The following is a 144,179-nucleotide window of genomic DNA, read 5'->3' on the forward strand; positions in this document are numbered from 1 at the left end:
TCATGTTGGCCAATAGAGATCAGCATATATAGAGTTAGAAGCATACTTACATTCATTGTCTCATGTCATTGCATTTATGTTTGCCTTGAATTGCTTTTAGATGTCTATTGTGATTGAATTACTTGCTAAGTTCTTTTGAGCTTACCCTTCGGGGGATATGTTTTTAGATGCCTTTGCGAGAACGGAAGAGAACCCGTGTTCCAGTACGGAGGACCTTTCCCTACATGGTACAGCTACGGATGTCGTTGGAGAAGATTATGACCAGTGGTGCGATCGGTACACCGATGTGAACCACACTGATGGCTCCTATTGACAGTAGCAAGCATCGTCTTATTCACAGGTGGGATCATGAGTTTGGAGATGACCCGAAGTTACAAGAGAACAATCCTAAGGCAAAGAAGATGAAGACTAAAGAAGACGAAGAGCCTATGGAAGAATTTGATTAGTTTACTCTTTATTCTTCTAGACTTTTGCTTTTAATTGTAATAGTTTTAGACTATGCTCTAGATATTCAATCTACCTTATGCTTTGTTTGTAGGGTATAATTCCACTATAGGATTTTTATTTGCAGCTGCTACTGCTGGCAGCAGCTCACGGTTGAGATTCATCCATGTCATCAATCTTACATTTAATGGTCCATATTAAAAACTAAAAAGTATTATATATAAATATAAATCTCTTTTTGCATTTTTAAGGGTTTTAGAGTTTTTAAATTTACAGACGTAGTCCCTGGTAATAGTTGAATCCAAACCCAGTTGAAAGTTTCGTATTCACCTCCTCTAGCTCCTCCTCACTCTCTTCTCTGTTCTCCTGTAAGTATACAGCCGTTATCAAGATATGCATATTTTCTGGTTTTATATAAATTCTTTTCTGATCAGGAATGAATCGTTCCCCCTAGAATTGGGATCCCAGAGGTGATTAAATATAAAGCATGGAATGTAAGTTATTCCTTACTATTTGTGATGTATGTTTGACTAGAAACTCCAAAGCATGCATCAAAGAAACTAAACAAGCACTATCACCAACCAACAAACCATTGTTACCAGAAGGGATCGGGGGAAGGAATTCTTAATGAACTAGTTCTACATTGCATTAAGGAAAACATGTTAATAGTTAATACATGCAACACATCCAAAACCTTTACTGATACTAAGTAAAGCATCCAATTCTCAATGAACCAACCTGAGGGAATTTGGTGTTAAAAGAAAACAGAGTGACGACAAATGAAAACTCTTGGTATGTCGCCTTCGAAACCAAAAATTAATGATACACATGGTGATGATAGAAACACATAACTAAGAATATCTAGTTATTGCGAGAAGTACAATAACTACAACTGATAGGTCAATCACTGCAGATCTAAGAATTGCCAAACCATCTCTTAGATCTAGACAAAATAGTACAAGGTAGATGGACAAGAAATACCCATATCGGTCTTCAGATGGAAAAGATGAAGAGAACCCATGAGGAGAAAGCAGAAACAGAAAATTATATATGCTATTCTATCTCTCTCAGTCACTTCTTATAAACAGGGAAAACCGAAGAAAGTCTAAAAGAAGAGGAAGGGCTACAGTGCCAACTTTCACAGTAGACCACTCCAACATATCAGATTCTCTCGGAGGATCTAACATATACTGAAACTCTTGAAGTTCAAGATATAAGACTTCGAAGAGAATCAGATTATCACTTCCTTTTTCTAGAAAGACAGTGAATGTTTGCAGGATAATAACAGATTAGGAAATTAAGATCTTCAAATTGCTGCCTCACAATTGTGATGCCAAATGAGAATATGACCATCGAGTTCTACACGGTAGAATCAGATTCGAATAAAAGTGGGAAGCCCAAATACCAGATTGCTCAGAATCTAACACGTATTTTGCATCTGTAAAGTCTCGATACCGGAACATTGCTTAAGCGGATCAACTTGCTTACCACTTGGACCAACCCCCGTTGGTTAAACTTATCGTATTTCTAATGGCATGCATGATCTCCTTGTCAAAAGCATAGTCACGTGTATCCATCTAGTGATACACGTAAAATCGGCGGAGTTGAAACGTGTCGATAATGGCCGGCACTTTCTTTAAGGTATTTAAACACCCCGAATAATGCACACAGGTCCTAAATGCGTATTCACCCCTCAACCCCTCCATCATAGACGGTGCACTCCATATTTGATGGACTAAGGGATCTGTAAAGTTACGTTCACCAATCCATTTTCTATGACATAATTAAAGAAAACCAATGCTACTCAAAAATATTTGCGCAAGAATAGAAAACCCCTCCCACCTTTATATAGGAGAGCAAGAGACACCATTGAAGGTTGTCTCCAAAGGATATATCTCTTCCCTTACGACATGTTTGTTAGCCACCAAACTTGCCTTCCAAAAGATGCATCCATTGGCCATTTAGGTGCCTTTTAGGAAAAGACTCAACCTCTAGCAAAATGGAATTTTTTTGAATTTTCAAGTAAAACTACTTAAGTTACAACAGAATTCACAATAAATCAGTGGGATAGATATAGAATGGGAAGGGGGATAATTACAACTTGAAGAAGATTGATTCTAAAGCTAACAAGGATGCACCAGAGAAGGGTTAAAGGCTGCATGGAAATAGAAAGCATATAGGAAGGGGGGGGGAGCAATTGGATGATTTAATGCATAGAGAGAGGGGAAGGCTAAAGAAGAGTTTATGATGCTCATTCTTCTGATTCAGAAAGTAGGGAAAAACATTGAAATAGGATAGAACACAAACATCAGAAACATAGCAAGGGAGGTGAGCGTGAAGTGATTCTTGATACCAGTAGTTGGAAGTATAGGGGAAAATATTCAATTGAACTCAAGAAAAACTCAAGGCTTGATGCAGAGAGTGATACTGATAGTGATATCGATATCAACATTCAACGAACCAAAAGAAAAGCAGAAAGCATGATAGAGAGACTCATACTGAAAGTGATTCAGACGGCAGCAGTGGGAAGAATGGCCATAAACAATTAATTAAGCACATGAAACACCGAAGACATCACCCACATCATGAAGAATTATTATACTTTTATAGATAGATAAAGGAAATCTTACTCCTTGGTTTCAATGCACAATTTGTCTCTCTAAACCAATACCAAGAGTCTCACAATGCATATAATCCTACAGTAAACCAAAATAAGCCTATGCATATGTCATAAAACTAATGTTTAAGAAACAATGTAAACTAACAGAAACAAAGTCAAGGAAAAATCACTGAATTGGTATGCAAACTCTCATAGTGGTACAACAGACATGGACGAACGGACATACATGATCAGAGAGGAAGAGGGGAAGAGACTATTACAAATAAAAATGGATGTTTGAATGACATTAGGCTTTATTTTGAAGGTTCTACAGTCAAAGGGGAAAAGAAATTCCAATATCTTCCCATATTTGAAGCTGGAAGTTCATCAATTCCTGCATAATTAGTACAAAAGTTATGTTACTAACCTTGGAAAATTTCCATAATGGTGAGAGACATGAAAACAAATTACCTTCATTCCTTAGTAGATGCTGCAAGCCTCTCGAAGTAATTCTCCACCTAATAACACCAAAACTTTTACAGAATTGTAATATTAAGAACGTCTCTCAAAAGTTCTTTTCCACACTGATAAAAAGAAAGTCAAACAGAAAGTTGGAAGTATAAATCATAAAAAGAATGTGAACTCACCATGTCATAATAGTACAGTCCCTTTGCAGATTGAGCTAGCCAACAATGATCTCAATGTTTACATCTCCAGACTTATATCTTTCTACACTTTCTGAGAATTCTGATGGCATGGCGAGTAATTTGAGCTTCTGAAGTTTGCTGATGACTTGATCAAATCCATCTGGCAACTTCCTTAAGTTATCTAAACTTTTAAGATTTAGAACCTTGAGCTTGGGCAAAGATTCATTCTCCATAGTCCATCCTTTCAAGTCAGATAACAATTCTAGATCTAGTTTTGTAAGCTTGGGAAACCCATCCTTAGGAAAAACCATATGGTCTTCCACCAGAGAACGTGTTCGCAGATGAAGGATTTGTAAGTTTTCCAATTTTGCAAGGACTCTCATGAAGTCGCCACCGGGCTTTAATTCTGTGTTGGATAACTCTAATTCAATAAGATTTGGTGGGAATGGTGGGAAAACCTCACCAACATTTGATATTTCTTGCATAGGTCCCGATAACTGCATTTTGTAGAGGTGAATATGCTGGGAAAGTGAACCTTTAAATTTTAGTTTTCCATTGTTCCACTCAATCTCCAACTCCCTCAGGTAAATAAATTTCAGAATTGATTCCGTTAATGCTCCTCCATAAAGTTCAATATTCACTCCAGTGATCTTTAGTTTTCTAAGATCGACCAATCGAAAAAAGTCCTTGTTGATCCAATTGCCTCCTCTTGTAGATAGTGTCTGAAGATTTGTTAATCGCCCGATTTGTGGAGAGCTATAACAACTAAAATCATCGTAGATCATTCCCAGAGGATCATAACAAAAATTGTCACAAATTATCTCTAGATCACAACAAATCTTCCCCAGGAGATCACAACATGATCTTGTTCTAATAAACTCAGGATCCATAAGAGAATGTAATTCTTTAAGATTAGCATAAAAATGTCTCAGCTCTTCCAATTCCCATACTAACAGAGGTATGCCAACGATTTGAGTTTCAGATATATCAAGAGTTTGTAGACTTTGGAGCTTACGTATTGAAGATGGAAGTCTCCTAACTTGAGTGTTATGTAGATTCAAGTACTTAAGTAGGACTAGTTTTCCTATTGCATCAGGTATGCTCTCCATTTCTGCAGCCCCTTGTAGATCCAACACTCTAAGATATGTAAAGTCTTCGTAGAAAGAAGTCTTCTCCAATTGTTTATTTCTCAAATTGGTGAAGCACAAAATCGAACGAGGATTATTTAAAGATGAGCCATCTGGCATTGCAGTACCTTCACGCTCTGCATCTACACCACCAGTTGAATAAATGCCAAGTCTACGTGACATGATGCAACGGTTAGGCAAACGTTTGTTCCCCAAAACCTCAAGAAATTTGTCATGTCGTCCTTTTGAGATTGCGTATTCCCTCCACAGATCATGGATTTTACAAGTTGCAAGACTTCCATTGGATCTCCTTTTGTCTACCTGAATCACATTCCTCTGGATTAAATCTTCAAGGCAATCCTCTGCAACATCCTCCATTGATTCTTCTCCCTTCTCTTCGATGAAACCCTCAGCAATCCATAATTGAATCAAGGTTTCACAATTGATTGGACAATCTTCAGGGAAAAGGCCAAAATATAGAAAGCAAGGTTTTAAGTGATTAGGTAGATTTTCATAACTCAAATCTAATACCTCAAAGCATTCTGTAGATCCTTGTAGTAGCTGCCACTTTGCATTTTTTACTACTTTAGTCCATACATCAATTGTTCTTTGCTTTGTTGACAAGAGACCGCCCATCACAACAATTGCAAGAGGTAAGCGGTTGCATTTGTCTATAATTTGCTTTGCTATTTTCTCCAATCCTTTTGGGAAGTCTTGATCATGGAAAACCTTCCATCTCAGGAGATCTAAACTCTCCTTCTCCTCTAATTCTTTTATCTTGTGGGTATCTGAGTTGGCACGGTTGGCTACAGAATCAAAACGAGAAGTAATTAGAACTCTGCTTTCTTTCCGGTCGATGCAGATTTGTTGTAGGAGACATTTGTATATTGAATCCCAATCTTTTTCTCTCCACACATCATCAAACACCACTAATAATTTCCCATAATCTGTATCCTTGGAATTTTGTTCCTTGATGAGCTGCAAGACCCGATGTGATTCAAACTCTTGGGAAACATATACCCAAGCACACGAATCAAATTGATTTTTAATGTCCTTGTAGACCTTGTAAGCAAGGGTTGACTTACCTGTACCAGCCATCCCAACAATTGAAACAACATGCAGTTTTGAAGCATCATCTCCTTTCTGTTCAATCGACAGCATTCTTTTCACCTCTTCTAATTGATCTTTGAAGCCAAACATGACTTCTTCCTCCATAGATGGAGCCTTACTCCTATTGAATGTCACATCTTTACCCAGAGAATCTTTTTCGTTTAGTTTATCAATGGCATACCTTGATTTGTAAGCTGAGATGTTGCCAATCCTTGAGTTGATGCTGCTGATCTGGTTCCCCAAATTGTGAAGAGTAACAGGTGGGCCTGGACAATTGAGCCACTCGGGCATGAATCTTAACCAACTTCTTTCCCTTAGCCGCTTTACCTTATGGATAAAGAGGTCAAGAACATCTTCAGCATCATAAGAAAGGTCTCTAATCTGGCTTACCCATACGTCCACTCTCTCGTAATTACTTCGTTGAACTGCAGCATCCCTTAGAAAGGAACTGATCCATTGAAGCTCATCACGAAGAGACACAACCTGTCCTTCTACTCCCTGCAGAAACTTGTATTCTTCGACTGTTATAACTGCTAGTTTCTTGGCGAAAGATACGATCGTGCCCTCAGCCATACCTTTTGAGAAGCCACCAGTGTGCTGTTCTAGGGACGTAGTTCTGCGGAAATAAAAATAGTCATACTTGAAATTTGTACACCCTCGAGCTGCTTCTTTCTGCAGCGGCACAGTATAAGCATAAATTAGATCAGGGTTTTCTTTTTCCCTCACAATACAAAAAATATTATGGTTTTATTCTACCAATAATAGCGCCCAAAGCTTTACACTTTACCCGACCCTCACCTCTTCTCCCGTTGAATCCAATGCTCAACACCAGCTGTACCGGAGAAACACAATGGATTCCCAACCGTCGAGTGAGGCAGACATGTGTATGAAAGGTGCTCAAATAATGAAACTGAAAACAATACCGTAGTGTGTGGGAGAAATGTGCTTATGGAAGGTGCACAAATAATGAAACTCAATTTATTTATTTTTCTTTTGGTTCAAAATGAAACTGAAAATTAATCACTGTCTAGTCTTTGTATTTTCCCATTTATACTGTACCTTTCCAGGTGAACAATGATAATGAACAATCAAAGTTAGAATCCACAAATTTTTGTACTGTCGCAGAATGGAGTGTTAATCATGGAACTCTATTTCGGCGAATTTCGCCTAAATATCGGAGAAATTCGCTGGTTTCGCCAGAGGGCGAAATAAAAATGCCGTCAAAACCGATATTACAATATGTCGCTGGAACCGGCGATCCCAAGATTTTCTGGCGAAACTTCCAAATTTCGCCGGAAAATCGTTTCCGGCCAAACTTCCAAACTTTTTTTTTTCTCTTTCTACTGCTCTTAGAGTCATGGGTAGCCGGCTAACAGCCGCTGCTATTTCTGCCGGAGAAGAAGACAAAGAAAGAGAGAAACGGATCTGTTTTGCCGGAGAAGAAGAAGAAGAAAGAGAGAAAGGGAAAGAGACCCGAACGAACTGAACAACTTCTCGCCGCCGAGATCTCGGCGATTATTCGCCATTGGGCGGCGAACCGAGCGAAACCATCGAAGCATCGTTCCATGGTGTTAATTCCCGAAAAATGCCCAATCATTATGATCCGGCTTCATAGGCGCACTGAGCTGAATAAGTGTCTGGATTAAGGAAACTGGTTCAGCGTTAGCCCAAGATGAGCCTAGTTATGTCTAGGCTGGCCGAAACCAAGGGACGACGAACAGTTGCAGGAGTTAATGTTAGTTACTTTTTGCTTTTTTAAATTTCTCTTCTCCAAACTGTTTGGAACTTATATGGGGTCAATTTTAGGTAGTTATGGATGGGTGGTTATCCTTTTCCTTCATAAACACTTGATGTAATGTATTTGCAAACACAAACAATCAGTATGACAACAATACACTTATCTTTCTTCTCTTATTTTTTAATCTTTAGATTAGTTTTTCTTCTTCTTCTTCCTTAGCAGCAGTAGCGTAAAATGGTACAGATTTGCCCTTAAAGAACCCCGCGAAATTGTTGTTTTTCTCTAAAAAAGCATCAAAGTTCTCGATATGCCGAGGTAGAGAGAATCCATAAGCCTGATCATCAGATCCCTTTAGGTCATCTTCTGACCTTGGCACGCCAGGGCATACCATAGCCAATTTATGTGCAAACATCTTTCGCCATGCCCAGTGGGACATCAACCATGACAGTCACAAGATGCATGGCAAGGAATAAAAAATAATAGAATTGACATGAGACGAATTAGAAAGGGTGAGCCACAATGAAACAGCTCGTGAGGCCTCTGTTGCAAATGGTATCTTTGTTGAAGAGATGTTTAGAACAATGTGCCAAGGCCTGGCAGAATCACGGCGTGATAGCCAACAAGCACTTTAGATATTTGAGACTAGACTCCAAGGTATAGAGGAGTCCCTACACTAATCCCATCAAGCAACAGCGGTAGCATCAAACAGGCCGGAGGCTTCAGGCGCATGGAATATTCCTTGGTTGGAGTATCCATATGTGTATGATAACCAGACGGCGCAGTCCACAACACAAGGTAAATCGTCCATAGTATCAACCATGAGTGGCAATAGAGGCAAATGCCATCCTTGTAGCGGCAAGTCATTTTCCAAATTTGCAGAGTGCAAGTGACCATTATAATCATCTGCCTCCATTCAATTCCTTTCAAAATTGATGGCAAACCCCACCATAAGTTCCTCATCGAGGCCCATTTTCACCCAAGGATAAAAGAGATGAACTAGGTATAAAGATATGTGTATAGTCACTCGTGTAGTCACATGTGTATAGATCTACAGTTTTCTACAAATACCATACTTGTAACTCACATTCGCAATAATAAGAATACATTTTGTGTTCCCTTTTCTATATGGTATCATCCCTTCCGAGCATAGACTTCTCTCTTTCCCATGGCTGCATCGTTTTTCTCTGATTTGCATGTTTCCTTACCCTAGCACTTTGAATGTTGCAAACTTTGTCACGATTCGGTTAAACTCAGAGAATTATCTCCTTTGGGAGATTCGGATTCGTACCCTAATCAAGAGTCAAGATGTTGTTGGGTTCATCGATGGAGAGATTCAAGCCCCTATTCGTGTGTTGATTAACGATGACGGTGAAGAATCTACAAATCCCTCTTATCAGGCATGGATTCGTACCGATTAGCTTGTTAAAGCCTGGATCATAGAAACTCTTGCTGACAGTGTTATTGGGTTGGCGGTAGGCACAACTTCCTCTTTCAATCTTTGGAAAACCTCAGCAGATTCTTTTTCTCAAGTATCTGAGGCTAGGGAATTTGAGATCCTTTCTCGTCTTCATTTCTTGCTCAAGAAAGAGTCGCAAACTCTTGCAGATTTCTTGATTAATTTCAAGATTCTATGCTATTAGTTAGCTTCAATTGTCATACCTATGGCTGATCAGCGTAAGGTCTTCTTCTTGTTACTGACTAATTTGGGGTCTTCTTATGAGACATTTGCAACGACCATGCTGAAACTGCCGGTTCCTTCTTATTCTGAAATTATTCCTCTTCTCCAAAGCCATGAACTGCGAAATAAGGGTGTTCTTGGTGAGGCTCCTAGTTCGGCTATTGCTTTCACTATTTAGACGGTGAGGAAAGACGATGGTCGTAGGGGATTTCGATACAGAGGAGGAGTTTGTTCTGGCTGTGGAGGTCGTTTGTTTAGTGGCAGTTCTTTCTCCTAGTAGAATCGAGGGTTTTCTTAGGAAACAAAAACAAGGGCTTTCGGAAAAGAAAATTATGCCTCTATGTCTGATGTTGTTCTCAAGTGTTAAATCTGTAAGAAAATTTAGCAGGATGCTCTCAAATGCTGGTTTCGGTTTGATCATTCGTATCAAGCCCCTTTTGTACCAAAGGCTTTAGCAGCTGTTCAGTTGAATGACCATCAAGATCATCATTGGTTCCTTGATTCAGGAGCAATGGATCATGTTACCTCAGAATTAGGTAAGCTTTCTTGTTTATTTCCTTTCAAAGGTTCCTTTGGATTAATGGTTGGTAATGCGTCATCTCTTTCAATCACTCATAAGGGTTCTGGTAATCTGGCTCTTAGTAATTCGATTTTTCCTCTACAAGATGTTTTGGTTGTCCTAGATATTAAAAAGAACTTGGTCTCTGTTTCCAAGTTAACCTCTAATCTTGGTTTTATAGTAGAATTTGCTAATTGTGGGTTCTCTGTCAAGGATGCTCAAACTCAGGAGATATTGGCAAGGGGGAGTAAGAGTGATGGTTTATATGTTTTTGATGATGCTATTTCAGTTCCTTAGGCTTTGTTTCTTCTCCTTTTTGTTCTATTTCTGAAGACATTTGGCATCAATGGTTGGGGCATCCTTTTTCCCGTATCATTGCTTTTCTGAAATCTAGAGGATGTATTACTGTAACCTGTAAATCCAAACATGTACGTGATAGTTGTTATATGAGCAAAAGTGCACAATCACCTTTTGTTGGTTCTTTCACTAGATTTGTAAAACCCCTTGACATAATTCATTGTGACTTGTGGGGTAAAGCACCAATCTCTAGTGTTCAAAAGTTTCAGTACTATGCTTTGTTTGTAGATGACTGCTCTCACTACACTTCGTTATTTCCTCTTTGAAGAAAATCAGAATTTTACAATTGTTTTCTTCGTTTTAAAGTCATGGTTGAGAATCAGTTTGATGCTCTTATTAAGGTATTTCAGTACGATGGGGGAGGTGAGTTCAGCTTGGGTGCTTTTCAACAATATTTGGCTGATAATGGTATAGTTCATCTCATTTCTTATAGAGGGACTCCTGCCCAGAATAGTATAGTGGTGAGGAAACATGGACTCTTAGTTGAACTGGGTCTAGCAATGATGTATCATGCTTCTATTTCCATTGTGTTTCTGGGTTGAGGCTTTCTTTTCATCAATATATTTGACATATCAGTTGCCTTCCCGTGTACTTGATATGCAAACCCTTTTGAAACTACTTTTTAGACAAGATCCTACATATTCCTCCTTGCGAGTTTTTGGGATAGCATGCTTTCCTTACTTGAGGCCTTATACTGCTAATAAATTTGAGCCTAGGTCCTTACAATGTTTGTTTATGGGTTATAGTGACAAGCACAAAGGTTATCGGTGCTACCATCGTGCTTCTGGGAAAATATATTGTTGTTCCATTGGCCTAAAATGAAGGTGTTGTCATTGTTGGCAACTTAAGTGGGTTTTGATATGGTACAGCAACATACAAAAAGGTTCCGAGAGAAAGAATCCAATTCAAATAAAGGAAACTCAAGAATCCCGTTTTTGAGGGTCTCTGTCCAGTTTTGTTCAACCTCTTCATCGGATGGTCATCCAGTGTCCGATTGAGCCGATTTTTGGAGGAGAGCTTCACGACTTCTTGATCTTCAAATCCAACGGTGGGATTGTTCATTGGAGATCTCTAAGTTAGTATGATTGGTACGTCAAAATACTCCTTGTTTAAGTCAGATGGGAACTCTGAGTTTGACTCAAACTCTGAGTCCAGTTTTGATCAACCTCTTCATCGGATGGTCATCCAGTGTCCGATTAAGCTGATTTTTGGAAGAGAGCTTCACGACTTTTTGATCTTCAAATCCAACGGTGGGATTGTTCATTGGAGATCTCGAAGTTAGTCCGATTTGTACGTTAAAACACTCATTGTTTAAGTCAGATAGGAACTCTGAGTTTGATTCAAACTCTGAATTAAATTAATCTATAAAAGGAGAGCAAAAGAGGTGGACGTTTAGAGGAGCTAGGGAATAGCGTGGAGGTCGAACCAGAAGACGTTGGTTGGCTATGGAGATCTGAAGCTTGGGAATAAGAAGTCTTTTGTTTTGCTGAACAAGAAAGAAAGTGAAAGAGAAGAAAAAAGAAGCAACAGAAGAAAAGAAGGGAACATGATTGTATGGCTTTTTTAAAGAGAGAAAACTGAAAAAGATTGGAAAGAGAAAAAAAAAAGAGTTGGAGAAAAAAGAGAACAAGTATTGTTACCATGCATCTTACACAAGTTGAGATAACCCGTATTCACAAGTGATTGTCTATTATTTTCTAGGTTATGTTTAGTGATGAAGAATCTAGCTCATGAATGTAATTTGGGGAACTTGAATTATTGGTTTACATTGTGACCTAGCAAGTTGGAGCTTGTCTAGGGGGTTGGGGTTGGTGCCCTTGTCTGAATTGCATTTTAGACTAAAGCAGGGATTGGTGTTCCTGGACTGTTGTAGCAATCAAAATATCTAAGAGTGTATTGAGTAATATACGAAACCCTAGGTTGGGTATTATTCCGTGGATGTAGACAATTTGGCCGAACCACGTAAACTCTGGTGCATTGCGTTTTTGCTTATTTTTCTTTGTTGCACATATTGGAGTGCCTTGATTGCAGAGTGGTGGTACACTGTCTGGTAGACCCAACCACATTGTGGTGAATTTTTGAAGACACTGATTCACCCCCCCCTCTCAGTGTCAATCTGGGAATAACATATATATTTCAAGAAATGTGATTTTTTATGAATGTCTTTTTGCATTAAGCCTACTACAACTGATTTTGTTGTTTCTTCCTCGTCACCTGTACAAGTTAGTAATTTTGATGGATGGGTTGCTTACAAGGATGACTCTGTCAAATTGGGTACTACAAATCAGTTTTCTGGTTGTTTGGATTCTACTTCTAGAATTAATAAATCATGGTTTGATAGTAATGGTGACCAAGCTACTCGGTTGATCCTGGTAATGTGCCTCTGGGTACTAGTTTAGCAAGTCAAGTTGTGGGTAATGCATTAGCTTCTGCTGAAAATGGGCTTCATTCTGAAATACAAGATGGTTTGAATTCTGTGGTTTTGGTAAATGGGTCTTCTAATGATAATTTGTCTAATAGTCAGCCCTCTGCACTTGTTCAGCCTAGTCCAACTATTATGTCTTAACTTCAGCCTACATCTACTAAGGTTACCTGTTCTGGAGTTGGGGTTGTTAAGCCCAATCCAAGATATATCCTCACAGTTTTTGCTATTCCATGTGAATCTCGATCTGTGAAAAAAACTTTAGCTAACCCAAGTTGATTATCTGCTATGCAAGAAGAAATGAAGGTGTCCGAACAAAATAAAACTTGGTCTTTAGTGCCTAGGACTGCTGATATGAACGTGGTTAGTTCCAAGTGAATTTTTAAATATAAACTTAAAGTTGATGGCTCACTTGAAAGGCTCATTTGCAATCACAGACTTATTTTGGATCAATCCAGTACTGCATCAAATTACTGAAGAATTTTAATAAATTTGACACCAAACGAAACTGGACTAGACAAGCAGATCAACGACAATGGGTTGGAATAATACACTCTTATACTTTGTTTTCGGTCAAAGAAAATTCCAAAGGACAGACCCTCAAACAGATTCTTAGTTATGGGGAAGCTTTGAACGTGGGACCCTGCACAGCAATTTCGCATACATTGCCATGAAAAGGTGGAATGGTTGTGGCTTCAATGGATCAAGAACCTCTTTTTTCAACAAGCCAGATCCTATTGTAAGTCTTTTGGTTTTGCAGTATCCATGTCTTAAGGTATTTATTACATGCAATAGTTGGAGAAAATCAATCTACTGAAGAACACTATTGTTTCGCTATGATGTCAAGAATCTTCAGTGATGTTAGAGAGTAAACACTATTGTTTCGCTATGTTGTCAAGATTCTTCAGTGATGTTAGAGAGTAACCATATATATTGTATTGTAATTGTATTGTGACGACATTTGTCACTTTATTTTGGAATTCAACTCTTCTTCTTCTTTAAGAGAAAAAGAAAAAAAATCAAGAAAACAGTACACGAACATGCCAGTATTCTAATGGTAGCTTTGGGAAACACATCCAAACCAATATTTTAGAAGGTTGGGCAACATTAGTGTTAAAGTCTAGCCTCCCTCATTGAAACCACACCAATTGCGGACTAATCCTGCATGGACCACGTATGGCAAATCTCCCTCAAAACCAAATTGAGAAATTACAATCCCTTTTCCTATGGAACGTAAGCTTACTACAGCCCTCACTTTCCATTATTTCATCTCCTTTCGCACCTCATCCATAGTGGTTTTTCAAAAATCAAACCAGCCAATCAGAGCAAACCTGAACTGGCCACATCTCATACTCTACTATGGGATCACCACAAGCCAATATTTTTTAGCTTGAATCAGCTCTGGAAGGTTTTTGAGGGAAACTCCTGAACCCCTCCCTACTATATTAGCGTATGCCTACCACCCCCTTAGCAAATCAGAGAACCTCCCATCCACCTCATGGCTGCAAATTTCAGCCATAACCAAAATTTTCTCTCTCATCCGAATTTTTTGGAGCTTCTCTCTGCTCCACCCCTGCAAAGAATTCAACTCAATATTCTCTTACAAGGGAAGTTGACATCTATTACTTAGAGTATCTCTTTATATAAAAGAAGAAGAAGACACTCTAATCACACATCGAGGTTGAAAATCATAATTGGATGGCTGCAATGGAGGAGCTATTGATGATAGAGAAAAAAAAAACATAGATTCTTGTTGAACGGTCATAGGAAGGTGATTGGCATTAAATGGGTGTATAGAACCAAGCTAAATGCTGATGGTTCTATTAACAAACACAAAGCAAGACTCGTATCGAAAGGTTATGCTCAAATTTTTGGTGTGGACTACTGAGATACGTTTGTACCAGTTGCTCGTTCGGACACCATCAGGTTGATGCTATAGCTGCTCAAAAGAATTGGAAAGCATATCAACTCGATGTCAAATCAGTATTCTTAAACGGTTTGTTGCAGGAAGAGTTCTATGTTGAGCAATCTGATGGTTTTGTGAAGGAAGCAAAAGAAGATAAGGTATATCTTCTCAAGAAAGCTCTTAATGGCCTGAAACAAGCTCCAAGAGCTTGGTACAACATAATTGATGAACATATTCTGAACTTGGGGTTCGTTAAAAGCTTATCTGAATCAACATTGTATGTAAAGCACAATGAACCTAGCATCCTTATCATCTCACTGTATGTGGATGATTTGCTCGTGACAGGAAACAACAAAAGTCTTGTGGAGAAGTTTAATCAAGAGATGATGGAGGTTTTTGAGATGACAGATCTTAGTTTGATGAGCTTTTTTTTTTTGGAATGGAAATTAAGCAGGATGAACATGAAGTCTTCATTTGTCAAAAGAAATATGCCAAGCGGATTATGAAAAAGTTTAAGCTTAAAGAAAGCAAAAATAAAATAAAATAAAAATAATAATACTAATAATACTACTACTACTAATAATAATGATAATAACAATAATAATAATAATAATAATAAAAAGAGCACTCCTATGTACCAAAAGGAAAAGCTTTGCAAAGAAGATGTAACAAACAAGATTGATCAAGCATATTTTAGAAGTATGATTGGTTGCTTGATGTATCTTATAGCAACTCGGCTTGATATTTTGAATGATGTAAGTTTTTTTTTTTTCTCAATTTATGCATTGCCCAAGTGTATTGCATCTTGTTAAGGATAATAATGGTCTTTCGCAGTCTGAAAGCAAAATAGGAAAATCATAGGCAACTCTAGGCGAATCTAGGGTTGCCCTTGCCACCAGTACTCCATGTGTGCAAGGCTTCAAGAACTCCACTCAAACTCAACTACCATGCGTGCAAGACTTCAAGAACTATACTCAAACTCAACTACTCAAGAGACTCCAGCATATTACATTTTATTCACAACTGGACCAGACTTAGTGTTGCACTCAAACACACAAGAGACACAGTTCATACCAAACACAAATAGATAACTTAAGTAATTCAAACTCTAGAGTTAGAGTCCAAGATTAATGTTGAGCAGGAATCTTGTAACTATAAATATGTAATATGTACTACAGTCAATCTCAAGGAAGCAAATCGCATTCCCGTGGATGTAGGTTGCAAAGATCACCCGAACCACGTAGAACTGTGTGTGTGTGTGTGTCTCTCTCTCTCTGTCTCTCTCTCTCTCTCTGTCTCTCTGTCTCTCTCTCTCTCTCTCTCTCTCTCTCTCTCTCTCTCTCTCTCTCTCTCTCTCTCTCTCTCTCTCTCTCTCTCTCTCTCTCTCTCCATCACTCAAAAATGTGTCTCTTAACCCTAACTCATGGCTTTTAACATGGCATCAAAGCTCCAGGTGCCCACCCATTTGTTTTCCTCCCTCAATGGCTTCCTCTCAACAAAGCTTAATAAGACAAATTATTTGTTATGGAGATCTCAAATAGTACCTCTTCTGAAGACACACGAACTATTTGAGATTGTTGATGGCTTTTCTTTTTGCCCACCCGCTTCCATTCCTGATAAAGATGAAGCTGCGATCTTTTGACCAAATCCTGACTATCAAAAGTGGAATCGTCGGGATCAACTATTGATGTGCTGGAAACTATTACTCCTGCCTCCACCACTAACAAACTTAGTAAGTTTATAGGTGAATTAATGGCGGATCCTACTCTCTATCGGAGCATCGTTGGTGCTCTTCAGTATGCAACTATGACTCGGCCTAATATTCAATTTGCAGTCAATAAAATTTGTCAATTTGTGCACCCTCCCACTGTTGATCATTGGTCTGCCATCAAGCGCATCTTATATTACCTAAAAGTAACTTCCTCTAATGGCATTTTTATTCATCACCGATCTTCGAATTCTTTATCGCCTTTCTCTGATGCTGATTGAGTCTATTGCCCTAATAATCGAAAATATACTGGTGGCTACGCTATCTTTTTGGGTGCAATCTTATCTCTTGGAGTTCTAAGAAGCAACAAACTATAGATTGCTCTAGTACGGAGGCAGAATATCAAGCCTAGCAATGCAGCTGCTAAACTCACTTGGTTACAATCTTTGTTAATAGAGTTAATGGTTTATCTTCCTTTTGATCCTATTCTTTGGTGTGATAATGTGGGGGCCACATATCTTACAGCCAATCTTCTCTTCCATGTACGTATTAAACATGTGGAGATTGATTTTCATTTTGTTCAGGATAAGGTTGCCAAGGGTGATTTTCAAGTTCGGTATCTATCTACTAAGGATCACAAAGCCTCTATCGCATCAACGGTTTAGTACTCTTTTGTCCAACCCAAAGGTCTCATCTCTGCCCTTGAGTTGAGGGGGTGTGTTAAGGATAAAAATGGTCTTTCGCAGTCTGAGGGCAAAATAGGAAAATCATAGGCAACCCTAGACGAATTTAGGGTTGCCTTAGCCACCACTACTCCATGCGTGCAAGGCTTCAAGAACTCCACCAAAACTCAACTACCTTCATGCGTGCAAGGCTTCAAGAACTCCACTCAAACTCAACTACCTCCTTGCGTGCAAGACTTCAAGAACTAGACTCAAACTCAACTACTCAAGAGACTCCAGCAGATTATATCTTATCCACAAGTGGATCAAACTCAGAGTTGCACTCAAACACACAAGAGACAATTCATACCAAACACAAATAGATAACTTGAGTAATTCAAACTCTCAAGTTAGAGTCCAAGATTAATGTTGAACAGGACTTTTGTAACTATAAATATGCAATATGTACTATAGTCAATCTCAAGGAAGCAAATCACATTCCTGTGGACGTAGGTTGTAGAGATCAACATGGTTAACTGAACCATGTAAAACTCTCTCTCTCTCTCTCTCTCTCTCTCTCTCTCTCTCTCTCTCTCTCTCTCTCTCTCTCTCTCACTCAAAAATGTCTCTCTAACTCTAACTCATGGCTTTTAACACATTTTAAGATGCAAAGAGAGTGATTAGACATATTAAAAGCACTTGTAATTCTGTCATTTAATTCACAAAGTGCAAAAAGTTCAAGCTGATTAGTTTCTTAGATAGTGACTGGGGAGGTTCCATTGATGATATGAGGAAAATCAGGCTATTGTTTCACACTTGATTTTGGTTGTTTCTTGGAGCTCAAAAAAACAAGAAACTGTATCTCAGTCTTCAGTTTAAGCAACGTTTATTGCTGCCACAGCTGCAGTGAGTCAAGCTATGTGGCTAAGGAAATTCTAGTTGATCTTAACTTGAAGCAGAAGGAAAGTACAGAGATTTGCTTCTCTCTCTCTCTCTCTCTCTCTCTCTCTCTCTCTCTCTCTCTCTCTCTCTCTCTCTCTCTCTCTCTCTCTCTCTCTCTCTCTCTCTCTCTCTCTCTCTCTCTCTCTCTCTCTCTCTCTCTCTCTCTCTCTCTCTCTCTCTCTCTCTCTCTCTCTCTCTCATAATCCTATGTTTCATGGGGAAAAAAAGGCATTTTAACATTAAGCTATTCTTCTTAAGGGAAGTACAGAAAGATGGAGTTATTGTTCTTGTCTATTGTAATACGGAAGTTCAGGTTGGTGTACCAAGCCACTGCCGATTAGCAAGTTTGAAGTTTTGAGGTCAAAGCTTGGTGTTTGTAGCTCCAAAAGCAAGGAGGAGTCTTAAGTGTAGTGTTTAGGACTGCTATCTAGAGTCGTGGTTTAGTAGGTTTGAAATTTTCAAATTTCAGATCCTGTTTTTTAGGAGTTAGTTTTTTTTTATATACGAATAAAAAGATTATATTAAATTAGAAGCAATTACATAAGTAGGATTTTAGGAGTTAGTTACTGTTGTGACTAGAATATCCATTTATGGTTTATACCGGTCTAATCAGGTTTGACCAGATTCAACTACTGAAACGAAATTATTTTTGGGTCCGACCAAAGGAATAAAACAGGGATGATCAGCACCATCCAAGGAGGAGTAATAATCCGACGGTCATGATTGAAAAAGTATTACTAGCGGGAAAATTCGTATAAAAGAGAAAAAGATCATTCGAGAAAGGTAGTCTCTCAGAACACAGACACTGGATTTGGGCTTCACTTTACTCCATTAAAGTAGCTCAGAAGCTCTCTCGAGCTCTGAAGAACTTTCTTCACACATCTGACTAGATCGTCGGAGACGCGACGCCGATCAAGACTATCGGCTCCGTCTCTAACCAATGTTTTCTTATCTCTTTTCAGGGACTGAGAGATTAACAAGGAGATCAAACCAGCCAGATTGATCCAGATCAGAGGAGTTCGGTGCGAAAGTAACTGTTCAAGGCAATTGGCAAAATTAGCAACAACATTTTGGCGCTGTCTATGGGAAGAACAACAACTTGAACAAGTTCAAAGTAGAAACTATGGCTCAATCACCTGAGCGGGAGGAAGGATTACCGACTGAAATGGCAGAAACAAGCCAAAGGGAGCCGAGGAGAGTAAATCCTAAAAGGAGAACAAGAGAAACAGTTCCAGTACCACAAATTCCGACGATGCAGACTCGACAGAGGCAAAGGATGACTGAAGATTGCTCACCTCATCCTACTGAGATATTCGAAAGACAGGAGAAACAACTGGCGGATACGTTGGCGGCATCTCGTCTGGAGCTAGATTCGAATCAAATTACTGAACAATTTGAAAGTATGCAGCATCAAATCCTGGAAACTCAAAATCTGATGAGGACGTTTATCAAGCAAATTGGAATTAATCCGGAGGGGAGAGTCCGATCTCACCAGCTAGAAGATCTCGAACTTTTTCCCAAACCAGGACGATCTCTGTTCCAAATCCTCAAATTCAAAGGTCAAGAGAAGCCCAAAGAAGATCAGTTCTCAAGGAAGGATCGGAGGAAAGTGCAGATCCGAATTATATTCCTCTGGAATCTGAAGACCAAGGATCATCCAAGGATGATCAATTAAGTCACATTCAAAGTAAAAAGAGTAGAAGTGTGGGAGATCGGGGAGATAAAAGAGAAATTAGAAGATCGGAAGGTAGCAGATCTAAAGTTCACGGATCGGAAATCAGTAAAAGGTTTCGTATCCTGGAAGATCAAATTCAGCGACTGGCGAACAAGGATGGCGGAGAAAAAGTTGAGGAAGTGATGAATCAAAATCCATTTGCTAAAGATATTATGTCAGCACCATTGCCGCGCAATTTCAAACTTCCGACATTCACGATGTATGATGGAAGCACAGATCCGATGGATCATCTGGCTCAGTTCAATTCTGTTATGATGCTGGCAGGTATTTCTGATATTTTAAAGTGTAGAGCCTTTCCATCTTCATTGAAAGGTTCCGCAACAACTTGGTTCTTCAGTTTATTACCGGATTCTATTAAGGATTTCAAAGATTTGACGAAAATATTCTTATCGAGATTCCAAAGTAGTATGCAGAGTAGTAAGACTGTTGATAATTTGGCTACAATTCGCCAAAAATCAGGAGAATCAGTTCGAAGTTATATGAAGAGGTTCAATCAAGAATCGATTCAGATTAAGAACTTGAATGAAGCAGTAGCATATGATGCTATGTTTAGAGGTCTGACAGATGAGCATTTATTAGAATTCCTGATCATGAACAAGCCGGCAAATATTGCAGAGTTGACAACTCGCTGTAATCAGTATGCAAATATGAAAGACATCCTTCAGGCGAGAAAAGAAATTGATGGCAATGGAGGTAAAAGGAAAGAGGACGGAGTCATGAGATCTGATCAGAGGGATCGAAGAAATAACAGGAACTTTCCAAGAAATGGTCCTGATCGTCAATTCAGAAGGGATATTCCAAGGCCATTCCAGGAAACTTATACTCCTCTCAATACTAGAAGGTCGGAAATCCTAATGCGGATTCAACATTAGGGAATTGTGAAATGGCCATTACCAATGATAGCAAAGGCGGACGAGAGGAATCCAAATAGATTCTCAGAGATATCATAGGGATCAAGGTCATGATACTGATGATTGCAGGATTTTAAAAAATGAGATTGAACGATTAATTACAGGGAAGACTGGATCATTTTGTTCAAAGGAGAAATGAAGGTAACCGGAGAAATGTTGCTGATCGACCAAGAAGATGGAATAACCAGCCACCAGCAAGGGAAGATCAGCCAAAGGAGGATTTTCAATATAACTCTCCTGATGAAAATGCTAAACACCGAGAAAATCAACAAGTTCAACAGAAGTAGTCACCTGTTATTACCATCTTGGGAAGTTTAGATTTGAATTCAATTTCAAAATCTAAGGCACATGCTAGGTATGTAAGTGCTGTTGAATCCCATGTTATTCCTGGAAGAATCAAAAAAATGAAAGAGATAATTTTCACAGAGGAGGAAATGGATGAAATTCAGGAACCACATGATGATGCTATTGTGGTGGTCATTGAGGTGGCAAACAGGGATATTCACAGGGTTCTAATTGATACGGGATCTTCTGTAGACATCATGTCTTATGAAGCTTTTCAACGATTAAAGTTGGATGCAGTTAAAATAAAACCTTGTGGGACAAGACTATTTGGATTTTCTGGAGAATCTACTTCGGTAGAAGGAACTGTGGAGTTAACAGTTACATTGGGAACACATCCAAAAACAGTAACTACGGTTACTAAATTCTTATTGATAAAGAGTTTGTCGGCATACAATATAATTTTGGGAAGACCAACGTTGAACGCTATTGGAGCTGTAGTTTCTACAAGACATTTGAAGGTCAAATTCCCAACTGAAGGAGGTATTGGAGAATGCAAGTCTGATCAGAGAACTTCAAGGCAAAGCTATATAACCTTTTTGAAAGATTCGAAGGCACAAGGTAAGGCACTTGCTCTTACTGTGGAGGTTATGGATAACAGAGATGAGGAAAAAATTCAAAGGGGTGAGCCTGTAGAAAAGTTGGAGCAAATTTGTCTCGGTCTGGAAAGTCCAGATAGAGGAACCATGATTGGAGCTGATCAGAGCAATCAGGACAAGGACCAGTTAAAAGAATTTCTTCAGCAAAATGCAGACGTTTTTGCTTGGTTAGCACAAGATATGCCAGGTTTAAGCAGAGAAGTGGCGGAACATTGTCTCTGGATAGATAAATCTATCACCAGTGAAGCATAGACGAAGGAATTTCTCATCAGAAAATCATGATGAGATTAAAGTTGAAGTGGAAAAGCTCAGAAAATCTAAGTTTATCGAGCAAATTGAATGTCCTAAATGGCTGGCGAATGTGGTGATGGTGAAGAAGCATAATGGAAAATGGCGAATGCGTGTAGATTATACTGATTTGAACAAGGCATGTCCTAAGGATTGCAATCCTTTGCCACGAATTGATCAGTTAATCGATGCTACGTCAGGTCAGCAGATGTTAAGCTTTATGGATGCTTATTCTGGTTATAATCAAATTCTTATGAAAAAGGAAGATCAACCTCACACAGCATTCATGACAAATCGGGAAAGCTATTGTTATAAAGTTATGCCTTTCGGGTTAAAAAATGATGGTGCAACATATCAAAGGGCAATGAATAAGTTGTTTGCTGATCAGATTGGAAGAAATATGGAAGTTTACGTGGATGATCTTCTTGTAAAAAATCAATTTAGATATGATCATCTCACTGATCTAAGGGAGCGCTTTGATGTACTCAGAAGGAATGGGATGAAACTCAATCCCAAAACTTTTGCATTTGGAGTTTCGTCTGGCAAATTCCTTGGTTATATGGTTACGCAGAGAGGTATTGAGGCAAATCCGGAGAAAATCAAGGCCATCTTGAATATGACGGCACCCAAGGTATGAAGGAGATCCAAAGTTTAACAGGAAGAGTTGCGGCATTAAGTAGATTTATATCAAGATCAGGAGATAAATGTGCACCGTTCTTCAAGGCGTTGAAAAATCTAAATGCACTCAATGAATTTAAATGGACGAGGACCTGTCAAAATTCATTTGAAGAATTAAAAAGGAGGTCGACCGATCCACAGTTCTATCTCGACCAAAGCCGGGAGAGATCTTTCGAGATATATCTGTCTTCTTTGAAAGCAGCAGTAAGCGCAGTATTAATTCGAGAAGAAGGTACTGTCCAAAATCCTATCTACTTTGTAAGTCATACATTGTTAGATGCAGAATCTAGATACCCAGAATTTGAAAAGCAGGCTTTGGCTTTATTAATAGCAGCCAGGAAGCTTAGACCTTATTTTCAGGCTCATCCAATTATTGTTCTCACTAATTGGCCTTTAAAGAAAATATTGCATGAGCCTGATCTGGCGGGGAGAATGGTATCATGGGCAGTAGAGTTAATAGAACATGATATAGATTATAAACCTAGAACTGCGATAAAGGCACAGGCTTTGGCTGATTTTATTGCTGAAAGTATTTCACCACCAGATGAGGAAAAAGATTCCAATGAGGTGTTTTCTGGGTGGACTCTGCATGTAGACGGGTCAAGTCATTCTCAGGGATCAGGAGCAGGGGTGATTTTACAAAGTCCGTTCGGATTTGTAATTCAGAATGCACTTCAATTTAATTTTCACGCTTCAAACAATGAAGCGGAATATGAAGCCCTTATTGCAGGTTTGTGACTGGCTAGATCCCTCTATGTACAGAACATTGAAGTAAAAAGTGATTCCGAGCTGGTGGTCAGTCAGGTTACAGGAACGTATGATGCGAAGGATGATCGGATGATCAATTATCGTAAGAAGGTATGGCAATGTAAAGAATGGTTTTCACAATTCTCGATTACAGGGATATCCCGAAATCAAAACAATGAAGCAGATTCTCTGGCGAGTTGGCATCTTGCAAAATCTACTTCCATACTACAAGCTATATATTTTGAAGAGCTGGATATCCCAGCATATTCAGATCCAGAGATAATGGAAATTGATGCAGAAGTATCTTGGATGGACCCTATTATACAGTATCTCAATGATGATATTCTTCCTAAGGATAGAGAAAAGGCCAGAACCGTGAAAAGAAGAGCTGCTAAGTTTATTCTAAAGAATGAACTGTTATATAAAAGAACAGTTTCTGGGCCACTTTTGAAATGTTTGGGACCATCTGATGCACGATATGCTTTGGCAGAGGTCCATGAAGGAATCTGTGGAAGTCACTTAGGCGGGAAGGCTCTAGCTTATAAAGTTCTAAGACAAGGATTTTATTGGCCACGCATGCAATCTGAAGCGATTGAATATGTAAGGAGATGTCATCAATGTCAAATTCACGCACCAATTCAGAGCCATCCAGCGGAACAACTGACATCAATACTTAATCCCCTTCCATTTGCTATATGGGGTATGGACTTATTGGGTCCATTTCCTGTTACAATTGGAGGGAAAAAGTTTGTGGTAGCTGCAATTGATTATTTCACGAAGTGGGTGGAAGCAGAAGCCTTAGCTACAACCACTACAAATCAAATTGAGAAGTTCTTTAGGAATCATGTCATATTCAGATATGGTCTGCCAAAGATTTTGTTGACTGATCATGGACTGCAATTTGACAATGAAAGATTTAAAGAATTTTGTGCAGATTATCATATTGAATGCAAGCACTCATCTGTGGCATATCCTCAATGCAATGGTCAAATTGAGGTAACCAACAGAACACTTCTGCAGGGAATAAAAAGGAGGCTGGATGAGGCAAATAGCTTATGGATCGATGAGTTACCTCATGTACTATGGGTGTCACACCCCACCCGCTAGTCTCGGTTACCCGCCCGACAACCTGTGGGTGCGATCCGTCACAAGATCCAAGGTTTTAGTCTATCAACAATATTTAAGATAAATAAAGATAATTAAGAGCAAAGACTATTCAATAACTGAATTAATGAATTACAGGAGTCCAAATACTCCAATAACAATAATAAAGGAAAGAAATAATGAATAAAAATGAATAAGGGTTCAGCAGAAGTAAACAAAAGAGTTATATCAATTTCTTCCCAGTTTCCTTTTCTAAATCTAAAAAGTGTTTTTCATGGATCTCAAGGTAAGGTGTTCTCCAATTCAACTCTATTCGCCGAGCGAACTTTCTGACCACCTTCCTTCTTTGACCATCAATAGGTGCGATAAGCGCACTCCATGCAGCTGCAGGAGCTCCCGCACATGCTATTTCCATCTCCCACTGACGGTGCCACATCTTCTTCATACGGGATGGTTCCTTCATAGGAAACCAGTCCATCTTCCTGTATAATTCCTTCTTTTGTGCAGGCTAATAAACAATACAAAATAAAGACGTGAGTTCTAGAGAACTCAGTAAGAAACAATCACAAACCCCATCAATTATCTAACAATGCCAAGATACATAAATAATATGAATGAATGCAAAATATGAATGATACTATGATTTCTAACTATGCAGATCTCTAATAGTTAACATGCTTTAAGTAATACACCAGCCCTCCTCTGGGTAAGTCTCATCACTCTGATCCGGCAAGGACTGGCTACCTCTGTAGGAATCCTGGGAAAAAGGGGAAGTCCACACCTGGCTCTCAATTCCATGGTCTGGGGTTAAGTCAACACTCTCTTACCATGACCATTGGTAATGAGTACTGGCACATGTCGGGGTTTCTAATCCAATGCAAGGTCATACTGGTTACATGTCTACATGAAGTCCAGATACATCCCCTATGGCACCAACCAACTCGGTTCAGTATCCTTCGCAACTTAGGAGAGAGAATCCTCACGGACTGGCTACCACTGTTGGACTCCACTCCTTAACCCTATGGTCATCCACATATTATTGGGGCGGATGCTCTCATGATTCCTCAAGACACCCGGTCCGATCCTTGGACATCCATGAGCCCAACCCTAACATATGCAACCCTACCATTTATATGACTAACAGTGGACCACAATGTCACATCACTGTCATCACGGGTCACTCGGTTTCAATCCCCCTACCGAAAGGGTAGTAGCATGTGGGGTACCTAACCATGCAATTCTAGACTCTACCTAAATAATGCCAACAAATAGTAAAGACAAGTCTTTGGAGACATCACAGGCATGTGTCCCATTCCACAATTCCTTCGATATCCCTAGCTAAGATATCCCAAAATAGATACCTCATCCATCAGAACCATAAACCAACTATCATCAGTACATAACATTCATAATCAACACAATATGTATATAAGTAAGTCAAACAGCAGTAAAGTAATATGATTTATATATAAGACATAAAAACAGCAGCATTATAAAGAAATATTATTTCAAATAGACACCAGATTAACATATTCCAAGTCTATTCAAGAGATAGGATGAATTGTCCTTACCTGCATATAAGTAAAACTGTCCGTAAAATGAATTCCGTTTAACTATTATATGACTTTTCTTTCAAACAGTGAATACCTATACACAGGGTTACAATAACATATAAGTTAAATGAATCAATTTGAATCAGAACCAAAAGTCATTTGGTCTTTGTTTACCAGCCGGTCGCTAAAGTTGAGCGACCGCCACTAGTGACCGCCCCAAAAACAGTGAGTTTCAATCCAAAACTCAAGCTTCTGATTACTCATTTTCAATCCGAATTTCGAGTAATCTTGACCTAAGTCTCAAATCTAATACTCCCTAAGCCAAAGGGTGAGGGAAAACTAACCATACCATCAATAGATTACCCAGAACTCTCCCCTTGACTGGATTATCCTTCTCACGAAAACAGGCTTTCGTTTACGGGTAATTCATCTCAAGTGGATTGAAAAGAGAGTCAAAATGATCCAAGGGGGTAACCACAAAGACCAGGGGATGGGTTAACACTAATTTAATGGACAAAGAAAGTAAAGAACAAAGGATTAATTCATTACCTCACGCCAGAAAGCCAGAAAAAGGGAAAGACTGCTAGTCACTGCCAGCACTCCAAAGTCTCTTTCGGAACTTCCCCGCAGCTGTCTAACCTCCAAATTTAGCAACCACGAATAAAATATTCGTTACTTGGATGAGGGTTGCCTTTTATAGAAGTCAGGGGGCGAAATAGGGTAAAATTCCCGAAAACAGATCGGGCGGTTCGCTCAGGCGGTCGCTTGGTTTAATCGACTGCCACTAGCAACCACCCCCATGTAATTTTCCATACAAGGGTGCTTTTGCTAGGGGGGTTGATACCCAAGGCCAACCTAGCCCTAAAGAAGAGATGGCGGAGATCTTACCTTCATTCCGGACATCTCCGAACAACACCTGACTTCCAGAATTCCAAAAACCAAGCAGGGCAGGCTCTTCAGACAAAGGAACCAGATCCATGGGTTCAGGGTATGGATCATGGACTTCAATCTGGACACTCCACAAATTCACCCAACTAGACCTTCGGGTTCTCGGACCTGAAATACGGATCTCGGGTTAGAAATATGGGGGTTGTTACAATGGGCGTATAGGATTACAGTCAGAACACCTACAGGAGAAATGCCTTTTAAACTAGCATATGGGTCTGAGGCGTTGGCTCCAGTGGAAATTATGGTGGGATCAGAAAGATTTGATCCAGTAACTAATGAAGAAGGGCTGAGGGCAGATCTTGAATTCTTAGATGAAGTCAGAGAAAAAGCTTTATACCGCAACATAGAATATCAGAGGAGAACAGCGGCGTATTACAACACTCGAGTCAGACCTAAATCTTTTAGAGTGGGAGATTTGGTTTTGAGAAAGAAGTCGGCATCAGATCCAAGAAACTGTGGAAAACTTTCTGCAAACTGGGAAGGACCATATGTGGTGACAAAAACTGTGAGCAGAAACACATATTGGCTAAAGGATGCTAATGGGAGTTGTTTGAAACGACCGTGGAATATAACTCACCTCAAGAAATATTATCAATAGAAAGGAAGCGGGATTTTCTGGTATTCTTGAAGAAATCATCTTATTAATCGTTGTCATCAGAAGTTTTTTCTTCATTTAGTCCAAAAGATTTTTTTGCGAACCAATTATCTGATCATGCCTTTCAACGTTGATCCAAGGTCATTCCTTCCGAGGATGATCCCGACTTTCCGAAGTCAGGCTCAAGTGGCCAGCCTTTCGAGGTCTGATCATGCCTTTCAACGCTGATCCAGGGTCATTCCTTCCAAGGGTGATCCCGACTTTCCGAAGTCAGGCTCAAGTGGCCAGCATTTCGAGGTCTGATCATGCCTTTCAACGCTGATCCAGGGTCATTCCTTCCGAGGGTTATCCCGACTTTCCGAAGTCAGGCTTTCTGAAGCTGATCATTGATCATTCCTTCCGAGGGTGGTCCCAACATTACGTAAGTCAGGCTCAGGTAGCCAGGTCATGCTAAGCTAATCACGGATCATTCCTTCCAAGGATGATCCCGACTTTCCGAAGTCAGGCTCCAGTAGCCATTTCTCTAAGGCAGCCTTTTGACCAGGAACGAAGGAACTAATCAATAAAACAACTCACGGAGCAGATTATATGGAGGACTATTCATCGAAAGCTTAAAGATTTTCTACAGGCCATTATCTGAGAATATCTGATCAGTTATTAAGGCTTTCATCAGCTATATTTTCTTCAGAAATATCTCATCAGAAGCTAATACAGAATACAAGTTTGATCAGAAGTATATATCTAATCAGATATGCAATGGTCAGAAGATGATAGTCAATATTATAAAGAATCTCTTCAAAATACTATTCTGACAAAGCCAAAAGGAGCAAAAGAAAGGAGAAAATTTCATTGATAAAAAAGATAGACAAAATCAAAAACTTCATATACTAAAGAGGTTAGCAAAAGGAAGGAAAAAGGTAAATTCATAAACAAAGAGAATGTTTTCTTCACATTTATGATTTTGCAGACGGATCAACATCTACAACATTATCAGATGGATCGACATCTACAACATTGTCAACAGCAGCTTCTTTATCATCTTGAAGAGGTGAGTCGTCATCATCATTGTCATCTAAATCATTGGCAAGAATGATTCGGCAGAGCCGGAAGACTCACTATCATTATTATCAGGAACATTTTCTGATGAACTATCAGAGTAGGGATATTTCAAATTTCTGAGATCAAAGAATGTTCTGGATGGGAGAAATTCTGGAGGTAACAATCTGAAATCTATATTAGGATGAATCTTGAGAATTTCTGAGAAGATTTGATTAGAGTAGTCCTTGACCATGCTTTTGCAAAATCCAAGGAAAGTTGGATTATCTCAACCTTCCTTCATAGAAGAGGTGACTGAATTAAGGACAATCTGATTTTCATTCTGTATTCTTTTCTTTTCTGCTTCAAATTGTCTTCTCTTTGATTCCAAGTCTTCATGCATTGAGGCTTTGAATTTTAAAGTCTCATCCAAAAGAGCATGAAGGCTCTCCTTCTCCTTTGAAATCAAGCTTAGGGAAACCTCAAGATTATCTTTCTCTGTTTGCCCCCTCACGAGTCTCAATCTCAAACCATCATTTTTATCCTCTAAGGCAGACTTTTCCTACAAAATTGAATTGAAAGCTTTGACATGGTATTCCTGGGCCAACTCCAAAGTTGCATTCAACTTTTCAATCTTACTGAACTTTTCCTGAAGTTCATTCCTTTCTTTCTCAATGTCTTGGAACCAGACCAAGTGTGACACCCAGCCCAAATCTAGCCCGGAAACCCTATCTGTTTTGCGTGAAGTCGGGTTTTATTTAATGTTGACTTTGAAGTTTGACCGTGATTTCAGTTTTTCTATCTTTGAAAATCTTAGGAAGATGTCTTTGTGGGCCATCTCAGTAGAAGATATGGTGTTTGACCCAAAACCCATGGATATTGATGATGGTGTTTCCTTATGGAAACCTTACTTGATTTGGTGTTGAACTATTTATTTGTGAAGAAGAACTTGGTTGATGGATCTAAAGCTTAGTTGGACCTAGTTTGAAGACTTCCCTCCATACTAGGTAAGTAGTATGATGTGTTGAAAGAAGCCCATCCAAAAATATTGAAGTTTAGCCCATTAAATCCCTATTTTTGAATAAGCTGTCCAAGCAGTGGCATTTTGGTAAATATCTGTTTTGAAGGTTTCCAAAAGTTTTATTTCCTTTAATTTCGTGGTAAACTATTCCCACCATGTTTCTAAACCTCTAGATAGTGTGGGATCGACCTTTGAACTTCCTCTTTGGCAACCAATCAACCAACAGGGTCAGTTTGGTCAGTTCGGTGAAACCCCAGTAACTCTTGAACTCTTTGTGCTATTTAAAAGGGGGAACTCCATGTGTTTCACTCTCAATCTGTTTCTAAGACTTGGGAGAACGTGGGAAGATTCCTATAACCTCTCCTTCGAAGCCAAGAAAGATCCTCAAGCATCTCTTCAGATTTCTTCATCGGTTTCTCTTCTAAAATGTTGGTATTCAATTCGCTTCTTCTTTAATTCATTCTTTCTTCTCTACTTCGATTTTCTCGATCATGAGAAGGGTGTTACACTACTGTAATGACCTCTTCTTTAATTCTTTTAACCCTAGAGTGAATCCCCCAATTCACTCTATGATCTTGAAGCCATATGGCAATGATCCTTGATTTTGATTCCACCAAAGCTCTTAATGATACTTTCCCTAATTTCCTACCTATCTTTATTATTGTGGGGAAGGTCTCATATTATTACCATGACCTTCCCTTGTGTCCTCATGATTGAGGAGTTGATCCTTGTTTTTCTTTGGAACAATTGGCAACCCTTCTATTTTCTATCAATTCATTGGACTCTCCCCAAAACCTTTCTTGATTGTAAATTCCTTGCCCTAAGGGTGAATCTTTATTCTCCTTAGTCTTTTCGTGGGATACACGGATTCTTGTTAGTAAATCCCTAATTGTATGATTTGAATTTATTTCCCTTCACTTTAATTGAGAACCTTATTTTCTCTCATTAGTAGACCCTTTCTAATTCCATTCTTTATTTTGAAATACTAATGAGATTTTCCTTTATCTATCTTGGGTTGTTTTTGTGAGAATTAATTATGGGTAACTCTCATGAGAGGTAACCAACTCTTATGAGAGGTAACCATATATGAAACCCTATTGTTCTTTTATTTGTTGGAAACTTCCCAACACTTTTTCAGATTGTGCATTCTTTGTTTCTCTTTCCCATGGGTGAATCTTGATTCTTTGTTTCTCTTTCCCATGGGTGAATCTTGATTCGTTGTTTCTCTTTCCCTTGGGTGATATTTGTGTTAACCTAAACTTGATCACTATATTTTCTTCATGATCCATGTTTAACCTAATTAGGATTTCTAATTATTCTTTCTTCGTTCTTGTTCTTGATTGAGATCAGGAAGAAGATGATGCATTCTTGCAACCATCTATTCCATGATCTCATCCTATTCTTTGAGATCTATGATCATCATCATGATCTTAACCCTAGCCAAATAAATTCCTTGAAACCCTAATCCTTTTATGATCTTTCTGGAAACCTCTTGTAACCTTCCATGTGCGGGAAACCTCATGGGTAATGTTTCTGTTAACATAAACTAGATTTCCTATGATTTCTTGTTATTTTCTTGATAACAATCATTCCCTCTCTTTCCGTGATCATAACCTTTTCATGAGCCATATGTTATGATGAAACCCTAACCCCTTTATTTCAAACCTATTATGATTGATTTTTCAGACTATGATCTCCCCCATGTCTTCATTTGGGTTTGGTTGTACTTGGTCTTCAACCCCATGAGCAAAGCACCCTTGTATAGCAATATACTTGGGGGCGGTTACTAGTGGCGGTTGATTGAACCAAGCGACCGCCTTAACCGACCTCCGGTTACGCTTTATGGGAAAATGCCCTATTTTGCCCCCATTCGTTATAAATAGCATCCCTCGCCCTATTAACGCATTATTTTGTTCGAGATTGCTATTTTGGGCGATTAGGCGCGATGGAATCGCAGTGCGGGATTCAAGTCTGAAGTGCTGTTAATGATATGAAACCTTTTCTCTTCTATTCTTGATGATTCTGATTAAGGTAATGAATCTCCATCTGCAATTCTCTTCTTTTTAACCTCTGATTGTTTTGAACCCATCTCCTTTTTGTTAGTGGTTACCCATTTGATTTGTTGTACTCCCTTTCCAATGTTCTTGATGAGATCCCTAGTCTAAACGAATCCCCGCATTTGTTTAATGGATGGATCCCATCAAGGGGAATGATTTGGGTAATAAATCTTTGTTAATTTTAGGGTTTCTTGTTACCCCCTTGTTCTAGACCTATTAAGCTTGAAATTCGGACTAAGATCATCCCAAAACGGATTGAAATCGGATGATAAAAAGTCTGATTTTCGGAGTTGGAAACTGTCTGAAACAGGGGCGGTCGCTTGTGGAGGTCGCTTAACTTAAGCAACCGCCACAAGCAACCGGCTGGTTTCCAGTAACTGTGTAGGTTTGATTTTTGAATTGTTTTGACTCTTGACTCTTATACATTCTTGTAACCCTATGCCTAGGTGTTCTCTGTTTCAAATAAAAGTCTTATAATAGTTTTTGGATTGCAAGTTAGAGGACTTCTACTAAATTACAGGTAAGGACATGCATTCTTATTTATATGCAATTACATATACATGATGATTCAGCTGTTCTATTTACTATTCTTTGATCATGTAACTTGCTGTAATTGTATAAAACATGTGAATCTTATTGTATACTTGCTGTTAGTGGTGTTCTTTGATGTACTTCATCTTTTATGATATTGCACAACTGTTCATGGTATGATAAAGAGTGATTGTAGTGTAGTTGTGATGGAAGGGGTATTCCTTTGGGATATCTTGGCTTGGGATATCGGAAGGTCGTGGAATGGGACACATGCCTCGCTGATGTCTCCAAAGACTATCATGATTACTCGATGACATACTTAGGAGAGTCTAGAATTGCATGGCTAGGTACCCCACATGCTATTACCCTTTCGGCAAGGGAATTGAAGCCGGGTGACCCGTGACAATGGTGACGTGACTATGTTTCATCCTATAGCGGTAACCAGTCCGTGCGGAGACTCAGTGGTCCACTGTTGGTCATGTAATGGTAGGGTTGCATATGTTAGGGTTGGGCTCATGGACGTCCAAGGAGCGGACCGGGTGTCGCGAGGAGTTATGAGAGCATCCGCCCCAATAATATGTGGATGACCATAGGGTTAAGGAGTGGAGTCCAACAGGGTAGCCATCCATGAGGATTCTTACTCCTAGGTTGCGAAGGATACTTGAACCGAGTTGGTTGGTGCCATAGGGAAGTATCTCGGACTTCATATAGTATGTTACCATTATGACCTTGCATTGGATTAGAAACCCCGACATGCGCCGGTAGACTCATTGCCAATGGTCGTGGTGAGAGAGTGTTGACTTAACCCCCAGCCACGGTTTTGAGAGCCGGTGTGGACTTACCCCTTTGCCCAGGATCCCTGAGCAGGTAACCGGTCCTTGCCGGATCGGGAGTGATGAGACTTACCCGGGAGGAGGGCTGGTGTATATCTTAAAGCATGTCACCATTAGAGACTTGCATAGTTAGATCTTAGTAGCATTCATATTTCGCATATCATCCATATCATTTCATATGTGCATTCGTGGATTGTATTGACATATATATGAGAATTGCTTGTTCCTTGCGAGTTCGTTGGAACTCATTCCTTTCATTGTATGTATTATATAAACTGTACGAGATGGTTGCACAACGTCGGAAGTTGGAGATGATTCGTATGAAAGAGCCTTCTCGTTTGAAGGCCGATGTGGCACGAGACAGTGATACATGAACTTGCAGAGCATGAAGCCTCCTGAAGATGAAGACTATTTAGTTACTTATTTTGCTTCCGCTGAACTCGATATTACTTTTGATTCTTGATCTTCCTTCTTTCGTTCGTTCTTGGATTTTTATTGGAGTATTTGGACTCCTGTAACCTTTTTATTGATTATTGTACTTTTCTTGCTCTTGATTACAGGTATTTGTATTTATTATTATTGATAGACTAAAACCATAGATCCTGTGACGGATCGCACCCACGGGTCGTCGGGCGGGTAACCGGGCCTGGCGGGCGGGGTGTGACACCAAGGCTTTGGTTAACTTTTCCTTAGAATCCTCTCTTTCAGTAGTGGCAATCCTGGCCCTTTCAAGGGCATTGTTCTTTTCCATCTCGAGCTGAAGAAGCTCGTCCTTATAATTCGAAACAGCATATCTTAAAAGGGAAATCTCTTCCTGCAAATCAGCACAATGATCAGAGCAGAGTTCATAATCAATGTGCAAGTCATCAAGATCATTGACCGAATCAATTTCTCTAAATTCAGCAGCTGTCAATCTTCTCTCTGAAGAGTTCAAATTTCGTCAAAGTTCTTGTACCTCATTGACTAGCTCAAAATTCCTCTTGACCAAATTGTCATTTTCCTGAGACAAAGTTTTTTCTCTCTCCAAAACTTCTGAAAATGCATTAAAGGCAGCTCCAAAACATCTGTAGATTAATTAATATAAACTTAAAAATTAATAATAAATCAATTTTAACATAAAAAATAATAAGAATAAGGATCTGTTTCTTATCCCCATCCATGAGAGTAAAGCTCAGAGTCAAACATTCGAGCAGTTTTTTTCTTGTCACGGGGGATCCGGCCTTTGGTCCCCCACTCTCTGGCTACTTCCCAATTGCGGTTGGCTGTATGATTTTCTTTTAAAAGCCACTCAGAATTGAAAGGGTTTCCAGAGTCGGCAACACTCATGGTATCATCAGGTTGGCCAGGGGCTGGTTGGAGATCAGCAACCTCAATTACATTCTCAAGATCTACATTTACGACAGCATCATTTGAGCCAGTATGTATAACAATATTTTCTTGGTCTCCATGATCAATCTGGAGATCAATTGCCATAAGAGCTGCAGGAGGGGCAACATTATCTTCTAGCGGGACAACTTCATGAACTTCTTCAGGGGGAGGAATATTCTGATTATCTTCCTCCAAGGGAGGAACATCTTGATCATTTCCTTCAACAAAAGGGGGTACATTGATATCTGGAACAACAATATCTAACATGGGGTTTGATAAGGGTAAGACAGAAGCAGAAGGCTCATTCACATTATCCTTGGCAACAACTTCCAAGGGAGGAGTAGACATATCAACATTCACATCACACAATTGGTCAGCAATTTCCTCAATAATATTACCTGCAGCATGAATTAATATATCTTCAGCAATTCTCTTTAGATGATCAGGAGAATAGTCAAAAAAGTCCTTACCTCGATCTTCATCCTCAACCATCTTTTCTGGGAAGATAGAAGTATCGTGGGATAAATCAGCTGGTATGTGTGGCAGTGAGCTTTCACTATTTTCTTCAACATTAGCTTCAGTGGCGGCAGGAATTTCTTCATCAGGATTGTTTTCCTCAGTGGGGACTTCTGTAGGAGCAGAATGGGATTCTTTTCTTTTCTTTTTCTTTGAGCCAGATAAACCTTGGTCAGAAACTGGACCTGTAGACCTAAGTCTACATCTCAGGGTGTTGGAAGTTCTGGAGGTCCTCATCTTGGGGCCAGGTGTTTTGCTGACAACAGTCTTCACAAATTGGACATCAGGGTTTTCTTTGGCGGAATCTTTTGGTGTCTGGTCAATTTTTTCCTGACCAAGGGAAGTTTCCTTTTCAGCAGGTTTTCTCTTTGAAGGGTGAAGGGCAGTGTGTTTCCTTTTCTTGGAAGGCTTGAAAGGCTTGATAACTTTGGGGTCAGATTTCTTTTCTTCTGAGACAATTTTTCGCAAATCAGCAACGCTAGGGATTGGACGAGCAACAGTTTCTGTAGACGCAAAAAATGAAGAAAAAGATTTAAAGGAAAAAGTAATGGTAAAGGAAAGAAGGGTATATCATTGTCATCACCTTTACCTGGAAAGAGGCCATGACTGATAAGACCTGCATCTATTTTTAACTTGGCCGCATCAATTGGAGTTCCGTTAGGAATCAAACTCCAAGTTTCTCGGTCGTAGTCATTGAGTTCTGGATGTGCTTTCAAAGGGGACAAGGAGTTCAGAGAATGTAAACACCATTGGGACCAGAAGTTTGGATTCAGAATGGCGCAAAAAAAATACTTTTCTCGCCATTGCTTGTTATCATGGGGAATGGAGGAGTCGATGAAAATATGGGAATCTTTACCCAGTTCATTTGAAATGCAGGTTCTTCTGAAAAAGTGAAGGTATCCGCATTCGCGGGATACTTTCAGAGTGTAGTAGTTTCTGAAAAGATCAACAGAGGGAATACAATTCATCTTGAGAATAAAGGCAAAAAAACAATAAACCAGTCTCCAACTGTTTGGAGTGAGTTGAGAAGGGCAGACGTGATAGTAGTCCAACAAAGATTGAACTATGGGAAACAAAGGGATTCTAAAACCTGAATCCAGATGATCAAGGTAAATGGTGATGACTCCTGGATCAACTGAATAGGGACGGTCGGAAGATTCGGGAACCCATATTCTGGCATCGAGGGGGAAATGGTAACTTTCCAAATAGGAGGCCAAATGAGATTTCTTTATCTTGGTGGGATACCACTCAGGGCCTCCGTATTTTGGATCCATCTTCTCCTTGAACATGTCCACAGGAGTATAAACAATGTTGGTTTCATCGTGAGCATACGGAATGGGTTTCCAGTCTGAAAGATTTTGATGAGAAGAAGAAGCACCAAACGTATCATTCAGTCGTTCAATATTGAGAGGAATAACAGTCTGTATGGAAGTACTAGGTATTGAAGGATTAGATGCAGTATCCATAGTAAAAGCAGGGGAGGAAGAAGAGGAAAACTCAAAGGATAAAACCTGAAGAGAAGTGATAGAGAAAATGGCAGATAAGTATGTTTGATGTTCTCGAAGGAGAAGAGCAGAGTACGGAAGAGGGCAGGAGACAGTTGACAGATATATATATATATATATATATATAAAGAATGAAGAGGGATGAAGGAAGATTTCTTGAAAAATGGGGGGAAATACACGATGGTCCAAAATCAATGGTCATTACTTTTCATAACCGACGCGTGGGATCAATCGGTGAATATAGGAAATTGCAGTTGAAAAGTGTGAGGATGATGTAAGAAAAGTAAGGGAAGATATGATGATCGTACGTGGGAAAAAGACAAAATTTATGATCAAGCGGTGGTAACGTTAAGGAAGCTGAAAAGTGACATTTAAAAATTTTGAAAAGTCTGACAAGGAAGGGATTTCAGCTGGTTTCAGGATGATTTGGGGGCTGAGTACAGAGACGTATAATCACGCAAGGCAATTCAACTATTGCAGAGGATATAATTTTATAAGGGAGAAAACCATAAATCAACTTTCAAGTTAATGATGACATGATGACTTGGCATCAAAGTTCTAGGGAAGAGACGTAATGGCTGAACAGGGTATGCTGGATGATTTCGATGAGCAAGTTTAAACCTACTGATCAGAGTCTCATATAAGTTCAACCTGATCAGTAGGCTTGGGGGCTTATGTTGTGACTAGAATATCCATTTCTAGTTTATACCGGTCTAATTAGGTTTGACCAGATTCAACTACTGAAACGAAATTATTTTTGGGTCCGACCAAAGGAATAAAACAGGGATGATCAGCACCATCCAAGGAGGAGCAATAATCCAACGGTCATGATTGAAAAAGTATTACTAGCGGGAAAATTCGTATAAAAGAGAAAAAGATCATTCGAGAAAGGTAAGTCTCTCAAAACACAGACACTGGATTTGGGCTTAACTTTACTCCATTAAAGTAGCTCAGAAGCTCTCTCGAGCTCTGAAGAACTTTCTTCACACATCTGACTAGATCGTCGGAGACGCGACGCCGATCAAGACGATCGGCTCCGTCTCTAACCAGTGTTTTCTTATCTCTTTTCAAGGACTGAGAGATTAACGAGGAGTTCAAACCAGCCAGATCGATCCAGATCTGAGGAGTTCGGTGAGAAAGTAACGGTTCAAGGCGATCGCAAAATTAGCACCAACAGTTACTTCCCCTATTTTTCACGTTTGAGAATTTTTTTGGTCCATTTTTGTAGTGGGTTGTTTAGTAGATTGTTTTGTGGGTTGTTACTTGTTAAGTCATTAAAAATGTCTCTGCAGAAAATTATTTTAATTGAGTCTTTTGCCGAAAAGTCTTTGAACCCTCTATTTTGACTGCTGGTGGATTATACTTGCTGCAACTTTTCTTTCTTTTTTGTTCTCAAATAACAACAATTAGTAAACCATTGATCGGCAAATTCTTTCCTTGATTCTAGATTCAATTCATCCAAGGCTACTGCTATGAATTCACTCTCCGGCAACGCCAAAGAGCACCTACACCTTAAGGGTTTAAACCGTGAGGTGAATCTGTCCACGGGCTCATCCAGAGCCTGTCGAAGATGTGTTAAATCCCTTGTGGGTCGGTGGTTTGACAACATAAAATTGCATGGAACTTATCCCCCATATCCTACTAATCAAGCACATAATTGGCAGGTAAATTATAGTACCTAGTGAAGGTAGCTCCTATTTAGGAATTTGCGTAAAGCCTAAGTTTCATGATGTCATCGGTCCTAGCAGGTCCACATTGCACTGTGAATGTGTAGTATTCTCTACTAAAACATGTTATCTTCCCTTGAAAACTTAGTAAATTTAGAGATTTTAAAGTTTTAACCTATGTCAATCTGGTTAAAGTACTTAGGATAAGGTTTTCTATAAACCAGCCTCATCATTGGCCTGTACGCAGGGTTCCTTTGGTCCTATATCAAACTGAAGACTAAGATAGAAGAAGAAAACAAAAGATAATAGTGGTTTCATTGATTTTGGCTGTTGTTCTACTAGTATAGGGCAACGGGTATTTTAGAGCAAAAACATAATGAACTTGAGCAACTACCCATAATTGCCCTTGGATAAAGACCCAAAAAACTTGGGAACAAAGCAACTTTCGAAAACCAACTTCACAGCTGCCTTCTTCCTTAGTTTCAGTTAGTCTGCGATATTGCTTTTGCCCAAGACTGTCATTGAATTGATTCTCTGTCCCAAGTTTCAACCTTGTTCTCTACTTAATCGGGTTATTATTGGCTGATTTTTTTTCCGCTAAAAGGATCATTATATTAAGCGAAGAAGAAAGAGAAAAAATACATCAATTAGTACCTTATGAGGAACCAACCTCGCTCACCTACAACAACTGTTGCCCCCAGTACACCCTTCCTCACTGGTTCCTACTGTTGTGACTAAAATATCCCAATACTGGTTCAGGCCGGTTTACTCCAATCTTATGACAATGTGGTTGGTTTTAATTACTCAAAGTAAGGAATCTATGGGTCCGCCCAAGAACTCTGAGGAAGGCCTAATCATGGTCATTCAATCCTATGCTATAATCCAACGGCCACAGTTAAAAGCAAGACAGGCGGGAAATCTATATATAAAAGAGATGATGAACTCGTCAAGGGTAAGTCTCTCAGATCAATCTAAACACCAGTACTTTTCTGATTCTACACCATTAGAACACCTCAGAAGCTACTTCGAGCTCTGGAGCATTGTCTTCATTTCTGACTAGACTGTCGGAGATGCTACGCCGATCAAGACGATCGGCTCCGTTTCTCACTGGTGTTCTATTTTTCAAGAACGAGAGATTGGTTCATTGTGGAGCAAACCAGATCAATCCAGATCTGAGTGGTTTGGGGCAAAGATTACAGTTCAAAGCCTCCGGCAATTTTAGCACCAACATTTGGCGCCGTTTGTGGGAATTTAGCTTTAACAAGTTCAGAGCAGAGGTCATGGCTCAATCGCCTGAGTGAGAGGAGACATTACCGGTTGAAATGGCAAAAGTAAGTCAGAGGGAGCCGAGGAGAGTCAATCCAAAGAGAAGAACAAGAGAAACAGTTCCAACACTGCAAATTCCAACGATGCAAACTCGGCAAAAGCAAAGAATAACGGAAGATCGTTCACCTCATCCTGCTGAGATTTTGAAAGACAGGAAAAACAACTCGCAGATACGTTGGCTGCTTCTCAATTGGAGCTAGATCCGAATCAAATCACTGAACGATTTGAGAGTATGCAACATCAAATACTTGAAACGCAAAATCTGATGAGAGCGTTCATCAAGCAAGTTGGAGTTCAACCAGAGGGAAGAGTTCTGATCTCTCCTGCTAGAAGATCTCACACTCTTTCCCGAGCTGAGGCGATTTCTATTCCAAATCCTCGAATCCAGAGGTCAAGAGAAAGTCAAAGGAAATCAATTCTCAGAGAAGGATCAGGAAAGAGTGCAGATCCAAACTACATCCCTCTGTAGTCGGAAGATCAGGGATCATCTAAGGATGATCATTTTAGCCACATTCAGAGTAAAAAGACCAAAACTCTTGGAGATCGGTGAGATAAGAGAGAAACGGGGAGATCGGAAGGTTGTAGATCTGAAGTTCATGGATCTAAAATCAGTAAGAGATTTCGTATCCTGAACGATCAGATTCAGCGATTGATGAATAAAGATAGTGGAGAAAAGGTGGAAGAAGCAATGAATCAAAATCCATTTTCTAAAGACATCATGTCAGCACCATTACCACATAATTCCAAACTTCCAGTGTTTACAATGTATGATGGAAGCTCAGATCCGTTGGAACACCTGGCTCAGTTCAATTCTGTTATGATGTTAGTAGGTAATTCTAATGTTTTAAAGTGTCGATCCTTTCCATCATCATTAAAAGGTCCTGCAACAACCTGGTTTTTCAATTTATTACCGGATTCAATTGGAGATTTCAGAGACTTGACAAAAATATTCTTATCAAGATTCCAAAGCAGCATGAAAAGTAGCAAAACAGTGGATAATTTGGCTGCAATTCGCCAGAAGTCAGGGGAATCAGTTTGAAGTTATATGAAGAGATTCAATCAAGAATCAATTCAAATAAAGAACATGAATGAAGCAGTGGCTTATGATGCTATGTTCAGAGGTTTGACGGATGATCATTTGTTGGAATTTCTGATTATGAACAAGCCGGCGAACATTGCAAAATTGACAACACGATGTAATCAGTATGCTAACATGAAAGATATTCTTCAGGCCAGGAAGGAAACTGATGGTGATGGGAGCAGAAAGAAGGAAGATGGAGTCATGCGATTTGATCAGAGAGATCGAAGAAATAACAGAAATTATCCGAGGAATGGTCCTAATCGTTAAATTAGAAGAGATATTCCAAGACCACTCCAGAAAAATTATACTTCTCTTAATACCAGAAGATCAGAAATTCTGATGCGAATCCAACACCAGGGATTTGTAAAATGGCTAGCACCGATGATAGCAAAGGCAGAAGAGCGGAATTCCAAACAGATTTTGTAGGTATCATAGAGATTATGGTCATGATACTGATGATTGTAGAATTCTGAAGAATGAAATTGAGTGATTGATCAATCAGGGGCGGCTAGATCGATATGTCCAAAGGAGAAATGGAGGACACTAGAGAAATGTTGTTGATCAGCCAAGAAGGTGGAATAACCAGACACCAGCGAAGGAGGACCAGGCGAAAAGATATTTTCAATCTAGTTCTCCAGATGAAAATGTCAAGCACTAGGAAAATCAAAGAGTTCAACAAAAGCAATCTCTTGTCATGATCATCTTGGGGAGTTTGGATTTAAACTCAATTTCAAAGTCTAAAGCTCATGCCAGGTATGCTAATGCTGTCGAATCTCATGTTATTCCTAAAAGAATTAAGAAGATGAAGGAAATAGTCTTCATGGAGGAGGAGATGAATGGAATTCAAGAGCCACATGATGATGCCATCGTTGTTGTCATTGAGGTGGCAAACAGAGACATTCACAAGGTTTTAATTGATACAGGGTCTTCTGTAGACATTATGTCTTATGAAGCCTTTCAATGGTTGAAGATGGATACTGTCAAGATAAAACCTTGTGGAACAAGGTTATTTGGGTTTTTTGGAGAATCTACTTCAGTGGAAGGAACTGTGGAGTTGACAATAACATTGGGAACACATCCGCAAATAGTAACAACTGTTACTAAATTTTTGTTGATAAAGAATCTGTCGGCTTATAATATAATTCTGGGAAGACCAACTCTGAATTCTATTGGAGCTGTGATTTCAACAAGGCATTTGAAAGTAAAATTTCCGACTGAAGGGGGCATTGGAGAATGCAAATCTGATCAGAGAACCTTGAGGAGAGCTATACAACTTTCTTGAAAGATTCTAAATCACAAGGTAAGGCTCTTGCCCTTATTGTTGAAGTTATGGATAGTAGGGACAAAGAAAAAATTCAGAGAGGAGAACCAGTGGAGAAATTAGAACAAATTTCGTTTGATCTCGAAAATCCAGACATGGGAACCATGATTGGGGCTGATCAGACCAATCAGGACAAGGTCCTATTGAAAGAATTTCTTCGAATAAATTCAAATGTCTTTGCCTGGTCAGCACAGGACATGCCGGGTTTGAGTAGGGAAGTTGCGGAGCACTGTCTATGGATAAACAACACTGCTAAACCAGTAAAACAAAGGAGAAAATTTTCATCAGAAAAGCATGATGCAATCAAAGTCGAAGTGGAAAAACTCAGGAAGTCAAAGTTTATTGAGCAGATTGAATGTTCCAAATGGTTGGCAAATGTTGTAATGGTGAAGAAACATAATGGCAATGGAGAATGTACGTGGATTATACTGATCTGAACAAGGCTTGTCCCAAGGATTGTTATCCTTTGCCGCGAATTGATCAGTTGATTGATGCCACATCAGGTCAGCAAATGTTAACTTTTATGGATGCTTATTCTAGCTATAATCAGATTCTTATGATGAAGGAGGACCAACCTCACAACATTTATGACGAATCGAGAAAGCTATTGCTACAAGGTTATGCCTTTTGGATTAAAAAATGCTGGGGCAACATATCAAAGGGAAATGAATAAGTTGTTTGCTGATCAGATCGGGAGGAACATGGAGGTTTATGATCTTCTCGTAAAAAGTCAATTCAGATCTAATCATCTCATTGATCTAAAAGAATGCTTTGATGTACTCAGAAGGAATGGAATGAGACTTAACCCTGAGAAGTGTGCATTTGGAGTTTCATCTGGAAAGTTCCTGGGTTATATGGCCACACAAAGGGGTATAGAAGCGAATCCAGAAAAAATTAAGGCCATCTTGGATATGCCAACACCCAACAATATGAAGGAAATCCAAAGTTTGAACAGGGAAAGTTGCAAGATTGAGCAGATTTATATCCAGATCTGGAGATAAGTGTGCACCTTTTTTCAAGGCTTTGAAAAATCTAAATGCACTTAATGAATTCAGATGGTCAGAGGACTATCAAAGTTCATTTGAAGAGTTAAAAAGAAGGCTAACCAGTCCACCAGTTCTATCTCGACCAATATCAGGAGAGGCCTTACAGATATATTTATCTTCTACAAAGGCTGCAGTGAGTGCAGTATTAATTCGGGAAGAAGTACGGTCCAAAATCCTATATACTTTGTAAATCATACATTGTTAGATGCAGAATCTAGATATCCAGAATTTGAGAAACAGGCCTTAGCCTTGATAATAGCGCCCAGAAAGCTCAGGCCCTATTTTCAAGCTCATCCAATTATTGTTCTTACTAACTGGCCTTTAAAGAAGATATTGCATAAACCTGACCTTGCCGGGAGAATGGTGTCCTGGGTAATAGAATTGACAGAACATGATATAGATTACAAACCCCGAGCTGCGATAAAGGCACAGGTACTAGCCGACTTCATTGCTAAAAGTATTTCATTACCAGAAGATTAGGGGAATTCCAGTGAAATATCTACTGGGTGGATTCTTCATGTGGACGGATCAAGTCATTCTCAGGGATCAGGAGCAGGGATGATCTTACAAAGTCCATCTGGATTTGTAATTCAAAGTGCTCTTCAATTCAATTTTCGAGCCTCAAATAATGAGGTAGAGTATGAGGCTCTCATTGCAGGACTGTGGTTGGCCAAATCCTTGTGTCTGCAAAACATCAAAGTAAAAAGTGATTCTGAACTGGTGGTCAGCCAAGTTACAGGAGTATATGAAGCAAAGGATGACATGATGATCAGTTATCTTAAGAAGGCGCTGGATTGTAAGGGGTGGTTCCAACAATTCTCAATTATGAGGATACCCAGAAATCGGAACACAATGGCATATTCTCTGGCGAAGTTAGCATCTGCAAAATTTACTTCTCTACCACAAGTTGTATATATCGAAGAGCTGGATATTCCGGCACATTTGGAGCCAGAGATAATGGAAATTGATATAGAGGTGTCTTGGATGGATCCCATTATACAATACCTTAAAGAAGATGTTCTTCCTGAGGATAGAGAAAAAGCTAGAACGTTGAAAAGAAGACCTGCAAAGTTTATTCTAAAGAATGAACTATTGCATAAAAGAACAATTTCTGGGCCACTTTTGAAGTGTTTAGGACCATCCGACGCACAATATGCTTTAGCAGAGGTTCATGAGGGAATCTGTGGGAGTCATCTAGGTGGAAAAGCTTTGGCCTATAAAATTTTGAGGCAAGGATTCTATTGGCCACGGATGCAAGCTGAAGCAACTGAATACGTAAGAAGATGTCATCAATGCCAAATTCATGCTCCAATCCAGAAACAACCAGCAGAACAGCTAACATCAATTCTCAATCCCATTCCATTTGCGATGTGGGGGATGGATTTACTTGGTCCATTTCTTGTTGCATTTGGAGGAAGAAAATTTGTGATAGCTACAATTGATTATTTTACAAAATGGGTGGAGGCAGAAGCTTTAGCCACAACTACAACAAATCAAAGTGAGAAGTTTTTCAGAAATAAGGTCATCTTCAAATATGGTCTGTCAAAGGTCTTATTAACAGATCACGGAACTCAGTTTGACAATGAAAGGTTCAAGGAATTCTGTGCAGACTACCACATCGAATAAAAAAATTCTTCTGTGGCATATCCTCAATGCAATGGGCAAATTGAGATAACTAACAGAACTCTCTTACAAGGAATCAAAAGAAGGCTGGATGAAGCAAACAGCCTATGGGTTGACGAATTACCTCATGTGTTATGGGCATACAGAACTACAGTCAGAACACCAACTGGAGAAACACCTTTTAAGTTGGCTTATGGATCAAAGGCCTTGGCTCCAGTAGAGGTAATGGTTGGGTCAGATAGATCAGAGAGGTTTGATCCATCAGCTAACGAAGAAGGACTGAGGGTGAATCTAGAGTTTTTGGATGAAGTTAGGGAGAAGGCTCTGTATCAAAATATAGAGTACCAAAGGAGAACAGCGGCATACTATAATGCTCGTGTCAGGTCTAAATCTTTTAAGGTTGGAGATTTGGTCTTGAGGAAAAAATTAGCACCAGACCCGAGAAATTGTGGAAAGCTCTCCACAAACTAGGAAGGACCATATGTGATAACAAAGACTGTATGAAAAAACACATATTGGCTCAAACATATTCATGGAAGCTATTTGAGGCGACCATGGAATGTAGTTCACCTCAAGAAGTATTATCAATAGAAAGGGAGCAGAATTTTCTGATATTTTTGAAGGATTTATTTCTGTCAACTATTGTCATCTAAAGATTCTTCTTCAAATTGCGCAAAAGATCTTTTTCATCAAACCAGTCTTCTGATCATGCTTTCCAAAGCTGATCCAGGATCATTCCTTCTGAGGGGGATCCCAGCTTTCCGAAGTCAGGCTCTTGTAAGCCAGCCTTCTGAGGCCTGATTATGCTAGTTTGTCATGGATCATTTCTTCCGAGGGTGGTCCCGACTTTCCGTAAGTCAGGCTCAAGTAGCCAGCCTTCCGAGGCCTAGTCATGCTTTCCAAAGCTGATCACTAATCATTCCTTCCAAGGGTGGTCCCGACTTTTCGAAGTCAGGCTCAAGTAGCCAACCTTCCGATGCCTGGTCATGCTTCCCGAAGTTGATCACGGATCATTCCTTCCGAGGGTGGTCCCGACTTTCCGAAGTAAGGCTCAAGTAGCCAGCCTTCCGAGGCACACGGTCATGCTAGCTTAATCAAGGATCATTCCTTCCGAGGGTGGTCCCGACTTTCCGTAAGTCAGGCTCAAGTAGCTAGCCTTCTGAGGCAGCTTATTGATCATAGTTGCAGGAGCTGGTCAAGAGGATTTCTTGAAACTACAGTTGTTTTCTCAAAAAGCTTCATCAGCCATTCTTTCCTAAGAGTATTTCATCAGCAACTGATCAAAGATATCACAAGTGGTCAGAGATATCGTACCTGATCAAATGTGTAGCAGGTCAAAGATTGCTAAGATTCTCTTCAAAATATTGTTTAATCAAAGTTACAAGGAGAAAAAAGAAAAAAAAGGGAAACTCTTTTGATCAAAAAGAAGAAAAAAAATCAGGAAGATCAATAGAGTTAGAACCATTACATCAAAAGGTTTATAAAAAGGTATATCAAAAGCAAGGAAGAATATATTCCTAAACAGGAGGGTCAACTGGAGGAATTCTTTTTCTTTCTAACTCAAAACTTTTCCTTTCTAACTACATGCCTTCAAGCATAGAAGCTTTGTCCTTAAGAGTCTTATCCAGAATAACATTTAGATTTTCTTTCTCTTTAGAAACCAAATCTAAAGAGATCTTGAGATTGTCTTTTTTTTGTAGAAGCCTCACGCAGGCTCAATTCCAAATTGTTGTTTTTACATTCCAAATCAGATTTTTACTTTAGGACAGAATTAAAAGCTTTCTGCAGATACTCATGTCCTAGTTCCAAATCAGCTTTCAGCTTTTCAATCTTTCCAAGTTTTTTCCAAAAACTCACCTTTTTCTTTTTCAAAACCTTTAGACCAAGCAAAGGCCTTGGCTAACTTTTCTCTGAGTTCATCCCTCTCAGACGTTGCAAGTCTAGCCCTTTCCAGAGCATCATTCTTTAACATATCAATTTGCAGAAGTTCATCTTTGTGGTTTAAAATAGAAGCCCTTAACAATGATACCTCTTCCTACAAATCAATGCATAAGTCAGAACAGATTTGGAAGTCATTTTGTAAATCATCTATCTTAGGACACAATTCCATTTCTCTAAAATGAGCAGCTTCTAGTTTTCTTTCTGAGGATTTCAAACTTTTCCTGATTTCTTGTACCTCATCAATCAATTCAAAGTTCCGTTTGATCAAACTGTCATTTTCCTGGGAAAGAATTTTTTTTTTTCTCTTTCCAATACTTAGGAGAAGGCATTAAAGCAGCACCGAAACATTTGCAGGCCAAACAATAAAAACCAAACAAAATAAATACATAAAATCACTAATAAATCAGGCTCAATAAGAGAAATAGAAGTTTATTCGTTACCCCCAAGCATGTGAGTAAAGATCAGGGTCAGACATATGGGCTGTCTCCCTTTTGTCACAAGGAATTCTTCCTTTTGTTCCCCATTCGCGGGAAACTTCCTAGTTTCGGCTGGCTGTGTGGTTCTCTTTCAAATTCCAGGCAGGGTTAAACTGATTCCCAGAATCAGCAACACTCAGGACGTCATCTAACTGATCAGGGCCAATTGGTTGTGGGTTGGCGGCCTCAACTATTTCATTATGATCAACATCTACGGCAGCATCATTAGAGTCAACTTGCATGTCAGCAAATTCAGCCACAATGTTTTTTTGGCCTTCAAGACCAATTGGAGGATCAACGGGCATATTAAACTCAAGGGGAGCAACATTTAAAAATTCTTCATATGGTGGGGCAATCTGGATATTTTCTTCATCAAGGACAGGAGCAACATTAATGTCTGGAATGACATTATTCAAAACAGGATCTTGTACGACGGAAGCAAAAACATGAGTGTTATCAGCAACAACATTCTCAATTTGAGGAATATTCTTAGAAATATTCTCTCCAAAAGCAATTTCAGGAGGAACAAGAACAGAAGTACTCTCATCAAATAACTGATCAGCTATTTGTTCAATAATGTTACCTACAGCATGAGCAAGAATTTCTTTAGCTAGTCAGAGGAGTAATTAGGAATTTCCTTACCTTGATCTTCATTCTTAACCATCATTTCTGGGAGAACAGAAGAATCATGGGATGGCACGGGTGATACAAGGGGAGTGCAAACTTCATTTCTGGGAGAACCAACAAGTTCAACAATTTCTTCAACAACATTGAAAGTGGCAGTACTTCCTGAGGATTGTTTCTTTCAGTGGGGATCTCAGCAGCAGTAGGAGTAGATTCTTTTTTTCTCTTTTCTTTTCTTGATGCCCGACAATTCCTGACCAGAAGAAGGACCTGTGGACCGGAGTCTACATCTCAAAGTTCTAGAGGTCCTTGAAGTTCTTGTTTTTACAGCAGGATTACTGCTAGCAACTGTTTTGACAAACTGGACATCAGGGTTTTCTTCAGCAATTTCTTCTTCAGCAAAATCTTTTTGTGCCTGGTCTTTCTTTTGCTGACCAAGTGGAGATTTCTTTTCAACAATCTTTTTCAAAGAGGATTTTTTATGACCTCGGTCACTGGAAGGACGGACGGCAAAGTGCTTTCTTTTCTTACTTGACTTTTAAGGTTTGGAATCAGCTTTCTTTTCTTCAAAAGCATCCTTTTGAAGTTCAGAGATGTTGGGAACTTAATGATCGACAGTTCCTATATGTATGTATATATAAAAGAAAGAGACAAAAAGGAGGTGTAAAAAAAATCATCATCGTAATCATCATTGTTTTCCTGGAAAAATACCATGGTTGGCAAGACCTGCATCGGTTTTCAGGTCAGCCGCATCAATGGGTATTCCGGTGGGAATCAAGTCCCAAGTCTCTTGATCATATTCATTGAGTTCAAGACGCTTGTTCAAAGGAAGAAGAATTCAAAGAATGCAGGCACCATCGGGAACGGTAGTTTGGACTGGGAATGGCACAGAAAAAATATTTCTCTCGCCATTGTTTGTTGTCATGAGGAATGGAGGAATCAGTGAAAATTTGGATATCTTGACCCAGTTCACTTGCAATACATGTTCTTTTGGCAAAATGAATGTAACCGCGTTCGCGGGATACTTTCAAAGTGTAGTAATTTCTGAAAAGTTCTATGAAGGGGAGACGCTTCATTTTGTGAATGAAAGCAAAAAAGTAGTACACTAATCTCCAACTGTTTGGAGTAAGCTAACAGGGGCAGACATGGTAGTAGTCAAGAAGGGACTGGACTATCGGGACTAGAGGAACTCTAAAACCAGACTCAAGTTGGTCAAGATAAATGGTAATGACCCTAGGTTCAACACTGTATGGACGATCAAAAGGTTCAGAGCCCATACCTTGGCATCGGAGGAAAAATGGTAATCTTCCAAGTAAGACAGCAGGTGAGACCTTCACCTTCATTGGATACCACTCTAGACCAGCATATCGTGGGTCTTTCTTTTCCTTAGATATGTCTACGGGTGTGTAAGGAACAATAGCTTCATCGTGAGCGTAAGGAGTGGGTTTCTAGTCTAAGGAAACTTGATTGGGGGAGAAAATACCTAGGGTTTTTTCTGGTTGGTTGGCACTCAAAAGAATAGTGGGTTGTTCAGAAGTGTGAGATGCAGAAGGATTAGTTGAAAGGTCCACGGCGAAGAAGGAAAGGTAGAAAGTGAAGATTTGCAGAATGAAAGTAGAAGAAGGAAGAACAATGGAGAAGGCGGATGAATATGTTTGATATTTTTGAAGAATGCAAACAGAGTACGAGCGAGAGCAGATGGTAGAAGATGAATAAATATAAGGGATGAAGTGAGGCGAAGGAGTTTTCTTGAAAGTGGAGGAAAATATACGATGTTTCAAGATCGACGGACGTAGCTACTCGTAATCGACGCGTGGAATCAATCAGTGGATTTAGAGGCATTACAGTTGGACACGAAGACAATATAAAAAGAGTTGGGAAGGATGTGATAAATGTACACTAGGAAGAGACCGAATTTATGATCAAACGGCGCAAAGAAGGATAACGTCAAGGAAGACAAAAAGTTATATTTAAGAAAGAATAAAAGGCCTGACAAGATAAAGATTTCGGATGATCTGCAGGATGATTTGGGGGCTGAGCACAATAACTTTATATTTCCGAGAAAATTACGATTTTATATAAGAGATGGACCATGGATCAATGCTCAAGTTAATGATGACTTGGGAACCTGAGGCTGCAGTTTTGAAAATCATAATTTCTTGGGAAAAGTTATAAGATGTTGATCCAGTGAAGTTCAGCCATGTGGAAAAATTTTGGAAAGATTAACATGGGATACCAAGAGTCAACATTTAAAGAGAAAATTTTTATTCTAGTTGGACGATTCTGATGAGATATACGAGATCGTGAAAAACACAGTATTCTGGAGTTATTTGAAGGAAAGATTCAAACCTCCTGACCAGAATCTCATACAAGTTCGACCTGATCAGCAGGCTTGGGGGCTCGTGTTGTGACTAAAATATCCCAATACCGGTTTAGGCCGATTTACTCTGATCTTGTGACAATTTGGTTGGTTTTAACTACTCAAGTAAAGCAATCTATGGGTCCGCCTGGGGAACTCGAGGAAGGCCTAATCATGGTCATTCAATCCTATGCTTCAATCCTATGCTATAATCATGGTCATTCAATCCACAGTTAAAAGCAAGACAAGCGGGAAATCTATATATAAAAGAGATGATGAACTCATCAAGGGTAAGTGTCTCAGATCAATCTAAACATCAGTGCTTTTCTGATTCTATGCCATTAGAACACCTCAGAAGCTCCTTTGAGCTCTGGAGCATTGTCTTCATTTCTGACTAGACCGTTGGAGACGCAACGCCGATCAAGACGATCGACTCTGTTTCTCACTGGTGTTCTATTTTTCAAGAACGAGAGATTGATTCATTGTGGAGCAAACCAGATCGATCCAGATTTGAGTGGTTTGGTGCAAAGATTACGATTCAAAGCCTCCGGCAATTTTAGCACTAACACCTACTCAGATTAGAAAATTACTAACTCATCAAAAGCGAAATCTTGGACGTCTAGAGGCATCCAAATCAAGTTCATTAAAGATAGAAGCTAACCAAGGAATGTTAATATCAGAAGTCCCTGTCCAAGCTGCCGAATTTGCCAAAAAAATCTGCCATTGTATTAGTTTCACGATAGCAATGTGAAATCTTTCAATCTATAGTCATCAAATATTCTTGTAACTATCTCCACAAATGAACGATATACCAAAGTATTTTCTTCTGCTATATTAAAGTCATCATAACTTTAGAATCACTTTCTACCCAAAGCTTAGTAATTTGTAAATGCCTTGCCCAACGCAATCCGTGAATGAAAGTTTTCAATTCAGCCTCAAAGTTGGTTTTAACATCTAAAAAACATTGAAATTGAAAACCACCACAACAACTTCATTTCGAAAAACTCCTCCACTGCCAACCCTTCCTGGATTGCCCAAAGAAGACCCATCAATATTTAGTTTTACGCATCCTGCAGCAGGAGGACACCAAAAAATTTCTTGTGGAGGAGCAGCACCAATGACAGAAAAGTTATGGCCCAATCTTCTTGCATCCAAAAAAATGGTAGGAGTTACGCTTCCCCATCCATTTTAAAACCAAACTGTACTAAATCTGAAAAAAAATTAAACTCACCACCTCATCAGTCCTAAAATTTAAATTTTCAAACCGGATTTTATTGCGGAGCATCCAAAGGAAGTATAAAAGCAAACAACATCCATTAATCCAAGTAGTCCATAAAGGAGACTGTGAAGCCTATTGTTTCCAAGCCTTGAACGACTCTACAATCGAATCTTTTAATGTCCAGCTATAACCAAACTTTACTGCAAAAGCTTCTCCACATCCATGTGAGAAAGAGAAGTGAAGAAAGAGATGTCATATATCCTGTGAAGCTTTACCACATAGATTACAATGAGAGGCCAGCATAATCCCTTCTCGAGTCAACAAGGCATCAACAGGTAACCTATCATGAAAAAGTCTCCAATAGAAAGCTTTTTGTCTAGGCTGCAAAGAAGTCTTCCAAATACTTTTTGCCCCTTCCAATTGTTCCCCTTTTCTACGATAGAGATCCCATGCCGATTGAAAACTAAATTCTCCCCCCCCCCCACCGAATCTTGCCAAGGACAAATATCAACAAAACCAGCACAAGGAATAGGATATAACATAGTAAGAGAGATTACCTCTTGAAATTTTGCGTTGTCCACTGACTGAAACCTCCACTCCCCTTGTTGTAAACAATCTGCAATAGTCAGTTTCAAATGACCCTCTATATTTAGAGGAACAACAACATAGTCTGCAATGGTAAAATTCCCCAACCACCTGTCAAACCAGAAATTCATATTTTGACCATCGCCAATTGACCACCATTAATGAGCCCGAACAAAACTCCAAACCTTCCTCAATCCCAACATCAAAGATGATTGCTGCCCATAAAACTTTAAATTTCCCCTTTTGTCCACCATCTTCCCCTTCAAAAAGTGAGCAAAACCAGAGTGTTTGTGTTTAATTATCTAAACCAACTTGCATAAGGATGCAAAATTGACATCTCTTAATCTCCGAATACCCAAACGACACTATAACCTTCTTCACAGCCTTTATACTCCTTGTCCAAATGAAGTTACGCATCCAAGCCTCTGCTTGTGAAATGAAAGAGCTAGGCCACCAGTACACTGAAAAATTATGAATCAGCATGCTAGAAATAACAAAACGTACCAGCTCCACTCTACCTGCCATAGAGAGAAGCTTTCCACACCACCCTTGTAGCTGATTTTGAATCTTGTCTAAACCTAGCAGCAATCTGACACGAGTAAGCCTTCCTTTAAAAATATCTACCCCCAGGTATCGAGTAGGAAAGAGAGCAATTGGGATATTTAATATATCCATAATTTTCTGTTTTCGACGAGGAGGCACACGCCCAAGAAAAAGCTCACTCTTCTCCAAACTGATATGTTGACCCGAAAATTCTTGATACTTTGATAAGAAAGTTTTCAAAGCTTTAACATAACAAAAAGAAGCATTTGAAAAAATAAAAATATCACCAGTATACATCAGTATAGAAGGAACTTCAACTTTCCTGGGACCTGGCAAAGCTCTCAACCTACCATCAGCTATCAAGGAACGAAGGCCCCTGCATAATACCTCTTCTACAAGAAGAAAAAGAAGAGGAGATAAAGGGTCCCCTTGCCGAAGCCCTTTCTCAACGCCAAAGATTCCAACTGGTCCCCCATTCAATAATACTGAGATTTTAGTAGACTGAAGCATCTCATGAATCCAACCAACCCATCTATTTGAAAATCCAAAAGTCTTCAAGACCAAGAACAAAAACTCCCATGATAGAGCATCATAAGCCTTCATAATATCAATCTTAATTCCCATCCCCCCCCCCCTCTAAGAAAAGAATGCAAAATATTTGTAAGTTTTGAAGCTAAAACAATATTTTTAGAAATCATCTTACCTTTTTGGAAAGCTCCTTGCTCCTCAGAAATAAGCCTATGCAAAAGAGGACTCAGTCAAGAAGCCATTATCTTTGACAATGATTTGCAGAAAAGTTCCCCATACATAGAGGCCGAAATTTATCCAATGTAGATGCATTCTCCACCTTGGGAACTTTGTGAGAAAACAATTATTTACCCCTTTTGATAGTTTCCCTTTGCGAAAGAAGGATCGAACTGCAGCCCCAAAATTAGCAGAAACAATATCCCAGCATTTGCGGAAAAAGCTTCCCGGAAAGCCATCTGCTGGAGAACTATCAGGATCAAGATCCTGTACCACTCCTTTGATCTCCTCATTAGAGGGCAAACCTTCAAGTAATAAACAATCATCATCCATCAGCACTTTTGGAATCATAGACAACAACTCTAGGTGAGCCAAGTAGGAACCAACTTTATGATACTTTTCAAAGTAAGTCACCACATAACCCTGCAATTCAACCGAGCTTGATGTCCAAGTGTCATCCACTCTTTGCAAAGATTTAATAGAGTTTTTATTCCTTCGAAGTTTAGTAGAGAAATGGAAAATTTTTGAATTCCTATCTCCCTCCCTCAACCACCTGACCTTTGCTTTCTGCCGAAGAAGAGAGTCCAAATGATCCATTGCTTGTCCAAGTATTGACTTCAAGGAAGCCTCTTGATCAAAATATTCATTTGTCATACCAAGCTGATCAATATTATTTTGTAAGGATTCTAGATCTTTTTCCACCTACTGTACTTCAATAAAAAGATTAGGAAAGGTCATTTTTGCCTAGGCTTTAAGATGCTACTTAATATTCTTCAATCTCTGTGCAAGTACAAAAATGGGATCACAACAACCGGTTCCACCCAAGCCAAACGAACCACCTCCAAAAAGGAGTCGTCAGTCATCCAAATATTATTGAACCTGAAAGGAGAGTTTGTCGGTTTGACACCTTTGTCAATAGAGACAAAAATCGGAGAGTGGTCTGACGAGTGTGTCGGTAGAGTGATCTGTTTAGAGTCACCAAACAACTCTAACCATCTAGCATTAAAGAAACTTCTATCAAGGACTGAACGAACATTACCAAGTTTGCGTTGATTCGACCATGTAAATTTCCTTTCTGAAGACGGAACTTTAATAAGCTCACAAACATCAATGGTAGCCTGCAAATCAGCTACTGCACCCAGCTGTAATCTACCTGAACCCCTCCTTTTTGACACCCATGGCATTGCATTAAAGTCCCTCATTACCATAAACGGTAAGTTGGACAGAGGGAGAGCAACAAGATCCTCCCAAAGACGTCTGTGATCAGATCTATCACAACAAGCATGAACCACTGATAGTCCAAATAGCACACCTCGCCACTTGAATTGAAGAGAGAGTTGTTGGTCAAATGAAGAGAGAACAGATATTGGTGCCAACTCTCGCTTCCAAAAGACCCCAAATATTTGTAACTTTCTCCATCCGGAAATTATACACAAAATTAGAAGAATATCCCAATTTATTAATTAAAAGAATTGGGCACTTACTAACATCCACTTTTGGTTCTGCGACACAAAACATGTCTAGTTGATGAGTCATTAACAGCATTTTAAGAGCTCTCCTACTAGATGCATTACCAATGCCGCGAAGATTCCAAAAGAAAAGCTTCATATCAACAGTTATAAAGCAGCACTGTCTTCTCCCAAGGAGAGGCTCTTATTTACTGTAGAGACTTTCCCTAAAGCAGCATCTACTTTCTTGAATTCCTCTGCCATCGAACCTTTTGGCCACTTTCTTCATTGCATGAGCTTTCTTAGGACGACCAGGCTTTCGAAGTGGAGAGCCTTCAGCCCACATTGATATAGAAGACGAAGGAGGAAGAACAACTTCCAATTGCAACGTTCCATCAATTTCCACTCTGGCCGAACTTTGATGGGCCCCACAAGAGTCCAATTCATCCCCCCTAGTTGCCACGTCAGCCCTTATGGAGTTCCCTCTGAAACACATTCCTTCATTGGTCGAACCTCTAATTGCATTCACAGCATCGGGTCCCACCAATGAATCCCCCAAAGTAAGGTTTTCAATTTGAATAGAACTCTTTCCCGCAACATGGACTTTTTGAAATTCAAAAGGATTGGCCAAATCACTACCTTCGCTCTTATCTTTGGGTCCCACTAGTGAACTCCCCAAAGGAAAGTTACCAATTAACTTAGAACACTTATCCGCATCTAAGGATTTTTGAGTTTCAAAATTTTTGGCCCAACCACTAAGCACACCATTTTGAAATTCAAAACCATCTTCCAATTGAATGTTTCCATGAGATTTAGAACTCTTACCCGCATCAAGAATTTTTTGAAGTTCAAAAGGGTCGCTGTCTTGGGTAGGAGTCGTAGAAGAATGACTCGTAGAAGAATCCTTACCCAAATCCAACACCTCATTTGCAAAAACCTCTTGATTTAAAAAAGAATTAACTTAATTCCCATTGGCCGATGGAGAGTCCACCGACCCTGCCTCCACTAAAGCCACATGAACCACTTGATAGGACGAATTACTCTCACCCTCAACCTCCAGCATCTTTGCAATCCTAATAGAATTTGGATCTTCATTTTGAACAGCATCTTCATGCGCCAAATGTTGAGGAACAAACTTCTCTTTATCCAAAGGAATATTAACATTGCAATTTTGGCCCAAATGGCCTTCCCGATTACATCGAAAACATCTCAAAATTCCATCCTCATAGATCACCTTTTGAATGAAGCTAAAAACTTGTGTAGAACTAGGTTCAAGGCGTTCTATTTGAACTTCAGATACACGCTCTGCTTCCAATTCTAATACCACCAGAATTCTTGTGTAATGTCCCACAGAACCAAGATGAGTACGACAGCCTAAAGAAACTGGATGACCTACCGTCTTGGCAATAGAGAGTAATACCTTGGCATGCCAGTATTCAAGAGGAAGATCAGGGAAGCGAATCCAAACCAGTTTGGCAGAAGGTTGGGGAGCATGAACATTAATATCCGGATGCCAACGTCGGAATCGAATCAATTGATTGCCAATATTCCAGACACCTCTTCTCCAAACTTCTGACAAATCCTCCTCACATTTAAATTAAAAAATCACGAAACCCTTCCCCAAAGAATGTAAAAAAAACTCCTTGTACTCAGTTTCCATGATTTTGAAGCCAGATCATGTAAAGCATCCATTGTTGTTGTACTCAATTTGAGGAATAAAATGCGCCGATAAGATCATGCCTACATAGGGGATGGGAAGGAATCAATCTCAGGCATAATCGAAGTCCCTACCACCCCTACGAAAGATCTCCCACCGTCCATCTTCTGAGAGAAGCCATTACCAGCCCTTTCTGAAGGTTGTAAACGCTGAAACACAGAAGCCCTAGGCACATCATCTTTCTCCAGAGTTTCTCTCTCCTTCATCACTCCTCCAAGGAGTTGCCCTTTCTCTAGATCAACCTATCATTGAAATTAAGGTGTCATTGAGAGGAGATTCTTGGTTGTTTACTCCTTCAAAATCAGGGGCTCTTTCAACCAAAGTTGCTTATCTCAGGATGATTTTAAAGGGGTGCAACACGAGGATTTCTTGGCAAGTAACAGAATATGAAATGGGACTTAGTGTAGCTGCAAGCTTATCGGCTATGGTTTTCACAATATATTTTGGCACAGAAGAGTTGCCTTCTTCAATTGCAAGAGCTGGTACTTCAGTTGCATCCAAGGAATGATTTTTCGACAAACTTTGTCGTTTCGCTGTTTGGCAAAAACTAGAGAAATGGTGAATTTTGCCGAAATATCGGGCGAAATTCGCCAGATAAGGCCAGGTCCATGAGGAATCAGATTCAGAATAAGAAGGGAAAAAGTTGATTGAGATTTGGGGACGTATGAAAAAGATCAATCGGTGGAGATTCAAATTACAAAAAGCTAGGTTGGGGTTTCCAAGAAGTGTTAACAATTATTGACCATGTGACACAGTCAAAACTGAAATTGACAAAAGAGTAACGGTCCCACTAATAACACTCCTTCCTAGTTCCCGGACGTGCACCTCACATGTGATGTCACACCTTAGAAACTACACCTTATGGTACATCAACACATGTCAAGTAGATTTAAAAAACATTACAATATCTTGCAAGAAATTGTAAAATTAGATAAATACCGCTGATTTTTTGTAAATCACGTTTCGGAAGGGAAGGGTCTTTTGGTTCGGTGAGTAGCAAACCAAAAAAATATCATCGTGTTTCAACAATATTTCACTGATATTTATTTCTATGATTGTATCACACAAGCCATACAGGCTCAAAAGTGTGCCATGCTTCAGAAGACATATGGACACTGAAAATATGAGTGAGTGAATTTTCTTTAATAGAGGAGATTATTCTACTTGGGATGATTTGATCTTGCTTTCACCATTGCAGATCTGGGATGGGAGTTGTTGATGAAGTAGCAGAAAGCTTAAAGAAGAATGTAGTGATGCAGGAGGAGGAGGAGGAATACCGCAATCAACATAACGTATCAGGTAATGCGTATGAAGCAGTGACATAAATTGCAGTTTCTAGACTGGGTAGTTACCTTGATCCAGCTTGAGAGACAACAAAGAGATAATATTTGAAGGAGAAATCAGAAGGGAAGTAGCAACACACGTAGTTTATATGGGCGGCAACTAATACCATGAAAGGCGTTTGCTGAGTGAGGATTTCCTTCACTATCTTCTTCACGAAATGAAGGGTTTAATTTATAATGGAATTCAATAAGAGTTACAAGCATAGTGCTACCCTGTAGTTGAGTTTTAGTAGAACTCATCCTAGTAAATCTATTTTCTGACTTTCTAACGACTCTGACTCATTCAACAGATCATTCAAATTTTGAATTTGTGAATCAGTTTCAGAATCCGACCCATATTTACTGCAAGGAAAAGCGTTGGGGAATGAAATAGTTGGGATGAAGGGTTCAGAGTTAGATGATGTGGAGAAGGTCTCTTGTCACCTTCCTTTTCTGTCATGTAAACAACCATTTTAGGAGGCGACGAGCTCCTCTCTCTTTCCTCCAAAGAACTACAGGCTCGTCTCAGCATCGACCTTTCCCTCAACGGATCGGGAGGTGCTGGGGTCATTGCCGCTACAACCATTTTTGCCGCCAACTATCTCAATAGGTACAAGCCTTGAATGGTGCAGCTCGCCCTCATCATCTCTCGGACCTCTAATTTCCCAATATAACAGTCGCCATAATCTGTAGCATTTATTTCCTCTCAATATCACAAACTTAACAGTAATCGTATTTGTGTTTGGTCTACCTCTTTCAATCAAGTGAAAGTTTGTAAGAATGAAGTATATATTCCTTGCCAAAAAGATCCCCCTTTTTTTTTTTTTCAGTTCCATTGGCCTAAAATGAAGGTGTTGTCATTGTTGGCAACTTAAGTGGGCTTTGATATTGTACAGCAACACACAAAAAGGTTCGGAGAGAAAGAATCCAATTCAAATAAAGAAAAATCAAGAATCCCGTTTTTGAGGGTCTCTGTCCACTTTTGATCAACCTCTTCATCGGATGGTCATCTAGTGTCCGATTGAGCCGATTTTTTGAGGAGAGCTTCACGACTTCTTGATCTTCAAATCCAACGGTGGGATTGTTCATTGGAAATCTCGAAGTTAGTCCGATTTGTACGTTAAAACACTCCTTGTTTAAGTCAGATAGGAACTCTGAGTTTGATTCAAACTCCGAGTTAAATTAATCTATAAAAGGAGAGCAAACTCCAGCAAAAGTGAGAACGTTTTGAGAAGCTTGGGAATAGCGTGGATGTCAAACCAAAAGACGTTGGTTGGCTTTGGAGATCTGAAGCTTGGGAATAAGAAGTCTTTTGTTTTGTTGAACAAGAAAGAAAGTGAAAGAGAAGGAAGAAGAAGCAGCAGAAGAAAAGAAGGGAACATGGTTGTATGGCTTTTTTAAAGAGAGAAAACTGAAAAAGTTTGAAAAGAGAAGAAAAAAAAAAAAGAGTTGGAGAAAAAGAGAAACAAGTATTGTTACCATGCATCTTACACAAGTTGAGGTAACCCGTATTCACAAGTGATTGTCTATTATTTTCTAGGTTATGTTTAATGATGAAGAATCTAGCTCATGAATGTAATTTGGGGAACTTGAATTATTGGTTTACATTGTGACCTAGCAAGTTGGAGCTTGTCTAGGGGGTTGGGGTTGGTGCCCTTGTCTGAATTGCATTTTAGACTATAACAGGGATTAGTGTTCCTGGACTGTTGTAGCAGTCAAAATATCTAGGAGTGTATTGAGTAATATACGAAACCCTAGGTAGGGTATTACTTCGTGGATGTAGGCAATTTGGTCGAACCACGTAAACTCTGGTGCATTGCGTTTTTGTTTATTTTTCTTTGTTGCACATATTGGAGTGCCTTGATTGCAGAGTGGTGGTACACTGTCTGGTAGACCCAGCCACATAGTGGTGTGTGGTGGACGTGTCCTTGTACAGTTGATAGCTACGAGAATGTTCTAATTAATCTTGTTTCGAGATTAAAGAAGCTTCACATTGAAGTGAATTTTTGAAGACACTGATTCACCCCCCCCCCTCTCAGTGTCAATCTGGGAATAACAATTGGTATCAGAGCCAGGTTCCCATGAAGAGAAGTGTAACCACTTCGGGATTTGATCTGAGAGTTTGTAAGAATGGCCACAAGTGAAGGCAGCTCCAAAGACTTTGGGAACCATTTCAAAAGGAGAAGTCTTTTGACTAAGAACGAATGCTACTCCTCGAAGAAGAATCGAGATGAAGACAATGACTCAACTAAGAACGAATGCTACTCCTCTGATGATGATGATAATGAAGACACTGAAGGTGAAATTGATTATGTTGGTGAGTTGTACTCTGCCTTGCTTGATCTTAAAAAGGAAAGGAAGAAAAATAGAGAAATGAAGAATCAACTTGAAAATTCGGAGACAACAATCAAGGAGTTGACTGTCACAATTAGTGAATTGGAACATGTTATAAATGACTCATCATCTTACCTCTCTCTCAAGTGTGAAGAGTGTGAAGAACTTGAGAAAGAAGTTGGAAGGTTAAGATCAGAACTTGAAGGAGAACAAAAGAGGAGTTATTTAGAAGCTACCACATCATCCACTCCAGTTACATTGAACTTTAAGGACAAGACAGTTGAAAATCAAGTGATAAGGACTACTCACTTTACTTCTACTTGGGGAAGAGATAAGGTACTAGATGAGATCTTGAGTGTTCAGAGGTCACCTCATATTAAAACTGGTTTTGGATACTCAAAGGGGGAATGTTCAAATGTAAATAAGACCAATGGAAATAGAAATACAACAAATCTAATGAGTCTTGATGAGGAGCACCAAAAGAATCCATATATTGGGAAGACCAAGCCAAAGATGAGTAAAGAAGGCTATACTGGAGCTTATCATAAAACATTTAATGGTCAAGGCTTTAATGGGTATTGTTATGGATGCAATAACTTAGGACATAAAGTGGCAAATTGTAGAAGACAAAACAAGGTTATGGCATTCAACAACATAAACAGATTTGCTCCATTGGATAAGGTTAAAATAGAATGCTTCAGGTGTTTCAAGTTGGGACATATTGCAAGGTATTGTTGGACTGCTCTTCCTTCACAGAAGGAGATAAACCTTCCCCAAAAGCTAGCTCAAAGACATGCACAAACAATTCAAAGAAAATCGAGGGAACCTATTGATGTATCAGATAAAGCAGTTTGGGTTGAGAAAGGACAAAAAGGAAAAATGATAAATTCCTTGGTAGTTCAAACAGCTTTCAAGGCTCATAGTAGTGAGGCACCTTGGATTCTTGATAGTGGGTGTTCCACACATATGACAGGTGACAAGAATAGGTTCTCAAGCCTTGATGTAGTGAAAGGTGGTTCAATGAGATTTGGCAACAATGATGGGGCCAAGATTGAAGGTAGAGGCTCAGTTAAACTGGATGAAGGAAAGTTAAAATCCAATAATGTTCTATAAGTGAGTGGGCTCAAACACAATCTTTTTAGTGTGAGCCAAATCTGTGATGGTGGATATGAAGTTCTTTTCACTAAAGAAGGTTGTGAAATCAAAAAGCCAAAAAATGGCAAAGCAGTGGCTTTAGGAACCAGAACAACCGAAAATTTATGTCTTATCAAACAGGTGCATGGTGAGTCAAGAGGATGAAAGCTTATTATGGCATAGGAGATTAGGGCATATAAATTTCAAGAATCTTGCCAAGCTCAGTAAAAGGGAAGTTGTGAGAGATCTTCCAAAGATTAAAAGGCCTTCAAATCATGTATGTGGTCCATGTCAAAAAGGAAAGCAAACTAGAGTCACTTACAAGCCCAAGGAGTATCACATATGCAGCTCCCTTGATTTAATTCACACTGACTTATGTGGTCCTATGAGAACAGAAGCTTTTGGAGGAGAAAGGTACTTCATGCTTTTCATTGATGAATGCACAAGAATGACTTGGGTATCCTTTCTAAAAGAGAAGACACAAGCATTGGACAGCTTTATAGCTTTCAAGAAGCTAGTTGAAAATGAAACAGGGAAGACTATAAAATGCCTAAGATCAGATCAAGGTAAGGAATATACATGGAGAAAATTTTCAGAATTTTGTAGTGAGTATGGTATAAAAATCCAACATTCAGCTGCTAGGACTCCACAACAAAATGGAGTAGTGGAAAGAAAGAATCGAACTGTTCAAGAGATGGCAAGAACAATTCTCTCTGAAAGTAATATATCAAAAATGTTTTGGAGAGAAAGAGTCTACAGTTCAGTCTACATCTTAAACAGTGCATGGTGGGACCAAATAAATCAAAGACTCCATATGAAATGTGGTACAGCAAGAAGCCAACTGTGAAGCATTTTAGAGTTTTTGGGTCCAAATGTTTCATCAAGAGAAAGGAAGAAAATTTGGGAAAGTTTGATGACAGGGTTGATGAAGGTATCTTTTGGGGTATTCTTCTAAGAGCAAGGCATACAGTGCTTCAACAAAAGACTTGGAAAAGTTGTAGAAAGCTCGGATGTGAAGATAGATGAAAATCTACCTCAACCCAAATTTGTTGCAACTGAGGACTCGACCTTGGACAATGTTGAAGATAATGAAGAGTTTGAAAATGAGACTCCACATGGAGTAGAGTCCGATGAACATGAGTCTGATGTTGAACCAGAAAGAGATGGAAGACCCAAGGATAACAAATGGAACAAAGTGCATCCTCCTGATCAAATCATTGGCACATTAGATGATGGGATACAAACAAGAAAGCTAAAGAAAAAGAAGAGTACTTTCTCACTGATATCTCAAGAAGAGCCTAAGTCAGTCCATGAAGCTTGTAAAGATGAAAATTGGGTGAAAGCAATGAATGAAGAGCTTGACCAAATTGAAAAGAATAACACTTCGGAACTAGTTCCTAGACCAACTGATAAGAATGTTATTGGCACCAAGTGGGTATTTAGAAATAAAATGAATGAAGAAGGGCAAGTTGTCAGAAACAAGGCCAGATTGGTGTGTAAGGGATATGCTCAAGTAGAAGGGATAGATTTTGATGAAACTTTTGCTCCAGTGGCAAGGTTGGAATCCATTAGAATGTTCCTAGCTTTGGCAGCCTTTAAGGAGTTTAAAGTTTATCAAATGGATGTTAAATCAGCCTTTCTAAATGGTGATTTAGAAAAACAAGTCTACATTGAGCAGCTGGATGGATTTGAAATAGGTGATGATCCAAATATGGTATGCAAACTCAAGAAAGCATTATATGGTTTGAAACAAGCTCCAAGAGCTTGGTATTCACGACTGGACACTTACTTGCTACAATTAGGTTTAAGTAAAGGAACCGTGGACAGCAACCTCTATGTCATGGCTGATGATTGTAGTAAATTGGTAGTTGTTGTGTATGTGAATGACATCATCTTTGGAGGTCACTGTGATGAAGTCTGTCAAGGTTTTGCAAGGAAGATGAGTACAAAATTTGAAATGTTCATGCTTGGAGAGTTATCCTACTTCTTGGGTTTACAAGTAAATCAAATGGCAAGTGGAATATTCATATCTCAAATAAAGTATGTTAAGGAAATGTTAAAGAAATTCATGATGGAAGATTGCAAACCAGTGGGAACTCCTGTGGTGGTTGGATGCAAGTTTCAAGTGATGAGTCCCCCTCAGTTGATCAAACTCACTATAGATCTATGATTGGGAGTCTCTTATATCTAACGACATCAAGACCGGGACATTTTACAAGCAAGTGTGTCTTGTGTCAAGGTTTCAAGCAAACCCAAAGGAGACTCATCAACAAGCGGTGAAAAGGATTTTCAGGTACTCAAAAGGGTCTATGGAATATGGGTTATGGTATCCTAAGTCTAAAGACTTCACACTTGCAGCCTTCTCAGATGCAGATTGGGCCGGAAGCATTGATGATAGAAAGAGCACTAGTGGAGGTGCATTCTACTTGGGGAGAAGTTTTGTTGCTTGGCATAGTAAGAAGCAAGATTCTATATCTTTGTCTACGAAGCTGAATATATAGCAGTGCAAACCAGCTGTACTCAAGTGATTTGGATGAAGAGACAAATTTCCGATTTTGGCATCAAATGTGATAAAGCTATAGCTATCAAGTGTGATAACATGAGTGCTATCAATATCTCCAAGAATCCAGTGCAACATTCTAAGACCAAGCATATTGATATAAGATATCACTTTTTGAAAGAAAAAGTGATATAAGGTGAAGTGAGCTTGGAGTTTGTTCCCACAGAAAATCAAGTGGCTGATATCTTCACAAAACCACTGTCCAAACATAGTTTTGAGAGATTAAGAGTAAAGCTTGGGGTTGTGGCTCCAAGGGGGAGTAAGTGAAAAAATACATAGAACATCATCTCTCCATAGGATAGGAAGGTGCGGTGGGCACTCCTATGGAAGAGTCTATGTAGGGGGAGCTCTATGGTAGGGGGAGCACAAAGCACCCTTTGCACTTGTTGTCAAAGGGGGAGAGAAAAGAGAAAAGGAGGTTGAGTTGCCAACAATCCCAAAGGGGGAGATTGTTGTTCCATTGGCCTAAAATGAAGGTGTTGTCATTGTTGGCAACTTAAGTGGGCTTTGATATGGTACAGCAACACACAAAAAGGTTCCGAGAGAAAGAATCCAATTCAAATAAAGAAAACTCAAGAATCCCGTTTTTGAGGGTCTCTGTCCAGTTTTGATCAACCTCTTCATCGGATGGTCATCTAGTGTCCGATTAAGCCGATTTTTGGAGGAGAGCTTCACAACTTCTTGATCTTCAAATCCAACGGTGGGATTGTTCATTGGAGATCTCGAAATTAGTCCGATTTGTACGTTAAAACTCCTTGTTTAAGTCAGATGGGAACTCTGAGTTTGATTCAAACTCTGAGTTAAATTAATCTATAAAAGGAGAGCAAACTCCAGCAAAAGTGAGAACGTTTTGAGGAGCTTGGGAATAGTGTGGAGGTCGAACCAGAAGACGTTGGTTGGCTTTGGAGATCTGAAGCTTGGGAATAAGAAGTCTTTTGTTTTGCTGAACAATAAAGAAAGTGAAAGAGAAGGAAGAAGAAGCAGCAGAAGAAAAGAAGGGAACATGGTTGTATGGCTTTTTTAAAGAGAGAAAACTGAAAAAGATTGAAAAAAAAAAAAAAAAAAAAAAAAGAAAAAAGAGTTGGAGAAAAAGAGAAACAAGTATTGTTACCATGCATCTTACACAAGTTGAGGAAACCCGTATTCACAAGTGATTGTCTATTATTTTCTAGGTTATGTTTAATGATGAAGAATCTAGCTCATGAATGTAATTTGGGGAACTTGAATTATTGGTTTACATTGTGACCTAGCAAGTTGGAGCTTATCTAGGGGGTTGGGGTTGATGCCCTTGTCTGAATTGCATTTTAGACTATAACAGGGATTGGTGTTCCTGGACTGTTGTAGCAAATCAAAATATCTAGGAGTGTATTGAGTAATATACGAAACCCTAGGTAGGGTATTACTCCGTGGATGTAGGCAATTTGGCCGAACCACGTAAACTCTGGTGCATTGCGTTTTTGTTTATTTTTCTTTGTTGCACATATTGGAGTGCCTTGATTGCAGAGTGGTGGTACACTGTCTGGTAGACCCAGCCACATAGTGGTGTGTGGTGGACGTGTCCTTGTGCAATTGATAACTACGAGAATGTTCTAATTAATCTTGTTTCGAAATTAAAGAAGCTTCACATTGAAGTTAATTTTTGAAGACACTGATTCACCCTCCCCTCTCAGTGTCAATCTGGGAATAACATTTTTCTTCAGGTAAATGCCAAAATTATTCAGAAGAAGGAGCTTCCGATGCTTTCCACACTCCAGTTAGTATATCAAGTGCTTGAAAAATGACAGACATGGAAATACAAAACTCCATTGAACATAAATAGAGTAGCTAAGTTTGGTAGGATGAAGATCCTCTTATACAACTTCTTGCTTTCATTGGCATCTGATAGATTGAGCCAGAGTCCAACAACTTAAAAGACTCTATTCCAAGTTTACTTTAAATTTAAAAATTGTTCGACTTTGAATTGTTTTGAGCTTTAAATTTAAAATTTGAATTCAATTTTGAGACGCATTGGCTCAACTTTTTCGACAATAATTAACATATAAGAAGTGAGCTCACACCATCTTAATAGATACCAACACCATAACTTAATACTGGCACAAAATTGAATCTATTTCTGATTTATTGGCTACCATTAACGATCAAGTCCAGACTTTGTTCTATACCCTAAATGGTTTGGGTCCTAATTATACCACCTTCATTATTACTATTAAAAATCCACCACCCATGGATTGTACAACACTTTTATACTAGACTTCCTACTCATGAACAGTGCTGCTTGATCCCTAGTTTCGGTAATAATCACACTCCACTACCCGATCCAAATAAACCAGAAACTTAAATCCCAAAACACTCATTTTCAAAAATATAAGCCTCTTCAACCCAAGCCCTAATCCTAACTTTCAATCTCACCCTAATGGATGGATCCAAGTGTCAAATTTGTGCAAAATTCGGTCATGTAACAATCTAAGTGCTTCTATAGATATGTCATATCTATAGGGGTAATAGACACAATGCATTCACTCGGCATCATATGGGAGAACGGCTCCTTAGTATGAACAGGCTACAGCAACAGACTCGAAGTCCCAACTTCAGACAGAGAGCATATAATAACCAGAATTTAAGGATTTACTTAGGCACCTGTGCCTGATAATGATAGAGAGAGATATAATCGAGATGGAAGATACCAAATGAGAGTGGTGAATCTGAAGCAAACGAGAGAGAGACTTACTTAAGCAGGTGTGGTGCAGCTTTGCGTTGATGGAGCTCCTCAATTGTCCTGACTCTCGTGGGTTTTCATTTTCCCTCATCAACCGCTGCCAGAGTCTCCATACATTCACTTGAAGACATTTTCTTGGTTACTGGCTAGCTTTCATTTGATCAATCAGTATTTTCGTCTGTTTCAAGGAATTGTTTAGGATATTGTAAATTATAAATAGTTGGCTATATTTTTGGATTATAATACTGTAAATACTACATGATTAATTGTCTTCTGTTGTAGTTGGTGTCTTAAGAATCTTGAGTCAAGCAATTTGTGTACAAGGAGGATTCTGAAGTTGTCTCTTTGTGTAGAAAAACATCAAAGGGGCTTTTCTCTTCCACCGTGAGAGTCTGAATCTGTCCACCATTGGTGGCGGGGGAAGGTGACAGAAATTTAAAAGTATTTGGAAAAATATTATGTTTTGGGTAAATGACATATTCTCCCAATGTTACATGACTTATATGAACCTTTTCCTCTCATCAGTTAAAAAGTGATGATAATCTTCAATATCAAATATAGCTTATCCTTTGGAGGAAAAAAAGAGGAGAAAAAAAAGTGATGGAAACCTTCCGTATTGAATACAAAGATTTGGAAATGACAATCATATATCCACCGAGAGTGGTGAATCTGAAACAGGAGAGAAGAGAGAGAGAGAGAGAGAGAGTTACTTACTTGAGCAGACGTGCGAAGCTTTGTGTTGATAGAGCTCACCAACTATCCTGACTCCCGTGGGTCTTCAATTTTTCTCATGATCAAAATCTTGTAGTTCTCGAAAGAATCTTGTGTCGGGCAATTTTATAAGATGATCACTAAGAATTTACCTTTGTGTGTAGAAACTTTCCGAGAGAGTCTGAATCTGTCCACCATGGTTGGCGGATGTGGCAGGAAAAGGTAATGAAAACTTGAAAGGGCATTTTAATAAAAATGTTTTACTTTCGCTAAGTGACATATATATTCTCCTGATGTTACATTACTTAATATAAAGTTTTTCCTCTCATTTATTTATCTTTCTTAGTTTAGGTTTTTTGTTTTTTTCTTTTTTTTTTCTTTTTTTTTCTTTTTTTTTCTTATCCTCAGTGTGTAATAGTAAAGATTCACCACAAAGGAGCCTCATGAATTTAGTGTTTTAGAACCTCATGAGTTTTGTTGTTTTTTCTCAAAACGCATTAAATTCTTAATACTTAGAAAAGAGACAGATTATACCATCTGCCATTGGGCTAGCTGTAAATCCTGACATTTCTTTACCAAAAAAAAAAAATCCTGACATTTCGGTGCAAATCCAAGTAAAACTTGTACAAAATCCCAACCTCTTTTTAATCGCATACAGCGAAACCATTTGTCATGAATTTTATGTAAAACAAATTGACTCTTCAATCTATGTTGTCTGGGCTATACACAGAGAGTTTAACAAGCCTACTATTAATAATAGGAGGAAGTATAAATAATTCAGAAATGACATCTCAGGGTTTTCAAAGTCAATTAATATGGACAAACAAATAATTAAGAAATGAAAGCATTGAGAAGCTCAACACCAGTTGTACCGACACTGACGGTTCTTTAAAGTCAGTCAATATGTATTAGGTACACACAGATAATTAAGAAATGACAGCCAGTTGTACCGACACTGACGGGTCTTCAAAGTCAGTCAATATGCACTAGGTACACTCAGATAATTAAAAAATGACAGCCAGTTGTACCGACTGTGACGGGTTTCAAAGTCAGTCAATATGTACACACAGATAGTGAAGAAATGACAGCCAGTTGTACCGACACTGACTGGTCTTCAAAGTCAGTCAATGTGTACACAGTACACACAGCTAACTAAGAAATGACAGCCAATTATACCGACACCGACGGGTCTTGAAAGTCAGTCAATATGTACACACAGATAATTAAGAAATGACAGCTTATCAATTGTACCGATCTGGTGGGTCTTCAAAGTCAGTTAATATTGGACACACTGATAACTAAGAAATAAAAACACTAAGAAGCTCACCAGTAGTATTGACCTGGTAAGGTCAGTCAATATATGTATATCATATTATACTATTATATAAAAACATGTATTCCTCTTTTCTGTCAAATAGTTTTCTATCTTATTTTTTTTAGAAATGCCATCAATTTTTTATTTTCTATTATTTATTTACCTATTTTTTATTAGATAGTTTTTACATTTTGGTTACTAACAACGAGATACCTTTAAAAAAGAAAAATGAAAATAAAATCTTCTCCTAAATTTAAACCTTCCATCCACAATTTCCATTCCCATTTTTTCTATCCGAATCTAATCATCTCCCCAAATCAAAAAGACTTCATTTTCTTTTATTATATTATACTTCTTTCATAATAAAGTAATGAAATATGGTATTTTTTAAAAAGGCAATATGAATTCTTGATAAAATTCTAAATATGGTCATTTATTTTAAGATACAATAAAAAAAAATCTTGTGTAAGCATGTACTCCATGATTTTTTACAAAAAATTAAAATCAGTAATTGTAAGCTAAAAAAGGAAGTATAAGAAATCAAATTATTTCTTGAATCTTTTCCAACTGTTTACCCAAAGAAATTCCTTTTCTTTTTTCCTCTTTTATTATATCATTGGTACTTTTTTTTTTTCTTTTTCTTTTTTGATGAAAAAGAGAAACAACTAGTATTATAAATTATAGGTTAAATTACATCCATCATGAGACATTGCCTTTGAGCAAGCAATCCCTTTATGTTCATTTGCTAAACTAAGTAGCCATTTTTGGGTTGCATCATGTCTTAAATTACAGACTTCTAACTTGGATAAAATTGATAGTATCATTGCCAAAATAGGGTAAAGGGTAGGAGATAAGTGGTTTACCTCTTCACATTTTATAAGATATTTTGTTGTTGTGTCATCACACCAGACGTACTATAGGAGTGCTTTCTTCAACTTGGCTCTTTGTATCATTGTCCAAGTATTCTCTAGCATTTCCTCCAAAGTATGTCCTGCTAATGTTGTCCCTGTGTTTACTTCCTGGATGTATTAGGGATACCCTAGCCGCCACTTCATCTCAAGCTTATGCGGCTAGGGTTGCTTCCAAGAGTTCCACCGCTGTTAGAAGTTCCACAACTGATCAAACACCAGTTACTACAATCAAGGCTTCCAAGAGTTCCATTGCTGTTAAAAGTCCACAGCTAATCAAACACCGGTTACTACATTCAAGAAGAACTCTACAATTAGTACTCACAAAGACTCTAGTCAACCCAAAGAAGAGTTTGATATTGATTGGTACAAAACCCTAGTCAATATTTTATGTAATCTAAAATACCTACCTTCATGTCTACCAAAACACTATAACTCATGAGTCCTAGAACCACAACTACAAGAGTCATAGAACACTGAGGAAGGAGTCTATTTCTATATAAAGCCTTGTATTAACTCCTTGTAAATTTATGTGAAATAATACTCTCTCTCTTACACGCACTCTCTCTCCTCCTTCAACGTTTTTCTCTTCTTCTCTCTTTCTCTATTCAACTATCCTTTTCTAACATGGCATCTGGAGCACCATGTTTTTTCTTCCCCCGCCTCATTTCCCTCCCTTAACAATCTGCTGACCATCAAGCTCACGGACAATATATATATATATATATATATATATATATATATATATATATATATATATATACTACTTACTATGGAGGTCACAACTTGTTCCTCTCTTGAAGACTTATGACTTATTTTCTCTTATGGATGGCTACTCCATCTGTCCTGCTACAACTACAGTCATTGAGGAAGACTACATTCCTACATGCAAGCCGAATCCTGCCTACAATTCATGGATTTGTCAGGACCAACTTCTCATGTGTTGGCTTATTGCGTTGCTCACAGAATCCGTTCATGCTCAAATTTTTGGATGTTCTACCACCAGAACAGTCTGGCTTCATCTTGAATCTACCTATGTCACACCCTCTACAACAAAGATTATGCAACTTCGCTTTCAGTTATAAAACATGAAATGAGGTAATAGTACGTTTCATGATTATCTTCTTCATATTAAGCATACTACCGATCAACTTGCAGCTGCCGGTAAGACTGTTTCAGATGATGATATTTGTCTTCATGTTCTCAATGGATTAGGCCCTGATTATTCGGCCTTTGTTACTTCTATTACACTTGTGGCATCCCTGTCACTTTTGCTGATTTAAAAGGAATGTTACTCACTTAAGAAATTCGTCTTAAGGATGACTTAGCCTATGACTCCTCTTTACCTTTGGCTAATCTGGCTCAGACTGGCAATGCTCGCAATTATCATCCTTCCTTTTGAAGTCGATTGCACTACAAGAGGCGAGTTTTTCGTGGATGTTCTTTTAGCTACCGTCCTCCACTTCTTGCCACTCCTCCCTCTACTGGTGGTTACAAACAACAATAGTCCTCTATTATTACTTGCCAAATTTATGATTGTCACGACCATAAAGCTCATGATTGTTATCAATGCTACAATCATGCTATTTAAGGTACAACCAATGCTACCCCCTTTGTTCATGTTTCTGAACTCTCTGGAAGACCTTATACAGACAACATTTGGTATCTTGACTTTGGGGCTACACATCATATCACCAATGCCATTGACAATCTTCAACTGGCTCAACCTTACATTGGTTCGGATAAGGTTTTGGTAGGAGTGGTACAGGCTTGCCAATCACTCACACTGGTACTTTTTCTCTCCCTACTCAACATTCTCCTATTTTTTTCAAATAAAGTTCTTCATGTTCCCTCCATTCAAAAGAACCTTTTATCTGTTTCCAAGTTTACTCGTGACAATAATACTATCTTTTAGTTTCATCCTGACATGTTTTATGTGAAGGATCGAGCAACAGGGACTTGTCTTCTCCAGGGAACCGTTAGGAGTGGGCTTCACTAGATGCCCTTGGGTGACTTTTCTCCACAAGCTTTCATTGGTGAACGCGCTTCTGTCTCCCAATGGCACTCCATACTTGGACATCTTGCTTTTAAAATAGTCCGTCGTCTTGTTTCTCAATTTAAATTACCTATTACTTCTGAGAAAATTCATTTTTTGTGTGATGCTTGTCAAAAAGGAAAGAGTCATAAACTCCCCTTCTCCTCTTCTACTTCAGTTTCTAAAGCCCCTTTGGATTTGATGTATTTGAATGTGTGGGGACCCTCTCCTATTGCTTTTATTGATGGTTTTCAATACTATGTTATTTTTGTGGATACCTTTAGTAAATACACTTGATTGAATTCTATGCATTTGAAATGTGAGGTTGTTGGGATTCTTCAACGGTTTAATTACTTGTTGATAATTTATTTTCAAGCTGGATTAAACAATTTCAGAGTGATTGGGGTGGCGAATATCGCATTGTGTCTACCTTTCTCACTTCTTGTGGGATTGATCATCACCTCCCTTGTCCTCACACTCATGAGAAAAATGGGGCTGTCAAGCGCCGTCATCGCCATATTGTTGAAACTTGCCTTACATTGCTAGCTTTTTCTTCTTGCCCTAGAAAATTTTGAAATTATGCTTTTGAAATTGTAGTATTTATTATAAATAGGATTCCTACCCCTGTTTTGGGCAATTTCTCACCACACTACAAACTCTTCACCATCCATCCGGACTATGCCTCCTTATGAGTTTTTGGTTGTGCATGCTATCCTTACCTTCACCCTTACAACAAACACAAGCTAGAGTTTCGCTCTAGCATGCATGTCTTTCTTGGATACATTCCTCGTCACCGTGGCTATCGTTGCTTTAATCCTCAAACAAGTAAACTCTTAATTTCACGCCATGTTATTTTTGATGAAAAATAGTTTCCCTTTCACAATCAATCACCTACTGAAGTTACCCATCCATCTCAACCACCTTTACTCTTGCTGTTTGTTCCCCCTTATGTACTCCCTTCCCTTATTCCATCTCCTCCACCTATGGGCCCATCACCCCATCCCCACCCCTAGCCGAATCCCCTCCCCTTGAGCTCCACACCTTCCCTCCCCAACTCACACCCGAATCTTCCCCTGGGCTCCACACCTCCACCTCATCCTTATCCTCTTCTCCTTCTTTGGATCTCCTTACTGTTCTCCCTTATGATCCTCACCATCCATCTCCTTCCCCACCTCCTCCAACCTCTTCTCTTAACACTCATCCCGTAATAACTCGCTCCAAATCCCACCATTCACCTAGAGCCCTACATACATCCATCTTTGATGATACCCAACTTGAGCCTACCCCTTCACTACTGCCAACAAATACCCTCACTGGCGAACGGCTATGGATGATGAATTTAATACTCTAATAAAGAATGACACTTGGTCTCTTGTTCCTCCTCCTCAGAAAAATGTTATAGGTTGCAAGTGAATGTTTCGAATTAAAAGGAAGGTTGATGGTTCTATTGAAAGATAAAAAGCCTGCTTAGTGGCCAAAGGGTTCAATCAACAAGAGGTCTTGACTACAATGAAACTTTTAGTCTTGTTGTCAAACTCACTACCATCCACCTGGTTCTACTCTAGTTGTCTCCCACTCTTGGCCTATTTGCCAACTTGACATCCAAAATGCCTTCCTCCATGGCTTTCCAAATGAGATAGTCTACATGAAACAACCACTAGGGTTTGCTGACACTCTTCATCTTGACTATGTTTGTCGACTTCACATATCTCTTTATGGTCTGAAATAGGCCCCTCGTGCTTGGTTTGATCGTCTTAGTTCTTTCTTACTGGAATTTGGTTTTGTTGTCTCTAAAATTGACACTTCTCTTTTCATTTATCATGGTATTTCTGATACACTTTTTTCTTTTAATTTATGTGAATAACATCATTGTTTCTGGCAGTTTTGAAGTGTTACTATCAAAATTTATGATTGCTATTTCCTCTGTCTTTGCTGTCAAAGATCTTGTCCCTTACATTATTTTCTTGGAATGTCGGTATCTTTATTCCCTGATGATCTTCACCTTTTTCAATAATAATATATTACTGACCTTCTTCACAAGGCCAACATGAGTGATTGCAAGCCTGTTACCAATCCTCTTTCTCCCTCTACCCAGTTGAGCAAATTTTCAAGGGAGCTCATGGCTAATCCTACATTGTACGAAGTATTGTGGGGGCCTTACAAGTATGTTAAAGTTTGCAGTCAACAAAGCCTATTAGTTTATGTAAATTCCAACTCTTGATCATTTGTCTACTGTCAAAAGGATTCTGCGGTACTTGAAGGTACACTCTCTTATGGAATAGTCATCAACAAATCCTCTAATATGACTTTAACAACCTTCTCCAATGCTGATTGGGCTGGATGCCCTGATGATCGTAAGTCTACTTGTGAAACCCGCCCTAACCTTGACCCGAAAACCATGTTGTTTGTAGGTCCAGCAACCTGAAGTAAGGCAAGAAGTCAGCTTTGGGCCTTTTCAGTAGAAGACTTGGTGGCTGGATTGACTTCCATGAGTGTTGATGCCAGTGTTCCATTTATGGAAACTGCATCCTGATGAAGATCGGATTAGTTGATGGACTTGGAGTGCTCTCTGTATTGGTTCGAAGGCATTTCTACCTACTAGGTAAGTCACTTTAGGTGTGTGCAAAACCCCTTTATGTTTGGACTTGATCTGAGCCTTCAAATCCACAGTTTGGACTTGCTGTCCTGATTGGTCGACTAGACCAGTCGACCAATCCAATCGACCAATTGGATCTGTTTTTGCTAATTAGGTCGTGGCCACTCTATTTAAATCTAATCTCGGGATTACTCCGTCTTCACTGCCTCCTAAGCCTCTGGAACGAGTCAGAGCTCCATTCTAATCAATTCCCTTGCATCTTGGGTTGATCTTTCGTAAGAACTGAAGTAATCTTCATCCTCCTGCATCAAAAGTATGTTTATGCTCTCTTTTCTTCTCTATCTCTAAATTTTCTTTTCTTTAATCTTGTTCTTGATCGAGATCAGGAAGGAGATGCTGCATTCTTGCAACCATCTATTCCATGATCTCATTCTATTCTTTGAGATCTATGATCATCGTCATGATCTTAACCCTAGCTAGTTGAATTCTTGAAACCCTAACCCTTGTAACCCTAACCCATGTATGATCTTTCTCGAAACCCTTGGTAACCTCCCATGTGAGGGAAATCTCATGGTTAATGTTTCTATTAACCTAAACTAGAATTTCTATGATTTCTTGTTATTTTCTTGATAACAATCATTCCCTTTCATTCCATGATCACAACCTTTTCATGGGAACCAAAAAGGTTGAAACCCTAGTTTTGTGGATCTATTTTATTTGATCCTGTTAATAGCCAATCAATGTGTTTTTCTTTACTAGATTTGTAACCTATCATCCTCTAGTTCTTTATCCTTGATCATACCATGTTTTCTTCATGATCCATGATTAACCTAATTAGGGTAAACTTTTGATTCCTAATTTGTAACCTGGAAACTTAATTCATCTAGTGGTTTGATGTCCTCTATATACTAGTATGCTGCCATTGTAGTTTCCCCCTGATTTTGTACCCTTTTGAACCACCAAATTCGGTTTCATATTCTAAAAATTCTGATTCTTGAAGGCTACTGTCTCGGTTGGTCGACTCATTGGTCGACTGGGGAAGTAGACCAATCCAATCGACCAATGAGTACAGCAACCTCATTCTTGGTCTGTTTTGATTGTTTTGATATCTTTTCTTCTAGGTATCTTTCCTAACATGTTGTATACACTTGTTTAAGACTTTCTTCTCAGATTTAGTCAAGGTCTTACTTGATTCCCTAAGATTCCTTTGCGAGTTAGAAGGTAAGGACAGTTATTCCTTAATTACATAGATCGTATACTCTTTGGTTTCTACTTTATGAAACTATGAGTTTGTTTATTGTTCTTATACTTTATACTTCTGATATACTACTGTAAGTATAGTAGCACTTGTTTATGCATTCTTTTTCATTATTCAAGTATATGAATTGTTTATTACTACTTGATCAGATTATGTTTACATTCTCTTTTATATGATGAATTGTTGGTTGTGTATGTCATGACTGATCTGAGAATGTGATTGATTAAGTATGGTTTGGGATTGGGAAGTGTCCTTTTGACGCTTCTGTCCTTGGACATCGGAGGGAATAGTATGGGATGTTCTCCGAAGATGCCCATCGACGCTTTCCCGAATCATTGATTGTCATACCTAGGACTGTCTAGCAGTGTTTGGCTAGGATGTCCCCGTTATATCAAACCCGAATCGGAAGGGTATTGAGACTGAACGACCCGTGGTAGCAATGGGGATTCATGGGTGCTCAAGAACGGTAACCAACCAGTGAGAGGACGGGAATCACATTGTGGGGGCCATGTATTGGAGGGTTGCATATGGCTAGACTTGGGCTCATGGGCACTTAAGACCGGTAACCAACTCGTGAGAGGACATGAGAGCTTCCCGTTTACCATATGTGGATAACCAATAGGGTTGATGAGTCCGTAGTTCGGGACTATTAGGACTCTAGTGGAAAGGATACCGGAAATGATCGCCCGGGGCGAAGAATGGAGGTATCTGGACCTGAGTTGATGTAACTGAGTAGATGACTTGCATTGGGCTAGGCTTTACCCTGACATGCGCCAGTACTTAGACCAAATGGTGATGTGAGAGAGAGGTGACTTAACCCCCAGCCATGGATTGTCTTGAGGGATGCCGGACCCACTACCAACAGGAGCCGTACACGTGACCTACCCAAAGAAGTATGGTGCTATGACTTAAAGCATGTCTGACAATAGAGACCAGCATACATAGAGTTTAGATGCATACATACATTATCTGTTTCATATTGCATTGCATCTTGTTATGCTCTGCCGCATGTTATTTATGTCGTTATGGATTAACTACCTTACTGAGTTTGTTCGAAACTCATTCCTTTTTGTACAATCTTTTGTTAGACTATTCTACAGGTACTGAATACTATGACGAATAGTACGATGAAGCGCAAGCCGATGAAGCGTACTACATGCAAGGTGTTGGCGACAATCAAGATTACTTTGATGATCCCTCAGGCGATCAAGTTGCGTACTGCGATTAAAGGCAACATGGTGTTGGAGCATCTCCGTTGGATTGATGAAGTCCACTATTTTGAAGATGTCATCTATAGGATAAAAGACTCTTAAGTTTAGTTTGTCTTTCTTTTTTCCTTTGATTTAGTTGTAATTCCTTTTAGACTTACATACTACGTTCCGCTGTATTTGTGGAGTGAGTTTCCGCCTCACTCTACTTCTTTTGATATCTACGGATATCTGGTATCATTTTCTGCACTCTGATTATATTGTTTATTCATTTCTTGATTTGAACCCTTGTTTATAATATTTAAACATTGATTATTTATTGTTCATGATTAGGTTATTGTATATGTGGGAGGATGATTTCCTCGATACTTGATCTTCGGGGCTGTGGATCACACTCTCGGGTATGCCAGTTAGGGATCGGCTGGGAGGATGTGACACTACTAGTGGTTATGTTGTCTTCCTGGGGCCTAACATCGTCTCTTGGAGTTCTCAAAAACAATCCACTGTTGCTCGCTCGAGTACAAAGTCTGAATATCGAGCTATTGCTAATGCTGCTGCTATAAAGCTATTGCTAATGCTGCTGCTCAACTCTCTTGGCTACAATCTCTACTTCACGAGCTTCATATATTCCTAAGTGCTTCTCTTGTACTCTGGTGTGATAATATTGGTGCCACCTATCTCACTGCAAATCCAGTCATTCATGCTCGTACCAAACATGTGGAGATTGACTTCCACTTTGTTCGTGATAAAGTTGCCAAAGGTGATCTTCATGTTCGGTTCTTATCTACTAAAGATCAACTGGCTGACATCATCACCAAGCTGCTATCTACTCCACATTTCAGCACCTCGCTGGCCAACCTCAAGGTCACTTCACCTCCCTTGAGTTTGCGGGGGCGTATTAGGGATACCCTAGCCACCACTTTATCTCAAGTTTATGTGGCTAGGGTTGCTTCCAAGAGTTCCACCGTGGTTAAAAGTCCCAGAACTAATCAAACACCAGTTACTACAATCAAGGCTTCCAAGAGTTCCACTGTTGTTAGAAGTCCACAACTAATCAAACACTGGTTACTACATTCAAGAATAACTTTACAATTGGTATTTACAAAGACTTTAGTCAACCCTAAGAAGAGTTTGATATTGATTGGTACAAAACCCTAGTCAATATTTTATGTAATCTAAAACACCTACCTTCATGTCAACCAAAACACTGTAACTCAAGAGTCCTAGAACCACAACTACAAGATTCCCAAAACATTGAGGAAGAAGGAGTCTATTTCTATATAAAGCCTTGTACTAACTCCTTGTAAATTTATGTGAAATAATACTCTCTCTTACACGCACTCTCTCTCCTCACGTCTCTCTATCTCTCCTCCTTCAACGTTTCTCTCTTCTTCTCTCTTTCTCTATTCAACTATCCTTTTCTAACAGGATGATTCCATTACAAACATGTCCTACATTCCAATTGTCTCCATCTAGTTCATCAGATACACTTGCACACATTAGTATTGGTGAGTTTCCAAATTTACTAGGTGAATTAAGACATGAAACAGGGGGGATTGTAGGGTTATTTTTGCATTGGTTAATTCAAGGTTACTGTTGGGGAGAATTTCAAGTCTTTAACCCATCTATTTATACTATTCAGTGTTCGTAGTGGGTTAGGTTCCTTAGGGTAATTTTCATTTGGACCCCCTAAGGTTTGGCCCATGTCACTTTTAGTACAAAAAAAAATTCCTCTTTGTATATGGCTCACCTGTGGTTCTTAGAAATAACTAATTAAGGACAAATCATAATTTTGATGACCAAAATACCCCTTATGGTGCAATGGTCAAGATTGTATCATGTATGTCATTTCGATCTAACGGTTTATGTTAAAAAGATAAATTATAATTGTAATTTAAATATTTTTATTTTATATTCAAAGGTCTTAAGATTTTAAAGTTACAGAATTATGCCCTTGATTGAGACTTAATGAAATCCCATTTTCATTACCCAAAAAAAACCCAACTTCGAAGGATAACCATCCAAGAGGAAGATCTATGCAAAATTGTGAAGGAAATTATTTTGGGAATACTCTAGATCAAAGTACTGACTTCGGAATCCAATCGATTACTCTTTGCAGGGGTTGTTCAGTCCGGTAAAAATAGCTCCATAGAGCGGGAATCTCGGATTCAGGTGAGTGAAAGCAAGACTGAGATTGATGGTTTTCATAGTTTTCCATTTTTATGATCTATTAAGCTTGATTAATGGGTATTGGTAGATGAGGTCAAGAATGCCCAATTTTTGGAGAAAGCGCAGGGGACTTTGCAAGCAAGGTCGGTTGAGAACAGCGTGTTGTTGATAATGGCGTTGTGTTTCCATTCTGTGTTCGAAGGAATCGCCATTGGAGTTGCAAAGACGACAAAGGATGCGTGGAGAGCACTTTGAACCCTAACCTTGAGAAAGACGCGGAAGTGGAAAAGGCAGTTCGCCGGAACGCCGAGTTGGAAGAGCGAGTTGCACAACTCACGGTTGAGGCTCAGGCATGCGAATCCAAGGAAATAATTTCCTTCGCAATTTTGCATAGATCTTTCTCTTGGATGGTTATTCTTAGAAGTAGGGTTTTATTGGATAATGGAAATGAGATTTCATTGAGTTTCAATCAGGGCATAATTTTGTAAATTTAAAATTTTAAGACCCTTGAATATAAAATAAAAAGATTAAAGTTATAATTATAATTTATCTTTTTAACATAAATCGTTAGATCGAAATGGCATACATGGTACAATCTTGACCATTGCATCATAAGGGTATTTTGGTCATCAAAATTATGATTTGTCCTTAATTAGTTATCTCTAGAAACCACAGGGGAGGCATATGCAAAGGAGAACTTTTTTTGGACTAAAAGTGACTTGGACCAAACCTTAGGGGGTCCAGATGAAAATTACCCGGTTCTTTATTGCTATAGACTTTGCATTCCTTTCTAACCAGATATCATTGGTACTTATTCACCTTATTTTTCTTTTTGAGATTTAAAATATTTTACTTACTAGTAACCTCTAACTTAAGAAAGAAAGTAGATTTTGAGACAATATCTCCCAAATCTTTTCCTACCATTATCGAAAAATATTCATCCCCTATTTTACCGAAAAAAGAAAGTATAAGAAGTCAAAATTGGTACTTCCACCGAAATCAAAACCAAAAATGCTATATTAAGAATCAACTATAACTAAGGGTGTAAATGGATAACCGAAATCCGCTCCCGAATTCGCATCAGCATCTATTTAGTGGTATCTGAGTCCATCCGATTACTAATAGGATGTGGATATGGTATACCCTTTTCTTACCGATTATTATCGGTTCAATAAAATTATCCGATTAAGTTACGTATTTGGATTTATTTTTGTTGATTTTATCATTTTTTTACTAGAGATATGTGACTATTTTATACACTTTCTACCAAAATAACTACCAAAGTTGCTAAATTCTTAAATTTCAAACCTAGCCTCACAAATGAAATGGTAATGATGTATACAAGTAGTCGAGAACCTATATTCAATCTGTATACATGGTCACTTAGAATAATTTACTCAAGAAAATAATTATCCAATTATCATCCGAATTCAATTGAATCTGTCCAAAAATCAATAGGATATTATCCGAATCCGTCCAAATATATAGGATGCGAATATGGTATTACCACTATCCGATTCGAATCCGATCCGTTTACAGCCCTAGCTATAATTTATTTAAAAACAAAAGGAGGATCATATAACTATAAAACCCTGGAATATATGGATGCCACTAAAATAGGAAACGAGTACAGTATGGAATCTATAGTAGCCTTGAATTTTATTTCCTTAAATTTTTAATTCTCTTTGCTTCTCCAAGATTTCCTTCCATTTAGTGTATATGTAATGCAGTCAATAAACCCAAAGGACACATGCCATTCTAGCTTATATTGATCTATAAAAAAAAAGGAATTCTAGCTTTTGTCGACTAATGGAATGGTTTAAAGGGGAACTTTATACTCTTTCACCAGGAGGATTAATTAGTAGGAAGTAGGGATAATGTCATGGCTGTATGTTTTTGGGATGCTCTTTTTTTTTTCTTTCCTCTTTTGGTCTGATTTTGGGTTTCTTTAGTTTAAGGTTTAGGGTTTTATCTCCAGCCATTGTACTGGGGGAGATTTTCCTAACCAATATGAAATGTCAAACAGTTTTGTTAGTTCTTCAGAGCCAAGAGATGATGATCATTCTGCACTTCCTACAATTTCAACTATTTGTTTGGCCAGGTTAGTATTGCATTTATTTTGTTTTCAATTTTAAGACTTTTTGTTACCAAATACAAGGCCTAATCATTTCTTTCTTGCTTGGGAACTAAGCCACGCCGTTCATATAGAGTGGAATCCCTTTCATTTGCAATACAGGATCATAGTACACTTCATCGCATATGGAGGGGAATCCCTTTTATTTGCAATACGTGGATCGTGGGACACCTTATGACAGATGACTCCACGGTTATCAACAATTTCCTTTAATTTATGTTTTCATAGCAATGACACAAATAATTTTCCTACAAAAAAAAAATAAAAAAATACACATAGTTTATTCGATCTTGTAACTCTCAAGGGTGTCAAGTGAAAGTCAAAGGTTTGTTTCATCATTATTTATGTAACGATTTTAATTAAATGAATATCAATGATTTTTATGGGTTTTTCCTTTTTTTTTTTTTTTTTTTTTTTTTTTTCTCTTTTTCTTTTAATGGTGAACTAAGAGGCTTCAAACCTTTGGGATTTTGAAGCAAAACCTTTGAAAATCCATTAGTAAATATCAATTAATAAAAATTATTATATTTATTATATATAGTGACTTTAATTAAATGAATATCATTTGTTTTGATGGATTTTTTTTCTTTTTCTTTTAATGGGCCAACTAAAAGGTTTCAATCGTTTGGAATTCCCAATAAAAACCTTTAAAGATTCAATTAATAATAAATATTATATTAATTATATTTATGAGTGTTAAATTACATTCTTAGACATAATTAATTATAGGGATAATTACTATTGCCCCCTTATACTTTGATTTTATTACTAATGTATCCCCTGTATTTTGAAAAATTACTAATCCAACCTTTAACTTTGTCTATAATTACTAATGCCCCCCTACTGTTAAGTTCCGTTAGTTTACTGATGATGTGGCATCTCCATATTTTTTGAAAATCCCAAAATACCCTTTTACTTATCTCTTTACTTATTTGCCCTTTTGTCAAGTTACAGTAATACCCTTAATTAATTGTAGAGGAAAAAATTATCATAATCTGTTTTACTCTAAAAAAAAATCACCAAAATAAAGAAATAATAATTGAATAAAATTAAAATAGAAACCAAAGAGGAGGGAAGATAGAATTCAACTCAAATTTGGAAACTGAATATCACCTACTTCGTTAATTCCTTCTCTGGCAAGATTTTGTGGTTTCGTCAATGGTGGGTTAGTAAAGCGGTTAAAAGTCTAAACTCCCATGGGGAGGTGTTACGTTTTGTTTCCAATATTAAAAAAGCACTAGTCCCCCAAAAAAAATAAAAAAAATTGTGGTTTCCTTCCCTACGTATGCTAGAGGAGAAGGTGGGAAACCAAATCGAATTTGAATTTTGCCAATTTCTTTAATTCAAAATAAATAAGTTTAGTGAAGGTGGAAAACCAATATTTTTTTAATTCAAAATAAATGAAGTTAGGGTAAAATTGACATTTAATCTGGTTTTTATAAATGGGGTAGTATCGTCTTTTGATTTCTTAATTTTAATGAAGGACAAAGTGGACATTACATATTCAAACTTAACGGCTACTTAACACCGTTATAAGGAAGGGGGGCAACAGTAATTTTGTAAAGAACAGGGTTTTATTAGTAATAAAATCAAAGTACAGGGGGGCAACAGTAATTATCCTTTATATAATTATATTTTATTTATTTTTTTGGTTTTTTTGGGGGGAAAAATCCCCCCCCCCCACGTGTTTGTTCTTTTATTATAATTTTTTTATTTTTTTTCAAATTCCCCCCACCCCCCCCCCCCCCCCCCCCCCCCCCCCCCCCCCCCCCCCCCACCCCCCCCCCCGCCCCCCCCCCCCCCCGCGGGCCCCCCCCCCCCCCCCGCCCCCCCGCGGGGGGAACCTCAACACAAACCCCCCCCCCCCCACCCCCCCCCAAAGAAAAAAAAGACCGGGAAGGGGGTTCAAAATGCCGATCGCTGATAGTCTTGGTCTATCAGTATGTATCTGAACCTAAGTCTCAGATAGTATTCTTTTCGATCCCCTCACCTTGTATGGTAGTGAGGATTATATAGAGTGTACCTTCGAATCTCCTTCGTTGGATGCACTTGAGCCTTCTTCGGGTAGTCGTTGGATCTTAACTGTTAGATCCGTTGAGCAATAGACTTCTACTAGTTTGGACTAGTAGAGGACTCCTGAGATAACCTTTAGGTTATGTGATGGTTATCCCTTCGGTAATGATTATCCGCAGCCGTCAATTCGAGTCTGCCATCATTAGGGTAATTACCCTAATCCATAAGTAGGATTAGGGCACGCTTGCAGCCGAATAAGCTTTCCTCTTCAGCAAGCCATCTTCTAGATCCGGTTTGCTCGGGAGCGAGTCGATTCTCTCCGTCTCGACCGAGGTCGAGGGTCGGACCAGGTATGAACCCGGTCTGATCATAATCTCTCCGTATCACGAGCCCCCCAGACCAAGCGCTCGGTCGATCCCGAGGGCTTGGTTTTTAACTGGGTTCGTCGTCAGGTGATAATCTCTGTGTGCTTCACTAAATGTCATATCACATTTAATGCGGTGGTCACTTTTCCTTGAGCGTTGTGAGTGTAAGGCGACGTATCTCCTTGCAGTTGATCTGTCGTGGCTCACGTCATCCAAGCGACGGTTTCCGAACGCCTATTTCGGATTCGTGAGTTCAAACTTTCAAAACGTCTTTCAATCTTGATCGTTGATTTTGAATCAATCTCGATCGTTCAGATTCCCGAACACTCGTGCGGGAGTTTTAAAAGCGGTTTGTTGTCTTCGTAGGTTTCATTCTTCCTGTCTGGAATTTGAACCTTTGTTGTCTGCTTCGCGTCTTCTTGCTCTCAAGCTTCCGCCTCACTCGGGCGATGAGTTTACTTGGTCTTTTTCTTTTTGTAGTTTATCGAAACAAGTAATGGCAGACGATAGGGCTTCTCTGGTACCCAGTGTTGGTAATAGCAATGAGGCTTTTGCTTCTCCTGCTCCCGAACAGTCGGATAGTGATAACAAAACCCTAACTGTCCTCTGGCGCGAGTTTGCTGAAGTTTCTCAAAAAGGTTTAGAAAGAAAAACCGAAACTTCTCCTGTCCTTCTCGAGTCTGGATCTTCCAAGATTGTCGAGTCTTCTAGGCAGCCTCAAACTTCCGGGTCCGATGGTGGACCTGGCTCTGTTCCCTCCATTTATAATGAGGAAACCCTTCTTTCAGCTATTCAAGATTTTGATTTTCCTTCCTCTTATCAGGTTAGGGCTCCCCACCCTGATGAGAGGGTTGATTCAACCCTTTTAGGTGAATTTTCTCTGTATATAGATGCACTGGAAAGCGGGGTTCGCTTTCCCTTTTTTAATCCTTTGTTCTCCGCACTCTGAATCATTGGAACATTTGTCCCGAATGCTCCTCCCCAATAGCTGGCGTCTCATCGTCGGCTTCTTGGGTTTGTGCTTTGAACTTGGCATTACTCCATCTCTTTCTCTCTTTGTACATTTTCATGTTCTTTCTATCTCCCATCCTCCCGGATGGGTTTTTCTATCCAAATGCAATAAGGCTGAACTTGATTGGAGGGACAACATCCTTGTCAAAGGAACTTGCCCTTCTAACCACAAAAGATGGCGCGAACGATACTTTTTCTGTCGGGCGCCTCCATCAGATCTTAACTTCCCAACCACCTGGAGGAGGTGTACTTCTTCTTCCGAGAATAACCGAGGCCTTCCCTTATCCAGAGAAGACGAGGCGGTCATCAGGAAGATCAAATCCATTCCATGGTATCAAGAGATACATGGACTTGAAGTGGAGTATAACTCCATCCTTCAGTACTGGGGCTTGGCTCATTGTGAGCTTCTAACCACCATCCTTTAATTTTACTAAAGTGATATGTCTTTAATTCGACTCTTGTCATTCTTCTTTGCAAAGTGCCTCCAAGAATGAACCCCGAGAGCCTCACGGGTGAAGGCCGCTAGGGCCGTTGTGACAGCCGAGCAACGATCACCCGGAGCCTTGACCGTAGATCAAGAGGCTTCGTTCCCTCTCCCGACCCCTCTTATAGGGGAATCGGGAATATCGGGCCCGTGGCTGATGCTTCGGGTAAAGGGAAAAACCGATGGTGGAGAGGTCCAATATCTCTTCCTCCGCCCGAACCAAAAGGAGGCATGACACAATTGATGCTTCCTCCAATAAAAAATCCAAAGCTTCAACGGATTGTGAGGAGGTCTTCACCCCCCAGTGGACCCTGAAGCTGATCGACAGGGTGACTCGGGATCCCGAGAAAGCCGCAGAATGGAGCTCCCTCGCTCTTGCTCCTTCGATCGCCAGGAATTTGAAGCCCTGGATGACACCTCCCTTATTAGTCAATCTACAAGGTACCGGTCTTCTTGCTTACTTATTTTTTCATAATTTCTTATGACTTCTTCTGATATTTTCCGCCTTCCCAGGAATGCTGTGTTGAGCTTTTATCAACACATGGAAGCATTGAGCCAGGTTGGTCTCACCAGCTCCTTGCTGCAAACCTGTGAAGAGAATTTGGCCAAGGCCAATTCTGAAATAGACCAGCTGACTGCAGCTGCCGTGGAGCTGCAGAAAAAGCATGAGGAAGAAGTGATCTCCCTCAAGGAGGCCCTCGAAGCTTCGAAGATTCGTGTCACTGCTGCCGAGCGCGAGGCCAGGAAGCAAAAAGCAGCTACCATGTTGTTTGGTGACAGGCTTGAATTCAAAAGTAGGGAGCTCGAAGAACATTTGAAGTTGGCGATCCCTAGCAAGCCTGAGCATATAAAGCCAGAGCTCGGAAGGAGTGTGTTCGGAAATACCTGAACAGCGTACCTTTCTCCGAGCTGCTAGGTATCTACAACATTCAAGCTTATCGCTTGGGGCAGAACGACGTTTGGGAGCGAATTCTCGGATCAATCCCTGCCTTTGACACTGCTCCCTTTCGTGAGGTGTGCCACAAAGAGGTCTTCGGCAAAGTTGGTATGGATCTCCCGGACTGGGCTCAGGAAGAAGATGATCATTTTCCAGCTGACCCTCAATATGAGGCATACTTGGCTGACGAGCCGGCACTTCCAGAGGAGAAATCACAAGCCGAGTCTCAAGTTGCTGCTGTAGAGGACTCAGCCGATGCCATTCTTGAGGAAGACTCTTCTCAAGATCCTGAGAAAAGTCCTCCCGAACAGGGTCCCTCGGGCAACAATGAAGAAAAGGCTTAGGGAGTTATCTTTTTGTAAAGATTTACCCTCTATTTAATGAATAGACATTTCTTTTTCATGTTGGCCTTTACATTTCCCCGTCTCCTGCCGAAATCTTGCCTTGAATATCAAAGTATAAATGATAAAACTTATCATTTAACTTTACATTCCTCGCCGAATAATAATCTTGTAGAAATATTGTGAAGATGCGTTTCTGAAAGATGCATTTATCTTCCCCACCACTTCATTTATTGCAAAGTCCGCACGTTTCCCTTCTGCGAAGTTCAAACGTTTTCCTGCTTTTGTATACCATTCACTGTTTTCAATGAATCAGAAATAGATCCATTATTTTAATGGCGGTGCGACGATTGGAGGTATCTCTGCGTCAGGTGCTCGTTTCCACATGTTTCCATGTGGCATCCCTCCGACCGTTGATCTTGCTTTCTGCGGATTTCGAAGCGTCATTTTGATCTAGGTCGTCGGTTGTCCTTAGCCTTCAACCGTCGTCTTAGTACCTGAGGCTATTTAAAGCCTTCGTGGGTACCCTCCATCTATCGTGCTATCTGCAAGTTAGATTTGCTAAAGTGCTAAAGCGACCTTTCGTCCTTCGGCCTGCTTCCGTATTCCTCGTACTCCAACAATAGCTCTATCAACTTCTGAACAAGTGAGTTTCTTGATTACTCATCTCTTTCCCCACTCCCCCTTGAGTAAACGCACAAGTAGTTATACTTGGGGTTTAGTTATTTGGTTTTGTCGGAAGTGATAAAAAACTAGGGTTTTCCCTCTTGTTGTCGTCGTTTTATTTCTGTACTGATACGGCTTGTTTGTTTGCATAGTGGCTCCCAAGATCAACCCGAACTTTATCAGAGCAAAATCTTGCAAGAAAATCGTTTCGTCGGTGGTGGTTGGGGCCAGTGAGGTGGTTTCAGCTAGTGAATCCCCCAAGCGTAAGGCGACTGCTGTCGGTGAATCTTCAAGTCAGATTCCCACAGTTTCTATTGATGCCGTCCTTGCGCCTCCTTCACCCGAAGTGATCGCTCATCTTTCCCAGGAAGATCTTGATCACCCGCTGTCGATGGTGCTGCCGGGCGCCCCCGCCGGTGAGATCATTGGTGCACCCCCGAAAGAGACTCTTCGGGCATCTGAGGCAACTATGTTGGCGTCTGATGAAGGTGTGGTCCCAACAGGTGCTGCTCCTATTTCCCATTCTAATGCTTGTTTGGCATCCTCCTCCTCTCCTTCCGAGTCGGAGGATTTTGCCACTAGGAAGCGCCGTCGGTTGACAAGTGATGCAGCTCATCCTTCTCTTGGTGTAGCTCATCCTTCTCATCCTTCACTCGAATTAGTGTCAAACGAGTTTGGACAGAGCATTGGAATGGTGTACTGCTGCTTGAATGACTTCGAGAGCGCAGCTTCTTTCCAAACTTCCAGATGAAGTATTTACGAAGTCACCGGTGATGTAAGTCTTTCTTCATTATCCTCTCGATTGTGAAAAATTACTCTTCTGCTCCTTCTTAACTCGGAAGTTATTTGCAGGAGTCTTGTTGGTAACTTCCACAACCAAGTGGAAGCAGCTTTCTAGGCTCAGGAGGTTGAGCAATGAAGTTTCTAGGCTTCGGGAAATCTCTCGAAGCTAAAGATGTTGAGATTGCTCGCCTTCGGAATCTAGCTTGGGAGGTGGCAGGAGAAAAAAATTCGATGATTGGTCGTCTTCAATCGGACTTGGATGATGTCGGGGAGAAGATTCGGCGACCGGAGCGAACAATTGGAAAGTCGAGAGCCAAAGGATCCGAAACGTTACCCGAAAGGCAAGCTGTCGTTCCTTTGCCCGAATCCCTTCCAACCGATGTTCGCAGAGCCTCGCGTCTTCAAGTATTTACACAAGAAGCCCTTTGTTGATATGCTGAATGCTTATAACTTGCAAAGGCATCGGGATGGTGAGAACGAAGTATGGGAATCAATATTAAGGAAGGATCCTCATTTTGATACGACTCCCTACAAAGGTTGTTTGCCATCCCGAAGTATTTACCAACCCGGGTATTCCTCCTCCCGACTGGACCAAGGATAAGATTGATCCTCCACCTTCCGATCTAGATATTATGCATTATCCGGAAGATTCTCCCGTTTATTCTCCCCGGAAGAAGTCAATTATGACGAGCTTGTCCCGAATGCGAGTTTGGTCGAGGACCATACTTCTCCTGGACAAGCTGGACAAAGAGTATGAAATTGCGGAGGACTTTATGCATACCGAAATATTTTTTGTAATCCTCATTTCTTCTCTTCTTTTCCTTGAATCCACACCAATGGTTGACTCATATGTTTGTTCTAGCAAAGTCTCGTCGATCTTGTATAACTTCTTAACAAACCACCGATGATGACTTTCTTTTTTGACCGAAGATTGTATCCAGCTTCTGTTTTGATATTGGCCTCTTTCGATCTTTTGAAGAAATAAGAAATTAACTTTATCTTGAACTTTGCTAGCCACTTGAATCGTTGTTGCATTAGGTCTTAGTTGTTTGAAACAATGCCTTTACTTAAGGATTTCCGGAGAAATACAATAAGTCTAAGAAGGAACTCACTCGGGTTTTAAACCGATGCCTTTACTTAAGGATTTCCGGAGAAATACAATAAGTTTGAGAAGGAACTCACTCGGGTTTTAAACCGATGCCTTTACTTAAGGATTTCCGGAGAAATACAATAAGTCTGAGAAGGAACTCACTTGGGTTTTAAACCGATGCCTTTACTTAAGGATTTCCGGAGAAATACAATAAGTCTGAGAAGGAACTCACTCGGGTTTTAAACCGATGCCTTTACTTAAGGATAATTCAAAAATTCAATAAGTCTTAAAGGAACTTACTCGGGTTTCAAACCGACACCTTGCAAAAGGAACTCACTCGGATTTTCATCGATGCCTCGACTTAAGAAAGTCCGAAAATTTTCCATAAGTGTTGAAGGACCCACACGAATTTTCATCCAATGCCTTATAGTTGGATCTTGTTCTTGAATGTGGTGTATGATGCCCCCCAATCAAAAGATAGTTTGTTGAAAGCCAGAAATTGCATTGATTGAGTTGAAAATGATTACATCGCGAACAAAATTGAAATCATCATCAAGGATAAAACTTTTTGAGATGCCTAGCATTCCACGAACGATCCAACTCTTTCTGGGTGTTGATGTTCTTCAGCCTGTAAGCTCCTGAACCGACCGGTTTCACAACCATATAAGGTCCTTCCCAGGAAGGGTCCAATTTTCTTTGGTGACGCGGGTCGGAAGCTAGGGTGTTTCTCAACACCAAATCTCCGGCTAAGTACCGACGATTCTTCACTCGAGTATTATAATGAGACGCTATCCTTCTTTGATAATATTGAGTTCGTGCTATTGCCTTTGCCCGAACTTCGTCCAACAAATCAAGACTATCAAGCAGTCCTTGTTCATTTGCTTTTTCCTCGAACTCACGATCCCGTAATGTCCCCGCCATTATCTCCACTGGTGCCAATGCTTCGGATCCATATGCCAACCTGAATGGAGTTTCTCCTGTGGGTGTTCGAACCGTAGTTCTATAAGCCCATAGTACATTATGAAGTTCTTCGACCCAAGAAGCTTTGTCAGCTTCGAGTCTTCTCTTTATTCCTTCAAGTAGTGTTCGGTTGGTAACCTCTACCTGTCCATTGCTTTGGGGGTATGCCACCGAGGACATACGATGCTCGATCATATATGTTCCACAGAATTGCTCAAATTGTGGACAAATAACCGAGTACCATGGTTAGTGACGATAATCTTTGGAATCCCAAAGCGATATATGATTGATTCAAGCACGAATTTCTCCACTTTTTTTCAGTAATTGCCGCCGCTGCACCGGCTTCTACCCATTTTGTGAAGTAATCAATTGCTACTATCGATATTCCCGTCCACCCGATGCCTTGGTGAATTTGCCCATGATATCAATTCCCCACATCGCAAAGGGAATGGGATTTAGAATTGAAGTCATAGTTTCCGCCGGCGCTTCGACATCAGTAGCATGAATTTGACAGCTTACCACATCGATGAACGTATTCCATAGCAGCATCTTGGACCTTAGGCCAATATAACCCAAGTCTCGGGAATTTTGTGAGCCGGGGCTCGTCCACCCATGTGAGCTCCACAAATTCCTTCATGAACCTCAGCCAAAGCTGATTTTGCTCCTTCAGGGGCCTATACATCTCATAAGGGGTCCAAAGATAAGATCTTTTGTATAGTCTCCCATTCTCGAATGACAAATCTAGCTGATCGAATCTTGATCAACCTTGCCTCTATTGGATCCTCCCGTAATTTGTCATCCCTTAGATACTCGATTATCGGATCCATCCAAAGAACGTTCCGCTTCAATATAAGAAATTTCTTTCTCATGATAACTTGGAAAAGTTATCTCTTCAATGTAGACCGAAGGGTCTAGATTCTTTTCTTTGGCATTGGCTAGTCGGGATAGCTCATCTCGCCACCGAATTTTCATTTCTCAAATCCGAGATATCTTCAAATTCCGAAATTGGTTTTGAAATGCCCGCACTATCTCTTGATATTTCTGCAAGCGTGGTTCTTTAATACCATACTCCCCCCGGACTTGGTTGACTATAAGTTGAGAGTCACTATAAATAGTAACATCTGCAATAGATAATGCTTTTGACAACCGAAGTCCTCGCTATCGGAGCCTCATATTATGCTTCGTTATTACTTGCTTCAAATGCAAATCTCAAAGCATATCGAATAATAAATCCCGCTGAACTTTTTAATAGAATTCCAGCTCCCGCTCCATCTTTATTACTCGAACCATCCACATATACCTCCCAAGTGGTTGGTATAATGGGATCCTCAATGGTGGGTTCCACCGGTGCAGTAGTTTCTACTACAAAGTCGGCTAATGCCCGAGCCTTGATTGCGCTCTCGGGCTTAAAGCTCACTTGGAACTCGCTGAGTTCAACCGACCAGACACCATCCTTCCGCACAAATCAGGTTTATTAAGAACTTTACTAAGAGGAAAAGTTGTAAATACCTCAATTGGATGAGCCCGAAAATATGGCCTTAGCTTCCTGGCGGCCATCATGAGAGCCAGAGCCTGCTTCTCAATCTATGAATATCTTGTCTCCGCATCTAGCAACACGTGGCTTATATAGTAAATTGGCCACTGTTTTTTATCTTTTTCATGAACAAGTACTGCACTGACCGCTGAAAGGGACGTCGCTAGATATAGCTGTAATATTTCCCCCTTCTCTCGGTCCGGACAGGATCGGTGGTTGTCCAAGTGCTTCTTTTAATTCCTCGAAAGCTTTCTCGGCACTCTTCAGTCCATTTCGCTTCCTTATCGCCCTTCAGTGTCTTTAAGTGCCTTGAAGAAAGGCAAACATTTTTCTCCAGACTTGGAGATGAATCGATTCCCCTCTGTGATACCATGAAGCCCAAAAATTTGCCCGAGGAGACTCCAAAGGCACACTTTTCTGGATTTAGCTTCATTTGATATTTCCGCAAAGATCGAGAATACCTCACCAAATCCGTAATATGATTTGCTTTTGTAAAGCTTTTCACTAGCATGTCGTCAACATAAGCTTCAACATTCTTTCCTATCAGCTCTTTGAAAATCTTGTTGATGGCCCTTTGATATGTTGCTCCTGCATTCTTCAGGCCAAAAGGCATGACCTTGTAATAATAGCTTTCACAATCAGTCATGAAAGCCGTATACTTCTCATCCTCCTTATTCATAAGGATCCGATTATACCCGAGTAGGCATCCATGAAACTTAAAGTTTCATATCCTGCAATCGCATCTATCAAGAGGTCAATCCGAGGCAACGGGTAGCAATCTTTTGGGCAAGCTTTGTTAAGATCTATGTAGTCTGTACATATCCTCCACTTCCCATTCGCCTTTTTTACCATTACCACGTTGGCCAACCAAGTTGGGCACTCAATTGGTTCTACGAAACCAGAATTCTTAAGTTTTTCAACTTCGTTTCGAACGGCTTCATATTTTTCAATGGAGAAATTTCTTCTTTCTCGTATCACCGGTTTCGCCTTAGGATCTATCCGAGTTTGTGCTCTGCAATGGCCCGATCGATTCCGGCATGTCCTCAGCAGACCATGCAAATACATCTTTATTCTCGTTGAAGAAATAACTTCAACTCATCTTTAAATTCTTCCACATGCTTCGGACCCGATATAAGTAATTTTTTTCTCATCCTCGGTACACAGCTGGATTTGCTCCAGCTTCTCCACTGGTTCGGGTCTTTGCATCTCTGTCTCTTCCCGATCATCTCGAACTTCTATAGGCAGGGCAGTTACCTTCCTCGGGCCCTCCTTGTCTTTTAAATAGGCAACGTAACACCGCCGAGAGATCTTCTGGGTCGAGGAGACTTGACCAATTCCCATATCAGTCGGGAATTTTATCTTCATGTGCTTTGTCGAAACAATAGCACCTATCTTGGATAAAGATGGTCGCCCGAGGATCATATTATAAGCTGGCAGTTCCCGAACCACCAAAAAATTGATTCGGACGGTTGTTTCCTTAGGAAAACTTCCAATGGATAAATCCATCTGGACCGATCCTTCCGCCACCGCAGATGACCCCGCAAAACCATATAGATGTGTGGATGAAGGTTTCATCAAGTCCCGATCCACCTTCAATTTTTGATACACTTTGTAAGAAATTAGGTCACCTGCAGCTCGTATCAATCAAAACTCTATGCACTTCCCGTCGTGCAATCTCTACCTTGATGACTATAGCATCATCATGAGGTAAACAAACATCTCTTTCGTCCTCCTCTCTAAAGGTGATAGAATCTTCACCATTCAGCTTCTTCCGCTTCTGCGTCTCTCCGGTTCCAACAAATTTGGATTTTGTTTTCAGACTCCGGAGTGATTCGGGCTCTGGTCCCCCCGAAGATGGTAAGGATTGGTGACCGAGTAGCTTCAATCACCTCCTTGCCCTTCTTAGACTTTGGGGCCTCCCTTGATCGTTCCGAACTAACCGAACGGTCCCTTTTAGGAGCAGCCGCACGTGGCTCACGTGGCTCCTCCCTTCTTCTGCTAACGAAACTGGAGATATGTCCCTGAGATATTAATCTCTCAATATCTCGCCTTCGGATGATGACAGTCATTAGTATAATGACCATAGTCCTTGTGGAATCGGCAATACTTTTCTCGATCCCGTTTCTCTCCGGGTTTCAAAAGAATTTTAGGCGGCCACTTTAAAATATTTTTTCTTTTGAGGATATTTAAAATATCAGCCCGAGGAGCATTCAATGGAGTGTACTCACTTTTACCGGGGACCTTTGGCGCCAAGCCCGAGATTTTCCAACCCGATCACGGACATTTTTCTTTGGCTTCGCTTCGTCAGAGCCTTCTGTTCCTTATTGAAGACTTTATTATCTCCTTGGTGCGCATCTAGAATCTCCATGACTTCAGCCGCTTCCGGCATCTCTCGTACCAACTCAAAGATAAGTAGCAGTGCATATCCCGTAGTAATAACTCCAGGAGTTTCCGATTAGTGAGTCCCGTGAATAGAGCCGTTTTGGCTACTTGTTCATCCAAATTTTCTATCTCCATCGTCACTTTGTTGAATCTTTTCAGAAACTCTCTGATTGATTCGTTCTTTCCTTGTTTGATAGTAAACAAGGTTTCTTCCGTTTTCTTGACCTCGTATTCCACTCCGAATCGCCCTATGAATTGGCGCGCCAATTCGTCAAAGTTTACGATCCTTCCGAGGGGAGGTTCAAAAACCACTTTTGTGCTCGCTCCAAAGAGAGATGAACCAAAACCCCGCATAAAATTTCATCGAATTACCCGAAATCGCCATGGTCTCGTTGGTAATATCCGATGTGAGCCGTTGGATCTCCTGAGCCATCGAATGTTGAAAAGGTAGGCAAACGGAAGTTACGGGGAAACTGATATCCCGCAATTGGCTCGGCAAAGGGAGTCTTCCAAATGACTGAGTAAATATCCTTAGTTATTCTTCCCTTAGCCAACTGCCCTAATTTCTCATTGATGTTGGCCAATTCATGACCAATCTGGGTCGGGTGATCTTCAGCAATATGATCACGACCTCGACTAACACGATCATCCCGTGCTACTCGATCATCACGAACAGCCCGTCCTTCCCGAGCATTCCGCTCATCGCGAATCGCTCGATCATCACGAACGGTTCTTCCGACAAAGGTGAGTGAGTTCTTACCCCCGTATCCAACCTTGTATTTGAATCAGTTGTACTCTCTTGCGGTCTGTCGAACCGATCGTCTCGCCTTGGTTGATCATCAATCCTCCTAAGTCCTCGGTCTCCTTCACGAAAATTCTGATCGATATTCCGGTCTTCAGCCAATCTCTGGTCACGTGGAAATGCACGTCTCCCCGAATCGCTACCGATCGTGGTTCTTGTGGTAAAACCACTCGTCTGGTGAGCATGCAGAGTGCTTGGATCACCTCCAAGAGTTGAATCTTTACCTGATCCAATTGATCTTGGAGTGTATCGGAGGAGGATTACGTCCTCCCCGGCCACCATCTACCTCGATTGGATTTTGGCTTTCCTGGGGAATATCTGGATTATTCACTCCAGGAATCTGAACACCGGAATTGCGTTGTGCAGCGGCTGCTGCGGATGTTGATCTAGTCACCATGGGTTTTCAAGTTGTTTCCCACAGACGGCGCCAATTGATGCGTCCAAAATCTGCTCAGCCCTTAGATCTCCTCGTGATGACCTGTAAAACGAAAGCGTCAGATGTGGCCCGACCGCTGGGGTCGGGAGTCCACCTCCGAAGGCTAAGTCAGTTGATGAACTTAATCACAAACGGCTCTGCTAGAAGCACAGAGCTAAGGAATGAAGAACTGGGAAAGGTGATCTAGATAGCAGATCGCCGATAGTTTTGGTCTATCGCATGTGTATCTCGAACCCGAGTCTCGTATAGTATTCTTTTCGATCCCCTCACCTTGTATGGTAGTGAGGTTTGTATAGAGTGTACCTTCGAATCTCCTTCGTTGGATGCACTTGAGCCTTCTTCGGGTAGTCGTTGGATCTTAACTGTTAGATCCGTTGAGCAATAGACTTCTACTAGTTTGGACTAGTAGAGGACTCCTGAGATAACCTTTAGGTTATGTGATGGTTATCCCTTCGGTAATGATTATCCGCAGCCATCAATTCGAGTCTGCCATCATTAGGGTAATTACCCTAATCCATAAGTAGGATTAGGGCACGCTTGCAGCCGAATAAGCTTTCTTCTTCAGCAAGCCATCTTCTAGATCCGGTTCGCTCAGGAGCGAGTCGGTTCTCTCCGTCTCGACCGGGGTCGAGGGTCGGACCAGGTATGAACCCGGTCTGATCATAATCTCTCCGTATCAATACACTATTCAACTATTCATGGTTTACTTTTTTGTTCTACATGAAATCTTTGAACATGATTTTGGTTTGGCATTGTAGTTTTTTCATAGGAAGAGATCATTATTGGTTTTCTCTTTCTCTTGGCATATAAAATTCTTAAAATAATTTAGTTATTATATTCTTACTTAGATTCACATTTGATTCCTTTCCATAATTTAATGGATTCAATTGGCCATCAAGTCTTGAATTATATGAGCGAGGATTCCAATGTTAAGAGGAATCATATCTGCTTTTAATCTTCTCATCCATTAACAACGATACAATTAATTTGAATTTTGAGAAATTCTGAAGAATGAGCATTTGGAATGGTAAGAAGAGAGAGTATAACAACATGCCAAACCTTTGGTGGACAAAACAACATGTATATGTCCTTCATGGTTTAACTTTTGATTCCAGATGAGGTTTAGAGAATTTGAGTGTTGATTTGATGGCCTTTCATATGGGTAGATCATCATTGTTTTCTCTTTTTCTTGGCATTCAAGTTCTCTAAACAATTTTAGTCTTTCAAATAATTAGTTAGATTCTCAATTGAGTTCAATGCTTTGTTCTCTTTATTTGCAAATGATTTTATAAAGAAGATAAAGTAGCAAGAATGTATTATTACTGAGCAGCTTTGAAGAAGTGTGGTCCAACCACTATAACATATTTTTCAGTGTGTTTTAGTAAAACACATTTAAGTTTTTTTTTTAGTCTTTTTGGCTCTAATAAATTTATTGTTATCAATATTTAAAGGTTTCTATCTATGAAAAGGAGCTGAAAGAAATTAAGAACATGACCAAGCAAAGGTTTGTTACTTCTCCTAAAGGGTGGTTATCATTTGATAGCAATGCCTTTGTTAATTGATACATTTGTTAAATATTAATTATCATCTTTTTTTTCCCCCCCCTAATACAAGAAAAACAACGGGTTTTCTAGGGACTTCAATCTGTAGAATTATTAAAAGCCGATTTTTTCTTAATCCTATTGTTTTCCCGTTATCTTCTTGTGTTCAAAGCTTTAAAAATTGTTATCATATGGGTGAACAACCTAAGAATGTGTGATTGTAGCAAAGTGTCAACTTTAGGGGTGTACTTATGAACTAACTGTTGGAAAATGAACATAAGTGGAATGAAAATCGCTCATTAAGACGAGTTTTGTGGAAATAAATGCATTAAATAATTATGGTTGATTGGGAGTTTCAAATCCCAAGGATGGTTATGCATAGAATTTAATAAACATTTGGGCTTTTGATTTCCCAAGCATTGTTCATGAATGGAGGGTTTTGGGATTTTCATTTCCCTAGATTGGTTATAAATGACCAAAGCTCTTCATTTCCAAAACTTTATTCATTAAGAACCGAAACTCTTTGTTTCCAAGTTTGGTTGTAAATGACAAGGACTTTTCGTTTTCTCAAGCTTGTCAATGAGACATTGATGGCAATATGGTATGTTCATTGTACCAACCACCTACACTATAAATTGGGATCCCCCCTTGATGAAGAAATGTCTTTTTTGGTTTTTTCTTTCTTTTGATTTAAGAATTGTGCTAAGAGTGCTTTGAGAACCTTCTTAATATTTTGTGAGTTTTGTCAATGTTTTGAGAAGTTTATCAATTTGAAGTTTACGATAATAGAAGGAAGGAACATATCAAGTTCGCTGTAGCGGCCTACTTTGTGCTAAGTATATCGTTGTTCGTCATTATATCTTGGGAGATAGATGTCCGTTGAATTCTCAAGCACACTCCGGAGGGGACGAATCTGTTATAAGGAAAGCGTCTGACACGCCTCGAGGGTTTTCCTTTATTCTTCTTCTTTTGGTTCAGGTTCTATTTACATGTCTTTCCAATTCTTCTCTTAATTATTTATCCCCTTGATTATATCTACAATATGGCTAACACTAACAAAGGTTCAAGATTTTTTAGATTTGCCTATAGATTCAATATGAATCTAATTGTTATAATTAAGGTAGTCAATTAGTTGACAAAATCATGGTAGCCAAATATTATTTTAGAAAATTGTTTTGAGATCAATTCCAACCAGCTTAAACACCATATCCAAGACAAAGATGACAAGAAGCATCATGGTACCGACACCATATCAATTAGACTTCTATTGCAACTGCCTCAAGTTTTATGAATTTTTTTTTTTTGTTCATTTAAGAGATTTTAATTTATGCTTATCAATACATCTAATCCTATTTTTTAGATCATCAATATGTAAAAGTAATAACTATGTGTGAAAAAACAGAAATAAGGGGGAGATTTTCATTTGAAATTAAAATAGACTTATACAAGATTAATTGAAATATCATGTCATGCATGTCTTCCATTCTAAGAGAAAAACCTTACAAGGGGATATTGGTAAATTACTATTGGTTTAGTCTACATGTCGCCAATACTCATTCCATGTATAATTCCATTCATATTAATTTAATTCTAATATATGTGATCAAATCAAAGTTTGAAGAATATATGTTTGAAGTAACTAACTGAATAATTGTAAGTAATCCAACTATTTTTGGGTGGACGAATAGGACTAGGAAAACTCTGCAATTTTTTAGATTGAAAATAAATATCAATCTCTCTAGCTAAATATTGTTAGAAATTCTGAGCCGTCATGTTTTTTCCAATGCCATAAGTAAAACCATTTGAGATAGTAGAGTAAGGCATTTTCCTATTCAGTTGTAAATTTACAAGCATCTAATTGGGGAACATCTATCCATTCTTTTACTCGAGCAACTCTGATTATACTTGAGACAAGATTTACTCCAATCAGTCCTTCAGAGATCTAACCAATTGATTTGGTTTTTCATAGATTTCACCATAGTTGGACCCCAAATAAACAAATAGAACTATGAAGCATGTGATCAAAAAGTAAGTTATATCAAACACAATGTGAAATCCCCTTAAATCCTAACCCGATAACTCGGCATTTCAGGTCTGCGTACCCAAAGTTCAGGAAGAGGTCAACTTTGGACCATTCAAGTTGAACATGAAAGTTTGGAAATCGAACTTATGGACTTGGATGATCGAGAGAAAGACCCGGCCACCCTACTTGATTTCAAGATGATAGAGAAAATTACTCCTGAAGGCATAAAAGTGAGATTTTGGCATGCTCAGATAACTGTACAAGAAGAGTTCAATTTCAAGGTAAAGTATACCATTGAGTGGGCAATCTTGTAAGGTACCTATCCTCTGAAGCCCATCGCAATTGGCCCTTGTATGAGGAAATACAGGACTGGTCGGATAGGAGTGGTTGGACCATCCATCCGACTTGTCCTTTAACAATGAAGGGCAAAATGGTCATTTCACCCCTTTAATGTTTTTTAACTTTCCCAATTGACTCAAATTCGTGAATTTGGAATTTGATGGAGAGAGAATTAGTGGGAGAGGAGAAAAAGGAAGAAGGAAAGGATATTTTGGCTTGTGATTCCACTCAATTGATGACACTGATTTGCGAATTCAAAGGGTAATTGTCTGTAGAGGTAAGACTGATCTCTACTCACCCATTTCAAGCTCATTTTTGTGATTTTTTATGGTATATTGTTGAAATCACGAAATCAGTGAGTCTAGGTTGAGAGGAAGGGTTTTCCTACTCCCTAGAGGGATTCATGAGACCCTTTTATATGACTATGTTGAATCAAGTGCGAAACCGAGCGTTTTCGGCCTAGTCAACCGGACAAGTTGACCAACCCATTTGGGATGAGTGAACCAGCCTAGTTTAGCTGAGTTGGTACCCACTCAACCCTTTGAATTTTGTTTAATTTGAATACCAAATTAAATCTAATTTAATCCATTTATTTTGCTAGGTTAATTGGGTTCTTGAATATTCATTACTTGTGTGAAATTGTTGGACTTTACGCTTTAAAATCTCTATTACCAGGTGAGGGTAACATTTCACACATTATGTAATTGCATAGTATGTAATTCTTATAACTTTGAATGTCGATTATTATTTATGTTATGTGTGAGACTTTGCGCAATTTGCTTCAGATTGGTATTCTTGCTAGCTTTATTATTGTTCCAATCAAGTGATGAATGTGACTGCAATGTGATTATGTGGTCGATTATTTCATTTCAATGAAGATTGTTGTTTTGTATGACTGTGAATTGGGGATTACATGGCTTGGTGCTCCTAGCTCAGGGTTATCGGGGTTGTGATATGGGACACTGTCTTCTAATGCCCCCATCACTTTTTATAGTCGGTGTGTGTGTCTAGATGCATCAGTTAGAAACCCTTTGAGTGCTACGAGCATTTTGGCATGGGTATTTAGCTGAGTGACCTGCTATGATAACGGTGGATAGGGGTCCTCTATGCATCAAATAGGCCCATGATTATCATGTAGTAGTATAGAGGTATGTGTTTGGGTGGGGCTCGTGGGCTCCCAAAAGACAGCTTGAGCATCGTGAGGGGACATGAGAGGCATCCACCCTAGCATATGTAGATGACCACAAGGTTACAGAATGGTAGTCCAATATACGGCGGTCGGGCGGTGATAGGTCGCTCAATTGCATTAATATTATATTAAATTCTTTATATTTTAATGAGATTAATTGGTTGTTTTATTTGAATATCTATTGTCACACCCCACCCGCCGGTCTCAGTTACCCGCTCGATAACCTGTAGGAGTGATCCATCACAGGATCCACGATTTTAGTCAATCAATAATAACAAATGCAAGTAAAGACAATCATGAGCAAGAATAAGTTCAGTAATTCAATAAAAGGATTACAGGAGTCCAAATACTCCGATAAAATAATCAAGGAAAGAATAAATGATAAAAAAGAATATAAGTTCAGCAAAAGCAATCAAAAAGAATTATATGATTTTCTTTCCAGTTTCTTTCTCTAAAGCTAGATAATGTTTCTCATGTATTTCTAGAAAAGGGGTCCTCCAATTCTTCTCCATTTGATGAGCAAACTGCCTGGCAACCTGTCTCCTCCACCCATCAATGGGTGCTATAAGCGCATTCCATGCACTTACAGGAGCTCCCGCACAGGCTATCTCCATTTCCCATTGCCGGTGCCACATCTTCTTCATACGAGAAGGTTCCTTCATAGGAAACCAATCCATCCTCCGGCGCATTTCCTCCATCTGTACAGGCTAATATAACATAGCCAAATAAAGGAATGAGTTCTGCAGAACTCAGTAAGAACAATAATAATTCCCATCCATATGTCAAACCATCAGAAATGCATATATGATATGTATGATGTGCAAAGTATGAATACCGCTAAGATCTAACTGTGCAAGTTTGTAACAGTTGACATGCTTTAAGATATACACCAGCTCTCCTCTGGGTAGGTCTAGTCACTCTAATCCAGCAAGGACTGGTTACCTCTGTAGGGATCCTGGGTAAAATGGAAAGTCCACACCTGGCTCTCAAACCATGGTTGGGGTTAAGTCAATAGTCTCTCACCACGACCATTGGCATGAGTATTGCCGCATGTCGAGGTTCTAATCCAATGCAAGTCATAATGATAACATACTACATGAAGTCTAGATACATCCCCTATGGCACCAACCAACTCGGTTCAGTATCCTTCGCAACCTAGGAATGCGAACCCTCATGGACTAGTTACCGCTATTGGACTCCATTCCATAACCCTATAGTCATCCACATATTGTTGGGGCGGAATGCTCTCATGACTCCTCACGACACCCGGTTCGTTCCTTGGACGTCCTGAGCCCAACCCTAACATATGCAACCCTACCATTTGTATGACCAACAGTGGACCAAATTCACATCACTGTCGTCACGGGTCATCCGACTTCAATTCCCCTACCTAAAGGGTAGTAGCATGTGGGGGTACCTAGCCATGCAACTCTAAACTCTACCTAGTATGTCATCAAGTAGTTATGACAGTGCTGGAGACATCAGCGAGCATGTGTCCCATACCACAGCCCTCTGATATCTCAAGCAAAGATATCCCAATGGAATACCCTTTCCATCATAACCACAAACCATCAACCATCATCATATCATATTCATAATTGACAAAGTATATGTAAAGACAATACAAACAACAAGCATATAATAAGACCAACAAGTTAATCATGGTTACAACATCATATAGAATGAAAGAACATTAATGAAAGACACTGGACTAGCATGTTCAAGTCATTACATAAAGATAGGATTGTATGTCCTTACATGTAAATAAGTAGAATTCCTCTAGATTGCAAACCAGAAACAATTATAAAACTTTTACTTGAAACAGAGGACACCTATAAACAGGGTTACAATAATATGTAAGTCGAATGAATCAAATCGGACCAAATCCAAAAGTCATTTGGTCACTGGAAACCAGCCGGTCGCTTGGGCCAGTCGCTTAGGCTAAGCGACTGCCACTGGTGACCGCCCCAAAAACAGAGAGTTTCAATCTGAAACTCAGGCTTCTGATCATCCATTTTCAATCCGATTTTTGGATGATCATAGTCTGAATTTCAAATCTATCACTCCCATAACCAAGGGTGATACTAAACCTAACAATTGACACCAAATTGGTTACTCAGAATCTTCCTCTTGATTAGATCAGCCCTTTTCACGAAAGCAGGGTTTTGTTTTCCGGATCTGATCTTATCAAGATAATTAAAAAGGTTGGTACTGTAATAGAAATATCATAAACAACCAAAGAGGAACACTAATTTACTTTAATCATAGCCAATGGTGTTGTATGAGTGAACATGGAACCACTTACCTCAACTAGATTAGCTAGAAAAGACAGTAGAAGCTTCTGGAACACTAACAGCACTTCAGATCACCTTCTAGCACGTCTCCATAGCCGCTTAACCACCAAAAACAACAATCCCGAATATAATATTTGTAAAATAGATGAGGGTTGCAACCAAGACCAAGAGGTTGCTTGGGGCAGTTGCTTGGTCTAATCAACCGCCACTAGCAACCGCCCCCTGTATATTGCTATACAAGGGTGCTTTGCTCAGGGGGTTGATGTCCAAGTACAACCTAACCCTAATAAACACATGGGGGAGGTCTAACCTTCATTCCGGACATCTCCAGACATCACTTGCCTTCCAGAAGTCCAGCTACCAAGCAAGGCAGGCTCTTCATCAAGAGAATCCAGATCCATGGGTTCAGGGTATGGATCATGGACTTCTATTCGGACACTACACAAATTTACCCAGCTAGACCTTTGGGTTCTCGGACCTGCAATACGGATCCCAGGTTAGAAATATGGGGGTTGTGACATCCCTCCCTCCTTAAAAGAAATCTCATCCCTGAAATTACAACGTACCTGAAAGTCCGAAAAGATGAGGATACTTGGTCCGCATCTCATCTTCTTTTTCCCAAGATGCTTCCTCAAATGAATGATTCTTCCATCTGATCTTCACCAAAGGTATAGACCGGTTTCTCAACTACTTATCCTTCCGGTCAAAAATCTCAACCGGTTCTTCATCATACATCAAATCCGCACTAAAACCTTACGGTTCATGCTAGAGCAACTGCTCTGCGCTAGCTAAGCACTGCCTTAGCATAGATACATAGAGAACATCATGCACACCAGCGAAGAGACGGAGGCGAGCCAACTGATAAGCTATTGGTCCAACCTTTTCAATAATGTCAAAGGGACCAATATACCTAGGGCTGAGCTTTCCTTTGATATTGAAACGCATGACTCCCTTCATCGGCGAAACTTTCAAAAACGCACGCTCACCAACTTGAAACTCAAGATCTGATCTTCTTTTATCCGCATAAGACTTCTGTCAAGACTGGGCAGTTTTGATCATTTCTCTAATCATATCCACCATGTTACCAGTGGTTTCAATTAGATCAAGGCCAAGAACACGCCTTTCCCCAACTTCATCCCAATACAGAGGAGTTCTACAAGTCTTTCCATACGAAGATTTAAACGAGGCCATTCCAATAGAAGACTGATAACTGTTATTGTAAGCAAATTCCACCAAGGCTAGGTGATCATCCCAGTTACCACTCATATCAATGACACACGATCGAAGCATATCTTCCAAAATTTGTATGGTCCTTTCGGATTGTCCATCGATCTGAGGATGATGAGCAGTACTTAAATTCAGCTGAGTACCCAGGGCTTTTTGCAGACTATTCTAGAAATGCGAGGTAAACCTCGGGTCTCTATCTGACACAATACTAACAGGAACACCATGCAGCCTCACCACATTATCAACATAGAGTCGGCCCAACTTATCCATAGTATAGGTAATATTCATCGGAATGAAGTGAGCCGATTTGGTCAGTCGGTCCACTAACACCCACACTGAGTCATTCCCTTTGTTAGTTCGGGGTAGACCTGTGACAAAATCCATAGCAATGTCTTCCCACTTCCAACTGGGCACTGGAAGAGGTTGTAGAAGGCCAGACGAAGGCTGCCTGACAGCTTTCACACGTTGACAAGTTCCACACTTAGCAATGAAGTCTTCCACATCATTCTTCATAACAGACCACCAAAAATACCCTTTCGTATCCTGTTACATCTTCACACTTCCGGGATGGATAGTAAAGATGGACTGATGAGCATCAGTCAAGATTTCTTTTTTGAGGTCTTCTACAGCAGGAACACAAACTCTTTCTCTGAAAACAAGAGCACCATCAAAGGCTAGGGAGAATTCTTCTACTTCCTTAGTCTTTGAAGTGATCAGGTCAATCTTCTTCTTCAATTCCGGATCAGTCGACTGCAAAGCAACAATTCGGTCCCTCAAACTTGGTCGAACTGACATAGTTGCCAAAATAGCAACGAAACCTTCTGACATAATCTCAAGTCCGAATCTGACAATGGAGAACAATAAGGGCTTACTGAGAGATGCCAGATGTACACTTTCTCGATTGCTCTTTCCACTTAAAGCATCAGCAACCACATTAGCTTTTCCTGGATGATACTGAATATCACAATCATAGTCCTTCACTAGTTCCAGCCATATTCGTTGTCTCATATTCAACTCCTTTTGAGTAAAGAAATACTTAAGACTCTTGTGGTCAGTGAAAATACATATCTTTTCACCATACAGATAGTGACGCTAAATCTTCAGAGAAAAAACTATAGCTGCCAAATCCAAATCATGAGTAGGATAGTTATGCTTGTAGTTCTTCAACTGCCTAGATGCATAAGCTACAACCTTCCCATGCTGCATCAGAACACAACCTAAACCAACTTTAGAGGCATCAGTATACACTGTCAAACCTCCGGAGTCATCTGGCATCGTCAACACCGGAGTGTTAGTCAACCTCTTTTTGAGTTCTTGAAAACTCTCTTCACAGGCTTCGTTCCACTCAAACTTGATTCCTTTTCTGGTAAGCTTTGTCATAGGAGCTAATAATCTAGAAAAATTCTCAATGAATCCCCTATAATAACCAGCCATACCAAAAAAACTTTGAATCTCGGTGATTGATTCAGGTCTGTCCCAATCGGCTACAACTTGAACCTTTGCAGGGTCAACCTTAATACCGTCAGCAGAAACAATGTGACCTAAGAACATAACTTTAGGTAACCAAAACTCACATTTACTGAACTTGGCAAACAACTTTTTCTCTCTTAAACGCTGTAGGGCAAAACTCAAGCACTCAACATGCTCTTCCTCGCTCTTTGAATAAATCAGAATGTCATCAATGAACACAATGAAAAAATTTATCCAAAACATCCTGAAATACTCGGTTCATCAGATCCATGAATGCTGCTAGTGCATTAGTAAGACCAAAAGGCATGACTCAGAATTCGTAATGCCCATATCTAGTCCTAAATGTAGTCCTGTAGACATCACTGGACTTCACTCTTAACTGATGATACCCAGATCTCAGATCGATCTTCGAGAAAATAGCGGTACCTTTCAACTGATCAAACAAGTCATCAATCCTAGAAAGAGGATATTTATTTTTGATCGTCAACTTGTTCAATTCCCGATAGTCTATGCACATTTGCATACTACCATCCTTCTTCTTCACGAACAATACCGGGGCTCCCCAAGGCGAAACACTGGGTTGGATAAACCCTTTTCTTGTCAAATCATTCAACTTATTCTGAAGTTCTTTCAACTCAGTCGAAGACATCCAATACGGAGCTTTCGAAACAGGGGCTGCTCCAGGAATTAGATCTATTGAAAACTCTAACTCCCTCTCTGGGGGCAAACCAGACAAATCATCAGGGAAAACATTAGGAAAGTCCTTGACAACTTCAATATCAGACAATTGTTTCACATCTTCCAAGACATCCACAAAAGAGGAAAGAAGTCCAACATCTTTGGTCCATTGCCTGACTTTCACAGTCGCAGCCACAACCTTCTTTGCTCAACTTCCCTTGATTTCCTTGATACTCAAACGGACTATCATCCTTGGGATGAAACAGTACTTTCCTTTCAGAACAAAGGATAACTGTGCCATACTTAGACAACCAATCCATTCCAAGTATCACATCAAAATCAAACATATCCAACTTGATCAACCGGGCTTCCAAGATTCTAATAGCAATATCAACTAGACAAGACTCAACCACTTCATCTAATCTAACCACAAATCTGGTAGGAGTACTAATAACAAGTCCTCTTTCCAACTTCGCAAGTGTAACAGGAATACGACTCACAAATGAAGATGCAATGAATGAATGAGATGCACCAGTATCAAATAATATGAAAGCAGAGGTAGATGATACTGGAACAATACCTGTCACAACATCGTGATCTATCTCAGATTTTAAACCAACAACATTGAACACTTTCCTAGAGGGAACATTCGAGGCAGGCTTCAAAGCTGACATCTGGGGATTCGGCTTCTCAATGCAGTTACGGAAATAATGACCCGGCTTCCCACAATTAAAGCAAGTCAAATCCCTACTACCAACATGAACTGCTGAAGAAGGATATGCAGGTCTTTGGTTATTAACCACTGGACGGGGGTTAGCATAGATCGGTCCAGTACCATGATTACCTGCAACAGGACGCACCAGTCCACTGCTAGAACCATATGTGAAATCCAGCTTAAACCTAGCTAGGGCACCCTATCTGTTTTGGGTAAAGAAGGGTTAGTTTAAATGTTACACCTTAAAGTTGGACCTTGATTTGATCTTAGCTTGTTTCTTGTAGACCCTTTTGGTTGATGATTTGGTGTCGGAACCCAAGCCCATGGACATTGTCGATGATGCCCCTCACTTGAGAGCATTGTCAGTGTTAGTTTTGAATCTGCGCACTGAAGAGGGGTGAATTAGTTGAAATACCTAATGAACTCCTGTTCCCAATCTAAATATATTTCCCGAAACTAGACTTCTTGATGGACTTGTAGGAGAAAACCCCACTCAATTTGACCCCATATAACCCTCCAAATCCCTGTCCGAAGTTGCTGAACTATGTTTGGCAAATCCTGCTTGCACATCAAAGAAGGTGAGCCTATTTTGTGGACCTAATGAACTCCCATGCTTGATCTGAAAGTATTTCTGAAAACTATACTTCTTTATTGACTTGTAGAAGAAAACCCACCCAATTTGACCTTGTATAGCCTTCGGAATCCCTGTTTGAACCTTGCTGTCCTGATTGGTCGACTCATTGGTCGACTGGACTAGTAGACCAATCCAATCGACCAATTGGTTCTGAATTTACCAATTTGGTCCTGTCTCCTCTATTTAAGTCCAAATCTCGGGATTACTTCGCCTCCTATGCCTCCTAAGCCTCTGGAATGAGTTAGAACCCTAATCTAATCAATTCCCTTGCATTCCTTGGTGATCTCTCACAAGACTTGAAGAAATCTTCATCCTCCTGCAGCAAAGGTATGTCTACTCTCTTTTCTTTCTTCTCCATCTCTGATTTTCTTTCTTTAATCTGTTCTTGGCTGAGATCAGGAAGAAGATGATGCACTCTTGCAACCATCCACTCCATGATCTCATCTTGTTCCTTGAGATCTATGATCATCATCATGATCTCAACCCCAGCCAATTGAATTCTTGAAACCCTAATCTGGAAACCCTAACCCTTGAAACCCTAACTTTGTGTGGTCATCATAGAACCTTTTTGGTAACCCCCCATATGAGGGAAACCTCATGGGTAATGTGGAGGGGTTGGTCTAAATTCAATATTCTTTAATTCTTCTTGTTGTAATTGGTCTATCATCAATTCCCTCCCTCCTACGATCTCAACCTTTTCCTGCGAGCCAAAAAAAAAGGTGAAACCCTAACTTCTTGGATCAAACCAAGAACCCTTAGTTTGATATTGTTAACATCCAATCAATGTGTTTTCCTTACTAGATCTGTAACCTTTCATATCCTAGTTATTTATCCTTAACCATACTATATTTTCTTCATGATCCATGTTTAACCTAATTAGGATTTCTAATAATTCTTTCTTTGTTCTTGTTCTTGATTGAGATCAGGAAGAAGATGCTGCAATCTTGCAACCATCTATTCCATGATCTCATTCCATCCTTTGAGATCTATGATCATCGTCATGATCTCAACCCTAGCCAAAAGGGAGAGATTTTGAGGGGAAATTCTTGGGTAACCCTCATGAGAGGTTAACCAATTTGGGAACCCTTTTTATTTATGTTAATTCATTGGACCCTCCCCAAAATCTTTCTTGATTGTAAATTCTTTGCCCTAGAGTGAATCTTTATTCTCCCTAGTCTTTCCGTGGGATACACGGATCCTTGTCAGTAAATCCCTAATCGTATGATTAGAAATTGTTTCCTTTCACTTTAATTGAGAACCTTATTTTCTCTCATTGGTAGACCCTTCCTAATTCCATTCTTGATTTTGAAATACTAATGAGATGTTCCTTTATCTATCTTGGGTTGTTTTTGTGAGATTTAATTATGGGTAACTCTCATGAGAGGTAACCATATATGAGACCCTAATGTTCTTTTATCTGTTGGAAACTTCCCAACACCTTTTCAGATTGTACATTCTTTGTTTCTTTTTCCCTAGGGTGAATCTTGATTCTCACTAACCTTTTCATGGGAGCCATAAAGGTTGAAACCCTAGTTTCTTGGGTTAGATCAAGAACCCATATTTTTACCATGACTTGATGATTTTATCTTCCCATATGATTCTAATACATCCTAGGAAGTTCCCCTTCGAATTTCGGATCAATCCGACTTCAAACGAAGAAGTTATGGCCAAATCAGTTTTCACTATTTCGTACTGACTCGATTGGTCGACTGCTTGGTCGACTGGGTCAGTAGACCAAGGCAATCGACCAATGAAGTCAGTAGCTTCAATTTTCGCTTAGTTTGATTCGTTTGCTCTCTGATCTTTTAGGTATCTTTCCTAATGTTGTATCTATGCTTGTTAGGGGTTTATTTGCCATGTTTGGTGTCTCTCTCTTTGATCTTTGGCTTATCTTCGGCGATAATCAAGGTAAGGACAGTTAATTCCTTAACTACATAGATTGCTTGTTCTCTAGTTTCTACTTTATGAAACTATGAGATTACCTACTGTTGTTGTATTTTAATTCTGATCTCCTACTGTGGGAACAATAGCACTTGTTTATATCATCTTTTTCATTATTCATGTTATATGAATTACTTATTACTGCTTAATCTGATTTTGCTTTTACATTCTCTTTTATATGATGAACTACTGGTAGTGTATGACATGACTGATCTGAGAATGTGTTTGGTTAAGTTTGGTTTGGGATTGGGAGGTGTCCTTTTGACACTTCTGTCCTTGGACATTATCGGAAATAGTATGGGATGTTTCCGGGGTTGCCCATCGACACTTTCCCGAATCAATGGTTGTCATACCTAGGGATGTCTAGCAGTGTTTGGCTAGGATATACCCCTGTTATATCAGACCCGATTCGGAAGGGTATTGAGACCGAACGACGCGTGGTAGCAATGGGGATTCACGGGCGCTCAAGACAGGTAACCAACCCGTGAGAGGACGGGAATCACATTGTGGGGGCCATTTATTGGAGGGTTGCATATGGCTAGACTTGGGCTCATGGGCGCTCAAGATCGGTGAAATGATCCGTGAGGGGACATGAGAGCCTCCCTTTTGCCATATGTGGATAACCAATAGGGTTGATGAGTCCGTAGTCAGGGACTATTAGGACTCTAGCGGAAAGGATACCGGAAAGGATCGTCAGGGACGAGGAATGGAAGTATCTGGACCTGAGTTGATGTAACTGAGTAGATGACTTGCATTGGGCTAGGCTTTTCCCTGACATGCGCCGGTACTTATGCCAAATGGTTGTGAGAGAGTGTGTTGACTTAACCCCCTGCCATGGTTTGTCCTGAGGGATGCAGGACCCATTACCAACCGGCTGCCCAAGATATCTTAAATGGTTGAGGGAACCCAAGATATCTTAAATGGTTGAGGGAACCCAAGATATCTTAAATGGTTGAGGGTGTGAGCGGACCTTCCCAAAGAAGTACGGTGCTATGACTTAAAGCATGTCTGCCATTGAGACCAGCATACATAGAGTTTAGATGCATTCATACATTATCTGTTTCATATTGCATTGCATCTTGTTATGTTTTGCCACATGTTATTTATGTTGTTATGGATTAACTTGCCTTGCTGAGTTTCTTTCAAAACTCATTCCTTTTTTTGTACAATCTATTGTTAGACTTCTCTACAGGTTTGGATTTCTTTGACGGCCCATATAAGGAAGCGCAAGGTGAAGAAGATGAAGACTGAAGGAGAAGAAGTGCTGACTAAAGATGTGGAATAGTTTTCTTTACATTCTTCTAGACTTATCTTTTACTCTACTTGTATTAGCTTAGAGCTTTATTTAGATTTCGATCTACCTTCCGCATGTGTTTGTAGGGTATATTTCCGCTATGCTCTACAGTTGTCTTTTGATTTGGTATCTTGTTATTCCGCACTTTGATATTCCATAGTGATCCTTTTGAGACCCTTTCTTGACTTTTATTATAAATTACTTGAACATTATGATTTGTTCTTGCTTTCGATTATGTTATTGTGCGAAATGGATATGATCGTTCCTAAACTTAATCTTTTGGGCTGTGGATCACACTCTTGGGTATGCCAGTTAGGGTACCGGCTGGGAGGATGTGACACCATAGCTTGAGGCAGAGCTAAAATTGGGACTAGCACCTCTAGGCTGAAATGAAGGGGCAAAATAAGGAGCAAGCCTAGAGAATCTCCGGTTACGATCCACCAAATGGTTCCGGTTCGCAATACATCATGCAAAATGTCATGATTGATCGGATCGAGTTTCCTGGGGATAGGAACTTGGCTTTCGGTCGACTCTTGACTCGTATCTTTGAGTACTTTGGTGTGGACTTGGAGCATACACCTATGATTCAGGGTCGAGATTTAGGTGAGCCCATTTGTGCATGGTTGATCAGGAAGATGGGGCTCCAGGATGCAGTCGGATCAGAGGATGAGGATGATATCGATGATGCATCAGGAGATGACGACTCAGAGGATGATAGTACTGATGATGATGACGGTGGTAACGATGATGAGCATAGTGAGGGTGATGATCAGGGTCATGATGATGCTCCGAGGCATGAGGAGGTTCCCGCTCCACGACTTACTGAGGTCGGAGGCCCATCACACAAGACTTCTGAGGCTCCAGATGTGGCTTCCCATCAGTCGTTGATTTACTCTATTCTTGAGAGGATCGAGGCTCGGCAGGAGAGGATGGAGTTACACATGTGCACCCTCAGTGAGAGGTTGGCACGACTGGAAGAGGAGTTCAGATCTAGGAGGGATCGGACGGATCGCGCAGGAGTTGTTCACCTACATAGACATCACTAGGAATTTTCTTTTATGTCATTATGGATGTATTTCCCTTTTTCAGACTTGTAAAAATTTCCCTATGAAATCAATGAAGTTCAGTTGTTTTGTCTATATTATTGTGTCTTATTCATGAGTCAAGTTATGTTTCCACATTTTGGTTTCTAGTCCAGGTTATCTATTATTCACTTCTAGGAGCACTTGAGTCACTTCCGGATCCGTGACTCGGAATGTTCCGTCACCGTTTCGTGGTCGGGGTTCCACTTGATCTTGGGCTCGATACCAATCTGTCACATCCACCCAGCCGGTACCCCATTTGGAATACCCGGGATGTGATCCACGAGTCCAAGGATCAATGATCCGAGGTCCATGCCTCCCACATACACGGTAACACAATCATGAACAAGAATAATCAATGGTAAAAACAGTTAATACTAAATATCATGAATAAGATAAGACTAAATAAATCGAGTGCGGAAGGCAATAACATTAAAGCATAATCATAAGGGTGAGAGAAGGTATGATAACCACTCTCTCGAACAATGGAAAAGAAGTGTGATAACGTCAAATACATGTCTAAGTGTCAAAAGATAAACTCAAAGATAAGTTAGTTACAAGACCAATGGTTCCACAAATACACCAGGGGAATGGGGCACTATGCTAGGGTTTCTTCTATACTAATAGTAGTCTCCTCAACGAGACGGATGAAGTAAACCCAGCACGCCGCTCCCCACACAACCGTGGGGCTAACCCCAGTGCGAATAATAATCCTCCTCGGCTCCAATATACGAATCCTCACCGACGCCACTACCCGGAGGGTAGTATGTGGAATCATAGTCCGCCTCATAGGAGGTGCCATCGTAATCTTCGGTACCTGGAATGTAATCTAAAACATTTGTACAAAAGGAATGAGTTCGAAGAACTCAGCAAGGAAGTTATTCCATAATTAGAAATCATACACATTCAGAACATATAATAATGCAATGTGATATGGAACATATGATGCAGATATGAGCCTAACTCTATGAATGCTGATCTCTAAGGTAGACATGCTTTAAGTCATAGCACCGTACTTCTCTGGGTCGTCAGTCACTCTCCCATTTCCATATCTTGGGAATGCCCGGGGAAGATCGGTAAGGTCATCAAAAACCATGGTAAGGGGAATCGGTCACCGCTCTCTCACATCACCATTTGGTCAAGTGCGGCGCATGTCACAAGTAAAGCCTAGCCCAATGCAAGTCATCTACTCGGTCGGTCAAGTCGGATTCAGATACGTCCATTCCTCGCCCCCGGCGATCCTTTCCGGTATTCTTCACACTAGAGTCAGCGAAATCCCGGATTTCGGACTCATCAACCCTATTGGTCATCCACATATAGTAAACAGGAAGTTCTCACGTCCTCTCACGGATTGGTTACCGGTCTTGAGCGCCCGTGAGCCCAAGTCTATCCATATGCAACCCTACCAATAAATGGCCCCTTTCAGGTATCCGTAGCATGGTTTATGTCCCCTACTGGATTGGCTACTAGCCTAGAGCACCCATCCAACCATATACTACCACGGGTTGTTCGGTCTCAATGCCCTTCTGATTCGGGTCTGACACGACAAGGATGAACCTAGCCACACCACTAGACACTCCTATGTATGTCATCCAATAACTCGGGAGAGTGTCGATAGGCACCATCGGAGAATATCCCATACTATTCCCTCCGATGCCCAAGGACAGAAGTGTCAGTAGAACACCCTCCAATCCCAAGTCATACGTAAGCAATCACACATCAGATCTCATCATTTCTCATGCATCCAATGCATATTCATAATAGTACTCAAATCATGATATTGAAACGAATCATTATAAACATAAGCAAATCAAAATGATAGAGTAACGGAACAATTGTATAAAGATTTAAATATTACTGTTCCAACACATATGTATCAGTATCATAATGATTGAAAGAATTTAGGGACTTCATTCTTTGAATAAAGCATAGTTCAATATTTGGTGACTTATATGTTTATAGATATAACCATCCTTACCTTGGATGAGTTGATGATGAATTGAGAATACCAAGAATAGTCCAATAGAAGTGTTAAGGCCCTAAACAAACATCAATAATAAGTTAGAAAAGAAGTCGGGAAGATCGGATGTCATTCGAGTCAAAATCGACCAAGGTTGCTGTCAGCAACAACTTTGGTCGATGGTATCGACCAAAATGATCGACCAAAATAGTCCTCGGGCAGAATAGTGGATTTTGGGGATTTTGGTCCGAAATGAGTCTTCCGGTGTTCGGATCAATCTGGAACTTGGAGGCATACTTAACAACAGTAGTAGGACACTATAAATCAAGGAATTAACCCAATCCAATGGTCTAATTAAAAAGCCCCAATTTGAGCTATCAAGTTCAAGTGATAAACATCATGGCATGAGTTGGAATTGATTGCATTGATGAGGAATAGCATGCAATAGCTAGAGGAACTAATAGAAATTCGATTGGAATCATATGGCAATGTTAAACATGAACATAACACACTTTATAGCTCAGTTTGATATCAAATGGTATGATGTTAATAGGTAAAGCATGGAATACATATGCTAGGCATGAGATATAAGCATTAGCATCAATGAATGGCTAAGGGAATCATGGATTGAGCATGAGTAGGCACTTGGAGTGGTGGTTGCAAGGTTGCAGCACCATTCCAAATGTCCCATCAGCAAGATGACAATAGAAAGGAGTAGAAAATGGTAGGGTAGAGAGTGGAATGAAGAGTCTTACCTTAGTGTAGAAGATGAAGGCAAGAATCAATGATAAACTAAGTGTCTTTGATGAGATGCCCTTCACACTAACCAAGGAGCTGCTTTGGGAAGCTCTCCCCACATTCCCAGGTGAGAAAAATGATTGCAAAAGGCTCAAGGCTCGAGGTCATATTAAATAGAAAAGGAATATTCCATGGAATCATTAACTTGGCAGACTGGGACATTTTGGTCGATGCTTTTGGTCGATGGTATCGACCAAAATGATCGACCAAGATGATTTCAGCAGAAAACTCAGGTTTAGAACAGCAACTTCAAGTAGGGATTTGAAAGGCTATACAAGGTCAAATTGAGTGAGGTTTTCTTCCACAATTCAATCAAGAAGTCTAGTTTCGGGGAATACCTTCGGATTGTGAACAGGAGGTCATTTGGTACATCAACCATATTAATCTTCTCCGATGCGCAGACTTTCCTTAAACACTGACAATGCATTTAAGCAAGCGGTATCATTGTCAATATCCATGGGCTCGGTCTCCGAATCATGATCATCAATCAGAATGGTCCATAAATCTCTTCTTCCATAGCTTCGGGTCCTCGGACCTGAATACAACAGTGGATCCGGGTCAGGGTCAAGGTTAGAATAGGGCTGGATATTACATTCTCCCCCCCTTAAAAGAATTTCGTCCTCGAAATTGAAAGCGTACCTGTGCTTCCAAAAAGATGAGGAAACTTCTCCTTCATGTTTTCTTCTTTCTCCCATGAAGCTTCTTCAGAGGTATGGTTTTTCCATCGGATCTTCACCAGAGGGATGGTGCGATTCCGCAACTGCTTGTCCTTTCTATCTAGGATCTCGGCTGGTCCTTCATCATAAGAAAGATCGGCACTAAGTCCTTCGGGTGCTTGCTATAGTATGTGTTCCGGGTTTTCTAGGTATTTCCGAAGCATTGAAACATGGAACACATTGTGAACTCCAGCAAGTGACAGAGGCAAGGCCAAGCGGTATGCTACCGGTCCAACCCTTTCCGAATCTCAAAAGGTCCAATGAAGCGGGGACTAAGCTTTCCTTTCACATTGAATCTTGTCACCCCTTTCATAGGTGATACTTTAAGGAAGACTTTCTCTCCAATTGGAAATTCTAAGTCAGTTCTTCTCTTGTCGGCATACGACTTCTGTCTAGATTGAGTAGACTTAATCCTTTCCCGAATCATGTCAACCATATCACTGGTAGCTTCAATCATCTCTGGACCTAAGACTTTTCTTTCACCAGTCTCGATCCAATACAAGGGCGTTCTACAAGTGTTACCATACAAAGCCTTAAACGGAGCCATGCCTATTGTTGCTTGATAAGCTGTTGTTATAGGCAAACTCGACTAAGGCTAGGTGTTCATCCCAATTTCCACCCATGTCAACCACACAGGACCTAAGCATGTCTTCAAGAATGTGAATTGTCCGCTCAGATTGTCCATCAGACTGTGGGTGATGAGCTGTACTCAGATTCAATTGGGTTCCCAAGGCTTTCTGCAATCCATTCCAAAACCTTGAGGTGAACCTAGGATCACGGTCCGAAACGATACTCACGTGTACTCCGTGTAGACGAACTACATTGTCCACATAAAGTCTAGCTAGCTTATCCAAAGAGTAGGTGATCTTCATAGGAATGAAATGGGCTGATTTAGTCAACCTATCAACAATCACCCACACAAAGTGTCATTTCCCTTACTCGTCGGCGGCAAGCTAGTCACAAAGTCCATTGAGATATCTTCCCACTTCCAACTAGGAATAGGAAGGGGCTGAAGTAATCCAGATGGGGGTTGGCGAACAGCTTTCACACATTGGCAAGTTCCACACCTGGCAACAAAGTCTTCGACATCTGCTTTCAAACCAATCCACCAAAAATGTTCCCTTAAGTCCTTGTACATTTTGGTACTTCCAGGGTGTACTGTAAAGATGGACTGGTGTGCTTCTTTTAATATTTCTTTCTTGATTTCATCGACAAGCGGGGCACCACAGAGTCTACCTCTAAACAATAATGTACCATCCGTAGATGTACTAAAAGCGGGGTCCATTTCCGAATTCGAGGCAATCTTATCAATCTTCTCTTTCAACTCCTGATCAGAACTTTGCAAGGCAACAATTCTATCTCTAAGGGAGGATCTTGCAGTCATGGCATAGAGAATACAATCCGAACCCTTAGGGATCACTTCCAAACCAAATCTTTCCATTGAGGACAACAAAGGCTGACTCAAAGCATTTAAATCCAACTCTTTTCTTTGACTCTTTCTACTAAGAGCATCTGCCACTACATTTGCTTTACCCGGGTGGTACTGGATGTCACAATCAATGTCAGAGACCAACTCCAACCATCTTCTCTGTCTCATATTCAACTCCTTCTGGGTGAAGAAGTATTTCAAACTTTTATGATCCGTGAAGATGGCGATCTTCTCACCGTATAGATAGTGTCTCCAAATTTTCAAAGCAAATACAACAGCTGCAAGCTCTAAGTCATGAGTGGGGTAGTTCCGCTCATAATCCTTTAGTTGTCGAGAGGCATAAGCCACTACCTTTCCGTGTTGCATCAACACGCAGCCCAAACCGATTTTAGAAGCATCAGTGTAGACCGTCAATCCACCGGAACTATCAGGTATAGTCAGAACCGGCGCGCTTGTCAATCTAACTTTCAACTCTTCGAAGTTCTTCTCACAAGAATCGGTCCAGACAAACTTCTCCTCTTTTCTAGTTAGCTTAGTCATAGGGGCAGCCAACCTAGAAAAATTTTCAATGAATCTCCGGTAGTATCCTCGCTAATCCAAGAAAACTTCTTATCTCGGTCGCGGTCTTCGGTCTTTCCCAATCGATAACAGTTTGGACTTTCTGCGGGTCAACACGAATACCCTCGGCTGAAACAACATGGCCAAGAAACACTACACTTGAGAGCCGGAAGTCACACTTGCTAAATTTAGCATAGAGTTTCTTTTCTCTCAACCTTTGCAACGTGCGATTCGGGTGCTCCGCATGCTCTTCCTCATTCTTTGAGTAAATCAAGATGTCATCAATGAAGACGATTACAAATTTATCGAGTACATCGTGAAATACTCGGTTCATGAGATCCATGAACACGGCGGGGGCATTAGTCAAGCCGAAAGGCATCACTTTAAATTCATAATGTCCGTACCTTGTTCCTAACGCTTTGTCTTAAGGATGTCACTTGACTTCACCTTCAGCTGGTGATATCCCGATCTCAAATCAATCTTTGAAAAGACAGCAGCACCTTTCAACTGATCAAAAAGGTCATCAATCCGAGGCAGAGGATATCTGTTCTTGATTGTCAGCTTGTTCAATTCCCGGTAGTCAATGCACAGACGCATACTACCATCTTTCTTCTTTACAAACAAGACCGGAGCTCCGCAAGGTGACACACTTGGCTGCACGAAACCTCTTTCTAAGAGTTCATTTAATTGAGTTTGCAACTCTTCGAGTTCGGTAGGTGCCATTCTAAAGGGGCCTTGGATACGGGAGCCGCTCCAGGAATTAAGTTTATAGAAAACTCAACTTCCCTATCGGGAGGCAAACTCGACAAGTCATCCGGAAAAACATCAGGGAATTCACTAACAACTCTGACTTCTTCAAGTCTCTTCTTCTCTCTGACCTTACTTCTAGACGAAGCATTTCCCAAAAAGGTATGGACTTGCATTAGAGTGGACAAGGTCTTTTAGCTAAATCTTCCCTTCTCTCCTTGAAATTCGAAAACTGAATTCTCTTCTACACGGAACTGAATCTTCTTTGAGGAACATAAGATCACGGCATTGTAGAAGGTCAACCAGTCGATTCCCAAGATTACATCAAAATCTCTCATGTCAAATAATACAAGGTTTGCCTTCAGATTTCTTCCACAAATCAAAATAGAACAATCTTCTAACACTTTATCTAGTTTAACAGCAGATCCAACAGGGGTACAAATAGACAAATGACAAGATAAACATCGAGGTGTCAAGTTAATCCTCAAGGCAAAAGTAGATGATATGAATGAATGTGATGCACCCGTATCAAATAATACAAATGCAGGAAGAGAAACTACTAACAGAGTACCTGTTACAACATCGTGGCAGGGGTCTTGCTCGGTACCAGATATACTTGTCACATCCTCCCAGCCGGTACCCTATCTGGCATACCCGAGAGTGTGATCCACAGCCCGAAGATCAGGTATCGAGTAATCAACCTCCCACATAAACAATAACATAATCATGAACAATCATAATAAAAGTGCGGAAGATAAACCATAGATCCAATAAGGAAAGTATGAATCATATATAAATCAGAGTACTAGATATAATCAGAGTGTCAAAAACAGATAAGTAAAGTGAGGCAAAATCCCACTCTACAACCAGCGGAAAAGTAGTTCTAAAAGAGAATAAACTAGATAAAATCTAATCCCAGTAGCAAGTACAATGGGTAACTAAATTGTTCTCCACTTTATAGACAACATCCCTATAAGTGTAAATCTCATAAACGGCACAAGGGCGCTTCCACTCAATGGTCGGACTAAGCATCGTACGGAGCATAACCACTCGCGGGATCCTCAGTGTAATTGTTGTAACCGCAATCACCTTCTTGGAGATATGCCTCTTCGCCTTCCGCTTCTTCATAGGGACCGTCATAGTATTCAGTACCTGCAGAATAGTCTGACAAACATTGTACAACAAAGGAATGAGTTTCAAACAAACTCAGTAAGGCAGTTAAATCCATAATAACATAAATGGCAGGATTTCGAACAAACATAAATGCAATATGATATGAGACAAGCAATGAATGAATGAATCTAACTCTATGTATGCTTGGTCTCTATTGGCGGACATGCTTTAAGTCATAGCACCGTACTTCTTTAGGAAGGTCTCAATCACTCATCATCAGTTGGTAATGGGTCCGGCATCCCTCGGGACATTCCATGGCTGGGGGTATAGGTCACCACTCTCTCACATCACCATTGGTCTAAGTACCGGCGCATGTCAGGGTTAAAGCCTAGCCAAGTGCAAGTCTTCTACTTAGTTACATCAAGTCAGATCCAGATACGTCCATTCCTCGTCCCTGACGATCCTTTCCGGTATCCTTCACACTAGAGTCCTCATAGTCCCTGACTACGGACTCATCAACCCTATTGATCATCCACATATGGTAAACGGGAAGCTCTCACATCCTCTCACGGGTTGGTTACCGGTCTTGAGCGCCCGTGAGCCCAAGTCTAACCATATGCAACCCTACCAATAAATGGCCCCCACAATGTGATTCTTGTCCTCTCACGGGTTGGTTACCGGTCTAGAGCGCCCATGAATCCCCATTGCTACCACGGGTCGTTCGGTCTCAATACCCCTCCGATTAGGGTCTGACATAACAGGACATCCTAGCCAAACACTACTAGACAATCCTAAATATGTCATCCAACAGTTTAGGAAGGTGTCCAGAGGGCATCTCCAGAAACATCCCATAATATTCCCGTAGTAGTCCAAGGACAGAAGTGTCAAAAGGACACCTCTCCTTTCCAAACCATACTTAAGCATACACATGCATCAATTCATATCATCACATATATGGTAACTTCATATATGGAAATAAATCAATAATTGCAATCACTTTGTATATAACTGGTAAGTAAATCATACATGAGTCAATTCAATATGAATAAGTAATGCTACTGTAATCAAAGTTATGCAACAGTAGTATATCATTTGTAAGAATCTAATTAAGGAAACATATCAATGATTTTCAAATATAGATACTAGATTCATGCTATCTATGTAATTAAGGAAATAACCATCCTTACCTTTTATAACTCGCAAAGGAATCCTAAGAAATCAAGTAAGATCTTGGCAAACTTGAGAAGAAGGTCCTAAACAAGTGTATACAACATATTAGGAAAGATCCCTAACAGAAAAGATACCAAAACATCCAACACAGGACCAATTCGGAGTTGTTTGTACTCATTGGTCGAGTGGATTGGTCGATCGGGTCCAATCGACCAATCGATCGACCAATGCAGACGATAGCCTAAAAAAAACAGAGTTTTAAGATATAAAATCCGAATTTGGTGGTTCAAAATGGTACTAATCAAGGGGTAAACTACATCAGTAGTATCCTAACATAAAGGGGACCTCAAAACACTAATCCAATCAAGCCATCAAGATCCAAATTAGGAAACAAAAAGTTACCATAATTAGATCAACCATGGATCTTGAAGAATTCAAGATAGAAATCGAAGACAAGAACAATAGGAGAATGGATCATTGCTTCGTAAAAGGTATCATGAAAAGCATACTTAGATCTTCAAGGAATTAGTAAATCTAAATAAGGAAACAAAACCTACCATATATGTAACTATCATGATTCATGAAGAAAACATGGTATGGTAGAAGAGAAACAACTAGAGATTGATAGATCATGGATCATGGAAAGAAAACACAGCAATTGACTACTAACATGATCAATATAGAAGATCCAAGGAGATCAGAATTCAAATCAGAAGTTAAACAAAGACTAGATCATGGTTTGATCATGATTCCTTCAAAAGCTTGCAATGATCATGGTTAAGATCATTGTTCTAGCCATTATTCCTTAGGATGATCATGAGAGACAAGTCCAGAGATGTTTGCAACAGAGAATGCAGCATCTCCTCTACTGTCTCAACTCAAAAAGGAAAGAAAAATAGAGATGGAGGAGAAGAAGAGAGTGTAGACATACCTTTTGATGCAAAAGGAAGAGTTTCGACGAAGATCCGTCAAGAAAATCACCAAGGATGCAAGGGAGATGACTTGCAGAGGTCTTTGTTTCGTTCCAAAGAGTTTGGAGGCAGCAAATACGAAGTAGACTCGAGATTGGACTTAAATAGAGCAAGCAAGACCTAATTGCCAAAGACAAGACTCATTGGTCGAGTGGATTGGTCGACTGGTCCAAGTCGACCAATCATCGACCAATGCCGACAAAGAATTCCAAAACAGGGAATTGAAGACCCGGATCAAATCCAATCCTAAAGGGGTTTTGCACACATAACAAGTGACTTACCTAATAGGTAGAAATGCCTTCAAACCATGATAGAGAGCACTCCAAGTCCATCAACTAATCCGATCTTCATCAAGATTCAGTTTCCATAAATAGAACTTCATCATCAACTCTCATGGATTCAAAGCCAGACACCAAGTCCTCCACTGGGATGGCCCAAAGCTGACTTCTTACTTTACTTCGGGTCACTGGACCTACAAATAACAAGATTTCCGGGTCAAGGTTAGGGCTGGGTTTTACATTCTCCCCCCCTTAAAGAAATTTCGTCCTCGAAATGAAAAGCGTACCAGTGCTTCCAAAGAGGTAAGGAAACTTCTCCTTCATGTCTTCTTCCTTCTCCCAAGAAGCTTCTTCAGTGGGTATGGTTCTTCCACCGAATCTTCACCAAAGGGATGGTGCGATTCCGCAGCTGCTTGTCCTTCCTATCCAAGATTTCGGCCGGTTCTTCATCGTAGGTCAAATCAGCACTAAGTCCTTCAGTGCTTGCTGCAAAATGTGTTCCGGATTCTCTATGTATTTTCGGAGCATCGAAATATGAAACACATTGTGAACACCAGCAAGAGGCGGAGGTAATGCTAATCGATACGCAATGGGTCCAACCTTTTCCAAAATCTCGAAAGGTCCAATGAAACGAGGGCTAAGCTTTCCCTTAACATTGAATCTCATCACACCCTTCATTGGTGAAACCTTCGTAAAGACTTTCTCTCCAACTTGAAATTCCAAATCGGTCCTTCTCTTATCAAGATAAGATTTCTGTCTTGATCAAGGCGGACTTAATCCTTTCTCTTATCATATCTACCATAGCACTTGTAGCTTCAATCATTTCAGGACCTAAGACTTTTCTTTCCCCCTGTCTCTACCCAAGACAAAGGTGTCCTACAAGTACTGCCATACAAAGCCTTGAATGGAGCCATGCCTATTGTTGCTTGATAACCGTTGTTATAGGCAAACTCAACCAAAGCTAGGTGTTCATCCCAATTACCACCCATATCCACCACACAAGATCCGAGCATGTCTTCCAATGTCTGAATTGTCCGCTCGCATTGTCCATCGACCGTGGATGATGAGCTGTACTCAAGTTCAATTGGGTTCCCAATGCCTTCTGCAAACTATTCCAAAACCTTGAGGTGAACCTAGGATCACGATTCGAAACAATACTTAATGGCACACCATGCAGACGAACCACATTATCCACGTAAAGCCTTGCTAGCTTATCCAGAGTATGAGTGATCTTCATAGGAATGAAGTGGGCTGATTTGGTCAACCTATCAACAATCACCCACACAAGTGTCATTGCCTTTACTTGTCCGAGGCAAGCTAGTCACAAAGTCCATAGAGATATCCTCCCACTTCCAACTAGGAATAGGAAGAGGTTGAAGTAATCCAGATGGGGGTTGTCGAACGGCTTTCACACGTTGGCAAGTCTCACACTTGGCAACAAAATCATCAACATCAGCCTTCAGACCAATCCACCAAAAATGTTCCTTCAAGTCCTTGTACATCTTGGTGCTTCCCGGGTGTATAGTAAAGACCGACTGGTGTGCTTCCTTCAATATTTCTTTCTTAACTTCTTCATTTGCAGGCACGCACAGTCTTCCTCTAAACAATAAAGCACCATCCATGGATATACCAAAGTCGGGGTCCGACTCAGGATTCGAAGAAATCTTCTCAACTTTGCTCAAAAGCTCTTGATCAGAACTCTGCAGAGCAACAATCTTATCTCTAAGACCAGATCTTGCCGTCATGGCGTAAAGAATAAAATCATAATTCTCGGGGACAATTTCCAAATCAAAACTCTCAATAGAAGACCACAATGGTAAACTCAAAGCATTCAAATCCAAAGTCTTCTTCCGGTTCTTCCTACTAAGAGCATCAGCAACAACGTTTGCTTTCCCGTGGTGATACCGAATATCACAATCATAATCGGAGACTAGTTCCAACCATCTCCTTTGTCTCATGTTCAACTCCTTTTGGGTAAAGAAGTATTTCAAACTCTTATGATCCGTGAAAATGACAATCTTCTCACCGTAGAGGTAATGTCTCCAAATCTTCAAAGCAAAGACAACAGCGGCAAGTTCTAGATCGTGAGTGGGGTAATTCCGCTCATAATCTTTCAATTGCCGAGAAGCATAGGCTACGACCTTGCCATGTTGCATCAAGACGCAACCCAATCCAATCTTTGATGCATCGGTATAAACTGTCATACCACCGGAACTATCGGTATAGTCAAAACCGGGCACTTGTCAATCTATCTTTCAACTCTTGGAAATTCTTCTCACAAAGCGCCGACCAAACAAACTTTTCTTCTTTCCTGGTCAACTTAGTCATAGGAGCAGCCAACCGAGAAAAGTTCTCAATAAACCTTCTGTAGTAACCCGCCAATCCAAGAAAACTTCTTATTTCCGTTACCGACTTCGGTCTTTCCCAATCAGCCACAGCTTGAACCTTTTCAGGATCGATACGAATACCTTCGGCTGAAACTACATGACCAAGGAATACTACTCTCTTAAGCCAGAAATCACACTTGCTAAACTTAGCGAACAACTTCTTTTCTCGCAACCTTTGCAAAGTGAAACTTAGATGACTCGCATGCTCTTCTTCGCTCTTCGAATAGATCAAGATGTCATCAATGAAAACAATCACAAACTTATCAAGCACATCGGTGAAATACTCGGTTCATGAGGTCCATGAACACCGCAGGAGCATTGGTCAATCCGAAGGGCATGACTCTAAACTCGTAGTGACCATACCGCGTTCGGAAAGCTGTCTTGAAGATATCACTAGACTTCACTTTCAATTGGTGATATCCGGACCTTAAGTCAACTTTGAGAACACAACTGCACCCTTCAACTGATCGAAGAGATCATCAATTCTGGGCAGCGGGTATCCATTCTTGATAGTCAGCTTATTCAACTCACGGTAGTCGATGCACAAGCGCATACTACCGTCTTTCTTCTTGACAAACAAGACCGGAGCTCCCCAAGGTGACACACTAGGCTGTACGAAACCTCTATCAATGAGCTCATTCAACTGATTTTGCAACTCTTTCAACTCAGTAGGAGCCATCCTATACGGAGCTTTAGATACCGGAGCGGCACCAGGGACGAGATCAATAGAAAACTCGACATCCCTGTCCGGAGGCACTCCCGATAGATCATCAGGGAAGACATCAACAAAGTCGCAGACAACCCTGACTTCATCGACTCTTTTCTCCACTTTACCCTTGCCTTCAGATGAAGCATCATCCACTAGGGCATAGACTTGCATCAGTGCAGACAGCACCTTCTTACAAACCCTTCTCTTTTCCCCCTGAAATTCTAAGACCGGACTTCCAAAAATATGGAACTGAATCTTCCTTGAGGAACAAAGGAACACAGCTTTGTGGGCTGTTAACCAATCAATTCCCAAAATAACATCGAAGTCCTTCATATCAAGAATTACAAAATTGGCTTCCAAGTTCTTCTCACCAATCAACACAGGACATTTAGATAACCCCTTATCTAGTTTCACAACAGACCAATGGGTGTACTAATCAATAAACAACTAGACAACTTCTCGTGGATTAGGTTAGTCTTCTTGATGAATGCAGATGACATGAACGAATGAGATGCACCCGTATCAAATAAGAAAAATGCAGAAATAGAAGCAACTAACAATGTACCTGTAATCACATCATGGCTTGGATCCCGCTCAAGACTGAAATACTGAAAACTCTACCGAGGGAGGAGCAGGAGCACTCTTCACCACCTGGAGCAGGCTGCTGTTGGGCAGGCCGCTTCGGACAGGCACGAGCGAAATGACCAGCTTGCTTGCAGTAGAAGCAGACAGGATTGCTAGGTCCAACAGGGGTGGCTGCAACAGAGGGCTTCTAAACAAAAGGCCTAGCACTTGCACTTGCACTTGCTGGTGGTCGGTTTCCGCCATACTGTCTAAACTGGCCGGGCTGCTGAAAACCTGAGTTCTGACCTACACTCTTAGGCTGAAAGGTAGGAGTGGGGTAGGGTGTAGGTCTCACAAAACGCCGATCATTACGATCCACCAAACCAGAATTCCTTGACTGCTAGGGCTTTTGCACACGAGCACTTTCCTTCTCTGTTTCTTCCAATTTCTTCGAGTTCTGCACCACTTGAGCATAGCTCACTATAGGCTGGACTGTGAGGTAAGCTTTAATGGCAGGGCGCAGTCCTTTGAAGAACTTCTTTGCTTTGGCAAGGTCATCCTTCAGAGAATCTGGAGCAAAGAAATGAAGCTCCTCGAACTTCTGTTGGTACTCCAACACAGACAGAGATCCTTATGTAAGAACCATGAACTCAGCTTCCTTCGCATCTTTCACCGCCTCGGGAAAGTAATTCATACAAAAAGCCTCTTTGAACAACTCCCAAGTTACAACTCCTGCATGCAAACCTTCCAAAACAGGCCGAGTGGAGATCCACCATGCATCAACTTCTTGTTGCAACTTCTGTTCAAAGAACAGAATCTTCGCGAGCTTCCGAGCATTGCGGATGTCGGAAAGCCTTCTCCAACTCATGAAGCCACTTGTTAGGAAACAAGGGGTCCTTGGTAACTCCGGTGAAAGTGGGTACTTGCATCTTCGAGAAAACTCTCCATCGGGCGAGTATGAGGAGTTCCGGCTAAACCTCCCACATTCAGGATCTGCGGCATGAGGATTCACATTAGCACCAGCTCGGGTCTCATTATGCGAGTCATGACACCCACCAACATCTGGTTGAACCGAGCTTGTGCTGCCGCTGCATCATATTGCCCATAATATTGGCAATATCTCGAAAACTTCCAACATTCGGGCACCGGGTATCTCATGGGTACCCCGATCAACATTAGGTATCTCACCACCTCCATGAGGTATTTCACCACCTCCTTGAGGTATTTCACCACCTCCATGACCACCTGGATTCACCACGCCCACTTCTCGGGGTAACCATTCTGCATAACTGAGAACATCAAAATACAGAATTTCGAAGTTTCAACAAAAACCACAAGTCCAAATGATTTGAAAACTTAAATCATGCTCAAATATATCCATATAGTCTCCCCTTTTTTTTTCTTTTTTTTCAACTTCCCAAAAAACCCCAAAACCCCACACACAAAATAAACAACACCCCGGAGTGTGTCTCTCTCTTTTTTTTTATGAGGCAGGAGCCGCGAGACCCAGAAAGGAAGGGCAAGCGGGTTGTGTTTTTTCCCCAAAACCCCCCCACACCCACCACACCCCGCCCCCCGCGAGGGCCCTTCTTTTTTTTGGGGGGGGGCCCGGCCCCCGCCCCGGAGGGGGCCAGGGCCTGAATCGCACCATCCCTCTGGTGAAGATCCGATGGAAAAACCATACCCCCAAAGAAGCTTCATGGGAGAAAGAAGAAGACATGAAGGAGAAGTTTCCTCATCTTTTTGGAAGCACAGGTACGCTTTCAATTTCGAGGACGAAATTCTTTTAAGGGGGGGAGAATGTAATATCCAGCCCTATTCTAACCTTGACCCTGACCCGGATCCACAGTTGTATTCAGGTCCGAGGACACGAAGTGGTGGAAGAAGAGATTTATGGACCATTCTGATTGATGATCATGATTCGGAGACCGAGCCCATGGACATTGACAATGATACCCCTTGCTTAAATGCATTGTCAGTGTTTAAGGAAAGTCTGCGCATCGGAGAAGATTAATATGGTTGATGTACCAAATGACCTCCTGTACACAATCCGAAGGTATTCCCCGAAACTAGACTTCTTGATTGAATTGTGGAAGAAAACCTCACTCAATTTGACCTTGTATAGCCTTTCAAATCCCTACTTGAAGTTGCTGTTCTAAACCTGAGTTTTCTGCTGAAATCATCTTGGTCGATCATTTTGGTCAATACCATCGACCAAAAGCATCGACCAAAATGTCCCAGTCTGCCAAGTTAATGATTCCATGGAATATTCCTTTTCTATTTAATATGACCTCGAGCCTTGAGCCTTTGCAATCATTTTTCTCACCTGGGAACGTGGGGAGAGCTTCCCAAAGCAGCTCCTTGGTTAGTGTGAAGGGCATCTCATCAAAGACACTTAGTTTATCATTGATTCTTGCCTTCATCTTCTACACTAAGGTAAGACTCTTCATTCCACTCTCTACCCTACCATTTTCTACTCCTTTCTATTGTCATCTTGCTGATGGGACATTTGGAATGGTGCTGCAACCTTGCAACCACCACTCCAAGTGCCTACTCATGCTCAATCCATGATTCCCTTAGCCATTCATTGATGCTAATGCTTATATCTCATGCCTAGCATATGTATTCCATGCTTTACCTATTAACATCATACCATTTGATATCAAACTGAGCTATAAAGTGTGTTATGTTCATGTTTAACATTGCCATATGATTCCAATCGAATTTCTATTAGTTCCTCTAGCTATTGCATGCTATTCCTCATCAATGCAATCAATTCCAACTCATGCCATGATGTTTATCACTTGAAATTGATAGCTCAAATTGGGGCTTTTTAATTAGACCATTGGATTGGGTTAATTCCTTGATTTATAGTGTCCTACTACTGTTGTTAAGTATGCCTCCAAGTTCCAGATTGATCCGAACACCGGAAGACTCGTTTCGGACCAAAATCCCCAAAATCCACTATTCTGCCCGAGGACTATTTTGGTCGATCATTTTGGTCGATACCATCGACCAAAACCATCGACCAAAGTTGTTGCTGACAGCAACCTTGGTCAGTTTTGACTCGAATGACATCCGATCTTCCCGACTTCTTTTCTAACTTATTATTGATGTTTGTTTAGGGCCTTAACACTTCTATTGGACTATTCTTGGTATTCTCAATTCATCATCAACTCATCCAAGGTAAGGATGGTTATATCCATAAACATATAAGTCACCAAATATTGAACTATGCTTTATTCAAAGAATGAAGTCCCTAAATTCTTTCAATCATTATGATACTGATACATATGTGTTGGAACAGTAATATTTAAATCTTTATACAATTGTTGTGTTACTCTATCATTTTGATTTGCTTATGTTTATAATGATTCGTTTCAATATCATGATTTGAGTACTATTATGAATATGCATTGGATGCATGAGAAATGATGAGATCTGATGTGTGATTGCTTATGTATGACTTGGGATTGGAGGGTGTTCTACTGACACTTCTGTCCTTGGGCATCGGAGGGAATAGTATGGGATATTCTCCGATGGTGCCTATCGACACTCTCCCGAGTTATTGGATGACATACATAGGAGTGTCTAGTGGTGTGGCTAGGTTCATCCTTGTCGTGTCAGACCCGAATCGGAAGGGCATTGAGACCGAACAACCCGTGGTAGTGTATGGTTGGATGGGCGCTCTAGGCCGGTAGCCAATCCGGTAGGGGACATAAACCATGCTACGGATACCTGAAAGGGGCCATTTATTGGTAGGGTTGCATATGGATAGACTTGGGCTCACGGGCGCTCAAGACCGGTAACCAATCCGTGAGAGGACGTGAGAGCTTCCCGTTTACTATATGTGGATGACCAATAGGGTTGATGAGTCCGAAATCCGGGATTTCGCTGACTCTAGTGTGAAGGATACCGGAAAGGATCGCCGGGGGCGAGGAATGGACGTATCTGAATCTGACTTGACCGACTGAGTAGATGACTTGCATTGGGCTAGGCTTTACCGTGACATGTGCCAAGTACTTGACCAAATGGTGATGTGAGAGAGCGGTGACCGATTCCCCTTACCATGGTTTTTGATGACCTTACCGATCTTCCCCAGGCATTCCCAAGATATGGAAATGGGAGAGTGACTGACGACCCGGGAGAAGTACGGTGCCTTGACTTAAAGCATGTCTACCTTAGAGACCAGCATTCATAGAGTTAGGCTCATATCTGCATCATATGTTCCATATCACATTGCATTATTATATGTTCTGAATGTGTATGATTTCTAATTATGGAATAACTTCCTTGCTTGAGTTCTTCGAACTCATTCCTTTTGTGCAAATGTTTTAGATTACATTCCAGTGTACCGAAGATTACGATGGCACCTCCTATGAGGCGGACTATGATTCCACATACTACCCTCCGGGTAGTGGCGTCGGTGAGGATTCGTATATTGGAGCCGAGGAGGATTATTATTCGCACCAGGGTTAGCCCCACAGTTGTGTGAGAGCGGCAGCACTGGGTTTACTTCATCCGTACTTTTGAGGAGACTACTATTAGTATAGAAGAAACCCTAGCATAGTGCCCCATTCCCCTGGTGTATTTGTGGAACCATTGGTCTTGTAACTAACTTATCTTTTAGTTTATCTTTTGACACTTAGACATGTATTTGACGTTATCACACTTCTTTTCCGCTGTTCTGAGAGAGTGGTTATCATACCTTCTCTCACCCTTATGATTATGCTTTAATGTTATTGCCTTCCGCACTCTGATTTATTTAGTCTTATCTTATTCATGATATTTAGTATTAACTGTTTTTACCATTGATTATTACTGTTCATGATTGTGTTACCGTGTATGTGGGAGGCATGGACCTCAGATCATTGATCCTTGGACTGTGGATCACATCCCGGGTATTCCAAATGGGGTACCGGCTGGGTGGATGTGACAGTAGGCATCTTTGATCAAGGATCCAGGGGGAAGGGAGAACAATAAATAAATGTTGGAAAATAAATAACAAAGCAATATAGGAAAAGGGAAACCTTAACCAAAGAGAGGCACGACTGTAGACATCTTTGATCAAGGACCCAGGGGGAAGGAAGAACAATAAATAATGCTGAAAAATAAATCCTAAGTTAAGAATATGGAGGAATAGATAAAAACGAGAATGGAGGGGGGGGGGAAGAGAAGATTATTGGCGAAGGTTACTTACTTGCATCTTTGAATCTCCAAAAAAACTTGAAGAAATGGTTTGAATCTCAACCAACTCTAACAACCAGATCTAGATTGCAATTGCTAGACCCAGAGAGAAAACGAATCCTCAAACTTGAAACTTGAACTTGAAATTGATTTTGAAGTTGCATTGATAAAAAGAAAAGAAATACACTTGCATAAAATAAATTACACAACTTCAATATTCCTTGCATTACATAGAAAAATTAAAACCTAAACATTCAATCTAGAAACTGGAACCCATAAAGTAATCAAAGAAAAATAGAGAAAACCTAAAACAAGCTAAAGAGAATAGAATGTGCAAGACTTAAATAAACTAAAGAGAAAATAAAGTATAAACTAGACCCAAGAGGGGAGGGTATATTTATAGGAGATGGAAAATGATTTACAAATAAGAAAATAAAATAATAATAAATAAAAATAATAAAAATGAGTAAAATATAAAAAGAAAAACAAATAAAGAAAGAGCTAAATTCGTTAGAAATCCTAAGAGAGAGAGAGAGAGAGAGAGAGAGAGATAGAATGTGTGGAGAAGAAAAAAATAAAATAAAAATAGTAGCACATGAAGAGGGAAAGTGGAGAGAAGGTGGAGAAATTAAATAAAAAATACAAAAAAAAAATGATTTTAACGCGGAGAAAGAGTGGAAGAATGAAAGTGCTTTTGGGTCAATTAAGGAAAAAGATAAAATAAAATAGCGAAAGGAATAGAAAGTGGGGAGTGAGAGAAAATTAAGTAAAGAAATAAATAAAATCTAACAGAAAAAATGAAATCTTTTAGAAAATAGAAAATCCTAATCTTTGACTACTTGTGGGCCGCATACATTCTTTCAATTACAATAAAGAAAAATAAAATAAAAATTATAATCTTATTTTATAAGATATTTTGGAGTTGGCCATAATTGCATCTCTAGCCCATCATGCTCCAAATCAGGCCCATTTTCGCACTTGAGAATTTGAATGGACCTCTTGACATGTAAAATCGCATGTTTCATATCCAAAACTTCAGATATTCGCTAAAGTCCTAAGAATTCATAAAATCTGCAAAAACAACATAAAACCCAAGGTAGCTCCACGCAAAGTGTGTAAAATGCATGCTTTATGTCGTAAGATTTCACACATAAATGCGTTCATCAGAAATCATTGATGTTGAATTTGCATCAGTATCCTCGATCTTTTGGTGTTTAGTGGTCTATACTGATCCTATTCATGATGTTGGTCATGCCATCTGTCTCTTCCATTTGATCTATCACTCTGCCGATCATCTCTTTTTTCCTTATGATCAAATTGAAACTCTCCATTTTCTTTTTTCTTGTCAGTTCCTCCTTCTACTTCCTTCTTGGCTTAGAAGATTTCTCTCATGTCGGCATACTGGTAACCATAGTCAGTTAGCTCTGCTATATATCATTTGGTCTATCTAGGACCAAAGACTCTAGAAGTTGCTCATCAGTGATTCCATGGAACATGGCATTAAAAGCTATTGCTTCATCCAAGTCCTTGATCCCAATCAATTTCTAATTAAATCTCTTCATGTAAATCAGCTCCTCGAAACTCCAAATTGAGTTAGGTCTCCAAACAAGAACCAAGTTGTTGTTGGTCCTTTCAAGGACATCGAAAACGATCTACACTTCATGGCATCTGACTCCCTTGCTAGCGTCATCACAAAGTTGAAATGTCCAAGGTGTTCAAAGGGATATATACTCCCTTCGTACATAGTGAACGTCAGAAGTTTGATGGTGTACCCATTATCTCTCTAAAGAAAGGATTATGACGTACAGATTTGTAAGGATCTTCTCCCTCTCTCCTGTATAGTCTCTCGATTCTATCATCTAGAATTCTGAATCTCTTATTGATTTATGATTCATGTCAAACATTAGCTTGATTGACTTGCGAGACAATTCTCCTTTGTTTACTTACTTCCAGGAGTTATGGTTTGATTTCCCTTGCTTTTAGCTATTTTCTTAGTTCTTTGAGTCAAAACTCGATCTTCATCATCTACAAGAGGCAGGTCAACTTGATTTGGATCTTGACTTTGTCCTTTGCCCCCTTGCTCCAAGTTTACCTTTACAAAATGTCTTCTCGATCCTTGCATCCAAAGAGCCTGGTTCCAAACCACCTCAACTCGAGAAGGGAGATCGGGGCGAACTAGAGTTGCAACTAAGAGTGTCTCCAACTTGTCGGATATAATTCTGAAGAGATCCTAAGACTGGAGGATCTGCTATTGCATGTTGCGCCGTACTTGCAAGTGCATAAGGTTGCCCAAGTGATATAGAGGTAGAAGAATATCGTTCCCACGAGAATAAAAAAGAGTAAAAGTCATGTACTAGCTTTAAAAACACCTATAATAATCAAGCTACATGAATTATGAAGAAATAACTAACATATTGATTAAATTAACAAAATATGAACGAAATAACTAAGTTGCTAACACAAATCAAATCTAATGAATGGAATTACTAGGGATTCAATTTCACCAAACATTATATAGCTTATTGATCTATTCCCCCCTTTCTCATACAACCAATTTAATCTCTACTATTGTCGACGAGATTCCCTAAATTAGATTACCTCATCAATTATGCATGAGGATCCCTAACATATATAACCCTCCACCAATTACACATAGATTATCAATTTAATATATCACATTAAACACAAGAAACTCACAAACAAAGTCGAACAAACAATCTAACCTATTACGCATTAGATGTAATTTGTCATTCTTCAATCCTAGGTCTAGCATGCATTCTTCATTGTTACATGAATAAAAATACACCATGAGATTTAAGAATATTGGCCAGACATTCAGACATGAAGAACAAAATTGAAGAAAACAAAAGGGAGTATTGAATTATATGAAAAGGGAATAAAATCAATAACTATCTCATATTAGAATCCACCTAACCCTAGCCAAAGAAACTTAGAAAATTATAGAAGAAGAAGAAGAGATAGTTAAGGAAAACATCACTCTAGGGTCAAAGAAGTAGACTCCAGCAACTCTCCAAAATTTGCTCCTAAAGCAGCACTCTTCTCCAAATTCGTCCTCTGCAGTTTTCCAGAGCCAAAAACATTTTTTTTTTTATGTGTATGCTCCTCTTTTATAGAGTGATTACCTAGATTATAAGGGATATGATTCCTGACACAATTTGAAACAAACTCTAAGTTCCTAATCTACTCAATCAAGAAATTTGTTTGTCTAGGTGGCGTATAAATCGAATTGATTTTGAGAGCTCAAATTCACAATCCCACCGTTGGATTTAATGATCAAGAAGTCATGAAGCTCATGTCAAAAAATCAGATCAATCGGACGCCGGATGACCCTCTGATGAAGGACTCATATCCAAACTGGACAGGGCACACTCAAAAATGGGATTCTTCCTTTTTCCTTCTTTGAATATGATTCTTTTCCCCTTCTTTGGTCAACCTTCATACTCCAATAATTGCTCCAAGAAAATCCTTGTTGTTGAAGGAGTCCAAGTACTAAGATGATTTACTACAAGCATAGATAAATTTGGATAAGTATTATCAAGATAAATATGAATTATCAAAACTACTTAAATTCGGGGAGAGTGCATCTAATATTCATTTGCATGTGATATTAGGGTAAAATGATATAAAACGATTTCAAATACATGATGTATCCAGTTAATTACTCAAAATAATATGCATAAAATAAACTTATCAATTCATAGAGGCAAGTTGCGCAAGAGCCTATTGTGGATCTGGACTTTGTAACGAGGTTTTGGACATCGCCTCTTGGTGATGGTTCTCTTGTTGAACTAGAATTTTGGGAATTCCTCTCAATGACATATTGTCTAGTACTTTCTACTTCTATTGAGAAGTCATCGAAAGTTCCCAAGGGGTTACGTCGCATCCTTCTTAGCTTTCTTGGCGGCTCTTGGCCACATTTTCCTCTGGCTCACCTCAAGAGCTTGGATTGGAGGCAAGTTCTGCAAATGATCTGGTGCTTGAGCCATGAGTTTTGTTCAGTTTCCCACAGACAATGCAAAAAATGTTGTCAGATCTTCCTTTGAGGTTGACTCAGCTGATCCAACACCTAATTAACGCAACTGGTTTGATCTAGAATCAGCTTTTGGATCTTGATTGGATGAATCTATTCCTATGATCACTCAAACACAGGTCGTTAGCTGCAGGCCGATCGGTGTGACCGGCGATCCACCTCTGACAATAAAGTTAGCGTTAGATTTGGTAGAGTGGAACTAGAGTTATAGAGAACCCTAGGTAGTCAGCAGGAAGATCCATTTGAAATGAAGTTGTGTTGTCGTTGGAAAATGTCCTACCTGTGTTCAGCTGGCACTTAAACTATTTGTACTATCTTTGTACATTGGCTTGTCGGATCTTTCCTTTCCTTTGTATAGTCCAGATTGACTTGCTTATTTGATCATCATGTTATGTTAGTTTGTTAGGAAAATCACCGATTGGCCGGTTCGGGTCGGTTGGATGATTTATCCTTAACAAGAGAGAAAGTTAACCTTAACCGCTAATACCAACATTTGATGTACACAGACATTTTCATATACAGATCAGCAGCACTTACAAATACGAACATTTATTAAAAATAAAAAAAATACTAACATTTAAGAGAATAATCCGTATCTCTATTATTGTTTGAGAATTTTCACTAGAATCCCTCAATGCCGTCACACTCCAACAGGAAACATGTATACGAGTAACGATTCTTAGTGCCTCATATTATTTTATTGCATGATTAATTATTTTTTCTTGTAACCAGTGTTCCAAGAATCTTGAGTCGAGCAATTTATGAGAGGGGATTATTGTTGATTTGTCTTTTTGTGTGGAAAGTAGAACCGTAAACAAAGGAAGGGACTTTTCTTTGTCCACCATGAGAGTCAGAATCCATCCAAGATGAGCGGTGGGTGTGGTGGGGATAGGTGTTGAAAATAATTGCTAAGATGTTTTGAGAAATATCAAATCTTGGGTAGGTGACTTTTCTTCCACTGTTACATGACTTGACGTGCATGAGTTTCTTGCATTTTAGCTTCAAAACTGGATGGTAGAATACTAGAATACGAGGCAATGAGACAAAATTTGCAATTCTCACTGGTGATTTTATTATCACAGATAAAATAAAATTAATAAACGCTGTTATGACAAGAGCACATTTTTCATAATTCAAAAACTAAAACTGTCATGGATATAGGTAAGTGTAGTTGAAGAGGGTGGGACTCTAGAGTTTGTAACCGACTGTATCACGTAGTGTGATGAAGAGTATCCAGAAAGGACTCTAGAGTTTGTAATCCAGGAGGACTCTAACTTTGTAATACGGTCTCTGAAGACCATAATATAATGGGACCCAAGCAATGGGAAAAGAGAGAACAAGTTTAATCTCTTCCCTAAATCTTCTCTCTCTCTCTCTCTCTCTCTCTCTCTCTCTCTCTCTCTCTCGGTCTCTCTCCCTCTCTCTCCCTCTCGGTCTCTCTCTCTCTCTTGATTTCTCTAAGCTTACGTCCTCACCAGATCCGAGTTCCCTCAATTCAACATTGGATCTGACAATTGGTCCGACCTGCCGGATGGCCGACGGAACTCGTTTGCACTTAATGGACGAGAACCTGAAACAGCTCAACACCATCACTTCTGAGCGTGGAATGATTATCACAAGCCTGCAAGCCTCAATGGAAGTTCAGAAGGGAAACATGGATCAACTAAAAGAAACGATGGTGAAACTGGCAGCGCAGATGAAGGCACTAAGTGAACAGGTAATGCAAGCATTCAAAATCCCTGCTAATTCAGATCTGTCCCCGGGTTGGTCAGCCACAACCCAGCGACCATCGCTTGAGATAAACTCAGTTTCCTTGACGACAGAAATTAAGCAACCTAAAGCTCAAATTGACAAGGTTTCTTTCGATTCGGATGGAGAAAATAGTGATTCAAGCAAAGCTGAAACTGAATTTGGCATTGATTCGAATAGCGGTTGGAGCAGTTTGACAATGGAGAGTCAAACTGTCTCGCCTGACACAAGGGAAGAGAAAAGGATAAGAACTGCGGCTACTATGCTGGTTCCTCTCACTGCCGATCAAGTTCAACGAGTTTTATCATTGCTGAAAAAGGAGGAGGAAAAGAAAAATGAAAGGATATCAGTTGGTTTGGATGATGATATCTTGTTTAAAATTCTCCAGAGATTAGAAGCTGATACGTTGTTCAATTTAAGGGTGGTAAGCAAGCAATGGCATAATTTGATTTTTGATCCTTACTTTGTTTTTTCCCATCTCTCTTATGAGGCACCGCCTGGTTTACTAGTCCAAACCTAGAGCCTATTATATGGTTTTTATAAATTGGGTTTTCTAGATCTGAAAGGAAAAAAAATTGTGATGAGGTACTTGGGAATAGATGTTGAAAAACCAATAATTGCTTCTTGTAATGGTCTTGTTTTGTTTCGAAATAAACCAAATTGAGGCATCGCCGGAAATCTTGTGTCAAGAAATGCAGATGATCCTTGTGCCAGCTTCACTGTAAAGGGATCGATGCTAGGAAGTTTCAATCAAGGGTTTGCCAATTTAGATTTCCAACGGATATTCCGATCGATTGCTTGTTTTAGTAAGATCCATGGCAAGGGCAACCGTCTGGCATGGTGTCGTAAGTTGAGGAGGCCAAGAGCTTCCATGAAGCCTCCATGGTTGCGACCAAGGGCAAGGGCGAGATGGGAAAGACGGAAGCAGCATCGCAAATGGAGGAAGCTGCGATGGGATTTCAAGGCATGCTTTACCTGTAAAAGGCTCCACCACGCTCCAATAGCATCGCCAATCGGAGCAAGAAACGCTTCAGGCGAGACGGTGGCGATTAGGACTCCTCCAGAAAAAGCAGAAAAATTTCAGATCGCAGGAGAAGAAAGGAAGAGGTATGGGGTGGACCGGGTCAGTTTCGGGTTGATGTTTATTATTGGATGGTACTGAACTGGACAGATGGCCCAAGGAATTGCACCACTGCATAGGGCTTTAAGACATTCAAATGAGGCCCACTCATACCACGTCAAGCCCATTCATTGCAAACCCACAGAAAAATTTTCAAATTGTCTCATGGGCCTAGGCTTAACAGGTTTGATGCAAAGGCATTATGAGCAGGGACACTACGGTAAACAGACTTAGATCTTTTCATCTTCTTATTACAGTCTCAAGACCAGGCCGTTGTTCCAAGAGGTGCATGAGGCAGATGTATGGACTTCGTTCTCGTCGCCGGCGGAAAGTACCACGTGTCATCGCCGAAATGATGCCGGAATTCAGGCACCATGTAATCAGCCGTTTATCCCAAAGCTGGCGCCACACCGTGTACCAGCGATGCATGGAGAGAACATTCTGCCGCATATAAACTACACTAGATGCCACGACGTCGTTCTCTTGCGAGTGTTGTTGCTCAGTGACACGATGGTTCATGAGAATCGGATCGAGCCTGAAGTTGTGTCACACCACCGATTGGTACTGCTACAAGCTTCCTTCTTCATATCTGAGCGTACAGGTCACGGGATGACTCGATTATTGTGGAAATCAATTAAGGAAAAGCGGAATTTTCTCTTTCTAAAGTTAGATTTAAGGCATTTTGACTTTGGAGTGCTTAACTGCGAGGCTAGTGATGAGGCTACAATTGAAAGCATTGCGGCCACGCGTAGGTATGGTGTAGCAATCCAGCGTGCACTTGTAACTCCAGATGAAGCACAGGTCAAGGAATTTAACTTGAATCAGATGTGGAAAAGTTCAAATGGGACAATCAGAAACATCTTGAATGGGGACGTCATAGCTAAATGGGCCCTTCCTTTTCTTTTGCTTGGTCTTGTCGTCGATCACCATAAAAAGGGCCATTTCTTATCTAATTGTATGAAGTTGAGTCACAGGAAAATTGCTGGCATTCTCACCTTAGGGTGGCTGATCTTCGACTCAACACTGTTGGGTAAGTACATTCTTGGTATGGCTAGTAAGGCTCTTGTGGTCTAGAGGGTTCTGTGGCAGAAGGTGCACTAGCATTGGCTGAACTCGAGTTCAAGAAGGCTTGCTTAATTTGGGGTTATGCTGGAAACGAGAGGATGCAATCACAACAATGGGCCCTGGTAATTCCATTTAATTCCATTCTCCAACTGTCTTGCTGCTTGCACTATGAGCTGAAGAGTTGGAAATTGTCCCATGGGTTTTTTGAGGGAAATAATCGTGAGCCTTGCCTAGAAAATGTTTTTTGGTTTTGGGAAACAAGGGCCCTGTAAGCCAAAGAGATTTTTTCCATATTCTTTGCTTTTGGCATGAATTTAGATCGTGGTAGTTCTCCATCAATTTTGGTCACAGGACTAGCTGCAGACACTGTTAATGGTACCATATATTTTATCTCATGAAGCAAGACAAGCTACTATCTTGAGAGCAAGTGGGCTAAGGCATATAAAGTGCGGCATTTGAACCTTGAGGACAAGGTTCTTATAAGGGGTAGGCAATGTCATGGATATAGGTAAGTGTAGTTGAAGAGGGTGGGACTCTAGAGTTTGTAACCGACTATATCACGTAGTGATGAAGAGTATCCAAAAGGGACTCTAGAGTTTGTAATCCAGGAGGACTCTAACTTTGTAATACAGTCTCTGAAGACCATAATATAATGGGACCCAAGCAATGGGAAAAGAGAGAACAAGTTTAATCTCTTCCCTAAATCTTCTCGCTCTCTCGGTCTCTCTCCCTCTCGGTCTCTCTCTCTCTCAATCTCTCTCTCTTGATTTCTCTAAGCTTACGTCCTCACCAGATCCGAGTTCCCTTAATTCAACATTGGATCTGACAAAAACCCCAAACCTTGAAGGATCAATCATGAACATTTATACCTCACCGACAATGTGCAAAACATTCTTGAATCCTGATATGACCTATGAGGCTACAATTGAATAGGGAAGTCTCTTCCATATTAAGTCATGTAACACCGAATCTGATATTTCTTAAAACACCCACTTGCAAATTTTCAACACTCGCCGCCCATGTTAGATGGGTTCAGACTCTCACGGTGGAATAGGAAACTCTCTTCCTTTGTTTACGTTTCCATACAAAAAGACAAATCTATAATAGTTCCATCATCGATCTTAGTATCGTAGAGAATTTGCAGTTGTCTTGATCTTTAACGGAGCTTCAGTCCTGCGCATTAAATCATAGGATTGTCCTGTGAGATTGGAGACCATTGGATGCAAGACTCTAATTGAGGTTTCGATATCAACCGTTGATTGTTCAAGATCAAAACCTCCGGGTTTGAAGATAGCTTGCTGAGGAAGAAACCTGACTCACTCAACAAGCACGCCCGAATCCGTAATTCTAGGAGTGAACAGCTTGTAAAGGAGACGGTTAATGGCACTTATGGTGTAAAACCCAGCCCTAACCTTGACCCGGAAACCTTGTTATTTGTAGGTCCAGTGACCCGGAGTAAAGTAAGAAGTCAGCTTTGGGCCATCCCAGTGGAGGACTTGGTGTCTGGCTTTGAATCCATGAGAGTTGATGATGAAGTTCTATTTATGGAAACTGAATCTTGATGAAGATCGGATTAGTTGATGGACTTGGAGTGCTCTCTATCATGGTTTGAAGGCATTTCTACCTATTAGGTAAGTCACTTGTTATGTGTGCAAAACCCCTTTAGGATTGGATTTGATCTGGGTCTCCAATTCCCTGTTTTGGAATTCTTTATCTGCATTGGTCGATCGATTGGTCGACTGGACCAGTCGACCAATCCACTCGACCAATGAGTGCTGTCTTTGGCAATTAGGTTTTGCTTGCTCTATTTAAGTTTAATCTCGAGTCTACTTCGTATTTGCTGCCTCCAAACTCTTTGGAACGAACCAAAGAGCTCTGCAAGTCATCTCCCTTGCATCCTTGGTGATTTTCTTGACGGATCTTCGTCAAAACTCTTCCTTTTGCATCAAAGGTATGTCTACACTCTCTTCTTCTCCTCCATCTCTGTTTTTCTTTCCTTTTTGAGTTGAGACAGTAGAGGAGATGCTGCATTCTCTGTTGCAAACATCTCTGGACTTGTCTCTCATGATCATCCTAAGGATTAATGGCTAAAACAATGATCTTAACCATGATCATTGCAAGCTTTTGAAGGAATCATGATCAAACCATGATCTAGTCTTTGTTTAACTTCTGATTTGAATTCTGATCTCCTTGGATCTTCTACATTGATCATGTTAGTAGTCAATTGCTGTGTTTTCTTTGCATGATCCATGATCTATCAATCTCTAGTTGTTCCTCTTCTACCTTACCATGTTTTCTTCATGAACCATGATAGTTACATATATGGTAGGTTTTGTTTCCTTATTTAGATTTATGCTTTTAAGCCTATTTCCTTGAAGATTTAAGTATGCTTTTCATGATACATTTACCTGAAGCAATGATCCATTCTCCTATTGTTCTTGTCTTTGATTTCTATCTTGAATTCTTCAAGATCCATGGTTGATCTAATTATGGTAACTTTTTGTTTCCTAATTTGGATCTTGATGGCTTGATTCGATTAGTGTTTTGAGGTCCCCTATATGTTAGGATACTACTGATGTAGTTTACCCCTTGATTAGTACCCTTTTGAACCACCAAATTCGGATTTTATATCTTAAAACTCTGTTTTTTTTTAGGCTACTGTCTGCATTGGTCGACTGATTGGTCGACTGGACCAATCGACCAATCCACTCGACCAATGAGTACAGCAACTCCAGAATTGGTTTGTGTTGGATGTTTTGGTACCTTTTCTGTTAGGGATCTTTCCTAATATGTTGTATACACTTGTTTAGGACCTTCTTCTCAAGTTTGCCAAGATCTTACTTGATTTCTTAGGATTCCTTTGCGAGTTATAAAAGGTAAGGATGGTTACTTCTTTAACAACATAAATTGCATAGCTTGGTTTCTATATTTAAATCTTGATTAAGTTATTTCTTTAATTAGATTCTTACAATGTTATATTACTGTGGTACTATCTTGATATCAGTAGCGTTACTTATTCATATTGAATTGACTCATGTATGATTTACTTACCAAGTATATACAAAATGATTGTAATTATTGATTTCTTTCCATATATGAAGTTACCATATATGTGATGATATGATTTGATGCATGTGTATGCTTAAGTATGGTTTGGAAAGGAGAGGTGTCATTTTGACACTTCTGTCCTTGGACTACTACGGGAATATTATGGGATGTTTCCGGAGATGCCCTATGGACACCTTCCTAAACTGTTGGATGACATATCTAGGATTGTCTAGTAGTGTTTGGCTAGGATGTCCTGTTATGTCAGACCCTAATCGGAGGGATATTGAGACCGAATGACCCGTGGTAGCAATGGGGATTCATGGGCGCTCAAGACCGGTAACCAACCCGTGAGAGGACAGGAATCACATTGTGGGGGCCATTTATTGGTAGGGTTGCATATGGTTAGACTTGGGCTCACGGGCGCTCAAGACCAGTAACCAACCCATGAGAGGACGTGAGAGCTTCCCGTTTACCATATGTGGATGACCAATAGGGTTGATGAGTCCGTAGTCAGGGACTATGAGGACTCTAGTGTGAAGGATACCGGAAAGGATCGTCGGGACGAGGAATGGACGTATCTGGATCTGACTTGATGTAACTAAGTAGAAGACTTGCATTTGGCTAGGCTTTACCCTGACATGTGCCGGTACTTAGACCAATGGTGATGTGAGAGAGTGGTGACTTAACCCCCAGCCATGGAATGTCCCGAGGGATGCCGGACCCATTACCAACTGATGATGAGTGATTGAGACCTTCCTAAAGAAGTACGGTGCTATGACTTAAAGCATGTCCCGCTAATAGAGACCAGCATATATAGAGTTAGATTCATTCATTCATTGCTTGTCTCATATCATATTGCATTTATGTCTGTTCTGAAATCCTACCATTTATGTTATTATGGATTTAACTGCCTTACTGAGTTTCTTTGAAACTCATTCCTTTATTGTACAATGTTTGTTAGACTATTCTGCAGGTACTGAATATTATGACGGTCCCTATGAAGAAGCGCAAGGCGAAGAGGCATATCTCCAGGAAGGTGATTGCAGTTACAACAATTACACTGAAGATCCCGCGAGTGGTTATGCTCCGTACGATGCTTAGTCCGACCATTGAGTGGAAGCGCCCTTGTGCCGTTTATGAGATTTATACTTATAGGGATGTTGTCTATAAAGTGGAGAACAATTTAGTTACCCATTGTACTTGCTACTGGGATTAGATTTTGTCTTGCTTATTCTCTTTTAGAACTACTTTTCCGCTGGTTGTAGAGTGGGATTTTGCCTCACTTTACTTATCTGATGTAGACACTCTGATTTTATCTAATACTCTGATTTATATATGATTCATTCTTTCCTTATTGGATCTATGGTTTATCTTCCGCACTTTTATTGTTCTTGTTCATGATTATGTTATTGTTTATGTGGGAGGTTGATTACCCGATACCTGATCTTCGGGCTGTGGATCACACTCTCGGGTATGCCAGATAGGGTACCGGCTGGGAGGATGTGACAAAAACGCCGATCAGTGCGGTCCACAAATCCAGAAGATCTAGGCTGCCAGGGTTTCTGAACTCGAGCATTTTCCTTTTCATTCTCTTCAAGCTTCTTCGAGTTTTGAACCACCTGAGCATATCCTTCAAGAGGCAAGACAGTGAGGTATGCCTTAATAGAAGGTCGCAAACCCTTGAAAAACTTTTTCGCCTTGGCTTCTTCAGACTTAATAGACTCGGGGGCGAAGAAGAAAAGTTCTTCAAATTTCTGCTGATACTCAAGCACAGACAAAGCACCTTGTACTAAGGCCATGAACTCGGCCTCCTTTGCGTCCTTTACAGCTTCCGAAAAGTAGTTCTTGCAAAAAGCTTCCTTAAACTTCTCCCAGGTAACGACACCACCATTCAAGGTCTCAAGGATAGGCCTAGTGGAAGCCCACCATGCATCGACTTCTTGCTGAAGCTTCGCTTCGGCAAACAACACTTTCTCGAGCATCAGAACATTGCAAATGTCTGAAGGCCTTCTCCAACTCACGAAGCCACTTGTTCGGAAAGAGGGTGTCCTTTGTTACACCAGTAAAGGAAGGTACTTGCAACTTTAGGAAACTTTCCATCAAACGGGTGTGGGGTGTCCCGGTGAATCTTTCCATAAGAGGGGCTGCGGCTCCAGAAGTTCCAATTCCGACACGGTTCTCATTGCGAAGGGTAGCAAAACCAGTCATTATTTGATTAAATTGGGCAGCCTGCTGTTGCATCATGTTGGTCATGACGCTGGCGATATCTCTAAAGCTTCCGATATCGAGGGCACCAGGAATGCCATTCGTGGTGTGGCTATCGTCCTGTGTCTGCTGATCAAAGCCCCCAGCAGGGGTTTCTTCGTTTCCGTTGCTTCCGGATCCGACGAAACTATTTCTAAGTAAGACCATTCTGCAAGGATCAAAGATAAGGATACCAAAATTTCAAATTTGACAAAGACAACTTGGCCAACGAATAGGATAACCAAATCATGGTTAGAATTATCAATATAACAGTAAAATAAATCAGCATTGATCAAAATCCAAAGGAAATGAGTCCAAGAATCAAAAACTCCCAAAATAACCCAATGCAGAAAAATGAAGGATTTTGGTCGATGCTTTTGGTCGATGGTATCGACCAAAATGATCAACCAAAATAAATTCTGCGCGAAAAATCAGATTTAAAGGGCCCACTTCTCATTTCATTTTCATTTCTCACTCAACATTTCGAGTTTAGCTCTGGAGAAAGCGATTTTCTAGGGTTTTCAAGAGTGCTAGGACTTGATTCAAGGCTTCAATCATTCTTGATAATCTCACTTGATCATCTACACAAGTAAGTTCTCTTTCTTTTTCTCTTTTCTTATAAACTTCGTTCACCATTGTTGTGTTCTTCAATAAAACTGAGTAATACTTGCAGCCAATGGTTAGAATCATACATATACATTATTAGAAACATGTTTTCATAACTTTTCAAATAAGATTAAGTTCCAAACACAAGATTGCATCCATTTTGGTTACCAAAACACTATTCATTTCACAAAAACTCAACTTTACAAACACTTGTCTCATTTTCAACCCAAAAGGAATTTTGACATGAAACAAATTTCTACAACACTGATCTACTAGGGGTAAAGTGTTCCCACTCTCCATTTGGTCAAATTCCAATTTTTTCAAAAATCACAAATGCAAGCCAAAATAGTGATTTTTCTCTCTCTTACTTGCTGAATTTTCACTTTGAATATGCCAAAAAGATGGATTTTCACCAAATAAAGTATTCTAGCATGCTTGTGTAGGTCTCATGCATATGTTAGAATGATCAAACCAAAATTTCACCAAAAATCAAATTTTCTGAAAATTTACGAAAATGCCCTTCATCTAACAATCATACACTAAGACTAATCCAAATGAGTTTCTTTCCTTGTTTCAACAGATACACCATGCCTAGAAGAGGGAGATGAGTGGACAGGGGTAGAGGACTTGTTCCCCAGGCTGAGGTCATAGACGAGGAGCATTTCACTACTCCTATGGCGGAGTTTCTATACGAGCATTATTTCCATGATATACCGATCGAGCACGGACGATTGGTGGATGTGGATGATTTAGAGGTATTTCGCATCCGAGAGAGATTAGAGGCTATGGATTGGCTTCACTTATACACTACGGCACAGCCAGTCTACCTAGCTCTTATCAGATACTTCTATAGTAATCTGACTTACCGTATAGAGGATGATCCAAGGGATGGTTCTAGGATTGTCATAGATTCCATGGTCGAGGTAGAGAGATCAGTTTCACCACGAGGACACTGGCTCGCATCTTAGATGTACCGATCGTACGAGATTCCCGTTGGTGGATTCCTGCTGGTACAGATATCACAGAGGTGCTTCTTCCTTATGAGGTATACGAGGTGTGCATGACGCTATGGGATGACATTGACTGTTATGTG

General features: G+C 40.0%; 1 protein-coding gene across 2 annotated transcripts; it reads right to left on the reverse strand.

Moving 5' to 3' along the window:
* Positions 1 to 3,128: 3,128 nt before the first annotated feature.
* On the reverse strand, positions 3,129 to 66,987 carry LOC149006057 (toMV resistance protein Tm-2(GCR236)-like). 2 transcript variants are annotated; one of them, XM_089135630.1, is made up of 5 exons: positions 66,766 to 66,987; positions 66,064 to 66,229; positions 3,691 to 6,599; positions 3,515 to 3,561; positions 3,129 to 3,437 (listed from the first exon to the last, which is right to left on the reverse strand). In XM_089135630.1, exon 3 carries the CDS (start codon positions 6,498 to 6,500, stop codon positions 3,726 to 3,728), a length of 2,775 nt encoding a protein of 924 aa, XP_088991756.1. In that variant the 5' UTR covers positions 6,501 to 6,599; positions 66,064 to 66,229; positions 66,766 to 66,987; the 3' UTR covers positions 3,129 to 3,437; positions 3,515 to 3,561; positions 3,691 to 3,725. The 2 variants fall into 2 exon arrangements, with proteins under 2 accessions (XP_088991756.1, XP_088991755.1); XM_089135629.1 differs by having other exon boundaries at positions 3,515 to 3,576.
* Positions 66,988 to 144,179: the final 77,192 nt, after the last annotated feature.

The sequence above is a fragment of the Hakea prostrata genome, chromosome 9 (assembly GCF_041222555.1).
Source record: "Hakea prostrata isolate BN-2017 chromosome 9, UWA_Hpros_2, whole genome shotgun sequence".
Classification (NCBI taxonomy): Eukaryota; Viridiplantae; Streptophyta; class Magnoliopsida; order Proteales; family Proteaceae; genus Hakea; species Hakea prostrata.

Excerpts from the sequence above, each read along its gene's own strand:
- LOC149006057 (XM_089135630.1), bottom strand. The coding sequence starts at position 6,500 with ATGGCTGAGGGCACGATCGTATCTTTCGCCAAGAAACTAGCAGTTATA.